The 141,092-nt window shown below is 41.4% G+C and overlaps 6 protein-coding genes across 6 annotated transcripts; 3 read left to right on the plus strand and 3 right to left on the minus strand.

Moving 5' to 3' along the window:
* Window positions 1-8,769: 8,769 nt before the first annotated feature.
* On the minus strand, window positions 8,770-13,266 carry LOC149303482 (uncharacterized). Its single transcript, XM_089481051.1, has 3 exons — window positions 12,445-13,266; window positions 11,390-11,516; window positions 8,770-10,367 (listed from the first exon to the last, which is right to left on the minus strand). Exons 1-3 carry the CDS (start codon window positions 13,177-13,179, stop codon window positions 9,325-9,327), a joined length of 1,905 nt encoding a protein of 634 aa, XP_089337177.1. The 5' UTR covers window positions 13,180-13,266; the 3' UTR covers window positions 8,770-9,324.
* A 9,380-nt stretch (window positions 13,267-22,646) lies between these two features.
* Window positions 22,647-32,156, plus strand: LOC149303483 (uncharacterized). The gene is made up of 4 exons (XM_089481052.1): window positions 22,647-22,744; window positions 24,637-25,615; window positions 28,300-28,417; window positions 29,741-32,156. Exons 2-4 carry the CDS (start codon window positions 24,923-24,925, stop codon window positions 30,697-30,699), a joined length of 1,770 nt encoding a protein of 589 aa, XP_089337178.1. The 5' UTR covers window positions 22,647-22,744; window positions 24,637-24,922; the 3' UTR covers window positions 30,700-32,156.
* A 4,639-nt stretch (window positions 32,157-36,795) lies between these two features.
* Window positions 36,796-76,183, minus strand: LOC149303484 (scavenger receptor cysteine-rich domain-containing protein DMBT1-like). The gene is made up of 13 exons (XM_089481050.1): window positions 76,064-76,183; window positions 57,097-57,444; window positions 54,377-54,682; window positions 52,402-52,716; window positions 48,656-48,961; window positions 46,487-46,801; window positions 45,605-45,910; window positions 44,550-44,864; window positions 43,164-43,478; window positions 41,936-42,265; window positions 40,795-41,118; window positions 40,578-40,706; window positions 36,796-39,387 (listed from the first exon to the last, which is right to left on the minus strand). The coding sequence occupies exons 1-13, from the start codon at window positions 76,155-76,157 to the stop codon at window positions 39,224-39,226; spliced, it is 3,567 nt and encodes a 1,188-aa protein (XP_089337176.1). The 5' UTR covers window positions 76,158-76,183; the 3' UTR covers window positions 36,796-39,223.
* Window positions 76,184-101,433: 25,250 nt separating this feature from the next.
* LOC149303485 (vomeronasal type-2 receptor 26-like) lies at window positions 101,434-112,513 on the plus strand. The gene is made up of 5 exons (XM_089480738.1): window positions 101,434-101,595; window positions 103,291-104,148; window positions 106,392-106,619; window positions 107,702-107,828; window positions 111,603-112,513. Exons 1-5 carry the CDS (start codon window positions 101,434-101,436, stop codon window positions 112,511-112,513), a joined length of 2,286 nt encoding a protein of 761 aa, XP_089336864.1.
* Window positions 112,514-116,413: 3,900 nt separating this feature from the next.
* Window positions 116,414-122,718, plus strand: LOC149303486 (vomeronasal type-2 receptor 26-like). Its single transcript, XM_089480739.1, has 5 exons — window positions 116,414-116,620; window positions 117,975-118,832; window positions 119,758-119,985; window positions 120,566-120,692; window positions 121,817-122,718. The coding sequence occupies exons 1-5, from the start codon at window positions 116,414-116,416 to the stop codon at window positions 122,716-122,718; spliced, it is 2,322 nt and encodes a 773-aa protein (XP_089336865.1).
* A 9,100-nt stretch (window positions 122,719-131,818) lies between these two features.
* LOC149303487 (uncharacterized) lies at window positions 131,819-138,717 on the minus strand. Its single transcript, XM_089481053.1, has 3 exons — window positions 137,893-138,717; window positions 136,595-136,802; window positions 131,819-133,538 (listed from the first exon to the last, which is right to left on the minus strand). The coding sequence occupies exons 1-3, from the start codon at window positions 138,694-138,696 to the stop codon at window positions 132,898-132,900; spliced, it is 1,653 nt and encodes a 550-aa protein (XP_089337179.1). The 5' UTR covers window positions 138,697-138,717; the 3' UTR covers window positions 131,819-132,897.
* Window positions 138,718-141,092: the final 2,375 nt, after the last annotated feature.

Consider the following 141,092-nt stretch of genomic DNA (forward strand, 5'->3'; position numbering starts at 1 on the left):
AATAAATGTTGTAAAGATTAAAGGGACCTGACAAAAGATTTGGAATATTTCAAAAGTTTGCCTTCTGATGCTGTGCAGATATGATTGCTTATCTCACACTTTTGTGCTATCTACACTGTCTCCTGTACCATGGTTTTATAATCTCAACTGCAGTTGAGATTGCTACTTTACCTATAAAGCATTATTTTAACTGAGGAGTAAAATCAAATATTTATTTACCCTGATGGATGGTTTGTTGTTGTGTGTCTTCAAGTCGTTTCCAGCTTATGGCGATCCTAAGGCAAACCTGTCATGGGATTTTCTTGTCAAGATGTGCACTAAGTCACACAGGCTCTAAGTAAAGAATGGTAACTACAGTTGGCTTTCTATATCCACAGATTCTTTATCCACGGATTCAATCATATACAGCTTGAAAATATTCCAAAAATTATATAAAACCCAAAAAGCAAACTTTGATTTTGCCCTTTTATATAAGCGACACTGTTTTACTATGGCGCTGTATTTAATGGGATGAGCATCCATGGATTTAAGTAGCCACAGGGGGTCCTGGAACCAAAGTCCAGAGGGTACCAAAGGCCCACTGTACTACCTAATTTCCTGTTGTATGATCATGAAGATGAACCATTAAAAACTTTAGAGCGGAGGAATTCTTTCCCAAACATTAGGTTCCTTTACCTAGCAGGTTAGTTAATTTGCACCATTACCAGTTTGTTGGCTGAAAACCTTTTGCAGATGAGCCATCTGTTTCTAGAAGGATCATTCTTACTAACCTGCCTGATGGTAATTTGTCCCTCAAGAGACAGATGCGCCCTGACCTTTTCCTTATGCCTTGGCAGCCTTTGCCGAGCATGTGGATTGGCTTCTGCCAGTGAGGGCTTATTCATGTACAAGCACAACTTGCTGCCTCTGGGGAAGGATTGGGGGGCTTAAGTGGGCAGGTGTGAAGTGCACTGTTTGTTGTATCCTGGGGCTGGGTTTCCATGGAGAGTCACTCACCCAAATGGTTTGTCATTATAGGAGTGAAGGGGGGGGGACTTGTTTAAGTATCCAGAGCTGAGTTTTTAACAGAACTCATTGGCACTCAAATGCACACTGAGGTATTTGCTGGGGGAAAACAGATCACCTTTCCTCAGGGCACACCCATGCTCAGCTTTGTGCATAGTCAGGGTGATGGATCATTAAAAGGAAGGGGTACATGTAAACCTTCTTATCTTGCAATATATGGATTACTGCAGGTGATAGATTCAAAAAACAATTCCATACCCTCCAACTGTACTTATTTGACAGGGACAGTCATGACCAATCCTTTAGTGTTCCACTTTTTCAGCTGCTTTTAAAACGTGCCAGTTGCTCTCTCTTCCCACTTTCTCTCTTTGTCATCTGCTTACTTCTACTGCTGCAGACTGAGTTCAAAGTACAAAAGGAGTTTGCACTCAGTGAACTGAGCCAGGAAAAGAGGACAAGGTAGAATCTTGTGCTTCCCAGTTGGTTCGGGCAAAAGCAAACTGCTGCAGCCTCTCCCTAGTGTGTGTATTCTTCCTCATTAATAGCTTCTGTCACATTGACTCATCTCTAAAAGTTTGATGGGTATGCAATTCCATACTCCCACCATCAACTTCAGCAAGTTAAACAAAATGAGAATGGGACATGCGTCTACCCTATTTTCATGACAGTGGGAATGTGATTCTGTGTGTGAGAGAGAGAGAGAGAGAGAGAAAGAGAGTGAGTGTAGGTGATTTAAAAACAAAGAAACAGCACTTCTGATGAATTCTGCAATCTTATTTACATGCCTGACTGCAAGCATGCAGGATGATATTTCCAGTTCATGGGGAACACACAACAGAGCTGCATGCACATTTCAGAAATCACAAATCTACAGTCATGAACAGGAAGCTTGAGCAACCAGTAGCCAACTTAATTTTAACTTAAAACATCATTTGTCTTTGGTACGGAGACGCTATCTCTTGCAAGTATTTTGGATATGGGGAAAATTTCTGCATCCATAGACTTAACGCTACATGGTCTTAACCCAGGGAATAAATACATAATACCATCATCCACTTAAGAATGTTGTCAATCGAGTGTTCCAGAGTGCTGTCCTGGATACTTTTGAGCAACCGAAAAAGGCAAAAGCTGAAATACTTTGCTAATTCAGATATTTTGTTCTTTTTTTTAACCATTCTAATAAATGTATATGGAGAGAGACAGACAGACAGATGGATGGACAGTTGAATCAAACAATTGAACAATACTATATTTGACTAGAACCAAGATCCCAAAAGGATCCTGTAAAACTGAAATAGGTTTTCACAGTGACTGAAAACAAATATTGGCATCAACGCAGGCATCAGAAGTTTCAGCTTTTGCCTTCTCAGTTAGGTGGAAGAGATAATAGCAGTTAAAGAATTTCCATGACCTAAGCATGAAATTTAAAGGATGGTTCTGGAGGCAAAAGTGGTATTGTCCATAAATTATTTCTACACAAAAGTGGTGGTCTAGACTGGTACTATTCCATGAGGACAGTGAGTTTCCAGAAAAGAAGGAAACGGCTGTAGACAATTAGCAGAAATATGATACTGGCCCCTGGCATATTAGCACCACTCTAAATTAAGCCTCAAAACAGTGTCAAGGAAATGAGTCTGCAGATCCCACAGTTTTCTCTTTTTTCAAGCATGGTTGGCTCATGGGGTTTCACCACTGGAATTATGACCATGTTGAAAAGACTGGATAAAGGGGACCAGGAAAAGAGAGGCACTAATCTTTCTCCTTTTCTGTGCTTTGCCTTCCCACAGTTGATTGCTCCAATATTTTTTCTCCCTTCTCAACTATTTTAGGTATTAGAGGGAAGAAGAGAAAGATGTTACAGGGTCTGGAGCAACAAGATATGGTGAGATAGAACACAGAAGAGGAAAAGGTCAGTGCTCCGCTCTCTTTCCCTCTCCCACCATTCATTCTGGAAGACCAACATGAGCCATTTCATACATGAACAGACAGATACCCCAAAATATCACCTCCAACTATCACATCTGATATGGACCTTTGTGCTATTAAAGATGATGGATCATACAGGTTAGGTAATATTTGGTTTTGTAACTTTCAATCATGATGACATGTAATTGTAGTCATTAAGGTTGCCAGACTGAAAACTGGACACAGCACCTAGGCACTTTTAATGGTTGTGTAGCAGAGTGATTTACAAGAGGCATTGCTGGTCAAGTAACCAGGATAACATGCAACACCTGCTGAAATGCCCTCTTCTACACAACCAACTCCAAGAGCCATCTCCAGTTTCACTCTTGTGGTGTTGGTTTTGACCTTTAAAGCCCTAAATGGTTTGGGTCCAGGTTATCTACAGGATCGCCTTCTCCCGTACAACCCACCCTGAACACTGGGGTCCTCTGGGGGGCAGTTGCTACAGCTTGCAAGTACCCGACTGACAACTGTTACCCAGAGGACCTTCTCATCGGCTGCCCCAAGGTGAATTTGTATCTGTGTATATAATGCAAGTCTCTTATTTTACTAGGCCTTGGATTTGTAAGTTATCAGAACCAAACTGTTTCAAGTATTTTCTTCTGGTGTTATAATTACCTTTGATTTACTTTGACATCCAGAGTTAAGATTTTGCCTTTCTTTTTTCACATCCACATCCTGTGCATTGTTCAAGGAATGTGGAGTAGTATATATCAGGAGTGGGAACGACCAGCCAGATGAGACCCGACAGCTAAACCAGCTGTCAGAATATAAAACACATTTGAAGACCTATCTCTTCCGGCAGGCCTATCCAGGCAGTTTTTAACCATGAATTTTCAACATGAATTTTATATTCAATTATTGTCTTATGTGTTATAATATAAATATTGCGTAGAGATGCAGGTTAATATATGTATTTTATGTAATGATTGTGTTGTAACCTGCCTTGAGCCCCGAGGAGAGGTAAGAAATAAAATAATAAAAAATAAAAATAAAAAAATAATGGTTTTGCCTGCTTGTGAAAGTCGTGTTGAACCCAACATGCCCTGTTAATTCTGATGGCTTACAGCTGTCTCTGACTAGTACTAATGAATATTGCCTCAGCCCTTCCTAGTTTTTTCCTTTTAATTGGGTTACAGGATCTCACACAGGTATCTTACCGGTATCTGGAATACCGGTCTTTCTGGGGCTATACACAGAATCGCTCCCAAGCGTCCTCTCAGGCCCGCTTCCAATCGTAAGCCCTGGTATACGGAAGATCTCCGGGCAAGGAAGCGGGTCCTGCGACGACTAGAGTACCGTTGGCGGAAACACCTTCGCTTAAATGACAAGACTCTCCTAGACCGGCTGTTGAAGGACTATGGAGAGGCAATACGAGCAACAAAGAATTCGTTCTATGGTGCTCGTATTGCGTCCGCTGAGTCACGTCCGGCAGAGTTGTTCAGGGTGGTCAGGGAGCTAACCCAGCTCCCTCCTGCCCCGAACCAGATCCTTGAACCTTCTAAGGCCTGCTGTGACCTTTTCAATGACTTTTTTGTGGATAAAACTTCTCGCATAAGCGAAGGTCTGAACGCCGATGTTAATGCAGAGCCTAGGGTAGAAGTGTCCAGAGCCTCCGTGGACTGTGTTACACTGGATCAGTTTGAGTTGGTGAGTACCGAGGATGTGGACAAGATCCTCGGAAGTGTTCGGAAAACGACCTGCTCTCTTGATCCCTGCCCCTCATGGCTAGCGGCCCAGGGGGGACCGGTAGTAACGACATTGTTACGCCGAATAATTAATACCTCTTTGAGGGACGGGCAGTTTCCATCGGATCTCAAATTGGCCATAGTAAGACCGATCCTAAAAAAGCCCTCCCTCGACCCCCTGGTACATAATAATTATCGGCCTGTTTCGCTGCTACCATTTTTGGGGAAGGTGATCGAGAGGGCGGTTGCGATCCAGCTTCAGGCGGTCTTGGATGAAACTGATTATCTGGATCCATTTCAAACTGGCTTCCGGGCGGGTCACGGGGTCGAGACGGCCATGGTCGCCTTGGTCGATGATCTCCGTCTGAGCATCGACAGGGGAAGCGTGTCCCTGTTGGTGCTCTTGGACATCTCAGCGGCTTTCGATACCATAGACCATGGTATCCTTCTGGGGCGCCTGGCGGAGGTTGGGATCGGGGGCACTGTGCTCCAGTGGTTCCGGTCCTACCTCTCTGGGAGGTCCCAGATGGTGCAGCTGGGAGACGTGTGCTCCAGTGAGCGGGCCCTTAAAACTGGGGTCCCTCAGGGAGCCATTCTGTCTCCCATGCTATTTAACATTTACATGAAACCGCTGGGAGAGATCATCCGGAGACATGGGGCGCGGGGTTATCAGTACGCTGATGACACCCAGATTATTTTCTCTATGTCTCCGACTGATGCAGTGACCAGGGATGGCGTCTCCCCTCTCGTGGCCTGTCTGGAGTCAGTAATGGACTGGATGAGGAAAAACCGACTCAAACTAAATCCAGAGAAAACGGAGGTACTAGTGATAGGTTCCCCCGGTCCAGGAATGGCCGTGGTTCCACCTGTCCTGAACGGGGTCACGCTCCCTGTGAAGGACTCTGTGCGCAGTCTGGGCGTGCTTCTTGATTCGTCGCTTCATCTAACTGCTCAGGTGAATGCGACGGTCAAGAGCACTTGTTATCAGCTTCGGCTGATCCGCCAGCTGCGCCCATACCTGGACCGGAGGGACCTAGAATCTGTTGTACATGCTCTGGTAACTTCGAGATTGGACTTCTGCAATGTACTCTACATGGGGCAACCCTTATACCAAACTCGGAAGCTTCAATTGGTACAGAATATGGCAGCCCGGCTGGTCACTGGCGCTACCAGGACCAGCCATATAACACCTATACTTAAAGATCTTCATTGGCTGCCTATTCGCTTCCGAGCTCAATATAAGGCGTTGGTTATTACCTATAAAGCCCTAAATGGCTTGGGCCCAGGTTTCCTGAAGGACCGCCTCTCCCCGTACAATCCGCCTCGCACCCTCAGAACATCTGGGCAGCAATTGCTGAAGGTGCCAGGGGCTAGGCTTGCTTCTACTTCTAGAAGAGCCTTTTCCACAGCTGCCCCTGCCCTTTGGAATACGCTGCCCACCGAGCTCCGCTCATCTACTACCCTGGCCCAATTTAGGAAGGATCTTAAGACCTTCCTATTTAAGCAGGCATTCCCCGACTAACATCCTGTGGGCCTCCCTCCTCTTCCGTGGCCATGAGGACGGGCTAATGGGGCTTTTTATTGTTATTTTTATTGACCTTGTTGTGTTTTTAATCTGTATTTGTTGTATTGTTATATTGTAAGCCGCCCTGATCTTTCTGGAAGGGCGGGATATAAATAAAGATTTTATTATTTATTATTATTAGGAAGTGGTCATTGACCTGTGAAGGATCCAGACCTGTTATCTCAGGGGATCTGACTCTATGGCAACCGCTTCCCTAAAAACACCCATCTTTGCTCCTCTTGAGTCAGAATTGTTCTGTTGCTATGGCCACAGATCGGTCATGAGGCCTCCATCCCTTGATCCAGAGCGGGCAAAGACTATGTCCCTTTTCATTGCCCATTGTTAGCCAGCTATCAGGCGGTAGGTCTGGCACCCATCCATATGGTAGGTGGCACATTCCCATTTAACGAAGCTCCAAGCAGCAGCTGCGGACTTGGGTGCTGTTTACCTTGGCAAGGGCACTTCCTGATGATCATTGCCCTGACAGAATAAAAAGAGACTCAATGCCCAGCTGGTAATTTGAATAGGAGACTGAGTTCCAACACAGAGAGAAATAAACTGATGTCTTTAGACATTGTGCCCAGGCAGGCTTGTTATTGTATTCCAGAACAGCTCACACAGTTTCACAATTAATGATGTCAGCTGCTCTCCTGTGCTCTAGCATTAGCTTTTTCAGAGCATGAGAATTCAAAGTTTTAGTTGTACCCCAGCTGTGAATTTGCTGGATGACTTTACGTGTGCCATTCTCTCTCACCTTCAGACCCCCACCACCACCACTAGCACTATTGGTGTTAACAGTACCCACTGTGAGCCCTTGGAAGAAAGGTGCAATATGAATGTTGTTGTTGTTGTGTGCCTTCAAGTCATTTCCATCTTATGTGTATATAATGCAAGTCTCTTATTTTACTAGGTCTTGGATTTGTAAGTTATCAGAACCAAACTGTTTTAAGTATTTCCTTCTGGTGTTATTTTACCATTGATTTACTTTGACATCTAGAGTTAAGATTTTGCCTTTCTTTTTTTACATCCACATCCTGTGCATTGTTCAAGGAATGTGGAGTAGTATATATCAGGAGTGGGAATTGTGCAGCCTTGCAGATGTTGCAGTGCAATGTCCATCATCGCAAACCAGCATAGCCAATGATAAGGAATACTGGGAGATGCGATTTAAAATCTGGATGGCCAAACAATCACCAGCTTGGCATATATGGTTCCCACTCCATTTTATCACCTCAAGAAGCCTCTGAAGTAAGTTAGGAAGAGAGGTAGTGACTACATAACCCAAAGAACAAGGATGTGGACACAGTTTTCCCTGCCAGTATGCTATCCATTGCCCCCATACTTGCTCTCCTGCCTATATTTATATAATGGTATTAAACTGCTTTGAAAGATTGTCAAAAAGGACAGGATGATTTCTACTGTTCCAGAGTCACATGCTATTGCAATATTCACACATAAAGAGACCTACAAGGTAAAGCTTTTATGACATTTTCACCTCAAAAGCTGTAAATGGTGCCCCTCTCTCTTAACCACTTGGCATAAACCGTTTGTTTTTTTCTTTCTAGACAAAAATGGCTATGACAGAAATTTTCATGGTTATATAGTCTTTATTTATCCAATAAGTTAAAATCAATGATACACATTTCTTACATTCAAAGACGTCATATTGCAAAAATAAATTTCCACAAAAAAGAGATTTACACTCCTTCTTGAAATCAAAATTGAGTTCTTCAATTTTCACCAACAAATCTATTTCATTTATTTGAGTTACTTTTTTTGCAATAATAATAATAATAATAAAGCTGAGAATTACTCAAAGCAAGCGTTCTTCCTCATGGAAACATGCATTTTGTGCTTCATAGTATTTGGGTATTGTGGAATACCCTTGATCCTGGACTCACAAATATCCCTGTGGACACAGAACATTTTAATGCTCCATAATACACTGGAATTTTCATTAGGGTAAGAAAACAAATAGCCAACACTGAGTAGTTTTTCTCTATCTGCCAAGATGAGGGCTAATACAGAAATAAATAATGCAGATGTTAATAAAATGTTCACCCAAACGATATGTTGAATTATGACATAAGCCAGGTTTGAAATTCATGGGCTGTGGCCAGTCGTAAGGCCCTGAAATGAAAGGAAACTGGCTGAGGCTGAAATGTGTGTATACAGATCAATAACAAACTACCCTCTGACAGACAAACCAGACAGCTGTTACAACTGTCAAATGGACTGAAAGGAAAAACAAACACAATGGGACTACATACACAAGCAGGTGCCATCTACCAGGTCTGTAGCACCACCACCTGGCAATGCAAAGAACTCCAGCCACTTCTCAAGGTAGGAGCTGTCCTAGGTGTACATACAGTCTTAAAGGAGATGGAAGAGAACATCAAGGGACAAAATGGGGTTGACAATGGGGAAGCCCATTTTAGTACCAGGAAAACAACAGAGAAGCAAGTAAATCCAGATATCTCCTACCCTTCTTTCTGTTTCCCCAACTTTTCTTTGGATTATTTAAAAAGAAATCAATGTTTCCCAATAGTAAAGTATTTACATCTTATGCTTGATTGATCTCAGAGCCTTCAGATCAGTGGAACAGTACAGAGAAAGGCCTATTTATCCCAGCAGTTCCCACATCCAAATGACTGCTCCTGATCTAGTATGAAGGGCTACTGATATTGTGGCCTCCCAAAATGGAAAAAAAAAAACATGAACAAGAAAGGGAAATTCAATGATATAGCTGTGTTAGTCTGTAGAATCAGTACGTAGAGAGATCTTGTAGCACCTTTGAGAAAGGGAAACGTGTGTGCACACCCAGGTGCATGTGCGACCTTTTTCAATCCAACACCCCTACAATTTGACTGGAAGATTATTTTTTGTTAATTTAAAAACAGTTGGTGGAAACATCTGTTCCCTTGATAGAACCAAAGGGGTAGCTAATAGGAGAAACAAGGATACTGGAATTTAATGTCTCTCTCTCTCTCGCTCTCTCCCACAGCTTTTAAACATTTCAAAAGTTTGGGAATATCAGTTTTCGGGATACAAACCCACAGGGCAGAGAAATTTAGTTTGTCTGTGTCTGTGCGTGCGCATAAATTATGAATTTGCTATTGGGTGAAGTCTCTGATGTTTGACCAGTGTTTGTCTCTGCCTGAATCTCCTCCCACAGTCAGTGCAGCGAAACGGCTTCTCTCCTGTGTGGATTCTCTGGTGGATGATGAGGTCGGCCAGTCGAACAAACCTTCGCTCACACTTATCACAGGGATAAGGCTTCTCTCCTGTGTGAATTTTCTGGTGTCTGGTGAGAGAGGAGAGTTGATTGAATCTTTTCCCACACTCCTCACAGCTGTGGGGCTTCTCACCCGAGTGAGTCCGTCGATGCCTGTGAAGGTGAGAAAGCTGATTGAACCTCCGGCCACATTCCTCACAGGTATGAGGTCTTTCTTCCGAGTGAGTCCTCTGGTGCCTGGTTAAAGCAGATGAAGCGATGAACCTTTTCCCACATTCAGGGCAACCATAGGGCCTCTGCCCCATGTGGATCCTTTTGTGCACTGTGAGAGCGGAGAGGTGGCTGAAACATTTCTGGCAGTAGGTGCAGCGGTAGGGCCTTTCACCTGTGTGGATTCTCTGGTGGCTGACAAGATGTGCCCGCTGGCTAAAGGTTTCCCCACATTCAGTACAGGCATGAGGCTTCTCCCCTGTGTGAATCCTCTGATGCCGTGTGAGATGTGAGAACTGGTTAAACCTGGCCCCACACTCAGCACAGCGGAAGGGTTTCTCACCTGTGTGGATGTGCTGGTGTTTGGCCAGGTCTGATGGGCAATTGAAACGTTTTCCACATTCGGCACAGGGATGGGGTTTCTCCCCAGTGTGTATTCTCTGATGTCTGGTAAGATGGGACATTTGGATGAAGCTTTTGGGGCACTGGCTGCAGTGATAAGGTTTCTCCCCTGAATGAGTTTTCAAGTGTTTGGCCAAGCCTGAGGGGCGCGTAAATCTTTTCCCACACTGAGCACAGGCATGGGGTCTGTCCTTCCTGTGGATGCCGCCATGAGCTCGGAGTTCCTCCTCTCCTCGAAACCTTTTCCCACAATCTGGACACTGAAAGTACTGTCCAGCTCTTCCCAAAAACTTGGCACCTGTTAAGTATTTAAACAAACAATTTAATTTGGATTTGCTCCAAAAATGTGATTCTGTGGGCAGGGACCCAGGGTAAAAATATAAACCCATTCTGCTTATGACACAGAATTTGTTAAAGTAGTTGTACTCAGAATCACCTTACCAAAAAAAAAAAAAAAAAGCAATGAAGTACAGTATAGAAAAATTACTGCTAAATAAAGTGTGGCAGATTAATTGGACTTTCACATACACTCACAAACCTGAATGCCAAATCTGGAGGGTAAAGTAGATAAATAGAATAGTAGCATAACAGTTTAAGTCATCTGCTTTTAAAATAGAGTGTGAGTTCTAGAGCTTGTCTACACTGAGGAAAAATGCTAGACTTACACCCATGCCAGTACTAGCAATCCCCATGAGGTACAGCTACATCCAGAGAGAGACCGTGGTTTCTGGGCCCTTAAACTGACTTTGCTCCAAACTAAGCAAAATTGGGGAACAGTCCAATGTTTCCTAGAAACCACTGAGTGACATCGGGTTCTTTTGGCAGGTGAACAGCTGGATCAAGTCTGATTCAGCCCAGTCTGTTGTCAGTGTGCCAACAGCCATGCCATCCTTCCCCATGGTGATCAGTGCAGGAAAAGGGGATAACCCATTTTTGGAGCCGCCACCACCACCACATCGGTAGCAATGTACCGAACAGGCTGTTGCAGAGAGCTCCTGTCCACAAGAAAGTGTTATCCATGGCAGTGGCACCGAGAGGGATAGACCAGTGCAGCTGATGCAGTGTCATCCTGGCTGGCCTGTGTGCACAATGATGTGGTGCCACACTGGATTTGGTCGGTGCATGTAGTCACCGTTTTGGTTGTTCCAGGGCCAGGCCAAGGCATAATGCTTCAAACTGGACCCAGATTAAATAGCCAGTACAGACATGCCCCTAATCTTGAGGGAGTGCATGTCTTGATTATGGGAGGTGCAGTCTAACAAAATCTGAAGGACCATACTTCCCTGTCCACAAAGAAGGAGGCAGTGTGGGATTCCTTACCCAGTGTGTTGCTATTCCCATTATCCTGCTGCTTGGCTTCCTTGTAGGTTTGCCTTGGCCTGATATTGATGTGCGGCCGTGGAATTTCAGAGCAGTCTGCACCTCCTCCTTGAACTGTTCTAGAAACCTGAAATGGCAGCAAAAGTTACAGATGACAAGAGAAAAAAATATTGGGTCCATGGCAGCTTTCGCAAACAGGGTGTCCTCGAGATAGAAGACAGCTGCCTCAGCAAGAAACCCCTTGCCAGGGCCACAGTCTGGGGAATGCAAGATTCATTTTTCTCCTTCCCTTCAAATGTTCTTCCTTGAGATGATGTGTGGAGTATTGTTAGGCAACCAAAGCATGCACTTTTTTACACTTTCTGATATTGCTCCATAGCACCAGCCAGAATAAAGAAACAGTATTCCTCTCAGACTCCCCTTTCCCAAGTTACTTTTTGGGATCAGAACTGGCATCTGTTTTCAGTGTCAGGGCTCATGTCTTGTACTATTTGAAGACATATATGCATCTAATTATGTACAGAGTGTATTTTATTCACCACTAACCACAGCCAGCCTTTCATCTTGGAGTGGAGACAGACCATCAACATCAGATGACATGATTTCCACTACAAAAGCTATTTTGGCAGTAGAGTTTTGCTGGCAGTGAGGCTAATTGTTGCCGCAGCAAGTGAAGGCAATGGGAAGAACTCAAAAGACTTGGGGGGAGGTGTTGTTTCATGCAGCCCATAGGCTTCATGTTGCCCTAGACTGGGGAGGGGGGATACTTCATGCAAACAAATAACTTCCCCATTGCTGGAAAAAGCAACATTTCATAAGTTCCTAGAAATATATTTTCTTTTCATCTGTGTCCACAGTGATAGTCTTTTCTGGAGACACCCTTGCTCAAGGCAAATTTGAGCCCCCTCAGTCCATTTGTAGAAACTACAAAGTGTGTGTGTTTACATAGGTTAGTATCCAAGTATGTTCCCACATCTGGAGCCCTCAAAAAATTTGTCAGACAAACTCTAGTTCTACTTGCATCTACCAAGACGATCACAAAGAAATGATCTCACCTGTTGTTCCCTTTCTATCCGTTCATGCTGCCTCAGCAAGAAACCCTCTGCTAGGGCCACAGCCTGGGCACAGGTCTCTGGCCCCCGTGCCTGAACTTGGTTTTGGATTTCTTTTGGCAGAATCATCAAGAATTGTTCCAGGATCAGCATCTCCAGGATTTGCTCCTTGGTGCGGTTCTCTGGCTCCAACCAGCGATGGCAGAATTCACGCAACCGACTGCAAACCTCACGAGGCCCTTCAGCATCATGGTAGCGGAACTGGCGGAAGTGTTGGCGCTGCCTCTCTATGTTTGCAACATCCCCCCGTAGAATGGCAGCCTTCACCTTCCCAAAGTCTCTCCTGTCTCTGGCTTCTAGAGTATTAAAGGTCTGCTGTGCCTCACCACTGAATGGAGTTGGCAGAAATTTGGCCATGCCTTCCCCTCGAGGCCACTGGCAGGCATCAGCGACCCGCTCAAATGTGGACAAGTCATCCCATGGAGGCAACTCTGGCAGCTGAGAACTTGCCCATCCTGAGTGAGAGGCCTGTACCGTCCTTAGGATTTCTTGCCACTGGGCTTCTCCGTGTGCTGCCATTCCTTCCTGTCTCTCAACTGTACTCTGCTGAGGAGTAGCCCACCTCAGAAACTCGCTGACTGCCCCAGCTTGAATGATCCGAGATGATTTTCCTGCCCCTTCACCCAGCTCAGGACGTGCTAGGTTTGGTTCCTCCATTCCTCTCTCTGGATTGTTCATAAAGGCAGCTCAAGCTGAAAGAAGAGTCAGTGTTACCACTTTTCTTGGATCACAGCCATTTTGTCTCCTTGGAGCTGGCCTTAGCAAGGCTCAAGTCCACATCTCCCACACCAGAATTGGCAGAACTGCAGTCAAAAGATGACGTTAGCTAGGTTGGGCCTTATCAAGAACAGTGCTTGCTTGCAGGCAAGACATTCTAGTTTGAAAATCCAAGGTGGAATACAGAGCACACCAAAAGTCCCCTCCAAGGAGCTTTGCTGTTGTTGTATGGCTTCAAGTCCTTTCCAGTTTTTGGCAACTCCACAGCGAGTCTATCATGGGGTTTTCTTGGCAGAATTTGTTCCTGGGAGGTTTGCCATTGCCCTCCCCAGAGGCTGAGAGCATGTGACTTGGCCAAGGTTGCCCAGTGGGTTTCATGGCAAAGCTGGGAATCGAACCCTCATCTCCAGACTCACAGTCCAACACTCAAACCACTACTGTAGTCTAGTCCTAAAGAGAAAGAGAGAATGGGGAAACTGTATATGTAATAGCTAAAAACTAAATTATGCAACCTATCCTGCCACGATGTCACAGAATGTAGTCATGCTAGATGCTAAGGGTTAATATGGAAAATGTGAAAGAATCAGGGCAGTATTTTGATGGAAACGGAAGATGGATTTGGGTAGAACAATAAAGAACAATGTAGTATCAAGAAAAGTGAGTCAAGGACTGTGAAGTGGGGTGGAGTGGGGAGAAGAATCAGGCAGATCTACTTAACCGATAGATTTTAACTGTATTTGGTTTTAACACAAATTGTTAGCTGCCTTGGGTCCCATATCAGTGGAAAGGCAACTTGGAAATTAAATAAATAAATATAAACTACAGTGAGCTCTTAGTATTTGCTTGGATTTTAGTCCAGGATCCCCCATGGACACCATAATCCATGGATGTTCAAGTCGCATTAAATACAGTGGCATAGTCTAATGGTGTCTCTTACATAAGATGTCAAAATCAGGGTTTGTTTTTTGGAATTTATAATATATATATATATATATATATATATATATATATATTTTCAAACCGTGGGTGGTTGAATCTATGGCTAAAGAATCCATGGATACGGAGGGCCAACTGTACTAAAAATAGAAGATGTAAAGTAGTAAAAATGCTTTACAGTTTGAATATTAATTCATAAGCAGGACACATAAAGAAAAACAGATTTTTGAAACCTGTATAGATGATGCAAGTCAATCTAATTTATTCATTTTGTATGTGATTAACATAGCTTTTTTGTTTCTGCTAGTCCAATGTGCGTTGAGGGATAAAGAACTTTTCAGAGGTGTATCCATGCTGTAGAAATAAAGCACTTATGACGCCACTTTAACTAGTTATTGTGGTTTTAAATTAGATATGTTGTTTAATAACTTTTTAAGGGGGGAGGGAAATATATTGTTTTTATGCTGTATGTTATTTTAATGTTGTAAACCGCCCAGATTGGTTCGCCACAGGGCGGTATATAAATAAAAATTTATTATTATTATTATTATTATACTTTAATTGCCATGACTCTGTCCTACAGAATCCTGGGTTTGTAGCTTGGCGAGTCACCAGACCTCTCTGACACCAAACTAAAATCCCAGGATTCCACAGGCTGGAGCCATGACAACTAAAGTGGTGTCAAACTGCTTTATTTCTGCAGTGTTGAAGAATGGCAGGACACTCAGGTTCCACCACTGACTATAAATTTTTTATTCAGCTTTCCTTCTGTCTCCTGAGACGTCTTCTGCCACGATTCATATGCTTTCCTATCAGTCTTCACAGCCTTCAAACATCATCAATCCTCAGGATTCTAGATCTGCATCCAGTACCACTGATTTTCTTGAGTAACATGACAGCAAAATACAGATAGATGAAAATAACCAAACACAATCTGCTTCTCTCTTGATGCTCTTTTCTGTCCTACCAAAAGGAGACCACTAACATGTGTAAACAGTTATTTGGAAATATAATAACTCAGCTCTCAGTTTCAAGGCGGATTCATTCATGAATGCTGCAATTCGGGGTATGTCCCATTGAGGCTTACTTCTGAGTGTATGTTCGTAGGCTTGGGTCAAATACTCCAGGGTTTATCAGACAAGGGAAATTGGAAGTATAATCCAATGGCAATCTGAACGCAATCATGGGGTTTAACGTTATTGCATGATAGACCACCAGACGCAAATTCAGGCAATGGGAAGTCAGTCTGAGCGCAATCATGGGGTTTCACGTTATTGCATGACTGACTACCACACGCAAATTCGGGCAATGGCATGCTATTTCGGGCAATGGGAAGCCAGTTCGAACGCAATTTACAGTCACGTAAATTCGCTAAACTAGCAAATTCACGTGAATGCGTTCTGGCCTCACTTTCTTTTCATTCGAAATTAAGAGAAATTCCTCACATGTGATAAACTCCACATAAAATATTCTACCAGCTAAATTAGGGAAGAAATCTGTGACATTCTGCCCTGGGAAGGCTGTTGCCCACATTCTGTGCAATCTTCAGTAGTGCCATCCAATGACAAACATGCAGGAATGAACAGCCCTCAATTGTCCCCATCTGTAAAATGGGAACAAGCATGACCTATCTCCCAAGGCTGTTATGTGAAAGAATGAGAAAGGGACTGCAAAGCACATTTTATGGCATTCTTTGCTCTCAAAGGATTACTTCCTAGTGTAAGTAATACCCACTAGACCTTTGTGCGGCGCCTGTCTTGCATGTTGAGTGATTTTTTTTTTTAATTCCCTAAATGAAGAACATCACTGCATAGAACATGATGGACCATCTTCATATGAGAACACCCATCTTCTCTTTCAGTCAATTAAATGTGCTCCTGGTTGGTTTCCCATACATCCCCTAAACTGCAACCCTACATATTTGAGTAACCACTCCAGACTCACCTCTGCTGCTTTGCTCAACCTGGGGTTATCTGCTGCCTGGAGATCTGCTGTTTTTGCTGGCTGGTTTTTGGAAAAACCAAAGCTGACTCAGAGAGGAAGCTCTCTATCATATTCCTTCCCCCTGTCTCTGAGAAATCTGGAGGGCACTAGGACTCAGAAAGCTGGATCCATTTAACCCTTCGTACTCTGGCCTGGGAGAAACTCCTTGCTGTAGTGAGAGACAGTGTTAGGAGTCCCTGGATGAATCAGTTCAGACAAGTAGATGCTACCATCCTTTGCTTTGGGACAACACTGCTGCTTTTTAAAGTCAGAAGGCTTCCAAATAACCGGCTGATTCTGAGGATTGTACAAACTGGCTCCTAGAAGTATCTGGAAAGACTTGCAGTGCAATCCTAAACTTATTCAGATGATGATGGTGGTGATGATGATGATGATGATGATTTTTACCCACCTCTCCCCATGGATCAAGGCAGGGAACAACAAGAATTAACAGATACACCACATAGGTTAAAACACATCAGTGAAAATACACGTCAGTTAAAAGGACAAATAAGATATACACATATTAAAATAACCCACATTTAAAATGCATCGTTTCTAGTTCACAATTTTAAAAAACTGAATAACATCCAAAATTCACAAACAGTGATACCTTTATGGGATCAACCCAAAATGCACAAAATACATGTTGCAAACTTTTGAAGCTCTACAGGACCTTACAACATGCCATAGGAGCTTTGAAACCTTACATGTCATTTTGGGTTGACCCCCTAAAGGTATCGTTGTTTTGTGGATTTTGGATGTTGCTGTACTTTGTTATGTGGCCAACATGTATTTTGTGCATTTTGGTTGGTCCAGTAAAGGTATCACAGTTTTGTGGGTTTGGTATGTTATTGTACTTTGCTAGATGGCCAGCACAGCTACTCCTGGATATGTTGTTCAAACTTCAGTGGGCCTTATTCCCAGGACTGGCCCAAGAAATTTTGCAGCCTGAAAAAGAGCTGCAAATGTCCCTGTGTCCTACCCTGATGAATTCATCCACATCCAGGTGTGTACAACCCTGAAACAAGTTATTTGGATAGAGAATTCCATAAGCAACAGCAAAACTTTAAATGAATATTCGTTGCCTTTTTCTGACACCCCAAATTTGCTGTCGGAGGTAGCTTCCTGATTCTGCCTAATGGTTCTCGCTGATGAAGATTGTTGAACTTGCTGAGATGGACACATTGGATGAAGGATAAAACTTTGATGAAATTTAAGAAAGACTGGGAACCATTTATTTCTTTTATGAATGTGCATTGGGGATATATTGATTTTAGGCTTTGTTAAATGAACCGAACTTGCTTCTTAAGAAAATATATTGATGGCTTTAAGGAAGTATAAGAGAAAGAGGGATATAACCATCAGCAAGTGAAGAGGAAAACAATAGTTTTAGGTGCAGTATTTGTATTGCCTGTTTTGTTTGCCAGTATAGAGTAATGGTTTGAGTGCTAAGTCACACTCTCTCAGCCTCAGCGGATGCAGTGGCAAACCCCCTTTGAAGAAACTTGGCAGGAAAACCCCATGATAGGTTTGTCATTGGATCGCCATAAGTTGAAAATGATTTGAAGGCACACAGCAATAACATTTGTATTATTCGTTTTGTTTTGTATTATAGCTTTGGATATATATTTATATAAATGTATTTGTGTCATTTATGTGTGCTTACTAAAAACAATTATTTGAATATACAGTACAAACAAGCAAAAGAATCTGAGTGAGTCTCACACCTTCCTCTTGTATGGCCTTGCACACAGCTCCCTGTAAAATGGCAACCAGACTGAGCAGCCTAACAGGGTTGTGGTGAATTGTGAGCTACCTTTCAGGGAAAAGCCACACTTGAAATACTATGTTCAGTTCTAGATCTCCTTATCCAAGATTCAAGCATCCATGGCTTGAACATATTTTAAAATATATACAAATTCCAAAAAGCAAACCTTGATTTCGCCATTTTATATAAGGGGACACCATTTTGCTAAACCATTGATTGTCAGGATATTCAGAATATTAAAGAGCCAATGTAGTGTGCTATAGACTGAGTCTCCCTTATCTGAAATGCTTTTGGGACCAGAAGTGTTTGGGGTTTTTATTTTGGATTTTGGAATGTGTGTATTTGCATCTACAGTTTTCCCTCCATGGATTCTGCATCCACGGATTCAGCCATCCATGGCTTGAAAATATTTTTCTTTTAATCCAAAAAGCAAACTTTGATTTTGCTATTTTTGGTTAAGACTAGACACCATTTTACCACCACTGTATCTAAAGGGACTTGAGCATCCCTGGATTTTGGTATCCATCTGGAGGTCCTGGCACCAAATCCAGCAGATACCAAGGGCCCGTTGTATGTGCATAATAAAATATCTTGGAGATGGGAGTTGAGTCTAAACACAAAATACATACATATATGTATACCTTATACACATAGCCTGAAGGCAATTTTATACAATATTTAAAAATAATCTGTGCATGAAACAAAGTTTATCCACATCAAACCATCAGAAAGCAAAGGTGTCACTGTCTCAGCCACCCACAAAAAAGGTTTTAGTTTTTGAAATATTTGTATTTTGGAATTCTGGATAAGAGATAGTCAATCTATTCTATATAGTGGTTAGAGCGTTAGATATCTAGGTTCTGGTCCATGCACAACCATGAATTTCACTGAGGCTGCATCCGCATTGGAGAAATAACCCAGTTTGGCACTGCCTTAACTGCCCTGGATCAAGGCTATGGAATTCTGGGAGATGGAGTTTGTTGTGGAGCCAAGAGCAGAGCTCCGCTCCGGGCTCACAACAAATTCCAACTCCCAGAATCAAACCCTGGTCTCCAGAGTCGTAGACCACCACTTAAACTACTATGCCATGCTGTCTTTCCAATAATAATAATAATAATAATAATAATAATAATACCCTTCTAATTTAGTACTGTTGTTGTTGTGTGCTTTCAAGTTCTTTCCAACTTCTGGCAATCCTATCATGGAGTTTTCTTGGCAGGATTTGTTCAGAGGTTTGCAATTGCCATCCTCTGAGGCTGAGAGTCTGTGACTTGCCTAAGGTTTACTCATTAGGTTTCATGGCCAAGCTGGGAATCAAACCCCAGAATCATGCTCCAACACTATGCCACCTTGACTCTCCAGTAATGATATAATAATAATAATAGTAGTAGTAGTAGTAGTAGTAGTAATAATGTCTTTCTAATTTAATTCTGTTGTTGTTGTTGAGGGCTTTCAAGTTGCTTCCACAACCCTGGTCTCCAGAGTCATACTCCAACACTATGCTACATTGGCTCTCCAATAATAATGATTGATAATAATAATAATAATAATGTCCTTCTAATTTAATACTGTTGTTGTTATGTGCCTTCAGGCTGTTTCCAAAACCCTGCTTTCCAGAATCATACTCCAACACTGTGCCATGCTGGCTCTCCAATAATAAGAATAAGAATAAGAATACTGTCTTTCTAATTTAATTCTGTTGTTGTTGTGTGCCTTCAAGTTGTTTCCAAATGCAGAGTCATACTCCAACACTATGCCCATGCTGGCTCTCCAGCAATAATGATTCATGATTGATGATGATGATGATGATGTCCTTCTAAGTTAATTCTGCTGTTGTTGTGTGCCTTCAAGTTCTTTCCTAAGGAGAGTAAGTCCTGGGCTTTCCTTGTTGGGATCCCTTGGGGCTGAGAGAGTGGGGCTGGGGCTGCCCAGGCAGCTTGCCTTGCCTTTGGCCGGAGCCAGAGCCGCCAAGGGTTAAGGCGAGCATCCATCCTGGCTCAGCCCTAGAGAGGCTCAGGAAGAAGCAAAGGGGATCCCTATAAGCCCCGGACACCTTCCTGCTCCTCCTCTTCCCGGGATCCAAAGTTGGGGTTTGAATGTTAAGCAGCTGGAAGGAAGGAGGAGGAGAAGGGGAGGGAAGGAGGCAGGAGCACAGCTGGAGGAGGAGGCCAACATCTGGAGGGGGCTCCTCCCCTTGGGAAGGCAAAGCCAAAGCCAAAGCCAGGCAGATGAGAGGAGGTAAGGAGACAGGGGAGAGGGAGGCAGGTAGAGTAGGTAAGACAGGGAGGGAGGGAGGGAGAGTAGACAGATAGAAAAATAGAGTAGGTAGGTAGATGGATTGGGTAAAACAGATAGGGAGGGAGGGAGATAGAAAACGAGATAGGATCAGTAGGCAGGTAGATAGAGTAGGTAGGTAGGGAGAGTAGTCAGAAAACTAGATAAAGTAGGAAGATCAGGTAGGTAGGTATGTAAGTAGAGTAGGTGAGACAGATAGAGAGGGAGGTAGAGTAAACAGATAGGAGAAATAGATAGGGTAAGTAGACAGATAGAGTAGGTAGGTAGGTAAAGTAGGTAACACAGATAGGGTGGGAGGGAGAGTAGATAGAAAAATAGATAGGGTAAGTAGGCAAATAGATAAAGTAGGTAGGTACATGGATAGAGTAGGTAAGATAGGGAGGGAGGGAGGGAGAGTGAGTAGACAGATAGAAAAATAAGGGAGGGAGGGAGGGAGGGAGGGAGATAGATAGATAGATAGATAGATAGATAGATCTGAGTAGATAAGACAGAGAAAGTAGATAGGCAGGTAAGTAGAATAGACAGATAGATAGGGTAAGTAGGCAGGTAGATAAAGTAGGTAGGTGCGTAGGTAGGTAGGTACCGTAGATATTTACCCCACTCATCAGAGGAAAAATGGTATGCATTAGATGTCCTATAATGTTGGTTCATTTTAAGATGGCTCACGTTTCCTTCAGGCAGCCCAGGCCAATACCTGTGGGCCTAAGTGCCTCGCTGATGCTCACAACAATCCTGTGAGGTAGCACTTTTTCAAAGAGTCTGTTTCGGGAAGGCATTTTGTGGCATGTTTAAAACAAACCCATCTACTTCATCGTGAAGCTTTCAGGGACGACAGTCCCCTTCCTCAGATACACTTGACACAGAAGTGGCAGCCAACCAGCTTGATGGCAAAAATAGGCATTTTGAGCTCCAGGTTTTACCTGATCTAAAACTCATGTTCCCTTATGTTGGATATTCTTCCTTTTCTGACTCACCTCCGGGAGACCGTCCCTAATCTTGCATTTTCTTAAGCTAAACGTGTGATCTGTTGCAGTGCTTCTCAGCAGCCCTGATGTGTAGGATTGGCAATTACAGTTTTCCAGTATACCAGGGACTGGCGCAAAAATTGTGCCCATTGGTTACAGCTTTGTCTTTCTTTTCTGGAAACTGGCAACCACTGGCCCAGGGACCAGCAATGCTTTGAGCAATGCTGATGTATTGACTTGGGGATTGTAAGGCTAGTTTTGAATCCAAAAGTCACATTACCTTTCTGCCTCCCATTTCCAGCTGTGTTCCCTGTCCTAAATATGTTATTGTTGCTGCTGCGTTCCTTCATGTCATTTCAGACTTATGGTGACCCTAAAACGAACCTATCATGGGATTTTCTTGGCAAGATTTGTTCAAAGGAGATATGCCATTGCCATCCTCTGAGGCTGAGAGAGCGTGACTTGCCCAAGCTCACTCAGTGGGTTTACCCGGCCAAGCCAGGATTCAAAAACTGATCTCCAGAGTCCTAGTCCAATGTCCAAACCACTGTGCCACACTGGCTTTCATACTTGCAGTAGCAAAATACAAAATCAGGTTTCCAGTTTGGCAGAGGTGATGTTTGGCGAGATTTCAGAGATCCTCTTAGAATGGGGGTTATTGGGAGGAAGGGATGAGTAGGATGAACAAGGGTGTTTCTTGTGATTTCTTAGGAAGGATGGATGATGGCATTGAGGCAAAAGATTCCTGGATTATCTTCTAGACTGAGAACAGATGGGAGATTGGAAGGTGGATTATGGGAGGCTTGGAGCCAGGACTCCTGGGTTTCTTGTGAGAAGAGGCATGGCTAACAGTTACAAGGAAGGGTGATTAAAGAGGGATGAAAAGGGCTGGAATTTTGCCATCTTTCCAATGTGTATTTATGGGTGAAGGAAGTGTTTTACTCCACGCTCTTGAACGTGGGTTCAGGCAATAGCCTGGATTTTAATCAGGTTTGCTAGTAAGGTTGCCATATGTCAGAAATGACTTGAAGGCACACAACAACAATAGTATAAATAAGGATGACACAGCATTCCTGCAGAGCTCTCTCTCTCTTTAAAATTAATGTATTTATTTTGTATCTGTTTGGCAGATTTTCATTCCACCTTGATTTTTGCTCCTTGGATGCCGTCTGCCTTATACCCGCGTGCCAAATGACGTGAGATAGTGAAGCAGACGTGAAGAAGCAACTCCTAGCCCTGGATGGCATGGAGGAAAAGCACATCTCCAATAGGACTCCTCTTTGACTTTCCCTTATGTCTGCATCGGAGGATTTAGGAGGTGGGTTGGGGGATTAAGAGACCCCCAGTGTGTTGATGCCTATGGGGGCAGGGCAAACGGGCACAGCCAATGCTGATTCTCTGCAGAATGTGTTTAACTCTTGAGCCGATTAAGGGCTTGGCTTATCCCTCTCTGGACTCTGCACAACAACATCTCTGTTTTCTTTCCAAAGAGGTTCTCTTTCTCTTTATTGGAAACCAAGGCTTCCAAATATGGCTGGCAGAGGGAGGAAAGAAGGGCTAGCAGGAAACATCTCTGGTATGTCCAGTTGTGTCCACACCTTCCTGTTTTTAGTTGCCCACCTTGTAGCACAATTTAATATTTTACTGGCAGCCTCACATCTGCATTTACAACTCGATTAAATTGCAATTGCAATATGTTTCCTAAATTGGATGCTTCATGTAAATTGGTGCTTTTGGGAAAAGGTTGTCTAGGAGGGGCATGAGAGATGGTCAGGCAGGGTTCTTGGGAGCATCTCTCTTTTTCAGGTTTGAATATAGTCATTTAATAAATTGTAATATTTTTAATGTTTCCACTTTATGTACTGCATGATTGTTTTTAAATCTTATATTTATATTTTCATTCATGCTTTTGTATTGTTTTAAATATGTTGTCAACCACCTAGAGTACTGAATACATTATGTTCATGCTGCTTAGACAGCTAAACTTCTGTTTTCTTCATTTTGAGTGAAATTATTAGTACGCTTTCATTTTTTTTCCACTTAGACTAAAAGCTTTGCTTTAAAAATTGAGGAATCATATATAGTTAAACTTCTGTTTCCTTCACTTATTAGTACATTTTCGTTTTTTCCCCACCTAAACTAAAAGTTTTGTTTTAAAGGGTGAAAAACCATACAGTTCTGTTCAGTTTGCTGTGCTTTATGTTGCTGTGTGTAGGTGGAGCTGTTGGCTGCATCCAGAAATCATAATTAAGCAAGGTTTATGGTAATAGGAATATGTCTAGCCTTCCCCTTATATGTTTCTTCCTATCAGTGGTGCCACTAGGGTTGGTAACTTATGGTGTCACCCTGACATTGACCTTCTCCCATACCACACCATAAAGAATCCTTAGTCATGTTTTGTACTAATGTTACTCATAAATCGTAATTCCCTTATATCGCTGAATATAATGGTAATAGTTCTGACCAAAACAACAAGCAAAATTAAAATTATATCTTTAAATCACAATATCATACACAAGCCTAAATGGATCTACATGTACTGTTGGCCCCCCACATTTGTGGTTTTGACTTTTATGGATTTGATTATTCGTGGTTTTGATTAGGATATTATCTCTAGTTATCTCTAGGTCCTCCAGCACAACTCTACCAGAGGTTGACCATAGAGTTGTGCTGGAGAACCTAGAAATTCCTAGAGAAAACACGTTTCTAGGCATTTGGAAATCCTCTAGCATGATGCCATGATCAACTTCTGGCAGATGCTGACTGTAGAGTTGCACTGTAGGACCTGGAAATTCCTAAAGAGATGTCCTCTCAAGTAAAAAGAATAGTGTATTTTCACCTCAAACCCCAGCAAATGTGGAGGGACTACTGTACATACCATAGTCCCACTGAGGCTCGCTCCACTCACACTATCTCTTCAGCATTTTAAAGGAGCACAGGCAAATACCACAGCTCATTTCTGCCAAAAAGCAAATGTTCGGGGAGCAGTAGTGTCACCTCCATTAGGGTGGCACCTGGTGTGGCCCAAATCCCGCTAGTCATGCCCCTGCCTCCTATCCCTCTGATGATGACATGAGGAAGAATCCAGAAGTATTCCCTTCATGTTGTAGTTTGTTGTGTTAACTAGATTGTTGTCAATATTAACTGTGGTTTGTTTGAAACAGGCCACTTTCAAACCATAGTTTATGAATCTTACTTAAGATTAACCACAGTTGGTTTGGACACAATGGTAAAATACAGCAAAAGCTTCTGCTCTCTTTGCAACCATCCTAAAAGAGGAGAGGAGACACTGATGAGCCTTGTTGGGTGTTAGACTTGTTTGCATCCTGCTAAACCATTGTTTGTGATTAGGTTTAAATGGAGTCACTGTGCCCACCATTTGATTACTTCCAAATCACTGCTTTTACATTGTTAAGATCTTACTTGAGCATTCATTAATTTCCGTTTTCTCTCCTGTTTTCTCTCAAGAAGAAACCGCTGTTCCATGGATAGGACATATGTTGGCTTCAGGACGGTTCATGTGATTTCCCTTAATAACTTGGAATATCTGGGCTCCTAGAGGGGCCTTTTCACTCAGTCCACAGTGTGGGGCCGAAACTAGATTTTCCTTTGACCTATTTTGAGGAGCAAAATAATGGATTTTTAGGAAGGAAATGTGAGCTTTTTCTTTGGGAGAGGACCAAGCCGAAGAAGACAAGGTGGCAAATGTGGACTTTCTCACGCAGTCACAAAGTAAGTGTAACATCTTGTGGAAATGGCAGAACAAGTCGAAACAGGATCTGAGTCAGGTTCTGAGGGATCAGGGAGGGATAGTTTTCCAGTCCAGTCTGGAACCGCTCAGAACCTGTCCCAATGGACAGCACCACGACAGGAGGGGATACCCCACTATTTAGAAGCCCAGTGGCAAGAGTACTTGAAAACAGCTCAGTATTCTATCTCAAGATGTGGGACTTCCCAGCTGCCAGATGTGACTTCATGCGATGACCTGCCCACGTTTGATCATGTGGTTGGTGCCTGCCAGTGGTCTAGAGAAGGGATCAGCCATCTCATACCTACTTTTAGTGCAGAAGCCCAGCAGGCCTTAATTAGCTTGAATGCCAGGGACAAAGGGGACCATGGAAAGGCCAAAACCACCACCCTGCGAGCCAATGCAAGCAGTGCTGAGACACAACGCCAGCGCTTCCGCCGGTTCCGTTACCAGGAGGCCGAAGGACCTCGTGAGGTTTGCAGACGGTTACGTGAGCTCTGCCATTGCTGGCTGGAGCCGGAGAGTCGAACTAAAGAGCAGATCCTAGAGCTGCTAATACTGGAGCAGTTTTTGACAATCCTGCCCAAGGAAATCCAGCACAGAGTCCGAGAACGTGGCCCTGAGACCTGCGCCCAGGCAGTAGCCTTGGCCGAAGGTTTCCTTCTCAGGCAGCAGGAGAACTTGCAAAGTGGACCACAGGTGAGGGAGTAAGGGACAAACAGGACTGGCAACCTTGTCTGCTGAATGAGAGCAAATAAAATAGAGCCCAAATTCAAATTCTGTTTGCCAGCAAAATACGTTTGTTCATATGTTTTCTTTGGATAATTTTAAGTTGCTTTTCACCATCTCTGGAGGATGTATCTACACTGTAGAAGTAATGCCGTTTGACACTACTTTAACTGCCATGGCTGCATCCTACAGAATCCTGGGATTTATAGTTTTTTGAGGCACCAGCACTCTTTGATAGAGAAGGTGAAGGACCTTGTAAAATTACAGATCCCAGGATTCCATAAGATGGATTCAAAGCACTTAAAGTAGCATCAAACTATATTATTTCTACAGTGTAGGTGCACCCTGGGAAAGGACAATGAGTTACACAGAGAGGGACGGGGGACTGAATACCCTTGAGACTTTAAGATGCATGGAATTTATTTATTTAAAACATTTTATCCCACTCATTAGCCAAAGCAAACACTGCATCATGTGGCAAGATTCTTCCTAGATTTGAGTCCTTCAGAAGGAAGGTAGAGAATTTTGTGCCTGAATGTTCCCTGGGGTTGAGCTAGAGCATTTCCCCCCTGAAATGGGGAAAGCTGGGAGGTTATTGCTGTTTTTTTTTATGGAGGACTATTAAGATACATAACTGCTCACCTGTGGGCTGAAGTGGCTTTTGGTGGCTTCCCTGTCAGTGAGATATGAATCAGTATTGGATTTTCTTCAGTTTTCAAAGGAGATCCAATTTACTGGGCCCTATCCCAAGAATATGTCCCATACTTTAGATAGCTCCTTTAAAGTTCAGACTGTAACCCAAAGCAGCTTCAGGCAACTATATGCTACTTGGTACATTACAGTGTGGGTGGGTGTGGTGTGTACGTGGGCATGTATATATTGTACAGCAGTGATTCCTAAAGTGGGTAGTATGACCCCCGGGGGTGGGAAAAGCCAGGGGTAGTAATGGACAAGGGGGTGGCAGGGAGGCCTTCAGTCAAAGTATTGGTATTCAAGAAAGACTAAGAGAGTCAGCAGCTTTAAGATCATGGTGTGGATGAGGGTTGCATGAAATTCCTTTTCAGGATCCCTTAATATTACAATGCAGTCTCGCTGATTGCTTTGTGTGTTTGTGTCTCCCATTCTTTGTCTGCCTGTGTGAGCTCACTCCCTTAGCTGCATCGCAGTGCCATTTTGACTGACTGGAGCAAATAGTTAGAGCACATGGCAGTGGTTGCGAAGCGGCGGCAAAAAGGAACTTTCAAATTTCACACCATGCTTTTAGAGCTTTGTCAGGACTTGGTTGGCAGGTTGGAATGGCACTGTTGCTCCTGCTTTCTTTCATCAGACAAGCTAAGAGGTAACAGAAGAAATAATGTTGGGAGGGGGGGACTTAAAGCTCTGTGGGGAAAACATGCTGCTCAGTTGCTGCTCCCAGGATGACCAGGTGCAAAGGGAGCCTGAAGGACCGCCTCTCCCCATACATTCTGTCCCGCACCCTCAGAACATCTGGGCAGCAATTACTTAGGGTTCCCGGGGCTAGGCTTGTCTCCACTACTAGGAAGACATTCTCCATCGCCGCCCCGGCCCTCTGGAATACGCTGCCCATAGAATACGCTGCTCGGCCACCTCCCTGGCCCAATTTAGAAGGGATCTAAAGACCTTCCTTTTCTGTATTGCATTCCCCGACTAAATTCCAATGGGCCTCCTTCCTCTTCACTGGCAAGGGATTGGCTAATTCGGGGCTTTTCTGTTTTTTATTGAATTTGGGATGTTTGTATTGTATGTATTGATGTTTTTTATTATTGTTTTTAACTTGTTGTTAACCGCCCTGATCTGTTGGAAGGGCGGTATATAAATAAAAATTTTATTTTATTTTATTAGTAACACTGCAACCGGTCAAACAGCGACAGAGAAGCCTCTTGCCTATGCTGGCCTTTGTCACAAGCCTGGCACAGGTGAGAGGCTTCTCAGTCTCTGTTCAGTCAGCAAGTTTGGGGGCCACTGCTATACAGCATGTATTACAGAGGTACAGTATTTTTTGGACTGCTTCTTGTGTCCCTGAATGCTTGGTAGCCTCCCCACTCTTAGACATAGTGTGATTCTCTAAATGTAATGTACAATTCTTATATACTTTTCTTTCTCTGCTGGGTTATTGTGAAGAGTATTTCAGATCTCCCAGATGTCTGTAGCCTCCATATGTTCCTGCAGAACAAATCCCTGTACATGGAATGTGTTAAAATAATGTGTCAAGAATCTAGGATAATGTCAGTGTCAACCTCAGACATCTAGGTGCCCACTGGCTGTCCCCCAAATACCTGCTCATGTATATCTGCCTTTAACATGCACATGGTTGTATGTGGTTTGACTGTCCATGTGCCTGGGAGCTGAGATCCATAAGTGATCTGTGCATGCTTTCATATATTTGGTCACATAAACAGACATTGGGGCAAGGTACAAGGACCTTGAAGCCAGTAGATTTGGTTCTGCTTCTTTCACCACATCTTTACTAAAGGGGACTAAAGTCTTCTATATACTGATAGATGTTCTAGTTCATGCCTGTTGGTCTGCAGCCTTTCTATCCTCTGTTTTAGCCAATGGCATTGCATGATTTTTTAAAAATACTTTTCTTTCGAAGGGAAGGGCTTCAGTGCTGGTTTCCAATATTATTTCAGGACTCTGACTCATTCCAGGAGACAGCTGTAAATCTCTCTGAAAGCCAGAGAGATGCCAGACAGAGGCCTTCAGCGAAGGAGACCAGGCAGCAGGATAATGGGAAGGCCATCTTGCCAGGTAAGTGTGGCTTATGGGAACACATTGCAACCATGTTCAAGAAAAGAAGAGGATGAGGTCAAAAATAAGACAAGGAAGAGATAGCAAAGTGCTAAATTTTAGAAGTGCAGATTTTATCCTAACAAAAATGGATTGAGTCTCCTGGGGCACTTTAAGGGTAACAAAAACTTTCACAATGCATTCTGTGGAGATGTGTCAAATATCATGTGCAAAGTGAGCCCCAGTCAGTTTATAAATGGAAATGTTTCACCCTCATCTCTCTTCTTAGGGCACTGGGATGGTTATAGCTAATAACGATTGAATGGCATGGTATTTTCCCAAAGGATAAACATATTATTAACGAAGTAGATAGGTTTGGGTTCATCTCAGAAGAATTTCTGCAGCACGTAGATTGGCTTTTTTGTTGTTGATACAAGAATTCTGAGTATTTGTCTTGCTCATTAAGGTTCTTCTAGGCACTGAAGCAAGCATGATGTAGAGGTTAGAGTTTTGGACTAGGACACTGGGAGACCTGGATTTGAATCCCCGCTGAGCCATGGACACCCATTTGGTGACCTTGGGCAAGTAACTCTCTCAGTTCAGAAGGCAAGGGCAAACTGCCTCTGAACAAATTCTGCCAAAAACCTGTGCTAGGTTCACCTTACGGTTGCCATAAATCAGAAATGGCACACAAGGAAAAGGTTCAAATTCTCTTCTTGCAATATCCTGTAGCATGGTTTACCTTGGTTGATGGTAACAGGAATGAGAAGATTGATTTTATATGGTTTTTCTTGGGCTGCATCCACACTGCAGAAATAATCCATTTTGACACCACTTTAACTGCCATGGCTCACTGCTGTGGAATGGCAGATGCAGCCTCAGTTTCTTACAGTTCTGTGATTCTGTTAATTCTAGGAGAGTGCCATAAACCAGGGTGCCCTTATGTCAAAGAAAAGGAATAAATAAATTCTTTGGTTACTTTATTGTTTATTTTGATGCCTCCTTGGTTTAGGCAGTACAGTAATCTATTCAGGAAACTGAAACCTGGCTTTGGAACCACTAGAAATCTGTTTCAGCAATTTTCCTTGGAGAGACTGAAAAAACATTATTGCTCACCTATTTTCAAGCATGCCTTCATAGGCATAAGACCAGAAACTTGCTTTAAAAATAGCATGCTGAGTTTCAGGAAATTGGAATCTCATATCTGCTCTCTTGCCACATTCTGTATTTCTTCCCCATTATTTCAGAATTTGCAAGACAGTCTTAATCATAAGCAGAATGAATTGGACTGTTAATACTGGTAACACAGTTTTTTCATATTATTTCTTCTCCCCCATCGAACAGGTGCCAAAGTCACAAACCGTGCACCACTTCAGCCTTCAGGAGCCAAGGAAGAGGGGATTACTCCAGGCGTGACTCCAAAGAAAGAGAAACCCCATGTCTGTATTGACTGTGGGAAATGCTTTGCACGTCCCTCTGACCTGGCTAAACATGAAAACATTCACACGGGTGCCAAGCCCTTTCGCTGTATGGAGTGTGGAACACGCTTCAGTCAGTTATCCCACTTGACGAGACATCAGAGAATTCACACGGGGGAAAAACCACACACATGTACTGAGTGTGGGGCATCATTTGCCCAGCGAGCCTCACTGGTTAGTCACCAGAGAGTCCACTCAGGAGAGCAGCCTTATCGCTGTTCTCATTGCCAGCAGTGTTTCAGCCACCAGTCGGCACTCAAAGTACATGAACGAATCCACACAGGTCAGAAACCCTACATCTGCCTGGAATGTGGAAAGAGGTTTGTTTCCTCTTCCACCCTTAAAATACACAAGCGGATCCATACAGGGGAGAAGCCGTTTTCCTGCGCTGAATGTGGGAAGCGATTCATTCAGCGCTCCAACCTGATTTCGCACCAGCGGACCCACTCTGGAGAGAAACCCTTTTGCTGTGGTGTGTGTGGCAGAAGGTTCAGCTACCCATCAGACCTCACCAGGCACCAGAAAATCCACACAGGGGAGAAGCCATTTCCCTGTGATGAGTGTGAGAGAAGATTCACCAGGTTCTCGGATCTTCTCATACATCGGAGAATACACACTGGGGAGCGGCCATATCGGTGCCTTGAGTGTGGCCGAAGATTCAGGCAGAAGAGTGCTTTGGTGACACATCAGAGAATCCACATGAAAGAAAAAGCAGCTGAAAAAAGTAAGCCTGTGGCACCCTTAGAGTCACAGACAGATAGTGAACTAAGAGTCAAAAAAGAGTCAGAAGAGGAGGTAGACATTCCAGAGAAGGAAGAGAAGTAGAAAGATTGTGCACCTAGAAGGAATCAGCCTCGCCTTGTCTTCCCAGCTCCTGATCTATCACTCCCTTACTAAGGAAGGATCTCTCTAGAGGAGGTGAAGAAGTTTCATTTTGTTCCCTTGATAGATCCCTTCTCTCACACTGGTCAGCCACAAGAACCTTTTTCCAGGATGATTTAGCTCAGGATGTAATGGAAGCTGGGAATAACAACCTCTTCCTTACCCCCAGAGACTTTGCTGCTCATGAGGCATGTGGAAAAAATTGCTTCACCCTGAAAGACTGGGGGGGAAATTCAAGCCTTGATGGGTTTCTTTTTTCCCATTTCCAGCACGAGAGGCAGCAAGACTTCTCTTACAAGGAAGTTGTTGCTCTATGGATTAGGCAAATAGGAAATTGACTCCGCCAGATGGATTGGAATACTGGGACAATGCTGAAGCATAGTATGCCACTGAAAACTGGAGCCGTTTGGGCTGATCTGTGCCATCATGCTTCTCTTCTCAGTTTGTTTTCAAGGGCCTATCCACAAGGGTTCCTTCCAGGTTTTAACTGGTCATATTCAGAATCAAGGAGAGTACAGAACGTTTTTTGTCCAGAGGTAGCATAAAATCTGATTTGCTGGGTTTGGGGAACAAAAACTAGATGGCTAGCACTACCTGATCCTTTTGAACCCCGTGGGGAAATTCTGGGAGGAAAAGGATGTAAAACCATGAAAGGGTTTGCACATATTTCTGTCATTTAAACTGCACCTTCCACAATTGGTCACATTTATCTATCACATTTATAGGTTATCAAGGTGAAGGTTAATATCCAGGCCAGTAGGAATGCTCCTTGTAAACATGGTCCATAATAAATCCCTGAGCCAGTGTGGTAAGTGAATTTCTAGATTCAAGTGTCCACTCAAATATAGATTAAAACAGGTTCAAATGTCCACTCAGTGTGTGGCCGGGGACAAATTATACTCCCCATCAGTAAGAGGGGAAGCTGGGGCCTACCTCAAAGGGTTGTTGACAAGGATAGGCTACATGAAGATTTATGGCAATTTGTAAATTAAAAGTGCTATGTAAGTGATGAATGATTTCTAGGTTTGGGGTGGGGAAAACAAGTTTCTGCAGATTTGCCCCAGTAACTTCAATCCATCCTCTTGTAGTGTTAGCTGGAGTATAGAGAGAAGGCTGGCCCAGTACCATCAAGGGCTGGCCTGAAGAAAGAGGCTCCTCCCTCCCTAACTGTCATCTATCGGCCTCTGAGGGAGAGAGAAGGCTGGCCCAGTTCCATCAGGGGCTAGCCTGAAGAAGCAGAGCCCTCCCTCCGGTCCATCTGCCTTGGTCCAGGCCTCAGAGGGAGAGAAGAATGCTAGACCTGATTCCCTCCCTCACCATTCCCTTCTCCTTTTGTGTCGTGTCTTTTAGATTGTAAGCCTGTGGGCAGGGAACTGTCTGTTATCCCCTCTATTGTAAACCGCTCGGATTCCCAGTGATTGGGCGGTATATAAATAAAACCTATCATTATTATTATTATTATTATTATAGCCCATGAGAGTCAAACCACAAGAACTACTACTTATATTTGTGTTAGGGCAGGAGAGAACTGTGATATTTTTCACCATGATAAGAGTTGCCAGAGTGAAAAAATTTGTGGGCATTAAATGGTTGTATAGAAGAGGGAATTTCAGCAGACACTTGTCATGCAACCAGCGAACAAGAAACACCTGCTGAAATTCCTTCTGCATGACCATTAATAGTATGGGAGCTGTTTCCAGTTTCCACTCTGGGAACCCTAAATACATATTTCCACCATAGAGTTGGAAGGGCTGTACAATGATCATCTACCAGTGCAGGAATCCTCAGCTAAAGTGTACTTGGTAAAGTGGTTGACCAACCTCTTTTTAAAAACCTCCAGTGAACCAGATTCCACTGCCTTCCAAATTAGTCCATTCAATTCCAGGTGTGCCCAACTATAGTTGAATGGCTGGATCAGTAAAACCTGAGAAAGGGCAGACTGGATGAAATGCACTCAGAAATGCATGGCTTGCAGGATGGGCTCCAAGATGGTCAACTCCGAGGGTGGGGAAAGTGGTCTGTGGGCACATGCAGTCCTTAGAGCCCCTTTGGGGTCAAAAAGCTTATTTACATTGTAAAAAAATGCAAAATATTTTTTCTCTGTAAAATATTGAGGGCATTTCAACTATGTTATCAGGCCCCACCCAGACCAATTTAGGGACAGAAGAGGTCTTTTTTGAAACAGGAACTTAACAGGAAGTGACTTCCTGTTGTTAAAAAAAGGTCTTTCATGGGCCTAAAATGTTGGGCTTCAGTGTAATTCTTAAATTTGGAAATGTTACGCTTTTAAACTACTGTTTCCCGAATGTCTAGCCAGCGTTGTCTAGATTACATTACTGTATGACAGTATATTGTTTTGGTTATGAAAGTAGAGAGATTAGCCTTCTTTTGGAAAATAATGGATCTTAAACTTTATAATGCCATCTGATACATTTTATGCCAGTTGTCCCAATTTGGAAGGGACAGTCCTTCTTAATCCTCTGTCATCCCATTTTTTCAGATGCTTTAAAATGTCCCAGTTTCTCTCTCCTCTTTCTCCCTTCATTCTCAGCTTACCCCAATCACTGCAAACTGTGTTCAAGGTGCAAAAGGTAGTTTGCTCTCAACTCAGCAGGTGGGAGAGGAGAGGATAGCATCTCGCCCTTCCCAGTCAGCTCAAAAGCAAACAGCTGCAGCTTCTCCTAGCTTGTGTTCTTCCTCATTAATAACTTTTGCCATCTTGGCCAAACTGATGTTGCTTGGTGACATGTGTCTCAATTTTCATATGTGAAATATTGGAGGATAGAGAGCTACTGTGGTGCAGTGGTCTGAGCATTGGACAAATGAATCTGGAGATCAGGGTCCGATTCCAGTTAGACCATGAAACCCACTGGGTGACTTTGGGTATATCACATGTTCTCTGCCTCAGGGCAAGACAATGGCAAACCACCTCTGAACAAATTTTGACAAGAAAATCCCTTGATGGGATCACCTTAGGGTCACCATAAGTCAGAAACAAATCACAACACGCACAGGTATACATACCACTCTGTTGAATTCTAAAGATCTTACTCCAAGGTAAGTGGGTGGATAATTATGACTATGGGATAAAGGTGAGTCTTGGTCACTTGCATGCCAGTAAAAGAAGCAATGTGGAAGTTGCTTTTCCTAGCTTAACATTCAGGTATGGTCACACATGAAAGGCTGTAAGTGAGCAAATTCTTTGGGCCATAAATCGGATTAACACTGTCCTTTCTGGAAATCAGTGAATACCACAGGTACCTTCCTTCTTTATCTCCTGCTGTTTGCTATTATCAGAGGTGACCATTCTGTGGCTGTATGCTTGTGGGACAAGATCACTGCAGACTCCACAACTAACCCTCTCCCTACCATGTCCTTTTGCAAATCCAGGGAGATCAACACATAGCAGTTTATTTACCTGTGGGCAAATGTAGGTGGATTGAGCAAATGGCTTATGCCCAGTGATTCATAAAGCACAATATGTGCATGCAACATTCATCACTCAAAAACAAACATATTTCAAAAGAAGAGAAGGAGTGAAAAATTACTGAAGGCAAAGCCTAAGAGATTGTTCAGAAGTCTCACATGTACATATGTTTCATGAGTTTCCATCATGGGTTTCCTTGTATTAACAGCAGTAGACCTGAATGTTCAACAATGGATTTGTCAGTCTCCTGGCTGTTGTGTGAAATTTGCAATTTTAAAAAGAACAATAGGAAAATTTGGAAAGTGACTTAGAATGGCAGAAGGGAAAATCTACTAAGCCAGGGCCTCTGGCTCTGAATGTATCTCCTCCTCTGCACATGCTGCTCTGGCACATATGCACCTCTGCCAAAATAGTGCACACATATGTAATGCAACTATGTGTACAAATATTTCTGAGTCAGGTATTACTTGGATATGTTACACCATCTAGGACATTACTGCTCAGTATTTCAGAAACAAAGAGCTTCCTGATGCTTTATGTTAAGAGTTATTTTGAGCCTTCAAACTTTTAAAATCTGACATGCCAAGGATATTATTTGGACCTCTGACTTAAACATTGGCAGTTTTTCGAGTTGTTTTGCAAAATAAAAATAAATCAGTGTTATTTGGTTGGAGTTCCTGTTTACTTCTTTAGCATCTTCACTGAGCTGCAGTGTGTATGGATTTGGGCGTGCTGAGATTTAAAATAAGCTAAAGTAACTAGCGAAACAAAATTTCAAAAGGACTGTAAAAATACTTAAAAGGTGAATGGCTTCCTAAGAAGTAAGAGTTCAAGGAACTTATTCCAATGTAACCAGACATGGTGTTCCGGGTTAGGGTAGCGATGTACCAAGGATTATCCTTGTTTTATATAGTATGGGGGGGGGGGGCTTGTACATGTGGGGAATATGGGCCCTTGAAATGTTGGAATGCAACTTCCATAATTCCTAGACAGCATAGCCAATAGTAAGGGATAATGGGAGGTGCTGTACCGCATCTTAAGCAGAACTACATGTAAGTGCTCACTGAGAATAATGCTTCATATTACTGATGTGTATTTTAATCTCTGAAAGTTTGATGCAGTGACTTTATTTCAAACACTCATATGTTGCTTTTTGTGGGTTTTTTCGGCTATGAGGCTGTGTTCTAGAAGAACTTATTCCTGATTCCAGCTCCAACAGGCCTTGCCTGAAAAGAAGAAGGCCCTCCCTTCATCCACCATCTTGAAGGAGAGAAAGATAAGCCAGCTCCAAAAGGCCTCCCAGGGAGAGCAGATCTGCTGGACTTTTCCCCTTCTCTACTGCCATTCCCTTCTCCTTTTGTGTCTTGTCTTTTAGATTATAAGCCTGAGGGCAGGGAAATTTCTAATTAACAAACTGTAAGCCGCTCTTATAGCCTTGGCTGAAGAGCGGGATATAAATAAGTATTATTATGATGATGATGTTTCACCAGCAGCTGTGGCTGGCATCTTCAGAGAATGCTGGAATGGAAGAGAGTGGTGTGTGTGTGTGTATATATATACACACAGAGACACACACACACACACACTATTGGTAGAGAGGAGGTGATTTTCATGTTAATCTGTGTATTGTTCTGTTGTTGAATTTGCCTAAAGCAAATGAACTTACACTTTTTAAAAGATCACTAAATGTTTAGCAAATGCTAGAAAGAGAAACTCTAGATTTACCAATATGCACAAATTCCTTGAGAGTGACGGGCTCTTAGGATGTGTTAGATTCCATTGAGAGACGGACAGGTGAGGAACGAGAGTAACCTGAGAGGGTGGAAGAGCAGGAATTGGTTGTTTGTATTTACTACAGTTTTATCCCAATTTTCTGTTTTCAAAAAATTAGCATTTAAAGTAGTAAAAAAATAAATGGAAAAATAAATATGCTTTCAGGGTTTACAGAGACTTTGTTGAACAGAGTTTCTGTAGGCAAGAAAAACCAGAACACTTTCTTTCTTTGAGTGAGAACCACACAATAGTACTTCATGAGGTAACATGTACTGTTTTTCGCTTCATCTTTCTGCTCCCTACAGGTTTCCAGTACCATCACTACATTGCCCTTACCACTTATGGCCCAATTCATTGGTGTCATTGACACAGAAAATGTTACAAGTTATGTTCCGTTAATATGAAGAAGGCATGCAGGAAGGGTAGGGCAAGAAAGGCTGGATCCCTGTCCAACTTGGAGCTTCATTTTAAAGTACACAATGGAATTTCCCTCCCTCCTGCTGGCGAGGAAACGTTCTCATTGATGTGATCAGGAAAGCAATCAGTGCTTAACTGTCTTGTTTGCCGCCACTGAATGGAGACCTGCCAGACTGGCTCAGACTGGTACATATACACACATACATAAACCCATTTGTTAGTTATTGTGCAGTTTCCAGAGATGTTGGGCAATCCTATCTGGATCTGAAAAAAGATAAATGTCTATATTTAATTGGCTTTGCCTTATGTATACAACTCCATTGTTTTCAACTCCCAAGACCATATAAGAGTATTATCACTGCCCAGAGGGAATGTTCACATTTGACGGTTGCACCCTAGGCATACACTTCAACACTCATCACTCTAAACACATGGTTTTATTTTTGAACTCTCCATAGAACAACAGTGAGGTCATGCCCCAACCAGAGGCATCTCCTTTATTCCAAGTGACAGCCCCCAAGTTAGGAAAAGGTTAAATACAGGCAAAGGGGGAAAGCAACAGAGACATATACAGAGATGTGTGGGGGAGCATCTCCAGAGGGTCTCCTTCATTTTGAACCCTTCACACAGCTGCTTTCATCATCATGCTGATGCCATCTCCAGCCATCCACCTTACCCAGACTCTTCATCACATTGGATGCAGTTCGACACTGCTTTAACTGCCATGGCTCAATGCTATGGATTTCTGGGGTTTGTGGTTTTATGAGACATTTAGCCATCTCTGTCAGAGAGCTTGGGTGCCACAACAAACTACAAATCCCAGGATCCCATAAGATGGAGTCATGACGGATAAAGTGGTGTCAAACTGCATTAAATCTGTAGTGTGGCAGCTCCCTAAGTTTATACTCTGGGAGTATGAATTCCTTCATAACATATTCCTAAACTATGGTTGAAACTAACAGCAACAATATTAAAAGATTCCTCAGAGTATAATTCTTATTTTTCTTGTTTAATTCTTTTATTCTTAAACCTTTATGACCTCATACTCTTTGTAAATTCAAAAAGCCATAGAACTGGGGGGTGGCAGGGAGAAGCAGATACAACAGAAGCAGATTAAAAAAACAGATACAACAATAGTGGAAAAACTCCATGAGTCCTACTCCTGTGGAACAGGTTGTGAACTGTGCACCATGCTATGCTATGCACAAACAACAATCCCCTGGACCAATGCATCTTGTTTCTGCTAAATTGTGCATATGCAAGAATTTCTAAAGTGTGAAGTCTTAAATCACTTGAATCATCAACTTAGTCAAATTTGTCTTTACTAAGAACTGGGTATGTTTCATAGCCAAAAATCCTACAATTTTTTTCTTTAAAGGACTTGCATTAAAAGGACTGTTTCACTTGTGTGTTCTTCAAAAAAATGGGGCTAAAGGATTATGTACAGATGTATTTTCAGTGTACTGGGTGACACCCATACACTTTTACTCCCCAACAGTCACATTTACAGCCTTTAGACCAAAGGTTTCTCCATCTCTTGAACTTAGAGTGAGACGTTTGGCTTCATATTGGTCTATTTCCCCAAAACATGCATTATATTTATCCCCACTAATGGTTCAGTGGTTCGTTGTTTGTTTGGAAAGGTTTTTATTTTTCCTTGTCTACTTAAACTTGGAAATCTCCGTTAGGAAAGGACAGTAGTTTCATCATGGCAAGCACAACAGTTATCCCTTCAATGCTGCACATTCCAGCTCTAAGAAAAAATATTTGCTTTATGATGGGTATAAGGCTGACCAGTAAGTGCTCTGTACAAATCCAATTTCTCTTCTAATCCAGAACAGAGTGCCTTGAATTTAAGTCTCAAAAGAAAAGCGAGTGAAGTTCTGCAGTTGGCTCTCTACTGAAATGATGCATGTCTACATACAGCCTACATTTATCTTCAGTAACTACAAGTTAAATGTGCAATCTTGCTGCTCTTCTTTGTGATAGAGAAGGAAGAGTGATTATGTTGGTAACAAAACTAGATTCACAAAGAGGAACAGGGATTGATACATTTTTGTGCCTTCCTTCCACATTAAGGCTGCAATCCTAACTATACCTGTTAGAGAAAAAGACATATTAAAACAAAATGTACTTTCTTCTCCATAGGCATGAAGAGTATTGGTTGCAAGATTAATATCTTTCTAGCTTAGTATCGATGTTTACTCAGTAAGCAATTATATATTTTTTTATCAGTTAAACCCTGTAGATGTGTGACAAATTTACTCAGACATAATAAAGCAGTAGAATAGAGCATACATAGCTACATATCACTCTGTCTTACTTTAATGTACAAATGGAAATGGAGGTGGGATTTGAGTTGCAATATGAAGAAGTCTAACATTATTTTCATGTTGAAAGGCAGTTGTCTGAAACTTCTTCCCCTTGCATTGGAAAAAGACAACAATCTTGCAAGTGAATTAGGAGCAGCAGGAGGCATGATTTCTGGGTCTTGGGGTCTAGTAGGTAAATATATGCTCTGTCATACATATAGCAGGAGAGCAGGGAAGCATGTACTGTTGCATGAATTGTGGCAAGAAAGGCATGGCTGGGAAACAAATTTTCCAAAGTCCCATCCCTTAAAAGCTTCAGCTTCATGGATATTCCAAAGGACTTCTGTTTTGTTTTCTTCTGTTCCGGCTTAATGAGACTCATTTCCTTTTCGTGCTCCCAGAAACTGGGATATCTCTATGTTCCCAAAGATCCCAGCAAAAACATATCTAGTTTCCAAACATTCACTGTAATAACAAAAAAGCTGGTGGCATGGATAAGGCCTTATCTCTGCTCAGTATCTGAGCCATCACTCCTTCCTCAGTCAGTGTGCTCTGCAGAAGGCTCAGAGGTGTTTTTCACCAGGCAAATGGTGTCACCTTCACGGTCTGCCTCTGGTGCAATTTGCTCTCTTCCCCGCATATACATTTCCCGAATCCCATTTACCATATCTGATCCTACTGTAATATTTTCCATGAATGCTTCTGCAAGAAAAAGAGAGAATAGGTTGCTACATCTGCTTCATCTTAAAACTCTTTGTTGTTAAGTACCTACAAGTCTTTTTTGCCATGTAGAGATCCTAACATTAATCTATGAATTGCCTCCTGCTACTTCTCATTGAAGATGCTGAGTGGGAGTATATCTGGTGGCCATTGTGGGGATGTATACACAGAGGACAAAAAGATAGGACAGAAGTGTGCCTCTACACAGCCCAGTTTCAAAATATGGAATGCAAGTGTTTGGCTAGATCCCACAGACATGATATTCTGCCTGCATTTAAAAGATCTACAGTAGTACCACATTGTTTCTAAATACAATTTGAAGTGCTGGTTAAAGACCTAAAAGTTTTTGGACTAAGTGTCTCCTATGTGAACCTGACATTGTGGGCTATAGAAATCCAGATATTTCTAGCCAGTGGTAGCTGGTAGTTCCTATGACAGAGGAAAGGAGGATTGGCTTCAGGCCTCAGGCTGAAAATTAAAGGAGCTATCTAAGATGTAACCCTATTTGAAGGATAGGGTTCAGAACCTTGGATAGTTTATTTGGTGAAAACATGGATTGGCGACTGTGCCACTGTTGTCTCCATTGTAAAAAGAATTATGGTTGTTCCTTAAGGAGAGCTTTTGTGGGGGCTGCCACAGAGATTATAGAAGTTGGACATGACCTGAAGGCACACAACAGCAACAGTCTTCAAGACCACATTATTAGCTTTTAGATGCCCAGTAAAAATGTATTTACCTAGGCATTTAGTGGCTGTTGGCCTGAATCCCATTGGTAATTCCACCTAGAGTAGACATTGCACCAGTTGTTGAATGGTGAGTCAACACTTGTAAATCGTACAGATTCAATGGGTCTGTTTCTAGTAAGGACTACCACTAAGATTCAAGATTTTAACTTTGTATTTTGGCATATTTTATAGAAGAAGAAAAACATACTTCCAAGAACTATGTGTAACATTTAAAGGATACTCATCAGTGACACTAGTTTGTGTCCTGATGGGGTGCTAAAATGTCATACCAATCCTGGAAGTGATGAGGTAACTGGAGCAGGATTGTGTTCTTAGATGGTGACTTGCAAGCTTTGAATGACTCTGCAGTCATTTGGCAGGTAGAGATAGATGCTGGAATACCCAGCCAGAGAAGCAAAACTGAAAAATCTGTTGGCTGCTCCTTACCTCTTTTGCGACCAAAGGGATTGACAGTAAACAATTTCCCTCTCTTTTTCCTCAGGTAGAACAGAACCCCAACAATTATTAGGACAACAGCTAAGAGACTCAGAATCACTGCAGCAACTATCCCAGAACCTGTGGAGGAGGACAGAAGAGAAGCTGAGAGTGAAGGCTGTTAGGTTTGCATATTCCAAGCCACAATCATCCAAGACAGAGTAATTACCTGATGACCCCTGACATTCTGCTCCTGCATAGGAACCACAGACGCACTTATGGGGTCCTGTGGGCACAGCCTTGCATTCAGTGAGACTTGATTCTGATCCAGTGCAGTCCACCTCATCCAGTAAGGCTTGGCCAACACCCACGCCATATTTATTGCCTGTTGGCGCAGACAATGCTAAACCACAGTCTAGTTGGCGACATATGACCATGGCTTCTTGGAGCCCCCAGCCAGAGTCACCAATTGAAACCCAAGTGCCATTGTGATTGAACTCCACCCGGCCACTGCAGGAATTGGGACCACCAGCCAATCGGACCTCAATTTGACCTGGAAAGCAAAAAAGGGAAATGATTATGGTCCCAGATGAAGCAATGTGCCTTCTCAGTGATAGAACACTGCCTGTGCTGTCATTTTCCCAGGCAGGCTCTCTTGGTGCCTCATATGCTACTCTTCCCCTGAAAAGATCAGATGCTTTCACTTACACTTTAAAATTATCACAGTCCCCTAATAGATCTATACATGGAGACCTGCAATGTCCTTAAACTGTGGCTTGTTAAAACATGCCAAGATCTGAAACTAAGGTTTGATGCAGTTCTCAAAGTCTATTTGTGACAGAAAAAACACACATTGTTGCTTCATGCATACAGGGTAGTACATTAGTGGAAAACTGAAACATTAACATTGCCTAAGTATATCATTCCTGGAAGTCAATGTACATTTGTCTCAATTCCGTCTCTCAATGTGATGCATAACTTTTGGAGGGTGTGAAGCTATAAGAGAGAAGGGTGCTGAACTCTTCTCTTTCTGGACATTTTTTTCCAGTGAAAATTACTTCCCCATATTGCTTCACCCTCTTCCCTTTTTTCTAGATGTATTTGCAAGGGCAAAAGTCCATCAAGAATCTTGTGAAAGGATTTTGAGGGGTGGGAGAGGAAGTAATGGTGAAACAGATATGAAATCCCCCCCACTACTTTTTTTTGTGCTAAAAATTGCATCCTTTTGGTTAGTCTCCACTAATATAGACTAATTTAATCAGTTGCTGAATGGTGAGTGAATCTATAAATAAATCCCATTATTAATTTTAAGTTGGAGTGTTGTCTCAAGCATCTATGTGAAAAATGTAGTTTGCATCTGAAGGAATTACCTGAACATACCACGCTAGCGTCCTCTGCGTGGTCACAGTCGTGTTCTCCCACAGAACGGCCACCACAATCTTTGAGAGCTCTTTCTGACCCTGTGCAGTTCACATCATCCAGAACAATGGGGCCTGGACCTCTTCCAAAATGTGCCCCATGGGGGGCCTCCAAAGCAATGCCACAGCCCAGCTGCTTACACACAACGTTGGCATCTGGGAGCCCCCATCCATCGTCACACACCGTTCCCCACTGCTGCTGGTGGAAAACCTCAACCCTTCCGGCACAGGAGTGTGGACCATCTTCCAGTCTGATATTCCCCACATTGAGGGTGGGTGATGCTAGAGAATCCAGGATGATCATATATTCAGTATAGGTATAAAGATATGAATGAAGAATTTTCTATCCATGTTAGGGAAGGAAAACCCACTTATTTGCTGAAGCTGCCGATCTTTGAAGATGCAAAGGAAGGAAGTATAGCCCCACCATTTGAATCAAGACATTGAAGGTCCTACTGATCATGATGAAAAATGAAAAGTGGGGAACAAGGAAGCTCCCTATCTTCAAGTACACAGCTGTACACAGCTAAGATATGTCACACAGTGTTTTCAGCCGACTGTGCAAGGTAAGGTTTTAGGGGCCAGAAGAACAACAAAGCTGGGAAGTCAGATTTAAAGAAGGGAGAAAGACAAGATTATTGATCCCAATGTTTCTTCTTTCCTTAGGGTATAGTCACTTAAATGTTTTCTGTCTCATTCTGGGTCTTGTCCTAAGATGAAAGGAAACCTTTTCCCCATGTTACTTTCCTCTCATTAACTTTGTTGTGGCCTCAACCCCTACAAAAACATGAAGCACAATAAAAGCCAGCACTTGAACCATCCATTCATTTCACCCCTCTTCCTCCATTGTTTAGAGAGCCAAACTCTCATAAGTATAAGAGTAACTGAAAGTTTTGTTTGTACTTCCAAGATTACAGTGCAGTACACTGAGTTTATCCTTTGTTAAGTTGTGGACATAATTTAACTAAGTTGGACCTATGCTAGTAGGAAAAGACACCAGTTACAAGGAATTGGTTATTTGCAAGTTCTGAGAGGGAAGGTTCAACTTTCTGATTTGCCAACTTTTGATTTGCAATTCCACCATGTCTGACATGGATGTTTTTTGTGTTCTTACTCATTCCTTGTCACATTGTTCTTTGCTCCCATTTTACAGACATTCAAAATTACTGTGGAAGATTACCTGAACAAACAACTCCTGCATCTTGTCCATGATTACAATCATTTGTCCCCTGAAAGTTTGCTCGGCATTCATGGATGGCATTTTCATTGCCTTTGCAGTTGATGTCATCCAACCAGATGGAACCTGATCCACGTCCAAAATGAGCTCCACCTGGAGCTGATGCTGCTGTTCCACAGCCCAGTTGCATGCACACAACTGAAGCATCATTTAGGTCCCATGTGCGGTCACATACAGTTCCCCATTCATCGCTATGGGATGTCCGGATCTCAACTCTCCCACTGCAGCGATTTGAACCATTGACCAGCCTGAGATTCTCTGAGAACAGAGTGAGAAGCAATGCAAAATTGAAGAATTAATTTTACAGAGAATAGGCCCTGAAAGTGCCCAGATTAAGAAGAGCCTATTCTCTAGAGGCAAGTAAGTACTTGGGAATGGGTTGGTTCTAAACTGGTCCCCACAGCCTTGGACTGGCAAAAATGTTTAAATGGGGTGAGAGGTTGATAACGTCTGGTTTTGAAAAACTGGTATTTTTATGAATGTCAAACTGCAAGGAGGGGACTGCAACTTACTTAAAAAGTGAATTGCCCTTCCTGGAGGTCTCTAGGAAAGGCAATTCACCCAAATTTGGCCAGAAAAAGGCCATTTGGGACTCTGGAAGGGCTGCAGAAACAGGTCTTATCTACACTGCAGAAATAATGCAGTTTGACATCACTTTAATCACCAAGGCTCCATGCTGTGGAATTCTGGGATATGTAGTTTGTTGTGACACCAGTGTTCACTGACAGAGAAGGCTCAATACCTCACAAAACTACAAATCCCAGAATCCCATAGCATTGAGCCATGGCTGCTAAAGCAGTATCAAACTGCATCGTTTATGCAGTGCAGATTAGACTACAATTTGATGACTGCAGGTGGCCTTGGGGCCACAATGACAAATGTCTTAACTTGTTCTGGTGCCCTTTGGTTGTATTCTCAGTTAAGCAAACAACTGCACATCTCTTCCTTGTGGAACAATTGTGCAATGGCAAAGTAGAGCTTCAGCTCATGGTGGATGTCAGAGGATCTCTCTCTTTAGTAAGGAGCAACCATCAGCAGGACAACATAAACATAGGAAGAACCCTGATGGATCAAACAAAAGACCCAGCATACTGTCAACTAGCCTATGGGGTGCCCACAAGCAGAAAACAAGAGCAATAGCTCTCTCTCCCTTGTCCTCTAGAAACTGCACTTCAGTGGACTTTGTAGGGAGAATGTAGAATAAGGCTCTACTGCTTTACAAGAATGGCTGAAAGAGGCAATTTCCTTGAAGACCAGCAATATTTGAGCATGTTGTGGAGAGCAGGACTGACCCCCCATCTATTGTAGAATATTGCATCAAAGCATTACCTGAACATATGACACCAGCATCTTCACCATGATTACAATCATTGCTTCCCCAAGGCTTGGCTGCGCAAGAAGACAGGGTTGTTTCTGTTCCTGCACAATCCACATCATCCATCCAGATAGGATCATTTCCACGTCCAAATCGAGCCCCACGGGTGGCGGATAAGGCTGTTCCACAACCAAGGTACCTGCACACAACTATGGCTTCATTTATGTCCCAGTTGTCATCACAGACAGTTCCATACTGCTGGAGGTGAAACACCTCTACTCTTCCGGAACACCGATGTGAGCCATTAACTACCCTCAGTTCCACTGGGTCTGAAATGGTCCAACAAAAACATTAGAAATATTAAAGGCCGCAGATATTATCCCATGCAAAATGTGATATCACAGGGAAATCCTGAAAATAATTTGTTTATTTTATAGCCTGTTTAATAGTGATGTGTGTGAAAATCTTAATGGCGATATGGCCTACTCATTTCCACTGCCTTATAATTCTGTCAGTCAGACATTTGTTTAAATTAGAAGTGATGCAGAAGTGTTTTTATGAAATGAATAAAATTTAGACTACATACAGTATATTCCTCACACACTGAGGATTAGAGAAGGATTTCTGGGTGAACTGAAGTTTTTAGACATTCAGCATGAATAATTTATATTTATTTTTAAAATGTATTTTACATCCACTTTTCAGCCCCAGTAATGGCTCCAAAGATAAAATACAAGAATGACACAACTAAAATTAAAAACTCGACCAAAAAGAGCAATTAAACTAGGAATAAGAAAAGATAACTAAAAGCAGAACAGGAAGTGGAGAGAAAACCCTATGCTAAAAATGAAGCCAGATGAAACTCAAATGTCAACTTTAGATTTCATCTGAACACTGAAAGAAGGAGACACCTGAACTTCTCTGATAAAAGACATATATAGTCTGCTAAAACAGAGAAGACTGTTTTGGAATGAGATATGATACAAGGCCAACAGTGTTGAGAAAAATAAGCAGTCAAATATATGAGGGAAAGAAACAGTCCTATCAATATCCTGGTCGCATAGATTACCTGCACACTCAACCCCAGCATCTTCTCCATGATTGCAGTTATTGTGTCCCCAGCTGCTGGCTGTGCACTCTCTGAGGAAAGCTTCTGTTCCTTGACAGTTTACATCATCCAGCCAGATGGGCCCCGTCCCCTGTCCAAAGGAAGCTTTTGTGTGAGCTTTTATAGCGACACCACAGCCGAGCTCCCTGCAGACAACCTCAGCATGTTTAGGTCCCCAACGGTCATCACACACAGTCCCCCATTGCTGGTCATGGAATATCTCCACTCTCCCTGAGCAGCGAGTTGAGCCGTTTACCAACCTGAGTTCTGAAGGGAAGCCAAACATTGTTAGAATACATGCATCAAGAAGAAGTTATTGAGTTGGTTCATGAGCATCCAATGACTGAGAAGACTGGTTCACTTCTCACTGAGTGCAAGGTTATTGTTGTTTTCCCATAAAGGAGAAGCAGTCCCTCTTTTTGTGTCCCATTTACCGAGCAATTTGCTGCTGCCTGCAGGACAAACATTTTGCAAAGAGCAAATAAATTATTTAAGAATCATAAATCTGACGATCAGCTGGAAGCAGCTGTTCCCACTCTGTATTTAATACATAGGTGTGGTGGTGGTGGGGTCTAGTCTCCTGCTATAAGAGTTCTGAGGGACCACTGGCTGATCCAGATAGGTCAGGGTAGGAATCATGTGGTCCTCCAAATGTTATTGGACTGCATCTGGAGGGTATATAATTCCCACACTTGTTTAAGGACCGCTTATGGTTTCTTCTTCAGTAATGAATTTTGCCATCTGGGCCACATTCTGATATTGTTTGGCCACACCTGTCCCTATTTTCATCTCTAAAATGTTGAAGGGTATGCAGCATAGCACTCTTTAGTGCCAACCTATTACCTGAACAAACAGCACCAGCATCTTCTCCATGGTTGCAGTTATGTTCTCCCCAAGATTTTAGACGACAGTCTCTGAGAGCAGCTTCTGTCCCCTTGCATTTGACATCATCCAGCCAGATGGGATCAGACCCTCTTCCAAAGGTAGCTGATCGTGGGGCAGACAAGGCAACACCACAGCCAAGTTCCCTGCACACAACTTGGGCGCTGCTCAGATCCCAGCCATCATCGCACACCGTTCCCCACTGCTGGTTGTGGAGCACCTCAACTCTCCCAGCACAGCGGCTTGTTCCGTTCACCAATCTGACCTCGTTTGGGTCTGAAAAAGATTAAAGATGTTATTATGTCTCTACTTCCCAGGTCCCACCCTCCTCTTTCTTTGCTGGTCCCAATTAGGGAAGTCTAGTCATACTGAACTTAGTACAGTAAAATGTGTAGCTGGCCATTGTGAAAGCAAAGCAGTGTATGCCTTCACAGGTCATTTGTCCATTTCCCCTCACCCTGGTATTGCCCTGTCAAATGACACAGGGCCAATGGCCCAGTTCAACCGCTGACTGTTCATACCTGGGAAAGGCAGTCTCGCAGCAAATCTGGGCCATCTCTCTTTTAATTCATTTCTTTAAAAACTCAATATTTTCTCTGGATTTTCCCAGAAAATCTAGAGCACACCAGAGTGGCACAGAGCAGCTATCTACACAGCGTCCAGCTGTGCTGTCTGCTGTGGTGGCTGCTGGTGCAAATCACTACTCTATGGTCACAAGACACCCAGCCATGTGACTGATGATGGGTATCTTGTTTCTGGCCTTGGAGTCACTTGCACCAGCAGCAGCAGGCAGTACAGGGAATGCTGTGTAGACAACTGCCCAGCATCACTCCAGAATACACTGGATCCTCAATATCCACTGGAGTTTGGTTCTAGGACCCCCCATGGATATAAAAATCCATGGGTGTTCAAGTCCTATTAAATACAATGGGGTGGCAAAATGATGTCCCTTATATAAAATGGCAAAATCAAGGGTTGCTTTTGGAAATTTATGGTGGTTGTTATATATATATATATATATATATATATATATATATATATATTGTCAAGTTGTGGATGGTTGAATCCATGGATAAAGAATCCATGGATATGGTAAGTCAAATGTATGCAGGTAATGGAGGGAAGTGGTGGCAACCTCAGGTACAGAATCCTCTGAGGCAGTCAGTGTAGACCCACCTACCCACAGTATGTCAGACAGGGCTCATCTTGAAGTAAGTGAATTAGGCCCTTAACAGACTATCCTGAATGGCCGGCCTAGGGACAGAGTTGGGGCGTAGCATCCTGACAATGTACACCCAACCACACACCCCCCAGGGTGCCCTGCTGCTGCATGCCACTCCAGACAGTGCGTGACATCATGAGGCACCTCTGGCGCTGCATCCAGATTATGAAGTGCCGAAGGGGCGCCATATAGCTATGCCACCGCAACTATAGTGTCCTTTCGAGGGTGCAAAAAAGAGCAGCTGCTTTTTGCAGCTCCTTGTTGTGCTCTCGAAAGGCCAGATCAGGGCCGTGGTGTGAGGTTGCTGTGGCCCCAATCCAGCTGAAGAAGGAGTGGTTTGTACATTCCCTTAGACCCTTAGACTTACTGCTGGGAAGTAATCCTAGGGGAAAAGAGAGTTGGGATTATTCCTTCCATCAACATGCAGTAGTTCAGTAGGTGTCTGGCTGGTAAGATGGAGTCTTGTGACAAAAGGCTATGTTCATTGCGAGGAACCAATGCTATGCTAAAGACAAAGGTTGTCTTATCTAGGTGTCAGCCAAATATTTCGAGCATTATATATTGGCTGTAACCATTTCCTTCAGAAGACTTGAACCTTCCAGCTTTCAGCTAGGTTCTGGAAAATAAATGTTGAAGAAAAATACTGGAAACAAAGAATTTGAAGATTTTCATGGCCGGCATCCATAGTTTTTTGTGGTTTTTTTCGGGCTATGTGGCCATGTTCTAGAAAAGTTTATTCCTGACGTTTCACCAGCCATAGATGCTGGCGAAACGTCAGGAATAAACTCTTCTAGAACATGGCCACATAGTCCGAAAAAACCCACAAAAAAATAAAGAATTTGACTTTTATCTCAGAGATCAAATCCTTACACAACATTCTCTAATTGCATTACATCACACCAAAATACCTGAACACTCCACACTTGCTTCCCTGTTGTGGTTACAGTTATGCTCTCCCCAGGGCCGTTTCTGGCATTCACTCAAAAAGGCTTCTTTTCCTGTGCAGTTCACTTGGTCTAAAAATATGGTATTAGATCCTTGGCCAAAGCGTGATCCTCCATATGCATTTGTAGCTCTTCCACAGTCCAGTTCTCTGCACACCACGTGGGCATCATTTAAATCCCAGCTGTTGTCACAAATTGTGCCCCATTGTTGGTTGTGATACACCTCAACCCTTCCTGAACACCGACTTGTGCCACCCACTAGACGTAGTTCTGATGAGACAACAAAAATTAAATATATTAGCACATCCTTGGGGTAAAGCCAAACACAATTCTCTGAGCACACCTTTGCAAGAAAGGGTGAACAACTTTATTTTTTGTGACTGGAAACCAGAATCAATATCAACAGGCATATAAGATCTATTTAGTCTCTAGAAGACATGGGCTGAAATTCTAGATCACAGTCTACATTTCATAACTTCATCAGTCAGAAGCTATATTGCAGAAATGCAATGAAACCCTGTTAGTGAACTATGAAATTGTACATGAGGGCACTGGTAAGAGTGTTCCATTGCACACCAGACACTTCTGCTGTGTATTAAGCAATTATGTTATGCATGGAACAATGTGATGCACATTGGGCACTCCTGTTACACTCCGGCACTTCTTTGCTATTATCCAGATGTGCATTGGAAGTGCCCTGATGCATATCTCCACTGGCTACCATTGCACAATGGACACCAGTGCAATGTTACATCATGACAGCCCATAGGCAAATATGGACATTAGAAAACTATTAAATTATATTCCCTGCATATGTAAGTCCACTTATGAAGAAGACACAAGTACTGTGCTGAATTCCTACCTTAATTTACAACAGGGTAGAGTTTGCTTTGGATTAGAGAATCTTTTTAATACAAGAGCAGATTGATAATGGTTACACAGGCGATGGAGGGATTATCCCCTTGCTGGCAGTCATCAAGCAGAGCTGAACAGCCATTTTTAAAGGATGTTGTAGCTCTTGATTTCCTGCATTGCCCAAGACTGCAAAGCTTGCAAGAACACTCCTTTGATTCTACTCTATGGAGACGTTTGTTGGACTCTAATTGACCAGGGTTGAGAAGTAAATGGTCAGTGTTTACTTGAACTGTTCTGCAGTTTTAGCAACATGCAGATTTCACCAATTGTGCACTATAAAAACATAGGAAAATGGGAACCAATTCTTTTCTGATTAAGAGTTGTCCTTCAGAGGTTTCAGAGTAGAGATCCCACAATCCCTGGTCATGCTGGCTGGAGTCTTTGGCTGTTGTAATCCAAACATTAGAAGGGCATCAGGTTGCTTTCTTTTGTATCTAGATGACATCTTTATGATTAAGTGTAGTGGGGGGTATTTGCTCTTGCACCTCATGAAAATACAATCCTTGATGAAAAAAGATCCTTTAAACATCATGGGATTCTGGTGTAAGTTTTTGAGTAATAAGGTGTCAGAAACGTGTTTCGTGGGGATATAAGAATAGTTTTTTGGGGGGTGCTGTAAACTCCCTACTGAGCAAGGCTAAGCTGGCCCCACTCCTTGTCACCCTTCTGCTGGGCAGGCAAGGGCCTTCCATTTTTTCCAAGCAAGCCATTAAGTTGCTTTGATTGTGTTTTGATTGCTTTTTGACTTACATTTAATCAATCCATTTCATGTTATTAAATTTGCTTGTTTTATTTAATTGCTTTGTTAGCCATTTTCAGCACAACAACAACAACAATAGCAATACAATGGTTGAGTGGTTTTGGAACAGAGTTACTTTGTGTTGGCACATGTGAGCACACACATGGGTAAACCCATGTGTCTGTCTTATCTCACATATAAGAGAGATATTACACGTATACCAGTTCAAGAGAACTACAAATAAATGTCTGTGCTGCAAATTTTTCACTTGATTTTGAAAACTAGGGATGTGTTGAATTTCCATAGCTACATTTTAAAAAATGTAGGAAGGCAGTCCTACTGAAAAGGCAGTCAAATGAATACTACCTGAAAGCCTCCTGATATGGATTTCTGTTACCATACTTCCTGTAGGAAAGATCCTGATCATTTTTACAAGTTTATTAATTATGTTATTGTTATTGGTGTTCTTTGCAAACTGCTTTAGAAGGTCTGTACCCTGAAAGAAGCATGATTTAAATAATAGGAAAGATAGCCATAGTGATAGCACTTACATTTCTATACCACTAAGCCCTCTCTAAGCATTTTACAATGCATTAGCCAATTGTCCCCCAACAAGCTGGGTACCCATTTTATCAACCTACGAAAGGATGGAAGGCTAAATCAACCTGGAGCCCTGCAGGATCGAACTCACAACGTTTTGGCTGCAGTATTGGCATTTAACCACTGAGCCACTGGGACTAAATAGCACATTAAATAACACATCCTCCTCTTCTTCCTGAAAATGTAAGTGTTTCAGCAGAGAAAATAAATAATGGCTGTGTAATCACACTCTTTCCCCTCCTTTTGGCAAAACCCATGTTAAGAGAAAAAATGAAATTGCCCCCTGTTAATTGTGGGCACAATGGAACGTGATTATGTGTTAGTGTAAACCCTATAAATTATTCGTTTGGCTTGATGGGCAGGGAAACCCTAAGGAAAGGTTGTACTTACCAGCCGAGTTCAGAAGGAGAAGGAGAATGACGGCCTTATCACATTACAAAAGAAAAATGAGAAAGAAATGGCTTTATACTTACTGTCCCACATGACGTTGCAACACTTCTGTTCCTCCCTCCAGAGGGAACTGGTTGTAAATGTCTAGCTTTTGCCAAATGGATTTTTCCAGCAGGATAAAAGGCACGCATTTAGGACTGTTTCACTTGGCAGTAGAGCAGAAGTGTTTTGTGGGCATGCATAAAGATAAGCATAAAGCTGCTTCTAGCTCACTGCCCCTCACTGTTGTTTTGTAATCTGATAAATCCTCTAGACCTGGGAGGAGTTGCAGTAGCCAGGACTAAGGAGTAGGCCCCTTTTACCTTGAACAAGGCCAGGTTATTTTCAGTTATATGCATGAGGAAACAAAGGGGGAAATCCTTTCTAGTGGAATTTATATTGCATTTGCTGCTATTTTGTATGTATTACTTAGAACTTCAGGATTGCAACATTACTGACCAGTACAGGTAGAAGAGTCCTGTAATCAGGTCTGGTACTGGCACCTCACTAGATCCAATGAACTTTTAGGACAGTGCATATGTGTCAGTTTTAATATATAATTTGTTGTATGGCTGCTAAAAATATATTGAGAGTTAAATTGTGATTGTGTTTGCAAAGAAATTCAAATATAGTTGACCCCCATAGCACCCAGAAAGTGGTATATTAGCTCTTTGAAAAGGACCTAATTACAAGTAACTAGTTTCTTGTGGATTATTTCTAAACACTACGTATGACACACTATAATCTGGATTGAATGGTGTATGTGTATGTGAAGAGATGGATTTAGAGTAGGGATGATCCTATTTGGGAGAAAACCAAGTCATAAATACAATGAATGAATGACAGATTGAAAGAAATGATCCAGCTTCACAGGAAATGGTAGGAATTGATTATCTTTGGGATCCTTATAAATTTATGACATTCTGCAGTTCTAACATTTAAGGTAATTCTAAATATTTGAACAAACAAAAAGCCCTCTTCTATCCTTTACTTCAGGGTCAAATTTGCACATGTCCTTCTTACTTACCTGCACACACAACGCCTGCATCTTCTGTGTGGGTGCAGTCATGTTCTCCCCATGGTTTTGCTGGGCACTTGCTGATTGCAGTCTCACTCCCTGTGCAGTTAATACCTTCCAGCCATATTGGACCTACTCCTTGCCCAAAACGAGATCCCCGTGGGGCTGAGATAGCAGTTCCGCAGCCCAAATACTGACAAACAACCTTGGCGTCATCAAGGTCCCAGTCATCATCGCAAACAGTCCCCCAGAGTTTCTCATGAAGTATCTCCACTCTTCCAGAACATTTGCTGGGGCCATTTGCTAATCTGATCTCAGGTGGTTCTAAGAAGAATGAAAATATTGGTAAAACACAAACATTTCTGGTGCCATTTTACTTCGCCACTGCTTTCTCATAATGTACCTGGCCTTTCCTACCATTACACTGTAGTCCAAACTATTTGGTGTGCCTTCGAATGTGTCACTGGTGTGGTGTGATTGCTTTGGAAGCATAATCACAGTCTTTTGTTCAAAAATGAAATCTCTTGGGATCACCTATAGGAGAAGCAAACTGGCCCAAACCTGTATTGTGATGCACCCCTTCTTAACCATTTTGGAGTAGTACTGAAATTATTTTACAGCTAATGATTAATATTTTAAAGGAAAAAGAAGGGAATAAATGTATATTTAATTCACGTATGGACACCTGCAACAGGAGCATAGAGGTAATTTTTGTCCCCCTGACTCCTGGTATGCCACATGGAAATGTTTTTGAAGTTATAAAATAGGGACAAACCCCAGAGCCCACCTCAAAAATATTGAAAGCCAACCACAAAACTAGGGCCAAAGAGGTTAGGCTAGTCTTTATTGTGCCTAAAATTGTCGTCGTCGTCGTCATCATCATCATCATCATCATCATTTAATTTCACTCCATTTATTTACTCTATTAAAGTCCATACATTATGGAAGTAACACAACTTCATTCCTGATTTTGGCTTTGGCCCAACATTGGCTGTTTTGGGAGGTGTTTGTGAAGTTGTGAAGAGGGGGCAAACCTTCATGAACTGCCATATTGTTTTAGCAGTCTGGGTATTTCTCAGCTGATTTTTAGTGATTCTTCAGACTTTTTTAAAAATAAAATAAAAGTGGTGTATCCAGTCCCAGTAACTTGCAAGGGACAGTCATGTGCAGTTGCTGAGCAAGAAGAATAAATGCCCTAGTTGTCTCCTTGCATGCACATTCACAGAGTAAGGCTGATCTGCTTGTCATTTGAGATCAATTTCTGGAGGACCACCTCTTCCTTCCAAATGGCAGGGAGTTGCTTTCTGAGGACTCTTCTAGAAAGGCTTCACCTTTAATGAATTTGTCCAATTCCTGTGAATCAGATATTCGCATCCCTACCTCTGAACTTGTTGGGTGTTTTTCTTCAACCAGTCAGGAGGGGGAACAAAAATCTTCTGGAGGGAATTAAAAATGCAATAAAGATCAGGAAGCTGCTTTGTCAATACATGAAATTTAATAAAAATGGGAGTAGCAAAGTAGAATCTTGATTCTATTTTCTACTGGAAGAGAAGAGCAACTATCTGTGGAGGAGTTCTGCCAGTAGGACAGAATTCCTGGGTTAGGAGACATTTTAAAGAAGTGAGCTGAAATTATTTCATGTCCCTCTTCCAAGGGTCTTTGGAAAACTCCCCATTCCACTCAGCTGCCACCCAGTTTCAGCTTCATATTTCTTTTCAAAATATACTTCTTTCTTTCTTTCTTTCTTTTAAAAAACAAAACTTTCCTCCTTTTCAGCTTTCCCATTCCTCCACTTGATGCTCCATCAGGCCACTGTACAGTAATAATAGGCCAAGCATACTTGGCCCGGGTTTTGCCAGTTGCTGATTGCAATTTCTTAGCTGGGTGCTATTGCCTCATGATAAAATAAGCAGTGACGCAGAATGCCCTTTGAGGTTTATAATCTCAGCAATATTTTCTGTTTTCATAGTTCTGTGATGATTACCTGAACACTCCACACCCGCATCCTTGCTGTGGTCACATCTGTGTTCCACCAAGGTTTTTGGTGGGCATTCCCTTAAGCTGCCTTCTTCCCCAGTGCAGTTCACTTGATCCATCCAGACAGGACCAGATCCTTGTCCAAATTTAGCTGCACTATCTGCTGCCAAAGCTTCTCCGCAGCCTACTTCCCGGCACACAACACGTGCATCATTTACATCCCAGCCGTTGTTGCACACTGTTCCCCATCTTTGGTTGTGGAGTATCTCGACTCTGCCAGTGCAGGGAGTTGAACCACCCATCAGCCTCACCTCTGTCAGAGGAAAAAAGAAACAAAGGACATGCCCAGTGCAGTTAATGCTAAAGCAGAAGGCCTTAAAGGTTCCCAGTATACTACTGTTGTAATGACTTAATTATGTATGGGCCTTTTATCAGCACTTGTGTGGATTGAGACCTGTGTATCAAACTGTTGTCAAGGCACGGTAGTGGACATGCCAACTGGCAACTCTGCTCTTGGCAGAAGTATTATGCCCTGTATATAGGGTTGCCATTCATCAGGACCTCCAAACCGGGACAAATGTAGGACAAAATGTTCAAATGTAGGTCACATTTTTTTTGTGTCCTACTTTTGAATAGGAGCCTCCGAGGTTTTCCTATGGGCCTGGGCCCCGCCCTCGGCGGGGGCGGAGCCCAAGCGGAGAGGGACTCCTCCCCTTCAGGGAGGCTTTCCCTGCAAGCCTGGGCCCAAGCGGCAAGGGAAAGCCTCCCTCAGCTTGCTATATCTCGCCTGGGAGCAGGGGCAATCCCGGGGGCGGGGCCAAACCGGGCCGTGACCGTGCGGCCCCGCCCCAAACCGGGAAAGTCCCGCCCCCAGGCGGGATATGGCAAGCCTACCTGTATATAATATCTGTTGTTGTGTGCCTAGACTCTGCTCTGAGACTCTGGAACGACCTGCCGGCCAAGATCAGTCAGATTACCACCTTGGAAACCATTAAGAAGGCTATTAAGATGGATCTCTTCCGGCAGGCCTTTCCAGACTAGACCACCTCCATTTACCTGCCTCCCCACCTCCACTTTTTCTCCTCTTTGCTCCATCCTCATTTCCATCCTATCTGGACCCCGCTATAATATACAGCCTACAAATCTCCTACTTATTTTAACTGTTATTTTATACTATTGTTTTAATGTCCTTCTGGTTTAATCTCCTTTTAGTATTACTATGTTTTTATACTGGGGGAAGGCGGGATAGGTTTTTTTAACTGTATCTTGTTTTATTGTTGTAATCTGCTTGGATTCCGAGTGATTAAGCGGAATATAAATTAAAATTATTATTATTATTATTATTATTATTATTATTATTATTATTATTATTCCTGAGTTAGACCTAAGGCAAACCTATTGTTGGGTTTTCTTGGCAAGATTTGTTCAGAGGAGGTTTGCCATTGCCTTCCCCTTAGGCTGAGAGCATGTGACTTGCCCAAAGTCACCCAGTGGGTTTCATGGCCAAGTGCGGAATTGGACCCTGGTCTCCACAGGCACAGTCCAACATTCAAACCACTGTGCCGCACTGGCTCACTTGTATATAATATAATGTCTCATATAATGCCTCACATAAGGAATCAACAGTAATCAAGGGGCTCAGACTAGTAAGAGCAAGAGGTTTTTGCCATTTCTTAAAAAGAGGGAAATTTCCTTTTATGAGAATACCTAAACCATATGTTTGACTTTGATCAAGTAAAAAATGGGAAGGCTTTATGTAGCAAGGCACTTTTTTATTGGCCACTGAAGAAGACAGCACACATCAAAATATGTCTTGTTTATATACAAGAATCCTGTATCACCATCTGTGTTACATAACTTTACATATACTTAGCAGAGATGCTAAGAAGCCTGTTTGTGAATCATCAAGAGGCAAAACAGCCCACCAGCAAGACTGCCGGAAGCACATTGGTGGTCAATGAACATTGTAACTAATGTCATGCACTGCACACTGGGACCAATGCAATGCACATCTTGTTGTGCATCAGCCTCATTGTGTGTCAGTCCCATTGTGCTGGCTCTAGTATGTAGTAACATAACAGCAGCCCTCTACTGGATACAGACATTACAGAACTATCCAGTTCTAATTTCCGCAGATGTAACTTCACTTAGAAAGTTCAGTTAAAAGATGGAACTCCCTAACATGATCCTGGCTAGCATTTGCTATCTTCCTTCCATTACTGCTGAGATTTATGAGTTGCATCCTTTTACTTATATATGTCTATATGACTCTTGAGTGAAATAATTTTTTATGTGTTGAAACAAATGGTGGAGTTGACCAGTTTGTGAACTGGTGTTTGTTTCTTTATATTAGGTATATCTTTTGGGTTGCTTGAATTTGTGTTGATGTGTTCTAAGATGGTCTTTTTTAAAAATTTCCTCTGAGAAGTGTAGCAACAGCACTTAATAACAATATTAACTGTAGTCAATGCACTGTTAACTGTTATAGTTTAGTGTATTTATTTATTTATATTTAATTCACATCTTACCTTTCTCCCAAATGAGACATAAGTACATGAACTGAAAATTAGTAATAATATTTTTTTAAAAAATAATTAAATAAGCCACCACATTAAAGCATCAATATAAAAGTGTTTAATATCTTGACAAGAACAAAACACAAATGCAGCAAATGGGCCTGATTAAAGATATTTATCATACTGTTAACTCTTACCACAGTCAACTTACCTGAGCAGACAACACCAGCATCTTCTCCATGGTGGCAGTCATTTTCTCCCCAAGGCCTTGCTGGACATTGACTGAGGGCTGATTCAGTTCCTGTGCACCGGACTTCATCCAGCCAGATGCGACCTTCTCCTCTTCCAAAATGTGCGTTCCGTGTTGCACTTATTGCAGCTGCACAGCCAAGCTGCCGGCAGACTACCCGGGCTTCCTCAATGCCCCAGCTGTCATCACAGACTGTACCCCACACTCCATTATGCACCACCTCAACTCTCCCACTACAGCGACTTGAACCATTAATGAGCCGGATCTCGGGTTGGTCTGCCTCTGGAGTTGCCGTGCTCCAAACTATGCCTAGATAAATAAATTGCAGAGAGAGTGTCAGCTGGCAGGAGGGGGAGAAACTCTCCAATGTTTAAAATAGCAACTGGACAAAGAGTAAAAACTTCACTGCTGGACTGGAACCAGTCCCATATAGTCCAACATTCATTGTCCGACAGCATTGTGCCCTAGATGTCCCCAGATGCTCACAAACATGTCATGAAGGAGGAGGCCATCCATATTCCAACATTCCCCAACTTTATACCATAAAGATGTGATAGACTGCTATTCCCATCATTCCCAGCGAATGGCCATCATGGAAATCATAGCCCAGCATACCTAGAGAGCACCACATTTGAGAAGGCTGCTATCTTCTTAGTTCTACCATCTCTTTATATCATATCTGTTTGGACACTAACGTCTTGGGTTTCTCTTCAGGTTTCTTCTCCACCAGCCCATTTCCACACATTACAGACATGCAAGCACATTCACAGCCTGTGTTAATCTATTTCCATTTTTTAGCTTTATGGATTCTGTATTTTTCTCTCATCTTTACTTTGTTTATAACTTCTTACCCTCTTTATATATTTTCACTTATTTCCCCCCACCCTAGCAGTTTCATCCCCTATCCAAAACTACAAATTGTGCAATCCATCAGGGGTTGTACCTATGCTGCAGAATTAATGCAGTTTGACACCATTTTAACAGTCATGGTTCCATCATATGGAATCCTGGGATTTGCAGTTTGTTTTGGCACCAGAGCTCTCTGACTGGAAAGGCTAAATAGCTCACAAAACTACAAATCTCAGAATTCCATAGCATTGAGCCATGACAGTAAAAGCAGAATCACCCAGCCTTAGATAAACTAAAACACACTGTCCAAGTAATTTGAGCAGTAAAAAAAAAAGCACAAGTTCAAGAAATTGAGGTCATTTTGATACCTGACACTTTCTGGCTTTGATCCTTGTCCCTCCTGCAGTTCATGTTTCTGAGGGGTTAGTGATAATCATATCACTATTTTGTGGATTTTGGATGTTATAGCCATGTTAGTCTGGAATATCAGTATGCTAAGGGATCTTGTAGTACCTTTGAGACTAACTGTGCAAAAGAATATGTAGCATAAGATTTTGTAGGCTTGCTCTACTTCTTCAGATGCATGGAAAGGGATTAGTAGCACCCTTGAAACTAACTGTGCAAAAGAAGTTGTAGCATAAGCTTTTGTAGATGTCAGGGCAAAGCAGATGGCCCCAGAGGAGTGGCCTCCAGCTGTTCCAGCCACAATCCCACCGGAACCACAGTGACTGCACAGCCCACCTCCAAAGGGGGACACCGTCAAGGTCCCAATTTGTCACTGGCAGGAGCTGATTATATCTGCTCCTTTTTGCGGCAGTGACAGACTCTTCCTGGTTGCACAGGAGCAGCTTTCAGCTGCTTTGGGGGCATGCGTTGTTTGAATACCACACCCCAAAGCAGCCGAGAGCCACCTTATTTGGCCTGTGTGTTCTGGGCCTTCATCTACTTCCTCAGATGCATCATGGAGTTTTCTTTAGCAAGATTTGTTCAAAGGGTATTTGGCTTGGCTTCCCCTAAAGCTGAAAGAGTGTAACTTGCCCAAGATCACCCAGTGGGTTTCCAGGGTCAGACTGGGATTCGGATCCTGTTCCAACGCTAAAAACCAATACATCATGCTGGCTGTCAGATTTCATGCACTTTTGAATTTATTTTTTTTAAAAAAACTTTGACAAGTTATAGCTGTTTTAGTTTCCCAGTACAGGTCAATGGGAAACCTAAAGATTTGGATTTCTGTATTTCCCATCAGATTTGAGGTCCAAAATGGGCTGGATTGAGTCTCAATTGACTCAAATGAATTGGGCCCCAGTCAAAATCACCAAAGCATGAGACCTTTCACACCGCTAGTTTTAATATATGTTAGTAGACAGTTAGGTATGATGAGAGGAGGGGGTGATAACCATTTTATGTAAATAAATACAAAATTTAAGAGGATGCAAATTGGCACATATTTGGGAGTGTGTAAAATTTGTTACAACAGTGATGTTGTGGGCTTTAGCCAACATGTGCCTTTAGCATGTATATTCCAGTGCACAGTTCAAACTGCCAGATTTATGACAAAAGCTTGGAGAAATTCCCTAGTAGTAGAATATTATGTGTTTTTTTACTATTATTATTCTATAAAATGCCTATTTTCTGCATGTCTATTCAGAAATATGCCTTATGTTGGAAAATATTTTTTTTAGTCCTTAAAAAAACAATCATAAGACAGTCTTCTCCAGTTGGATGCTTTCAGATGTGCTCAATAAAGGTTCTCCTGGTCTCCAAGCAGCATCTTTCAATCAGCTTGAATGCTTGGGTTGCCATTGGGGAAATGCTGACAAATCACGTACACAGAGTCTTTGTTGTGCAAATATATCTTTCACAATGCTGTTCTTGGGAAATGTGGATATTCTAAGAAGTTACTCGTTGGATGGCCCTTGTGGTCTCTTTCAACTCAATGATCCTATGATTCTATGATTCATCCTTTTTTCTCTCCTTGAAATGTTTGTAAAAATGAACACAACTGCCAAGTAACAATAACCCTTTTGCAATCTCAACAACCCATCCCAATAGATTTTAAAACCGTTATTGAAGATACCATATATACTCAACTATAATCAACCTCATGTATAAGTCGACCTATTGACCTATGGATAAGTCAACCCAGGTTTTTTGGGTCAATTTTCTGACTAAAATTACTAGATGTACACATGAGTATATACAGTATGTATTATATTTATATTACATGCCCTCTCACATTTAACAGATGAAAACCAGGACACATGTGGCCAGTCAATGTCAGAGTGTGGTCATGATGGAAAAATTTTTTGATGAAGAAGGACACGCTAGCTAGGAGAGGCTGCAGTAGTCTGCTTTTGCCTGAGCTAACTGGGAGGAGCAGAATTCTGCCCCTTTTCTCCTCTCCCCCCTGCTGAGTTAATAAAGTGAAAACTACATTTGCACTTTGAACTCAGTTTGCACCAAGTGAAGTAAACTGATGGAAAAGGGGGGATTGTGGGAGGAAGAGAGAGAAACTGACATTTGAAAAGCAGCTGGAAAAAGTGAGGTGACAGAAGATTAATCTAGACTGCTGTTGCCAGAGACTTCCAGCCAGGAAACTATGGTGCTTTACAGACCGCCTGAAAAGGGCGGTCTCCCGCCGCCCTCATTTGTTGCATGAGGGAGCCGCAGTGGCCAAACCGCATGGCTCCCTCACGCAACAAAAAGAAGCTGCAAAATGCAGCTTCTTTTTATGGTGCCATTATGATGCTGCAAAGCACCATTGGCGCACTTGCAGCATTATAATGGCGCCGAGACATGCAGACGCTAAGTGTCCGCTACATCAAAATGGCGGCGTCCACATAGAATGGGCACTGCCATTTTGTACGTGTTTGGCACGTACTAGGGTTAGGGGCGTCTGGAAAGGACACCCCTTCCTAACCCTAGTACGTGCCGAGCACGTACTTTTTGGCGGTGTGTAACCCGCCACAGGCAGACGGTTGTGCTCTTTTTAATTCATGGAGAGGGAAAAGAGACAGTGTAAACCCTCTCAGAACTTGAGGGGTGTCAAGATCACCCACACGGTGTCTGAACCACACATCCTGCATGTGGATGATCAGGACAGAGATGATTAAGTGTGGGAGGAGCGAAGAGGCATTGAAAGAATCATCAGGCTAGACAGCACATTTTTAAAGGGCTTTCATTTTTTTTAAAGGACACTAACTCCACATATCCTCATTTCTTAATAACAAGAAGTAAATTTGGATTAAGAAAATTTCACTATGGATTGAGAAATCTGCATGATTAATGGCTGGAATATACTGCAGTGAGTGCCTTCTTTCTGTGAATTGAATTTAAGAGGCTGTAAAACTGGATGAGAGTACTGTGTCTTTAAACCAAAAAGCACAACAAGAGTGTGGCTTAAGAAACCTTTTAAAATGAAAGGGGATCATAGGTAAATATTGGATTTGAATGTCTAAGTCATTAGAAATTTGGGTTTACGTAAGACTGTTTATGAATGAACGTAAGCAATTCTTGGAATGTGGAAATGATTGGATGTTATGAACAAAATAGATAAGCTTGAGAAAGGCTACACTGTAACAAGTATGGAGGCTGCTAAAGAATGCAAGGCTTAGCTTTGCAAAAGGGACACTGCTACTTCTGACATTAAGCTATTGCTATTGCTGAGGAAAGGGGAAAATGAGATAAGAACTGTGTGCTACTGTGTTGCTGTGGGTTTCCCCCTCATTTTTTCTAAGTAGAAAGGTGTTTTAATTAACAATGACAACAAAGCTTCAGAAAGGAGAGGATCAAGTGATCTGTCACAGTCTGGGTTTTTGAGAGTGAAATTAAGTATTTAAAAGGTTCTTTGACACGTTTCTGCTGAAATGAAGGAAATGAATAAGAAAGTTCAAATTTTGGAAACAAAACCAGATCTTAGAGAGGTTTACAATGCAGAAAGATGTGGATAATCTTGCTCTGATGGAACTAAAAGGAAGATAATTCTGTTTAAGATTTAGAAAGGCATAGGAGAAAATATGTCTCAAGATGTTAAAGAAAAATTATTACAGTTTTGGCAGTTTTTTGGAGCACAAAGTGCTAGATGTGGCAATGGAAATGGACTGTGTTTACAGAATAAATTCTTATTATGCACAATTGAGAAAAGTGCCAAGGGATATTATAGTTCATTTTACTAAGAAGTCAGCAAGAGATCAAATTCTGCAAGAACGTTATGACCTATAAAGTCCTAAATGGCTTGGGCCCAGGTTACCTGAAGGACCGCCTCTCCCCATACATTCCGCCTCGCACCCTCAGAACATCTGGGCAGCAACTCCTTAGGGTTCCCGGGGCGAGGTTATCCTCCACTTCCAGGAGGTCTTTCTCCATCGCCGCCCCGGCCCTTTGGAACACGCTGCCCATAGAGCTCCGCTCAGTCACCTCCCTGGCCCAATTCAAACGGGAGTTGAAGACCCACCTGTTTGGCATCGCATTCCCCGATTAGTCCTTATAGGCCCCCCCGCCATAGAGGCCGCACAGGCAATGGGTTGCTAACCCGGGGGCATTTGTTGTTGTTTTTCTTTTTGTGTTGTTTTGTATTTTAACATTGTATATTGGAACTTTTTATGTAATTTTAACTGTTGTGAACCGCCCTGATCTTTGGAAGGGCGGTATACAAATAAACCATTTATTTATTATTTATTATAAATAGCTTAGACATTGAGGGGAAATGTGCTTAAGGAAATTCCATTACATATATTGCATTAAAATTGATGTATTTCAACTGAGAAGCTTTTTAAAAAGGATTTCCATTCATATGGGGAAATTTAATTCAAGTTGGATTTCTTGAATAGTGGAAATCCCTCATAGAGTTTTTGAACAAAGATAAAGATGATTTAATGGTTGTAGGATTTGATTAAAATAGGTTAGAATGTTTTTGATAATAGAAAGAAGGGTGTATTAGATGAATTAGAAAAGCTGATATAAGATAGCTGCATATGACCATGAAAATGCAGATTGGAGGCCCTTCTGTTCTTTTTTCTATTTTCCTCTGTATTTTCTCTTTTTTGTATTATTGGATATTTCTAAATTTTAGTTATGAAAAAGCTTGGCTTTCTTTTTCTTATCTGTTGAACTGTATAATTGTATTTTCTGGTTGAAATTAATAAAGAGTAAAAAGAAAAAATGAAAAAAGATTGAGACAGCAGGAGGGTATGATTTAAAAAGGTGAGTCTTCTTTGAACTTACCAGAAAAAAACAGAGTTAGTAGTAAAGGATAAATGTATTTAGTTTATCATTAATAAGATTTTTTTTAAAAAAAATTAACTAATTCGATTTATATTAAAGGGGGATGTAGCTATTGAATTTATATTAGACTCCCATATAAACTGGTTAAATGCCTGAACTAAATGTCTTTCCAGAGTAAAGATGAAATATACCATACATGATTACCTTCACTCCACTCCTTTGGACAGTCCCTGTTCGGAGCTTCTCCTTACAACTCCCTCTTCTCTCTTTAAATGATCCCCACATGGAATCAAGCTAAACTGCCATGGTTAAAGAACTTCAAAACTCCATTTCCTTGGACAGATCAAGAGCCTCTGTGCATTGTGTCTGGTGTAAAACACAAGAGGACAAATCTCAGTGCAAAGAAGGCACTCACTTTCCTAGTTGCACTTACAATTTGTAAATTCAGAAACGTTAACGTTTGGAATTAACTAATGTGTCATGCTCTAATCATGAACTAGAATAAATTATTTGGATCTTATGAACTAAACACTGTAATTACCCAGCCTTGAAGAACTAACACAAAACAAGAAATAGCTTTGCTAAAATTTGGAAGAACAAGGTTTTGGATAAAGAACAAATTAGAAAATCTAAAATTTGTTCATTCTTTACCACTGCCTCTCGTTAAATAAAATAACAAAACCCTGAATAAATGTAATGCTAAATTTTTAACTCAAGTCAATCACTTTAATTTAGACCTAAATTTAATTAAGTTATTATCCCTTTCTGTTACAAATGGCTATCTTAACAAATTAATTTCTTTCATTTAAATAGTTAATTCTTATTTGTGTAATCTACCAAAAATAATGGCTGCATCTACACTGTAGAAATAATGCCATCTGATGCCACTTCAAGTGCTGTAGTGCTGCCCTATGGCATTCTAGGATTTGTAGTTTTACATGGTCTTTAATCTTTTCTGCCAAAGAGTGTTTGTGCTCACAAAACTACAAATCCCAGGATTTTGTAGGATGAGGCCTTGGCAGTTAAAGTGATGTCAAACTGCATTATTTCTGCAATGTACATGCACCCATACACTGTGTCTGCACTGCAGAAATATTGTAGTTTGACATCACTTTAACTGCCATGGCTGCATGCTATGGAACTCTGGGGTTTGTAGTTTTGTGAGATATTTAGCCTTCTTTATCAGAGAGCTCTCATGCCACAACAAAATACAATCCCCAGAATTCCAAACCATTAAGCCATGGCAATTAAAGTCATGTCAAACTGCATTATTTCTGCAGTGTGGATGCAGCCATAGTTATTGCAGCTTAGCTGGGGCAGTCTGCACTGGTGAGTTAAAACAGATTCTAACTGCTTTGAATGTGGGGTATTTAGATGACGCAGGAGGCAAAACCAGGTGGAAAGCAATATGAATCTGCACTCTGGGTCAAAAAACTGGAGCAAAAAGAAGCTGGGACACTCTGACACATTTGGGGAAAGAGAGAGTTGTGCTTAAAAGAAATTGACGCTATTAACATCTCATCAACTACCCTAATCTCTATAACCTCTACAAGAATGTAACACTTTGGCAAAGATCTGAGGCTCCCTTCTCTTTTATTGCCTCTACTTTTTCTCTTTTCCAGTTGATTCTGGGAGCTCTGTGGGAAACAAGAGATGGGAGAGGAGTCAATGAAAGCAGCCAGGGAGAGGGCACTTCCAATAGTTGCAAGCGTTTGTGCTTGCCTGGGCTGTGCACAAAATATTGATCACTGGCATCTTCTTGTTTGAGCACACACAAAACATCAAAGCCTACTGGGGCAAAGAGACAGTCAAATGTTGGCTTATCTTGAGTAAATGATTTTATTAACTCAGCCATTGGACCAAAATCCTGATAACTCAGTTCCTCCTTCTCCATGGATGTTCAAGCCCCATTATAAACAATAGCATAGTAAAATGGTGTCCCTTATTTATTTTTTAATGGTAAAATCAAGATTCCCTTTTGGGCTATATATATATATATATATATATATATATATTTCAAGCTGTGAATGGCACAATATGCAGAATCCATGGATAAGGAGGGCCAACCATATTGTACTCTTCCCTTTCAAACTCTCTATGCGCATATGACTGAACACATTTTCTAGATTTTTGAAAATTACTCATTAAGACATTGGCAAATGTTTTCCAAACAAGCATTATCATCAATAAATGATGACATAAATTTGCACTGCAAACATATTGAAAAGAGACAAATGCCAAAAAATGGACACAGCAATCCTCTGATGATGAAGGAGTTATTCTTTGATGGAACAACCATTTTTAATGAGTCCTGCCAGTTCCCTCTGGCCAGGGACTTTTTAAGAAAGATCCAGATTGATGGACACCACAAAGCTCAAAAACCACCTTAATTTCCCCATGTATGGAAGACAGCGGGGAGTAGGGTCCTGTGATCACAAGGATCAGAGAAAAGAGGTTCAAAAAACTTCCTCAAAGACATAGTCTTCTCAGCAGCTCCTGCAAAACCATCCCCTTATTTACAGGAGGCTTGTAGTGCCCCAATTATGGAATACTCTTGCCTTGAAGGTGTGACTGGTGTTGATATTTAGCTAACATCAAAGTGTTCTACTTTTCTGATTTCATCATCATCATCATCATCATCATCTCTTTTTTTGCAGCTTTCTTTGTATAAATGGTTTGCTTTGATTTTTATTGATTTAATTTTTATTATTTTACTCTATATGTATAGCACTCTATAAGAATGGAAGGGCAGTTTTAAAACTTTAAGTAAAGAAATAAAGCAGTCCAAAGACTCTAAACAGAAATGTAGTAGCAATTAATGAATCTAAGGACAGGAGCCACACAGAAATTGGAAAGGCATAGTGACTGAGGGATTCTGGGATTTGTAAACACAAACACAAACAAAGTAGGGTTTGAACCAGATGGTGACCATTGCATATAGGGATGGAGTCTTTAACCCTTTGCCTTCATCACAGTTCAGGCACACAATACATGCTTTTTGCAATGAATGGGAAGCTTCCTTTGGCATCAGAAGGCACCTTTCTCTCTTTCTGAATAGTAAGCCCAGGTACATCCCATTCCCATGGAGGTTACAGTTGGGGCAAAGGATGAATGCCTCCCTCCCATTCCATAATCCTGACCTATTTTACAACCCTCATCACTTAATGCTGGCTAAGGCACATCATTAAGGTAACATTAAGACAACAGTTTAAGATATGTGGATGACACCATACTACTAATGGAAAACATCATAAACTTGGAATTACTAAGGGATGTCAAGGAAGACAGTGCAAAGGCAGGATTGCTGATGAACATAAAGAAAACCAATATAATGACCATGGAAGATCTACATAAATTCAACCTAGACAATGAGGAAATCAAAATGGTTAAAGATTGCCTGTACTTTGGATCAAACCTTGGTCAGAATGGAGACTGTAGTTAAGAAAGAAGAAGATGACTAGTCATGAGAAGGGCAGCGATGGAAAAAAATAGATAAGCTCTTAAAGATATACAACAGAGCATTAAAGTTAGAATTATCCAAGCCATGGCATTCCTCATTACTATGTATAGATGTGAGAACTGGACAGTGAAAAAAGAGGATGTAAAGAAGATAAATTCATTTGAAATGTGGTCCTGGAGAACAGTGCTGAGAATACTGTGGGCAGCAAAAAGGGCAAACACATGGGCCTTTGAACCACTCAAGCCTGAACTCTCCCTGGAAGCCAAGATAGTTAAATTGAGGCTGTTGTACTTTGGCCACATCATGAGAAGGCATGAATCACTAGAAAGACAATAATGCTAGGAGTGGTAGGAGGCAGTGGAAAGAGAGGAAGGCCTGATAAGGATCCCTGGTGGTACAGTGGTTAAATGCCGATACTGCAACCACAACCTTGTGAGTTTGATCCCAGGATGCCAAGGTTGACTCAGCCTTCCATCCTTTCATAGGTCAGAAAAATGAGTACCCAGCTTGTTGGGGGCAATTGGCTTACTGATTGTAAACCGCTTAGGGAGTGCTGAGTTCACTATTAAGCAGTATAGAAATGTAAATGCTATTGCTATTGTTAAGGCCACATGCTAGATGGCTAGACTCAATCAAGATGATCACGACCTGAATTTACAGGACCTGAGCAGAGCAGTGGAGGACAGAGAGTCCTGGAAATGTCTCATCCACAGAGTTGTCATGAGTTGAGGTCGACTCAAGGGCAGATAACAACAACAAAGCACAGCTGCAGAGGTCAAATGCCCAAATCTTCTTTAGTTGGGCTTTAAGATTACAATCTTCAAAATTAGTTCTCTTTTCATAAAGGAAAGTTTCATCTTCTCTTTGCGTACTTGATTTATTTTGCCCTTTCAGCATTGTTCTGCTCATAATGCAAGATTCAGCAAGCCACAGATTTCATAACCTTAGCAAATGTACACACGCACACAAAAAATTGCTTGGGCAATCGCATCACAAAAACTAGAAAATTGTTAATATACCGTAACTAAAAATTACAAACTAATTGATTGCTGGAAGACACTGGCCTAAATCCAGTTCTTAGTCCCAGGTAGAGAAAGCCATTGAAACAATGGATCTTACCTACAGTATCCAGCTTTAGATGAGATTAGTCACTGGATTGAGGCCATTAATCCCAAAGCCCTCTACAATGATAGCTACTACAAGAAAATCCCAACACAAAACTGAGAGCATGTATATGCATGGACACACACATACCTCAAGCAATGCTGGATGCTCTTGTACACATATCTTACTCTATGGAAGCACTGGCTCCCTTTTTAAAAGCAACTTCTATAAACAGTGAGTATACATCCATTGCGGCATTCAGAAGAGGGCTAAAGACAATGTAGCCCTTCAGATGTTGTTAGACTACAATGCTCAGCAGCCATCACCAGCATGGTTACTGGGATATGCAGTCCAACAACATCTACACGATCTTCATCATTCTCACCCCTGGCTTAGAACCATCTCACTGCTGCTTCACCTTTTGTGGGCTTCATTCTTTGGATTGCTTATCTCTGTAGCAACAGTTGGTGGAAGGTAGCTCAATAGACTTGTAAAACATCTGTAAGAGACTGGTAAATCTTCCTGACTCCCAGTTGCTTAACAGTAGGAGCAACACCCATGTTCCAATAAGACTAAAGAAAACTTTGAATGATCAGGAATGGATTTCTCTTACAAAATCCTGAAATTAGCTTAGTTCTAGTGCTCACAAAAGATTTCCACATTCTGCTACAGCTGCTCAGAAATGCCTTGGTCTTTCATTCTGAATTCATATCTTTCGCTGGATCTTAGCGCTGATTGCTTTCAATCAGAATTTACCAAATTCAACCTTTCTTCTGTGGCATACAAACAACTGGAGATTTAAGAAGGCCCTAAAAACACATCTCTTCCGGCAAGCATACCCCCCCTGATCTTCTATTAGATCTGAAGAAAACTTCACCTCAGGGAAAATCAAGATAATTTTATCGCAGGATGTATTGTGGTTTTAATATTGTACTATCATATTTTGATATTATATGGTTTTAAATTATTTTTAAATTGTAATGTTAGATATTTTATCATCCGAAATACTGTTGTAATCCCGCTTTGATACGTCGGGAGAGGCGGGAAAATAGAAATAAAACTTATTATTATTATTATTATTATTATTATTATTATGAAAACTAATTATAGTGGGATAAACTGAAACTGATAGATACAACTACCCCAGGGCCAGAGCTTTGTCTATTAACACCATGTTACTCAGAATTAGGATAAGTCCATCCTCATCTCAGAATTCCAGTAAAAACCAAAGAAGTCCTCACAAGCCTGAAATATGCTGCAGAGTATGCTAGTGAGCAGATTCGCGTTCCAACATAAGGGATTTAAGGAATAGGCACAAGTCCCTTCTGCCAACAAAAATGCCCTTCTGTAGGCAGAGATCTGCTTAGAGAAAAATCTGCTAGCAGAACTGCTGTGTTTTCTAAGATCTGCTAATGGGAAAGGCCACAGCAGGGGTGGAGAGGGAGGAACCAAGTTAAACCAGATCAGAACTTCCTCCAGCCCAATACACAGCCACAATGCTGGCAGAAAGTTAGGTCAGGAAAGTAAATAGGGAAACATTTATCCCTCTGTGAAATTGAAGGCTTTCATGGTCAACATTCATAGTTTTTGTGGGGTTTTTGGTCTATGTGATCATATATATACTGTGTGACCCTACCCACTCTCTTCCATGCCAGCATTCTCTGAAGATGCCAGCCACAGATGCAGGTGAAACATCAGGAATAAACTCTTCTAGAACATGACCACATAGCCAGAAAAACCCCAAAAAACTATTTATAATAATAATAATAATAATAATAATAATACTGTTTATTTATAGCCCGCTTTTCCAAAGGAGATCAAAGCGGGTTACAACAAGGATATAAAACCATTATACAATTTGGACAACAGTATATAAACATAATAAAAACATTCCAAAATTAAAAACACAATAAAACCACAGAGAATAAAAACCATAGCCAAAAGACAAAACTAGCTGGAAAGCAGCATATATGATGAGGAACAGATGTCAAGACACATGGGGGAAAGCCTGTTGGAAGAGATAGGTCTTAAGTTTCTTCCTAAACAGGTCAAGGGAGGTAACAGAGGAGCTCGTCAGGAAGAGAGTTCCAAATCTGCGGGGCCGAGACAGAAAATGCCCTCTGCGAGGATGAGGCATATCTTGTTTTAGGAACCCTTAATAATTGCTTCCCAACTGTCCTGAGAGTGCGGGGCGGATTATATGGAGAGATGCGGTCCTTCAAGTACCCTGGGCCCAAGCCATTTAGGGCTTTATAGGTAATAACCAACACCTTGTATTGTGCCCGGAAGCGAATGGGCAGCCAGCGAAGATCTTGCAAAATGGGTGTTATGTGGCTAGTCCTGGAACATCCAGTGACTAGCCTTGCTGCCATGTTCTGTACTAGTTGAAGCTTCTGGGTTTGGTACAAGGGTTGCCCCATGTAGAGCGCATTACAGAAATCCAACCGAGAGGTCACCAGAGCATGCACCACCGTTTCAAGGTCCTCCCGGCCCAGGTAGGGTCGCAGCTGGCGTATCAGCCGAAGCTGGTAACGTGCTCCTGACTGTCGCATCCACCTGAGATGTAAGGTGGAGCGATGAGTCCAGAAGCACCCCCAGACTGCGAACTGAGTCCTTCAGGGGGAGCGTGACCCCATTCAGGACAGGTGGATAAATCTCCCTTCCCGGGCCTGGAGAACCTATCACGAGTACTTCCGTTTTCTCTGTATTCAGACTGAGTCTGTTTTCCCTCATCCAGCCCATTACCAACTCCAGACAGGCATTTAGAGGAGATATGCCATCCCTAGTCACTGCATCAGTCAGAGACACAGAGAAACATATTTGGGTGTCATCAGCGTACTGATAACACTGCGCCCTGTGTCTTCGGATGATCTCTCCCAGCGGTTTCATGTAAATGTTAAATAGCATGGGGGACAAAATTGCTCCTTGAGGGACGCCAGATGTAAGCGCCCTCCTATCGGAACAACAGTCCCCCAGCTGCACCATCTGGAATCTGCCCCGAGAGGTAGGAACAGAACCACTCTCTCTTTTATATCTCTCTTTTATCATACCCCATGGTCACCCAGTGAGTCTATAAAAACAGCCAAGATGGATCAAACCAAAGGTCTACATCTGGAGTGGTGTGAAAAGCACTGCACTGGTTTTACTGTTCTGAGGGGGACAGTACTTCTAGGGAAGGTTTTTAAAATTGACAATTAACCAGATTTACAACAACGGGAGAAATCTTGGAGTACCAGGCTGAATTATTTGTTAAGTCAAGATGTAAGAGAGAACTACTGTGGATTTACCATGTGCAAAAAGAGACAGAGCTCTTATACTTTAATAACTGAAAAGAAGAACAAACTTTGGAAGGGGTATGTTTTCCAAAAACATAGCATGAAAAAGTGCAGCTGCTAAAATCTATTCTTCTAATAGTGTCCTGGTGTACTTTGGTTCTGTTTATTCTTTTGGAGGGACATGTTTGGAGTTGAAAGGCTAAACTTTTGTGATCAATCTGGTCAGATTTGTTTGTTAACATTGTTAAGAACCCAACCTCCAGGTTGTGTTTAGCATGCAAGTTGGTCCTGAGTGTTTGTGTATTATTATTGTTATTAGGATCCAATAGCTGAGAAAAGGAGGCAGTAGTAGTCCAGACTGCAGACCATGGTGTGGGTGAGAGAGTTATCATACATTACAGACGTGTGTGTGTGTGTGTGTGTCCTTGCTCCCAATCAGGAACTCTCTTATTTGCCAGATCTGCATGCAAATAACATGGGATGGAGGGGACAAAATTAAAAGGTTACAGAAATACCAACCATCCATGATGCCCACCCTGTTTAGGTGTCCCTCCCAAAGGCATCTTTTTACATATTATAAGTACACAACAACAATGTGTAAGGCTGAACAAGCCATGTAATGTAATGTATAATTTGGCCCAAATATATTTTGTGTGTGTACCTTTGCTGATTTGGCAGCCTGGTTACAGACTATGATCAAAGTCTATGTTTCTCTTTAATTTCAGTCTTGCTTTCCTTTTTGATCTAGTGGACAGATAATGTTTCTTGCCAACATATTCTGCTGTTTTGGCCACTTGGTGACATGATCTAGGCCAGGGGATCCACCCGGTGAATTAGTATGGATCCTGAGCCATTATAGACCTTGTTCATTCTGCTTTCTAAAATGGATTCTGAAACACTGAGGTCTGACAGATTTATTTTTTTGCCTGGGCTCTTATAGAAGAAGACCTACTTTGCCAAAAAGTTAAATCTCAACTTCCAATGGCAGTCGATGCAACATTTAGGTGCTACTACTAGACTCTTTGGATAATTTCCAGGTGGACATCTCCTTACACTTCCAGAATGTGGAGGTAGAAAGATATAAATAACTGCTTACTTTTAATTGATTCCTTCCTTTTCCCAGAAAGAAAGTCAGAAGTAAATTATATGCTGTGACTGTAACTTAATGGGGAATAACCTTGCTAATTCTACCACATGGAAACCCCTTCTTTCTTTTAAATAATAATAATAATAATAATAATAATAATAATAATAATAATAATAATAATTTATTTATAGCCCGCCCAATCACAAGGAATCCAGGCGGGTTACAACAGTAAAAATAAAGATAATAAAATAAAATACAATAAATAAATAAAATAGAATAAAATTACAGAGAGCGAAGTGAGAACATTCACAGTTAGGCCTGATGGAAGTTGGGCCTCTCTTTTTCATTCCCTCCCAGGTCTGATGATGATGTCATGGAGGAAGGGCTCTTCATCTTGAGGCAAGGATTTTATTTTAATTAATTTTAATTTAATTCTTCTCATTAAATTTAAGAGAAGAATTGGTGGACAGAGTGACATAAGTCACAGTAAATGGGGAGTAGAACTAGGTAGGGAAGGCTTGCCGGAAGAGATGCGTTTTAAGAGCCTTCTTAAAGGCTGTAAGAGTAGAAATGTCACGGATCTCCTTCGGCAGGTCATTCCATAGCTTCGGAGCTGCGATGGAAAAGGCCCTCTGGGTGACTGAAGTTAGCCTAGATTTTATTGGCTGAAGTAGATTCTTCCCCTTCGAGGACCTTAGAGTGCGGGACGGACAGTATGGAAGTAGGCGGTCTCTTAAGTATTCTGGACCCAAGCCATGTAGGGCTTTGAAGGTAATCACCAACACCTTGTACCTTGCCCGGAAACTAATTGGCAGCCAGTGAAGGGATTTCAAAACCGGTGTTATGTGGTCGGTACGACGAGTACCTGTAATTAACCTGGCTGCCATATTTTGTACAAGTTGAAGTTTCTGAACTTGGCACAAGGGTAGCCCCATATACAGCGCATTACAGAAGTCCAATCGAGAGGTGACCAGCGCATGTACAACTGTTTCAAGGTCTCCCTGCTCCAGGAAGGGGCGCAGCTGGCGTATCAGCCGAAGCTGATAACAAGTGCTCCTGACTGTCGCATCTACCTGAGCTGTCAGGTGAAGCGACGAGTCAAGGAGCACCCCTAAGCTGCGGACAGAGTCTTTCAGGGGAAGTGTGACCCCATCCAGAACTGGCTGACATAATTCCATACCTGGGCTTGGGTTTCCTATAACAAGTACCTCCGTCTTACCTGGATTCAGCTTGAGTCGGTTTTCCCTCATCCAGTCCATTACCGCCCCAAGACAGGCATTCAGAGGAGAGATGCCATCCATAGACACTGCATCAGTTTGAGACATAGAGAAATATATTTGGGTGTCATCAGCGTACTGATAACATCCTGCCCCATGTCTCCGGATGATTTTTCCCAGCTAAAGTGATAAAGGATGGGATTACTAAATGGTGGTGGCTCATACAGTCCCAAGATTCCATAGGATGGAGATACAGCACTTAAAGTGGTATCAAACTACATTATTTCTGCAGTGTAGACGCATCTTAGTTTTCTTGCCTCTGATATCAAAACAGACACTGTAGTGGATGGGATAAGTGTGTGTCCTGCACTACATGCCATTGCTTTGCCACATTCAGATGACTTTAAAAAATGTCTAAAAGTAACATCAATACTTTTGAGAAATGGAGAAGCATGACATTGCTGTTTAAAAACACTGGAACAATGATCTTCACAGACTACTTGTTGGGTATTGGAAATTGAACAGGAACTAATTGCTTTTAAATGTAACTTTCTGAGCTCTGAATGTTACTACTTAAAAGATACTTTCTTTCCTTTCTGGATTTTATAAAGTAAGAAAAAATGTGGTAAAACACAAGAAAATGAAATGGAAAATGAAAACATCCCTATAACCATCCAGTTTTGTGCAGGAGGCAAGGCTAACAAACAATAGGAAACCTGTCAGGCCCACACTCTTAAAATCTGGCACAGGCCTGCCTGTTTAACTCTACCCCACTTACATACAACCACATCCATTTCTCCTTTTCTGACTTAAACCTTTAAAACACCATTTTGGTTACATATTCAGTGTGTCCAGTGCTATCAGCAAGCCACAAAATGGCTGCAGTGTTTGGTGGCTAATAGGCAGCAGTTTCACCAGTGTGTAATATTCCAGAATTGGTACTACTTTTAGATTTTTGGAAAACAGCTCACAGAAACCTCCAGCATGCCCTGTGGCCATGCTGGCTGAGGGATTCTGGGAACTGTGGTCAAAACAGGTAAATTTTCCAAGCAGCCCAAGCTGGATGGTACCATTGATTCTCCAGTACCCTCATGTTTCCAACTTAATGCTGTTGTGCAAAATCAGTTGGGTGGAAAGTTGACATTTGGCTTAATTTGGATGAGAGAAGGCCAGCACTCATGTGTTATGCTGACCTTTTTGACATACCCTTCCTCCCAAGTTAATAAGGAATCCTGGCGTCCTTTCCTCTGTGCCCTCATATGGATTTACAGTACTCCTCTTACTTATCAACTGAAGATAACACAAATATATTCTCAGTTAATATTTGCACTGCTTAATGAAAGTATTATCTGAATATTATAAGAGCTTATCAATAATAGTATTGATCATTACATTTTAATCTTTCTTTCTTTTTTCTTGTACTGAAGTGGGCTTTTATTTGTATCTTCTAATTCTTGTAAACTGCTTTGAGCCCTTGCACTAGGAAATACTTGTGTAGCACACTAACAGGCCTACCTTTTTGAAAATGGCTAACCTGTGTTAAGTTATCCCAGACAGGCATTCTTGATTGGGCTGACCAAAGATATTTTGCTGTCTAACATGAAGAATATAGAATCATGTAGTTCTTGAGTTGGGAAAGATCACAAGGGCCATCCAATCTAACGTCCTGCCATGCAAGAAGACACTCCCGACAGATGGTCATCCAGCCTCTGTTTAAAAACGTCCAAAGAAGGAGATTTCACAACTCTCCAAGTTAGAGTGTTCCACTGTCAAACAGCAATTACCATCAGGACGTTCTTCCTAAGGTTTAGGTGGAATCTCTTTTCCTGTTGTTTGCATCCATTGCTCTGTGTCCTAGTCTCTGGATCAGCAGAAAACAAGCTTGCTCCCTCCTGAACATGACACCTCTTAACCTTCTCTTCTCCAGGATAAACATACACAGCTCCCTAAACTGTTCCGCATAGGACATGGTTTCCAGACCTTTCGCTATTTTGGTTGCTCCTTCCCATTACATCTATGGAAAACATTATGGCACTTCCTTCCCATTCCATTTACCAAACCATGCAGGACAGGTAGTTCAATCTTATTTCAACAGTGACAATGGGATAGTATTGGACTGGGGGGGGGTACAATTGTGGCATCCAGGAGGAACAGGTAAGATGCTGCTCCTACTGATCCCACACCTTGCTTGCTGCCTGAGAGGGTCATCTTGTTCAACCAAATGCTGTGGTTGGTGAAAGGGAATATTAAAAAGTGCATAGTGGATCAAACTGAGCTCAATTTATTGAAGAATTCAGATGCTTAATGGGTCATCAATGCATCATAATCTAGCAATATTCAATCCAGCCAGGGAATGTAAGTCCCTCCTAACAGTGAAGACATAATGAACATTATTGTTTATGAATACTGTTGCTTAAGAATTTAAGCAGAGGTTTGCTATGTCAGATCAAATTCCACATAGCCTAGAACTCTGAATTGCAACAACTGTCAGGAAGCAAACAATCCACCAGAAATAGGTCATAGCTGGGACATGAATGGACCTCAACCACCTTCTACAACACTTGGTATATAATAAGAACTCTTAAAACCAACCAAGCAGGATCTAACCATGTAGAAACTGACTGCTACCCCACAGCAGGGGTAGAGTTGCAGGTGGACCAGATTCACATTTGCTAACTTGCAGCTTAAAAGGGAAAAGAAAAAAATTACTTACCCCAAAGACAGGCCAGGAGAAAAAGGACCATCATCATCTGTCTGAGCCTCCTTCCCAGACATTTCCATCCAAAGGAAAGAGCAAAAGAAGCCATTGGTCCCCAGTACCTAGCTAGGTGGTAGTAGATTCTTTGCTCAGTTGGAGTGCTCACAGTATCTGACTTGCTCTGCAGCTTGTCCTAATGGGACACGTGTATAGTTCATTGCCATGGGCAAAGGTTGGGTAGCAAAATGCTGGGAAGGGGCTGGTGGAAAATGAGAGGGTGGAGTCCCATCGAGCTTGACTTGGCTATCTGCAAGCACTGCTGTCTTTCCATGTTTGTGATATTGTGAAACAACTTTCAGTTCCCTACAAATGGCTAGCTTTTTATCCTGACCTGAGGGGGAACCCACATGAATTTTTCAAATACAGTTGGGGTTTTATGGAACTTATGTTTCAGCTCAAGAATTAGCCAGTCTTGGGGATCAGCTCTGAAATATTGGAAGGTATAACAAGTGTATTTCAGAACACATGTGAAGAGTACTCGTGCCTCCTGAGCAAATAAAACATGCATACACATTTGGGACTGCAATTTCAAAGGAAACTTGCATCCCAGCATCATACCTTCCTCCTCATTAATCCCCCAAACTCTGTCCCAAAGTATACCAGAGAACAGAAGAGGCACGTGTATAATAATATTCAGCTTGAGTTACCACAGGGGTAGGCAACCTTTTTGAGCCGGGGGCCGGGTTGCTGTCCCTCAGACAACTGGGGGGCCGAAGCCAAAAAATAAATAATTAAGTAATTTTTTAAAAAAATTAAATATATAAATAAACCAGGACAAATGTAGGACAAAATTTTCAAATGGAAGACACTTTTCTTAAAAAAATGGAGGACATGCGAAAAATTTGCTGATTTTTTAAAAAATGTTAATATAAATGCATGTTTCTGAGGCTTCTATAGACAATTGCCCTCCAAAGGCCCCAGCAGCAATCGGCGGCAGGACTGGGCTGGGGCCGGTCCCAAGGCCTCGCCGGGCCGCATTCGGCCCGCGGGCCGCAGGTTGCCTACCCCTGAGTTACCATATATTAAGGCTGTAGCTCAGTGAGAGAGCAGATGATATGCACCTGGAGATGGAAGGATTGGAAAGGCCCCACAGAAGACCTCCTGTCCATCTGTGTAGATAATACTGGGTTAGATGGAATCTGATAATCCAGAGATGAGAAATACATGGTCCTCCAGCTATTATTGGACTGCATTTCTCATCAGTCCTAGCTCACATAGCCAGTGGAGAGGGATGATAACTACTAAAGTCCAAAACCATCATTGTTGTTAATTCCCCTTGAGTCAACCATGGTGACTCTATGGATGAAACAAGACCCCCTGTCCTCCATTGTTCTACTTAGGTCCTGTAAATTCAGACATCCCTAACTGAGTCTATCCATCTTGTGTGTTGTATTTCTTCTGCCCTCTACCTTTCCTGGCTTTATTGACTTTTCTAATGAGTCTTGCCTTCTAATGATGTGGCCAAAGTATGACAGCCTCAATTGGATCATCTTGGCTTCCAGGGAGAGTTCAGGTTTGAGCTGTTCATAGAATCATAGAGTTGGAAGAGACCTCAAGGGCCATTCAGTCCAACCTCTTGCAAGAAAACACAATCAAAGCCCTCCCAACAGATGGCCATCCATGTTCAAGGACTCATTTGTTTGTCCCTGGTATACTGTTTGCCCACAGTATCCTCAGCAGCCTTCTCCAGCACCACATTTCAAATGAGTTGATTTTCTTCTTACCTGCTTTCTTCACTGTCCAGCTTTCACATTCATACATGGTGATGGGGAACACAATGGCTTGGGTGATTCTAACTTTAGTGCTTTCGTTGTATGTCTTTACTCCTTAGGATCTTTTCTAGTTCTTTCATAGTTGCCCTTCCAGTCTTAGTTTTCTGATCAAATGTTTGTATGGGAAATCTTTAACTATTTCGATTTCCTCATTGTCTAGGTTGAATTTATGTAGATTCTCCGTGGTAATTATTTTTGTATTCTTTATGTTCAGCAGTAAGATTGCTTTTGCACATTCTTCTTTGACCTTTCTTAGTAATTTTTCCAAGTCTGTGATGTTTTCTGCTAGTAATATGTTGTCATTTACATATCTTAGACTGTTGATATTCATTCCTCCTGCCTTCACACCTCTTCCTTCTGAGTCTAAACCTGCTCTTTGTTTGATATTTTCTGCATACAACAAGTAGGGTGATAGAATGCAGCCTTGCCTGATCCTTTTGCCAATTGGGAACCATTCTGTTTCTCTATATTCTGTTCTAACAGTAGCCTCTTGTCCTAAGTAGAGATCTCTCATCAGGACTATTGGATGTACTAGCACTCCCTTGACTTTAAGAACCTTCCATAGTTTTTTGTGACCTATGCAGTCAAAAATTTTGCTAGGTTCTACAAAGCATACCTTCATTTTTGTGTGTGTGACTTTCCTACATGGGACTTTTATAATGACAGTTATATTAATAATAATTAACTTGTTCTATCACTTTCAATATGCTAAGCATGACTGTGTCTCAATACAACCCATGGTAGATAACTGTGGAACAGTGAAGCTTGGAAAAATGATTTTTTGGGGTTGCAACTCCCATATTGTCTGAGGAGTTTCTGTAGATATAATCCAAAAAAATAACTTGAGGAAGCTCTGGGAAGAAGTGTACATGTAACATAAGAACAAAGACTGGTTTGTAAAGGGTAGTATCTTCCTTTTCTTAGTAGTCAGGACAATAAAGAATGAAACCTTTTTTTTTTGCTATGATACAAAAATGAGCTAATTTTCTATGTGATGTTATATATCCATTTCCTGCTATTTTAATTAAACTAGAAAATTACCAAAGAATGGATATTCAAATAAAGAAGTGGGGAATACTTGCTTCGTGTCTCTCACTTTGGGGAACAATGTGTTCATTCACTCAGCCCCACATTTGTTTACCAACAAGAATCCATTCAAAATTTGTCACTTTTTGAATGACTCGGGAGTACATTGTTAAATAAATTACTTTAAACCAGAACATGCCATTTTTGAAGTGGCTGATCAAACAGAATACGATTGGAGAGATGGAGGCATCTGTTTGCAGAAGCAAATAACAAAGCTAACTTTCAACCATACACAAACATGACTGAGGGAATTGCCTCATATAAGGAGGCTGGTTTTTTCAACTGTCACATGAAAGGGCCGTGTGCACAGGCTTTGGCAAACTCCAACTTTACTTTGCTAGTTTCTCTTGTAAGATCACTTCATGGGTTGCTGTGCAGGGATTCACAAGACCAGAACCTTGTTAAAACACAAAGACAGAACCCAGTCAAAAAGACAAACTGTTACAAACTGGGGGTCCCAAATGTCCCTACTGTATATTTTTTGAGAGAAAGATAAGGGCATTGCTTAGCGCAGAAGGCTAAGTGATCACTTCTTGTTATTAACTTTATTTATACCCTGCCTTTCCCCCCAAAACCAGGACTCCGAGTGGCTTACAAATTAAACATAATACAGTTAAAACATAGCAAAACAGTTGGTATCAAAATTAAACTGCACCCCATCCTTGCATTGCTCAAAGAACAGAACAAATGAGGGTACTGTTTTGCATAGAAATTGCAACACATTGATTTATATGTACAGATACAAATTTAGGCATAACTGCTAGAAGTATAATACACTTTGCAAGACCATTTTTCCCTTGGCTAGGTTTACTCATGCATTCAAATATATACATGTACACAAACACACACACACACCTTGTTTTTCTTTGTTGTTACTGTTATTTGCAAGTGCTGCACAAAGATTAACAAAACAGAACCTTCCATAGGTTTATAACCCAATATGTAAAGGTAAAGGCATTCCCTTTTGACAAGGTTGTCAAGCCATGTCCGACTGTACGGGGTATTGCTCATCTCCGTTACTAAGCTGAAGAACCAGTGTTGTTAAAGATTACTCTGTGGGTCATGTGGCCAGCATGACTGCATAGAATGCTGTTAACCTTCCCACCGAAGTGGTACCTATTTATCTATTTGCATTTGCATGCTTACACAACACTAAAGCCAAAGGAGATGGGGAGGGAAGAGGAAAGAAGAAAACCTAGGTGGCACTTTTTGAAGTTAACCAGTTATTCTCATGCTGAGAACAACAACATAGTATATAGTAAGATCATACTAAGAAAAGAGAGCAGGCAGAGGGCAGTTCATTTTGAACCAAGCCAACCCTCCCTTTGCTACAGCTAGAGAGGCAACTAAGGTCTGGTACAGACGGGCATGAAAGTCCGGGCTGGGGTCGCCTTTCATTGCTGCACAGCAGCGCCACAGCAACCAAATTGTGCAGCGTCTCTGCACAGCAAGAAAAGGAGCACTAAAAAGCAAGCTGCTCCTTTTTGCACCGCTGCAAGCAGCCTGCGGTGGCGCGAACACATTGCTGCTGCACTGCTCCATTTGGACGCAGCGCAGCAGCGAAATCATCACTGCGCACGCTGTCTATACGGTGCTGCACAGCGACAATGCCCTAGTCACATGCTAGAGTTGCAGGGCGTGTGGGAAACATGAAAAAAGTTTCTCTCTAGTTGATGAGCCTGCTATATTTTTCAGTCCATACGTATAATCTGTGACATGTCTTTTAATGTTCTCAAATTTCTAAGTTTGCAATAATAGTTCCTTTGATAGTAAATTATGATGAAGCTGCAGTTCTGGAGGGTTTCCTTCACTACAGCCTAATCCTGGGTAAACACAGGATCTATGTTGCATTCAGCAGTTCTCCGTCAAACAGGAAATCAGCTTTGAACATTCAGATCCTGTGACAGAACATTGTGCAAATATGAGTGGGAAATGCTGCACTGCAGCCAATCGCATTTGCAGAATGAAAGATCAAGAGATTTATATCAAACATGTTGGAGTAATGTCCTGTTTAATATAGGCCTCATTCCTACTTACAAAAAAAGAGATCCAAATTAGTCAATATTTATGGATTAGCCCATAGGCCATCTCAAAGTACCACAATACAGAATACAAAATACAAAATAGATAAAATTCTATATAATTCTATATAAAACCCTTGATAACTTTCAAATCTGAGTAACCAACAGTACAGTATTTGTAAACTACAGTTACTTTGCTTGGAAGCATTTGGAACTTGCGTTTGTGGAACACATGATCTTTGTACCATATGTTGACTGTTGTGTAGAGGCGATCCAAACTGATGGATTGATTAGACAGCAGAGTGTGGTTCCCACTACATTTGCCCCAATCACATTTTTTCCTGTAAAATAACCCACTTGTGGTTCACATTCATGAATGAATTGATTCAAAATGGACCTGCTCCAGCTGACCAAAGGGTGAATTATATCGATTTTGATCTGCATCTGGTTCACACTTGTGCAGAATTGATTTATCCAAAAAGACACAGGAGTTTATCAGACATGGGAAATTGGAATTATAATCCAATGGTAATCTGAATGCAAGCATGGGGTTTAACATTATTGCGTGATAGACTGCCACACACAAATTTGGGCAATGGGAAGTCAGTCCGAGCGCAATCGTGGGGTTTCACGTTATTGCGTATAGACTGCCACAAGCAAATTCAGACAATGGCATGCTATTTTTGGGCAATGGGGAGCCAATTCGAATGCAATGAGCATTCACGTAATTTCGCTAAACTAGTGACTTTACGTGAATGCATTCTGGCCCCACTTTCTTTTCATTCGAAATAAAGAGAAACTCCACAGAAAACATCAGCATCAAAAAGAGGTGGGTTAAGTAGGTCTAGCGCATGGCCCCCCTCTCTGATTCCCTTCAGCGAATCGATTCAGGTGGGAACCAGGGTCATTTGAATTCAAACCAATTTGCAATCCGGTTTAAAAGGTAGTAGGAAATAAAAATTTTCTTTTTCTTTGTGCTATCCTGGGAGAGAGAAATGCAGACAGATTCCCCAGGTCTGGAGGCTATTTGTAGGAAACGTATTTTTCTGAGTGAGTTTTTTTAACCTGCTAAATCTACCCTTCCTATACTTTAGATCTGATCCCAGAACCAAGAATGGCAGACTAAGAGCTGCCACCAACCTCCTACCAGCAAAAAAATTGCCCTTGCAGCAACAGTGGATATTTCACCAAACTGTAATAACAGGTTCTTTGAACACATGTTGTTATAACTGGAAATTATCCTGAATAACATCTGTCTTTCTCAGCCTGACAAGAGTGTTGTTTTGTGGAGTGACAAATATTTTTCCAGAACAGGTACAGATGACATTGGTCTTTGGAGAAAGAGATAGCTTCTCTATCATTATCACAAGCACGTCTGGAATTATTCTGCAATGAAGAACTTGGAGTATGGTCTCCATAGGGAAGAGTATTCTTTAAATGGCTGTCTCCAAATCCCAAGTTGGGAAAATTAATAGCAAAGACATCCCAGGCTGATGACAGAGGAAATGGTAATATCCAGTGGATCTTTGCAGACATAAAACAAGATCATTTAGGAAGAGGTGTCTCACACAAGCCGGGGTTATTTATTAGTCTGGAACTATGATTGTCAGTCCAAGAGTGATCTGTCAAGGAAATCTGGCACCATAGATAGAAGAAGAGTGAAAAGGGGGAAAACATCTGATGGGTTTGTGTTTTGCAATGGAATTGCTCTTACTGTTGTTGCTATTTCTTCTGCCACATTATGCATGTAAAACATGTCAGTCTTTTCAGACAACAACTATACAATATAATTATGTGCATAAATATTACACATCTGGAGACCACATTGTAGGTGGGAGTTTTTCTCACAATTTTTATCTCTATGACATTGAGAATTTCAATAAACCTCCCAAGCAAATGTGTATCCTCAACAAGAGGTAAGTGTTCTCTTTCTCATTGATTGTATGTTCATGTGAACACAGAGACACATGAAGACACAGTATTGCTTAAACCACTCAGTGAGCTTTCTTATAGAGAGCAAAGTGAAACAAAAGGGTCCTTATTTAGTAAATGGCACACAGTCCAAAATCCTCTGTAGACATTAATGTTGCCTGTTGCAGTTTATCACTTACACTTCCATTCAATTTAAATATTAAATTGCCAGGTTTCCACACATAACATAAACTATGCTGTTAAGGAAAATCTTGGGATGTGTGCATGACATGATTCACATACTATTGAGAGAGAGAGAGAGAGAGATTATAATCTAATACAGAGAAGGATGGATATGATCTAAAAATTGGGGTGTAGCAAAAAAAGTCATTTTGTTTCTTTGTTTGAGTGATCTGGAAGTGAAACTTTTTTTTTACTTTTGAAGAAATCTGTTTTCCCTGAGAATGGAATATGAAACTTTCAAAACAGTGTTTTCAGTTACACATGTTGTGTTAGTGCTCAGGCTGTGGGATAAAAACTGTGATTGATTTTACTTCTGTCATGCTCCAATCTATTAATCTCCCTCCCCCATGAAATGAAGAATGTCAGTGCTTTTAACCAATTGATCCAGATGATGTTGGTTACATCCACAGACCACATTAATATCAGTGTACAAGTTAGGACAAACTCCTGATTTTAATGGAAACTGCATGCAACTAAGAGTCTAGATCCAAGCCAGTGTAAATATTGCCTTATCTATAATTTCTTCTTTAGCAAAACTTGACAACGAGGAAGATGCATTGCAAACAAAAGAAATGATGATTATAAATAAGTAGTAACTAAATTGACTTGGATTAGGGATCCAAGGATATAGACATACTTAAGTCCCATAGAAATCAATAGGATTTCAGTTTCACAACTATTTTCATTTCTATATAGATTAGGTGTGACTAACTTTTCATTAGTTAGGGATAATGTTGTTTCAGAACAGATTTATAGATTTTGCCTTCTTGGTATTACTTTCTTGGCAGCTACATTCAACCCCTAAACAGAGGGCTTACTTGAGAGGGCTTTGCCAGCATCTTTTCCATACTATCAGCTAAATGTTCCATGAACAAAACAAGCTGAAGCATATTCACACTATACAATTATATAACGGTATGATTCCACTTTAACTGCCATGGTTCCATCCTATGGAATCCTAGGGTTTGTAGTTTGGTGAGGAACTAGAGCTCTCCAGTGAGATTTCTAAATGCTCCTCCCTAAACTACTAGTCCCAGGATTCCATGGAACCATGGCAGTTAAAGGTGGAATTGTAGCTCTGTAACTGTGTAGTCTGAATGGGCCTTTACATTCAATATTGTAATCCTCCATATAGAATGACTTACATTCCATATAGAATAACTAACATTTTTCCAGATAGTATTCTCCAAAGAAAGAGGCAATATTTGAAACCTCACATCACCATTATGCAAGAGTTGAAACAAAGCTATGCTGTTTTTCAGCGGGGCTTAACTGAGCACTGAGTACAGATAGCTGTGGATTATGAACCCACTGCTCCCACTCCATCCTGTTTGTGACTGAAGTTGGTGTTTCATCCCAAAACATCTTACATTCTACATATTTATATAAAATATTTAAATGCAAGCTTTGAAATATGTTTTTTATATGCATGGGACATGTTTTTATGTAAAGTCTTCCATATTTTTGTATAAAATATTTTCAGATGGCTATGTAAATGGCTATCCATCCTCTTTTGTTTGGGGGAACTGTAAGTATGTACATTACATCCCCTATATATATATATATACTTAATAATAAAATGAGTGCTTTATTTACTAATGCACTGACTATTTTCAGCTAAAGATGGCTGTGATGTGATGTTGCATCACATGCATTTGTATTGCAGATTCATGCGCAAGAATCATTTGCAAGCACTGGCTTTCTTGTTTACAAGAAAGGAGATCAATGAAGAGCTTCACCTTTTACCCAATATCAGCCTCGGTTTCCACATGCTTGAAAATTATTTTATTCCTCAACTGACTTTTAAACACACTATGAATCTCTCCTCCATTCAACGTCAAAGGGTCTTTAATTACAAATGTGGAAGTCAAGGCAGTCTTTTGGCTACCATTGGGGGAATGAATTCTGAGGCTACTATTTCAATGGCAAATATCTTCGGCCTCTTCAAGATCCCACAGGTTGGTGTTCATATTTTACCTACTTTCTAGGCCAGTAAATTATAAACAAGCAATCTAATAATCTGTATTTTCAGGAGCAACATTAGAGGAGTATTGAAACTGAGTTACTTGTCTGCAGTTGTAAATCAGATCAAACTGGGAGTGGGCAACTTAAGCTCTCTAGATCTTCTTAGGCAGAAGCTCCCATGATCCCTCATATTTGGCTTTGCTGGCTAGGGATGATGGAAGCTGTAACACAACCATATCTGGAGGGCCACAAATGGCCCATCCCAAATTAAATAATTAAACAGATCCTTTAAATTGCATTTTGTTAATATCTGCCAGAACTATCTTTTCCTACCTAACTGTATCCCATAATAAAAAGGGTAAAATGAAAGGATATATTTCATGGGATAAATGATAAATATATGTGGCTGCAAATGTTGTTTCAATGTAAGTAGAACTCATTCAAATACATATAAGCCCCACTGATCAGAGTAGGATAAATTACGTACCTGATTTAACTGTTCCACTGAAATAAATTATATTTAAAGATTATTAACTTTGGACAGATTGTGTTCAGTGTTACTATAAATGTAGCCAGCAATGTTCAATGAAGTAATATTGGATGATCTATACCAGAAGAATATTCTGTTTGTTAGTCTGTTGCACCAAAAACCTGAGAGGTACCTAAAAGCAGAGAACCTTTGGTACTCCATGTTTTGGAGTACAAGTCCTACAATCCCATACCTTTGTCCATGCTTGCTGAAGTCTCAGGAATTTGAATACATTTGGTGGGCCAAAGCTTCCCACCTTACCTGAAACAAACTAACCAGACTCTGGCATATATCAGCTTTTGCTATGACAAATGTGTGAAGATGCCACAAGTTTATTTTGCAGTTCGAAGCATAGTTTTTTCCTCTGAAAGTAAAATATTATAATGTACAAAGAAATGAAATCTTGAAATGGTGTGCAATTGTTATCAAATTCTTAATATTTATTGTTTTCTTAAGCTCAGCTATGGCTCCTTTGCTCCTGAACTGAGTGATAAGACTCAGTACCCCTTTTTTTACCGGATGGCCCCAAACCAAGATCTCCAGTTATCAGGAATTGTACACTTACTTTTGCACTTCAAATGGACTTGGGTTGGGCTCTTTGTTTATGAAGGAAACAATGAGGAGATGTTTCTACAGATGATTGAATCAATATTTACAAAGAATGGCATTTGCACTGCCTTTGTGGTTAGACTGTCGTACCTGAATTTCAGTGGGAAAACTTCACAGTCTATCCAGAAGCAAAAAGAATTGGTGCAGCAAAGCACAGTCAGAGTGGTTGTCCTCTATGCAGATTCGTCAACTTCATTACATTTCCAGATGAACGTGGGTGTGAGAGTTTTTATTTCAACAGCCCAGTTTGATTTTCTTGAAGACAATTCTTCCATTGATGGTTCAGTTTATTTCAGTGGTGCTTTATCATTTGTCACCCATTCTAAGGAACTGAGGGCCTTCAGAGACTTTCTTCTTAATTTGAACCCTCACTCTTCTGATGGAGGTTGCATCATTCAAACATTTTGGCAGGTCATGTTTTACTGTTGGATGCCAATATGTTCTTTACCTGATATGATGAACCTGGTGAAATGCATGGGAAAAGAGAAGTTTGATTACCAAAACACCAATACATTATGGCAGGCTGGGTCTAGCGAAAGCTACAGCATCTATAATGCAGTTTATTTTATGGCACATGCACTACATGACATGTACATAACAGTCTTCAGTCATAAACCAATGAATAACAGAGAGAAATTGCATCGTTGGAATCTTCAGCCATGGAAGGTAGGTATCTTCCCTTTATGGGGGGAAACTCCATCTGTTGTGTTCTGAGTAAGCTAACTCTTGCACATTTCCTGAAGGATACTGCTTTCATCGTCACAACAGGGATATCTGTTTAAAGAATCTCTTTTTTTAGATATCTTTTTTATAAATTAAACAGTGCAGCACCTGTATAGTTTGGGTGGATTATTCAAAGACATTCTAGCACTTTAATAATTGCATTATAAAGACCTATACAGTACATGTGTCCAAGTCAGCATGTGCTCAGTTCTGCACCATGAGTGTGTTTGTGTGTGTGTATATGGATCTGTGAAGAGGTTGTATTTGATCTAAGCCAATGTGCATTGTCTAAGTCTTTGGGTAGAGGTTGTTTGTTTCAGCTAAAGAATGGGCTTTGAAGCACAACATGTCAGAAAATGGCATATTCAAATTTCTCTGAAATTGGAATAATTTCAGATCTTGTTTTTTGTGACTCTATGAAGAGAAAAATCTGAAACTATGCTTGTGGAGTAGAAGAAGAAAATATAATGATCCTCTAGGCTTGGATTTAGGAATGGAGGTTCTGCTAGTGGTTTCTAATATAACCATGAATTAATGTTAATTTTGCTTACTGATTTAGAAGCACTGGCATTTCTGTTGGTAGATGTATGTACTCTTTACAGTGACTGAGACTTGCACAGTTAATATTGGTTTCCATATGAAACTATCTACTTTTCCCCCACCCCACTTTTTCCTAGCTTCATCTCCACCTGAGAAATGTCCGGTTTAACAACAGTGCTGGTGATGAGGTGTATTTTAACCAGAATGGGGAGCTAGCCATAGGGTATGATATCATAAACTGGTTTGTGTCACCCAACAAGACTATAACTAAAGTAAAAGTTGGACAAATGGATCCTCAAGATTCTTTAGGACAAGAGTTTTATATCAATGAAAGCATCATTCACTGGCATCATCATTTTAACCAGGTAATGATGCAATGTCCCTTCCAGATTCATAGGCAAACTTTTAAGTGGTACTTTCCAAAATACTCTAGTGGTGTAGAAGAGCTATTTTAGTTAAGGATTCAAGGGGGGCAGTGAGGGAAAATGAGAGTGAGAGGGGGGCCTTCAGTCAAAGTATGTGTGTGTAAGAAAGACAAGGAGAACCAACAGCCTTTAGGACCATGGTAGGGATGAGAATTGCATGAAACTTCTTTTCAGGGTCCTCAAAAAACATCACACAGCCTCATTGGTAATTTTTTGTGGTGCTGTCTCCTGCTCTTTGCCTGCCCAGGTAAGCTCACTCCCTTACCAGCATTTTTTGCTAGTAGTGACAACTGGGAATCTCTTGTGAAGCTTGGGCCCAGGGTATTGCCTCTGTGGCTCAGAGCAGCATCATTTTGGGACAGAGTGGAGCAAAGAGTTAGAGCACATGGTGATGGGAGAGAAGTGGAGGCAAAAAGGAGCTTAAGTCTTGTGATCTTTGCTGGGACTTGGCTAGTAGGTTGGAGTTGCACTGCTGCTCCTGCTTTCTTTCATTAGACAGGGTGAGAGAAGAGGAAGCAGAAGAAACCATTTTTATGGGAGAGTGGAAACCTGAAACTGTGTGGGGAGACATGTCTTCTGCTCTGAGTGCATTTCTAAAGAGCGAGGAATATTCTGGGGAAGGAGTAACTGTGCTCAATTATTGGGAAGAGTCCTTTGTCTTGGAGTGGCTCCTGTAGTTAAAATCTATCCCTCTCTGCCCCACATTAGTTTCCAGTCCTGAGCATGTGGCCTCTGTAAACTCCCTACATACACACCAGCTGTGCCTTTCTCTGCTCCGATGAAGGACTGACAGCCCCTCTTCTCTGGGAAGAAGCTTCTTCCTTGCACTTGGTCACCCTGGGAGCAGCAACTAAGAGGCCTCTTGTCCACACTGGCCTTTGCTGCAAGGCTGGCACGGGTGAGAGGCGTCTCGATCACTGGTTAGCCAGCTGCTCAGTTGCTGCTTCCAGGATGGGAGCAGTGATGAGCTGCCAGTCAAACATCAACCAAAAAGATTCTGGCATGTGCCGGTCTTTGCTGTAAGACTACCACAAACAAGAAGCTTCTCATTTGCTGCTCAGCAAGCTGCTTGGTTGCTGCTCCCAAGGTGACTTGGTGCAAAGGGAGCAGTGACTGAAATTAGCTATTTTGAATTCGCAGTAGAACAGTAGACCTAATATCAAAAATATGCTGGGAGTATGTGCTAGGGTTGTCACCCAAGAGAAAAAGAAACTGTATCCCAGAAAAGTTTGGGGACAACTGCTGTAAACGATAAAGGTACAGAGTACCTAACAGCACAAGTAGGGACAGATGTATGGTTAACATTTATTAGGAATCTGTGCCACAATCAGTATTCATCTTTGTGGAACTTCTGTATCTTCTTACTGTTGCTTTATTCCTTGGTATTCATGTTGTGATAAATTATTGTGCACTACCAGACATAAGGAACTGTCATCTTATGGTACGGAGGAACAGGATCTCATCAAAACCTCTTAACAATGCAAACAGATGCATATCTACTCAAACTAAATCCTAATGACTTCACTGGGACTTACTCCCCGATAAGTGTGTATAAGACAGAATTTTTAAAGTTCATCCTTTACAGAATGAGGTAAACAGAAAGGCACAGAGAGAAATTCCAACAAGCAACTTGCAAGCATTCTTGAATAAGAAAGTGAGATGCAAAATCTGTTCCTGTGCAGATCATATGCATACTCTGTTAACAGACTACTCCATGAAACATGTAAGAATATGTCTTCATTGCCTCAATCTCTATTGCAAAGCTATTTAGGCCTTCCTCATTCTCCCAAAGCCCATCCCATACAGACAATATGCAGGAGAACCAAAGATTTGTATATACTTCTTTCCTCAGCAAATTAAAGGAAGGTCCCATCTTTGGTAACCAATGCAGAACTGGCCTTTGAGGAAGATACAATTTTGCTGTATCATCCAAGCGTCTCTGAATGCTTTCAGTAGCACTCCCCTTAGTGTTTCCTGTTCATATGACAAGATTAAGTAAATGCTCTGCATTCACCTCGAAATGAAGAGGCATTTTGCAAAGAACCTAGTGTATGTTAATTTTAAGTAAATAGTAAGATATAACAGTAAACAGTAAGCAATTACCAACTAACTAAATGGTGGTAGTAACACAAAAGCATATTGTGCATTTTCAAGCCCCCTGTCTGGATGCAAGGGTCTGCTTAAATATGGTTAGGCAGTCAACAAGCATCTCAGTTTTCACTTGAGGCTGCTGTGAAGATTAAAAGTGTATGCATAGTTATAGCAGTTTGATACCACTTTATTATTAGTCTGTCAAAATGAATCGTGGGATACATAGTTTGGTGAGGTATTTAAAATTATTTGCTAGAGAGCTGCTGTGCTATATTCCAGGGGAGTGGACTAGAGTTCTCTAGAAGAGAATTCTGCATCCCTCACTAGGATTCCATAACTTAGAGCCATAGCAGTTATGGTAGCAAACTGCTAAAGTTGTGTAGTGTAGATGTAATGTGGATCTGTAAGATCACATGGCGCTGTGTACAAACCAGTCAATGATAGTACTATCTAGCCCTCTGTAGTGGTGATGCCCCAAGACTAGTAATGAATGCTAGATGCTATGGTGCACAAAGAATAAGAAATGGGAGGTTTTCTATCTGTTGTCAGTTCTCAAAGTCTCTTTTTCAAAATCTAAGGATTGGTATGGTTCAACAATAGGACACAATTGAGCCTGAAATTAAATTAAGCAATATACTGTGCAATAATATACTGTGTAGTAATATGGTTATAACTCTGTGTATGCACAGGTGTATATAGATGTATATTTTATTGCATTGTGTGCAGTTCTAGAATGAATACACTGGCTACTTACCATACCATACCATACCATGTTTCCTTAGCATGCCAAAATATATGACTTGGAAAGGTTAGATGTGGACAAAAGTGCTTATTTTCCTATATGACCCTACCTGAATTAATGGAATATCCTCAAGGGAAGCAAAGTCTCCAAAATCCTGCATTCTGTCACTGGCTTGGAAGGCACTCTTGGAAGATGCATATCCCCCAAGCTGTGGCCCAGACTGGAAGGATCTAGGAAAGCCTATTCAGGTTTTTTGTCAGGCTGTTCTGAATACAGAAGTGGGGACTGTCTGGATGTGAAAAGCTGAAGTTTCCTCAAGTCAGGAAGTAAACTGACCTCTCTCTCAACCTCCTTTAACATGTGAATTAACTTTTTATGTTTATACTTAGACAACACCCTACTCCCGGTGCACTGAAGTCTGTTATCATGGATACATCAAGGTTGTCAGGGAGGATAAACCAGTTTGCTGTTATAATTGTTCCCCATGCTCAGAAGGGACCATCTCCAACAACACAGGTCAGTATGGTTTATATATACATATACAGTATATAGCTATTTCTTCTGCTGGCAGAGGAATTCTGACAGCTGTAATTGCAAAATAATAATAATAATAATAATAATAATAATAATAATAATAATACCCCCCAGGTCTATTTACTTAGTGGGGGTTGAAATTTCCTCCTCCACTTAGGAGTTTATTGCACCACTTTAAAAAAATGGCTCTGTGCTATGGTATTCTGTGAGATAAGGATGCTATAGCCATGAAGCCATGGCAATTAAAGCAGTGTCAAACTGCATTAATTCTACAGTGTGGCAGCAGCCACAACTTCTCCAAAATGGGCCGATTGTGCAACACTTTCTTATGAATCACAAAGTTTGTTCCTTTTAGATATGAATGATTGCAACAGATGTCCAGATGACCGCTATCCTAATAAACTGAGAGATGAATGCATCCCGAAGCTAATAACTTTCCTTTCATATGAAGAACCTCTGGGACAGGTTTTGTCTTCCTTTGCTCTTCTGCTGTTTCTCACCACAGTTGGGATTTTGGGGATTTTTATTAAGCACCAGAACACACCAATAGTCAAAGCCAACAATAGGGAGGTGAGCCATATTCTTCTAATTTCCCTCATGCTCTGCTCTCTAAGCTCCTTCTTATTCATTGGGCAGCCTAGAAAGGTGACCTGCCTCCTCCAACAAACTGTTTTTGGCATTGCTTTTGCTATTGCTATTGCATGTATATTGGCAAAAACTGTCACGGTGGTTCTGGCTTTCTGGGCCACAAAGCCAGGAAGCACAATGAGAGAATGGATGGGTAAAAGACTGTCAGTCTTCATTCTCCTTTCCTGCTTTCTTACACAAGTTTGCATCATGACTGTTTGGCTGGGAAATGCTCCCCCATTTCCAGAACATGACATGCACTCACAGAATGGGAAGATCACTGTGCGATGCAATGAAGGCTCAGTTGTTATGTTTTATGTTGTATTGATGTATATGGGTCTCTTAGCCCTCACCAGTTTCATTGTGGCCTTTTTTGCCCGTAAACTACCTGACAGTTTTAATGAGGCCAAATTTCTCACTTTCAGCATGATGATTTTTTGCAGTGTATGGATTTCTTTTGTACCAACCTATCTAAGCTCTAAAGGGGTAAAAATGGTAGCCGTGGAGATCTTCTCTATATTAATATCCACTGCTGGGTTGCTGGGTTTCATCTTTCTTCCCAAATGCTATATTATAGTTTTGAAACCTTCTTTGAATACAAAAGAACAGTTAATAATAAGGAAAACAATTGTCAGGAAATAATAAGGATAACAACATTGTTTCCAGATGTTATCCAACAGAAGTTTAAATGATATCGCAGAAATGAAGCCAATGGATTTCTTATAGACATGAACTGAAAATATTATTTGGTACTGCAAATAAGAATAAAACATTTATTAATAAGTGGGAGCCCAGGAGCAGCTTTGTGTTTTGTTTGTTGAACATCAAGGTGTGCATATATTTCTACACCACCACCCCACATACACTAAACATGTTAAACATTGACTAGAATGTCACAGTGTGTTTTTCAAGCTACCTTATGTTATGATACACTGGTCCTGTGTGTGTGTGTGTGTGTGTGTGTGTGTGTGTGTGTGTGTGTAGATAGACAGACAGACAGAGTCCATCTAGAGATGTAATTTTAAAATCAGCTCTCATTAAGCAGTGGGTATTTTATTCAGGTACCAGACCTTGTGAGGTGGCAGCCACAGCTGTCCTATTAGAGAACAGAGCTGTGTGCCCCATGCAGTTTGTCCTAATCTCCTGTTCTGTCATCTGCCCTCTGATTTTGTGGAAGATATTGATATTAACTTCAGTATCCCATTGCCAGAATTCAATGGATTTCATGTACATTGACAGTCATTCAGCTTCTGTATGTCCACTGGGGGAGTATGTACCATCTTGCATTTTACAGCAGGCAGTGAAATGTCGTAGCCTTACCTGGACTGTCTTACACACAAAAGATAGCACTTTCTTAATTGGCCATCTATATGCATGGATTCTTTATCCACAGATTCAACCATTGATTTACTTGAGGTTGGTGTCACCCGGTGCAGGGGAGGGCAGACTAACTTGGCCCCTGGAGGTCCATTTGGACTCTGGCATGGCTGCAGCTATTCCAGAGTCCAAACAGAAAGTACTGCCCCCCCCCAACGGAATGTCATGTAATGATCACCCCTTTTCTCACACCTGAAATATTGGGCTGAGTAATACTGACACATGTCAAATTGCCTATGATGCAGAATTAATGCAGTTTGACACTGCTTTAACTGCCATGGTTCAATGCTATGGAATCCTGGGCTTTGTTGTGGCACCAGCACTCTCTAACAGAGAAGGCAAAACATCTCACAAAACTATGAATCCCAGAATTCCATAGCATTGAACCATGGCAGTTAAAGTAGTTTCAAGCTGCATTAATCCTGCAGTGTAGATACAGCCCATGTCAAAACTGATTATTCAGCTGATACACTGAAGGACTCCATGTTTGCTTTCTTTTGAACTCTGTCAATAAATTATGTCCCACTATGTATATCTATATGTTGTTTTCTTAATTTCTGTTCCATACATTTCTCCAGATTTTGTCTTTCATGTTGTTGTTGTAGTTGTTATGCTCTGTTTGGTTAAAAAAAATCCAAGTTCTTTCATCTTACTTTCTCTGTTCTTCTTTGTGGTATCTGTGACTCATACAGAGCCTATTAATGTATACACACACACAGACACAACTTGGATGTTCTCTGTTTTAAGCACAATATATCCCCCCCCCTTTTTTTTTAAGTGCTCCTTGAATAAAGAGTCAACTATGTTTTTTCCTATCCACTAATACAAGCTATTTTTATTGTATTTCTGTTGTTGCTATATGCCTTCAAATTGACTGATTGGCAAACCTCTTCTGAATAACTCTTTTATTGTATTGCAAGACTTGGAAAGGGTTATTTAGAGGAGGTTTGCCATTCCCTTCCTCTTAGGCTGAGATTGTGTGACTTGCCCAAAGTCACACAGTGGGTTTCTATGGCTGAGTGGGGATTCAAACCCAGTTCTTCAGAGTCATAGTCCATTGCTCAAAATGTTGGCTGTCTTCTAGAGTGCAGATGCACTGTAAGAATGTAAAAACCACAAAGTATTAATCTTGCAATACCATATTCAGTGACGCTTGAGGTGGCTCCATATTTCTCAATCTGCTAGTGGCTGTGATTTGATAAACTTTAAAATGAGGAGGAGGAAGGAGAGCAGATAGCCAGTCAGTCGTCTCAGAGATTCTGATGCAGCCGCTAGCATTTGGGACCAAGCCAAACATGGTTTTTAAAAAGTTTATTTTCAAGGCAGCACTTTTGCCCAAAGATTCATAAGCTTGTCCTCTGGCCTACAAGAGAAGAGCCAGCTCTGAGATACCGGGACTCCCAATCCATTCCCTGTTGCCATGATCTTACATTTTCTCTTGGTAGGACTTCCACAGTTTCACTTATGTTTCTCTTGAACTTCACTTCCTACTATGATTTGTCTTTTCCTGAAGCCCTTTGTGGCCAAGGTAAATGTGTAGGGGCTCATTCCCACTTACATTTAAACGGGTTTGTGATTTGCTTTTGCTCCATGTTGGTAAATCGATTCCAAAAGGTCAGTTGTTCCCACTATGAAAACAGATCTTTTCATTATTCCCATGTAATCACTTCTTTTTTGGCATGCTTGTCGTCCCCACTTGTTTGCGCCGCTTCAAAATGCATGTCAATCATCTGTGTATCATCAGTGACGTAAGCAGCAGTACAATTGATGTAAAAGCTGTTATACTTTTAAAAAGTGTGTGTGTGTGTGTGTGTGTGTGTATATATATATATATATAATTGATAGAAGATTCAGTGTATTGTTTTTGCAACTACATGCCTGAAGTTCAAAAGTTCTGGTGGGGAAAGGAACTGCTAGAACTGCTATGTTGATTCAGAGCATTTTAAACTCTCCTTGAGGGCTTAGTTATAGGGATTGACAAACTGAGTGCCTACAACACTGACTAAAACCGTGGCAGAAAGGAGAGTGCAAAACACTTGAGTAGCAAAGTGGCTTTTTTCAGAGCTGCAATACCCATGCTCACTTCAGAAATTTGCTCATACAGAACATTCTTACAAATGTACATACATATAAATAAAAATCTCATGGATCCACATATCATGTCACTTTTAAATGAAAATAAAAGGGGGGAAACTTTTATTCTCTTCTTGAAACGATTCTCCAGACATCACAGTCTGGAATTAAAGATGAGGAAAATTGTTTAATACTGCTGGAACTATACTGTTACTGTGGTTGTTCTGTCTCATTTTAGACATGCCAAAGGCAACAGCAGAGCACATGGGTGTCACATGAGACTGCAGTGGACCTTTGGTATCCACTGGGGTTTGGTTCCAAGACTCCCCATGGATACTAAAATCCGTGGATGCTCAAGTCCCATTAAATACAATAGCGTAGTAAAATGGTGTCCCTTATATAAAATGGCAAAATTAAGGTTTGCTTTTGGGAATTTATATATTTTTTAAATATTTTCAAGACCTGGATGCTTGAATCTGTGAGTAAAAAAAATCTGCGGATATGGAGAGCCGACTGTATCTTAGACATACTCATTATATCATATATGCAGCATGTGTAACTATTTATGTCTGCAGCTTAGAATGAAGTATAATTTACATTTGTCCAAAAAGCTGTGAATGAATTCAAAACAGTAATCATCATCATGAGAGGAATTTTCAGTTCTACTGAAAACGAAATCCTGCATAGTGGATGTATGGGGGCCAAGTTGCATCGAGCGGTTAACTATTCAAACCATAGAGTTGGATGGCTCTACAACAAATTATGCGCAGAATCTATCCTAAGTGTAGTCATGGTATGATGCAAATGCACCACATGACAGTACAATGTCCCCAAGGAAGAGGGAAATCTGGTCCACAGATGCAAGAACTACAGTGAGATTCTGTCATCTGCACTTTGACCACTTGTAACACTGCATAATTATGCACATTTAATTGGGAACAAGCATAATTGAACAGAATGGAGCCTATTTCTATAAGACTACATGTTAGTAATACAACTGTTTAAATAAAATTTGATTTGTTTCAATCTTTGTTTTGTGACTGGAGTGTTTCTTTATGAAAGTTCCACTTCATGGAACATGTACGCTCAGTGAGTAAATGGGGTACTATTTCTATTCTATGTACTTATCAAATGTAATTTTGCTGGTAGCAACAATTGTCAGAGCTTGAAAAAGTTACTTTTTTGGAACACCGTAGGCAGAATCCCTCAGGCTAACATGAAAACATACATGAAAGCTCACAGGAAATTAAAGAACCCCACTAGTGCTTGCACACAGCTCCCGACTCAGACATATCATGACTGAACTGACAATAATGCTACCCTTTGAAGGGCTCTTGGTAGCAGATCTCCTTTGGACAAATCTTGCCAAGAAAATCCATGATATGGTCACCGTCGGGTCGCCATATATCTGAAAGGACTTGAAGGCACACAACAACAACCAACACTTAAAACCTACTGCTTATCTGCCAGTTTCACTTTCTTCTTCAAGCTGTTTCATTCTCTTTCTTTTAATTTAATATAGACATTGTTTATTTGAAAAAGTCTTATTTAAAAAGGAATTGAATAAAACTCTCCCACTTTCCTACTTGGCAGTGCCACCTGCCAGCCCTTCCAAGTCTAACTAATCCTCCATGGAAAAGATCGTTTCATCATGCCAAACATTAGTGGTCAATTTCTCAGCATCTGAAAGTTGCTGAGTCTTAATATATGTTGAAGAATATCATTCTTCATGCCGGTGATTTAATTCATGGCACACCTCTTTCCTAACGTGTCTTATTCCTGTTTCAATCTAGCTGCACCATTTCTGAGAACGGTTGCATTTCACAACTCTACTGGGGACGTGTTTGCTTTTGGCCAAAATGGAAAATTGGTAGATGGTTCTGATGCCATCAATTGGGTCGTTCCCCCCAAACCAATCCTTTCACAAAGTGAAAGTTGGAAAGATGGATGCTCTTGTTCCCCCAGAGTAATGAGTCACCATTAAGGAGGATGTTGTCACTTGGCACAGATGGTTTAACCAGGTACAGGCTTATTGAGGTTTATTATTCCCTGACACCATTTTGAGAGAGACTTCAGAGGGAAACAGAGGTATTTGGACTGCTGTAAGTTGCAGCCAATTTAGGGGAGAGGGGATTTGTTTGTGCTAAATCATCATGAAGTCTTTTTACGTTAGTGCTTTGGGACTGTTTTTTGGAAAAGATGGCCAATAAATTTCTTGCTAGCTTGTGAAAAGTACAGGGAAGAAGAGATAAGAGGTGGTGTGCACACTCAATGAAAGGCCAGAGGAAAAAGAGGGCAGGAAATTAGGGTAAGGAGAATGTCAAGAGACGTAACACAAAAATATCCACATATGCATAACACATACATGTGTGGCCATACAATCCTGATTCAGTGCAGACATAAATACAGCAAGTTGTGAATTGTGTGGAAGAAATTCTTTGATAGTCAGTGAAAACAACTGCCCCTACGATATGGAACTCCTTTCCTAGGGAGCTAGAAAGCCCCTCTATTTGCTGTCCTTCCATTGGCAGGCTACAATTGTTTATTCCAATAGGTTTTTGAAAACCTGAAAGGGGACACTCTTGAACTTCTGCTTACTTGCAAACACTAGATATCATGCACACAATGATTTTTATCAACGAGGGGCTTTTGCGGATTCCGATCTTGAGAGATCTCTCTTGGCTATATGTTCCCACTATGTATATCTATATGTTGTTTTCTTAATTTCTGTTCCATACATTTCTTCAGATTTTATCTTTCTTGTTGTAGTAGTAGTTGTTATGCTCTGTTTGGTTAAAAAAAAATCCCGTGCTGAGCCTCCCAGATGGTCCCATATTTCCATACCTCCATATGGTAGGGAAGGCTTCTTCTACGTTAAGGGCACCTTTATGGCTACATGCCTTCAGATAGCCCTTTCATATTATTTTGATATCAAAAGGAGGTGGCTGCATGGAGGGGTGATCTTGGGATACCAAGCCTAGCCAACTCCATAGTTCTTTCCTGCCTCCTTATTCAAGCAAGTATTTGTACTATATAGCTGGCAACCTCTCCTCTATTTCCACATTCTGATATGCACTTGATCACTGAAGACATTTTATTAGAGTGTAATAAAGAGTCAATTGCTACAGTTTACCAGTGATGTAAAGTTGTTTCTATGACTTGACTTGTTCTTGACTTGGCAAAAATGACACAATGACTCAACTTGAGGCTTGTATATTTTAGTGACTAACTAGCTGGTGCCTTTCACTTCAACCAGGAGGCATGATTCGCCCCCAGAACACAGGGCACATTTCTTGGAAAGGAAGAGCAAATGCATTAGGCTGAAGGCTTGGGGTGGAAGGCTCCTTCTAAACTTCTGAAAAGCTTTAGATTTCCTCTGATGTGCAGCAGTGACAGACGTCTGAGCAGACCTCAACCTCTACCTCAAGCCCATTACCTAATACACCTGCTGTTCCTCTCCAAAAAACACACCATGCATTTAAAGTTGGCTCCCAAACTTGAGACTTGACTTGAGATTTAATTTGAAAATATCTTGCAAGATTTGAGATTTGACTTGAGTCTTGAAGGTAGAAACTTTAGACTTCACTTGAGACTTGGACTAAAAGACTTGGATACATCACTGCAGTTTACTGTGTTCTTGTCTATCTTGGATTCCTAGCCCTTAGCAGCTTCCCTGTGGCTTTTCTAACCAGGACGTTACCAAACAGTTTCAATGAAGCCAAGTTAATCATATTCAGCATTTTGGTGTTTTGCAGTGGTTAGTTGTCCTTTGTTCCAGTTTACAGGTGCACCACAAGCAAATATATGGTGGCCATGGAGATTTTCTCCATATTAGTCTTGGGAGCTGGGCTGTTGGATTGCATCCTTCCCCCCAAATTCTTCATCATTGTACTGAGGTCTGAGCTGAATAACAGAGAACAGCTAATGAAGGGAGAAAGTAAAAGAATTAAAGTACTTGGATCAGTTGCTTTAGGATATAGTCAGGAGCTGTGACTGCAGTGAGAATTTTTCTTCGAGCCTCTTGAGGATTTTAACAACTTTAAAATCGTTGGTTTCATGGACCCCTAGTGACATAGAGAAAAAGAGTCCATCCCTAAGTAAAGTAGTTGGAAAATATGTTTATTTTAATGGTGTCTCAAAAAAACAAAGTGCCCTATATAATACTTTGGGGAGGTGATTATGAGCTTTTGTAATGATATCAAATGACTATAATAAACCATTCTTCCTGAGAAACAGGGGAACATACCCTGTTGAGTTTTCTTTTATTGTTTAATCTTGTTTTAATTTTTGTATCTTGTGGATTTTTAATGATTTTTTAAAAATTGTTGTAAGCTACTTTGAATCCTGATCTGGGGAAAATGTGGGATAGAAATAAATATAATATCATCGTCATCGTCATTTCAAAAGCTGACATAGGTTTTCAGAGGCCATTCATATGATCACTCAAGTCTGACAGTGGAAATAAAATATCCTTGTAATTTTCCAGCCTAGCCCTAAGAGACATGCAGCATGTTAGCAAGCCTTCCTTTGGGAATTTTTCCTTCAGATTCTATAAAAAGGTAAAGGTAGTTCCTTGACATGAATGTCTTGACATAACCAACTGTAGTGGGTGGTGCTCATCTCCGTTACTAAGCCATAGAGCCAGTGTGGTCTAAGAACTACTCCAGTCGTCACGTGGCCAGCATGACTGCACCAAATGCTGTTACCTTATCACTGAAGTGGCATTTATTTATCTACTTGCATTTCCATGCTTTTGAACTGCTAGGTTGCCAGAAGCTTGGAATAGTGACGGGAGCTCACTCCATTATGCAGCACTTGGGCCTCAAACTGCCAGCCTTCTGATCTTCGGATCATCAGAACTGGTGTCTTAACCACTGCATCTCTGTAGGTTATTTATTATTTTACTGAGGGATTAAGAAACACTAAAAGCAGAGTGGTGCAACCTTTCCTGCACAATAGATGACAATGAGTCGGGTGAGAATCATGTTGTGCAAAGTGGACACATGAACTATCAAAATGCCTCTTTTCTCATTGCTGCTTTTACTGTTGCTGCTCCATCTTAATGAGTCGACAGCACATCGCGCTATCTGCGACATTAGCAATCATGCTTCTGTCCTGCATGAATACTATCAACCAGGGGACCTTGTCATTGGTGGGATTGTATCTCAGCTTTTCTCCGTTGCTGATCTTTTATCTTTCACGGAACACCCCAAAACTAATCCTACTGATGAACTTATGTAAGAAAAAAATTTCCCATCATATTCACCAAGCAAGGCTATAAATAAAATATAATTTTAAATAGATTTACCTGTCCATCAATTTGATATGATATTATATTTAAATATCTATTTACTTTTCACCAGGAATGTAGGTGGGCTTATAGAGTTTAGTAGTTCCTTGTAAATGCTACCCACATTGTTTCTTTATCTTCTCTTTAAACTTCATTGAATCATAGCACCATACAGTTGTATTCTGTATTGCTTTGTCTTAACAATATTTCTCTCTCCCTTTCACAATTTTATTACTATTTCTTTTGAAGCAAACTTCTCGGTCTGCCATTCTCAATTTTAGTATCCCATCCATATTTGATCTTAAATGTTTTTAGATTATAACTCTGGAATTAATAAATTGTTATTCCCCTCTACATTGTATAAGGCACTCTGCCACACATTCATATTTATTTGCTTTGACTTCAGAATGAGGTAGATTTGTTTTAAGTGGCATGAACTTCCACTATATTTCTGGGAGAAAGGTTGCATAGAAATTAAATACCTTAATACATTTCTCAGTTTCTTCTGTCAGGTTATTATGTTTTATCTCCTTAAAATAATAAAAGGATATACACTGTGATAGTTTTGTCAAGAAAAGTGCATTTTCTGAAGCAAATACTCAATAACAAGAAACACTTCACAAAACTGTCATTGCAGTGCTGTTCCAAAGCACTACCAGCATGTCTTGGCTTTGGTATTTGCTGTGAAAGAGATCCAGGAGAACCCCAATAAACTACCCAACATGACCTTAGGGTTCCATATCTATGACAGTTACTTTGATGCAAGGATGACATATCAGAATACCCTGAAATTTGTCTCCACCTGGGATAGACATATCCCAAACTACAGCTGTGACATCCAAAAGAAGCTGGTAGCTGTCATTGGAGGACTTGATTCTGAAACCTCCACCAACATTGCAAACATAATAGGGATCTACAAGATTCCACAGGTAAGAAAAGCTCATGAAGCATATAGAATTTACACTATGGCATATTTTATTCCTACTGAGTAGGTGAGGGACAGAGAGTCAGCAGGGTGTAGTGGTTTGAGCACTGGACTACAACTCTGGAGACCAGGGTTTGAATCCCTATTCAGCTATGGAAACTCACTGGGTGAGTCGCGCTCTCTTACCCTCAGAGGAGGCCAAAATCAAAGCCCTTCTGTGCAAATCTTCTAAGCAAACCCCACAATAGGTTTGCCTTAGGGTTACCATAAGTTGGAAACAACCTGAAGGCCCACAACAACAACAGGTGAGGGAAAAGGGAAAAAAACTAAACTTTGGGTCAGTGCAAGTTAGTATGGTAAGTACTCCCACTTTTTCATCCCGACTTTGAAAGAGCTGTGAAGGTAATAAATCCCCCCCCCCAAAAAAAAAAAAAATAGGTTCTACATCTTGGATAGTTTCTTTAAAGTTTAGAGTTGAAACTGGAACAGATTGAGACTCCACTGACAGCTGACATGGCATTGGCAAGATTGCAAAGTACCTTTTATAATAATCATAATCACCAATGTCATAATAATAAAGGAGGGGGGAGGAAATGAAACAGAGCCCACAGTGTCCACTTTCTGTTGAAAGAAAAAAACAGCCAAGGAAAAAAGAAAATTCTGTAATAGTGGAAGAAGCTCGCTGTAGTTTGTTTGTTTGTTTTTTAACCATTTATAAAGCATTTTTACATTCGGTATTTTCCGGAAGTAAAAAAGAATCATGTTTTGTCTACCTTCTGCCTGGGTTAATGTCACATTAATGCAGCTTAACAGCAATGAAGTCTGACAATCAACTGCACTTTTGTGTGTCTTTTCTACTTTCTGTCCGGGTTAATGTTGGGTTAACCCAAATGTCGTCTAATAATAAATCCACTTTTGCAGGGGGCGTGGGGGCAGGAGTTCACTTTAAATCCCAGTTTTGCATGGATCTCTTCCATGTAATAAACTCCAAAGTCTCTAATAAAGTCTTTTTTATGGGAGTCCAGACAAGCCCACCCTTTTCTTGTCCTTTGTCTAGCTGGAAGGTTTTCCCCCTCTCTAGATTGGGGAGGCTGGTGAAGGAGGACTGCAGAAAGACAGACTTTCAATGTTGGAATGTCACACTGTATCTGCAATAAGCAATGCAATAAAGCTTGACTTGGGAAAGTATGGAATTCTGCTCTAAGTGTAGCTTTGTGTGCATCAGGCGAGTACAACAGGCAAGGTAAAGAGCTGCCTCCAGAATCACTTACTGGAAAAGGGGGGAAAGCTAATTAGTCTGTTTCATCAGCTGCCCTGAAAAATCAAGGTTTCTGTTAAAGAAGTAAAGCCCAGGAATACATCTGCATCATTGACTGTGGCATACCTGAAAATGTAACTAGGAGTAGCTGTGTTGGCCATAGAGCAAAGTACAATAACTTTTAGGAAAAAATTTAGGCCATCAAATTTTTCTTTCTCTTCTATTGTTTTTAACATCTTTCCCTGCTGAAAAAGCTTGCATCATGTATTTTGTACAGTTTGGTTGGTCCAATAAAGGTATCACTGTTTTTTGAGATATACCTGTATAGGGCATGAATAATGCAGTGTATACATTTATATGTTACTAGCAGGGTTTCAGTTATATAGTAATATGTTTCTACAGTCTTTGCCTGCATATATTAAAACATTTGTTTTTCCATAGGTCACATACAGCTTTCTTGTTCCAGTGATAGGTGATACAACCAGTTTACCTTCCATCTACCAAATGATCCCGAAAGAGGTCCTTCAGTACAATGGGATAGTCCAACTACTTCTGCATTTCCAGTGGACATGGGTTGGCGTCATTGCAATGGAAGATGAAAAAGGAATACACTTCCTGCAAACATTGGCATCAGTGCTTTTACCAAGTGGCATCTGTACTGCTTTCACTGAAAGAATCCCAGTCATGTCTACTGTGTTTGACCTGTGGTACCTCATGAAACACGCTGAGAACATGACATCTCTTCTAAACATGACCAATGTTATTGTCATAAATGCACATATTGACACTGTGTTTGCTTTCACAGCATTAATACCTCTTGGAAGAATAGGTAATTTGGAAGAGACAACTTTAAGTAAGGTGTGGATTATGACTGCTGAATGGGCTTTCTCATCCCTCAAGTTTTATGCTGGTTTGGATACACAAGTCTTCCATGGTGCATTATCCTTTGCAATTCACTCTAGCAAGCTGGTTGATTTTCAAAAATTCATTCAGCTCCTAAATCCTCACAATCCAGATGGTGATGGTTTCATCAGAGTATTTTGGGAGCAGGCTTTCAGCTGTTCATTGCCATTCTCTAATATGGACAGGGAAAACATGAAAAGCTGTAGCGGAGATGAGAAACTGGAGAACCTTCCGGGGTTATTTTTTGAAATAGGCATGACTGGCCAAAGTTACAGTATCTACAATACTGTCCATGCTATAGTGCACGCTTTATGTGCTATGTGCTCATCCAGACCCAAACACAGATCAGTCACAAATGGAAAAAGGTGTGAGCCTTTTCAACTGAAACATTGGCAGGTAATTTATTCAACTGAATGCTTTCTCTCTTGCTATCAGGATACCAGAAATGACTGGTAGAACCATTCTGGGTTTTAGATTGTCCTTTAAAGGAGCTCTCCAAAGTGGCAGACCCCAATCCCAAAATAAATCCAACACCTTGGATAACTCCCTTATAATCCAAATTAGAAGCCAGAGTAGATTCACTGTCCCACTGACATTGGCTCCGCCAGCCGCCACTAAAGAGAACTAAAGTATATGACAGCCTTGTTTGGAGAGAGTATTCATATCTTCAAATGTTGTTTACTGGAAATAATCTCTCTTCCTTATCTTCAAAATGCTAGAGGTACCCCAACCCATAAATTGCTTTCCATCTTCCAGGTCAAACAGTTTCTTTAGAAATATATTCCCTTTCTTCTTGTTTTGCATGATCCCTTCAATCCATCCATAAATGCAAATAAAGATGAAGTGTACTTATAGCACTGTTCATACATTACTCATGTGTAGGAAAATAACAAACTGAAACAGCGTGGCAGCTGTGCTTTTGGCCCACCCAAATCTTTATTGCATAGAGCCTTTTCCCCAACTAGCTACTCTGGAGGTGTTAAAGTGGACATAATGGCAGAGGCAGAGCCAGGAGGGAGACCTAAACTAAAATGTTCCACAGCTGACTCTTGGGTGGCATCTTTGATGGCAGCAGCAACAGCAGCATATAATCTTCAGTTCAACCACATCTCATAAACAACAGTCTAACATAGTTTTTGTGGGTTTTTCGGGCTATGTGGCCATGTTCTAGAAGAGTTTCTTCTAGAACATGGCCACATAGACTGAAAAACCCACAAAAAACTAAGGATGCCAGCCATGAAAGCCTTCAACTTCACAACAGTCTAACACTGTGGCTTTTTGGTAGTTGTTTGTAGTCAGGATTCATTCTGTGACACCTGATATATATAACCTGAAATTGTATCTTATTTTGCTCTGTGACTTCCTTGTTTGGTGTTCCTCGGATCTAGAGGTTCTGACTTTGGAATTCCTAGCTTTGAACAGAATTCCTACCTTTGAACAGAATAGTCTATGTTACAGGGCTACATCACAGGGCTTAACCTGCTTGCAAGCAGACAGCTGCTTGAAGTTCAAGAAGTGAATGAATTAAAATGCTATGTTAATTGAAAGACTTTTTAGTTTTCATTGGAATTCTCGTAACAAAGGGGCTGGTGTGCTTCTCCCATAATACAGAAACTTTAAGAAGGCATCTGGATTGTATATTTTTAATGATGGGGATTCAAGCTTCCCTGCCTCTCTTCCAGAAGTTCTAGGGACAGATTTCAGATAAAAACTGCATCACATTACATGTGACAGATTCCTTCTCTTGTATTCCAGGCTGTGATCATACAGACTCCATGGCTTCACTATCAAGTCATGCTTTCCCCATGTTGCCTATTAGATGGGTCTAGAGATTTCTGATGCATTTTAATGAGCTTTTGGGTATTGCACTAGTATGGATATGGGGATTTTTTTAGTGGTTAACAATGGAACCAGCATGGTTTAGTGGGTTGAGTGTTGGACTAGGATTCTGAGAGATCAGGGTTCAAAACCCTATTTAGCCATGAAACCCACTGGGTAACCCTGGCAAGTCATACTCCCTCAGTCTTAGAGAAGAGCAATAGGAAACTGCCTCTGAATAAATCTTTCCAAGAAAACCCTTTGATTGGATCATCATAGGTTGGATTGACTTGAAGGCACACAACAACCACAACCACTTTTTTTGCCCTATACTTTCTATGGTTTCCCATGAGATAGTTGTGATGGGATATCTAGTTAGCATTTTAAAATTTGAACATAAGGGAGCAGACAGATGGTTAGAAATGTATTTAGTGTGTTGAGATCATCAGCAATTTCCCATAACAACTGTATCTCTGTTATGCCTTCTTTTTAGCCAGCTAGTTACAAAATGATTCAGATTTATGTTTCACGTTAACTTCCCATAGGATCAGCATTCCTTTGGTGAATTTTATAGACCTTCCCCATCCATGCACTATAGAAACTCACTGAGAGACTCAGGACCTTATGCCAAACTGGAAAATAGTCCCTGTTTTACAATGTTCTAGTTCTGGGGAAGGTGATGTTAAAGTATGACTCTTTTCAAGAATGAGAGAAGCAATAACTTAAACAATTCTCCTTTAAAAAAAAAAAGAAGAAGAACCCACAGTTGTTATCCCTTTTCATTGAATGTTAAAGACTGCCTTTTATTTCCTACTTTGTAGCTTCACCCTTTTCTAAGAAGAACCTCATTTAACAACAGTGCTGGAGATGAGATCTCTTTTAATAGCAATGGTGAACTGGAAGCTGGATTTGACATTATCAACTGGGTCACCTTCCCAAACCAATCCATCATTAGAATCAAAGTTGGGATGATCGATCCCAAAGGTTTGCCAGACAAAGAGGTCACCATTAACAAGACGATCATTACATGGCACAGAGGAATAAACCAGGTGGGATTTTCCTATTTGTTGCTGCTGTTGTGTGCTTTCAAATCATTTCCAACTTACAGCAACCTTAAGGCAAACCTATCATGAAGTTGTCTAGGGCTCAGTGTGTATGACTTGGCCAAGGTTTTCCATGGCCAAGTGGGGAATCAAATCCTGGTCTCCAGAGTCATAAACCAACATTCAAATCACTTCACCATGCTGGCTCTTCTGATCTTCCTATAGGTTCTAAGAAAATTCAACAGCAGAATGATCCAATACCCATAAGCATGAAACACTTCTCTCTCTTTTTTGGACACCACTGATTCTGGTCTAGAAATTATGAAAGTATTTTATTTTGTAGTCAGGTGCTTTTAAAATCATGTTTAAGAGTGCAGATCTGCAAAAGGGGTGAATTTGCAGTGGGCAGAGAATCATAACTGTTTACTTCTGTCAATAGACAGGCAGTGTTGTTCAGACAAAACTGGCAAAGATCTGGCTGAGAATCTTTGCCAGTGAAACAAGGACTGAAAAATATGGTGCAAGACTACATAAGAGGCATTCCTACATAGCCAACTGTAAAAAGGTGCAATATTCACAGGATCATATAACGTTAGAATTGGAAGGTGTCACAAGGCCCACCTTGTCCAACCCCTTGCCATGCAGCACTTCTGAAAGATGTCCATTATGCTTAAATGCTGACAAAGAACACTCCACTGTTCCAAGGCAGTTCACCAGGAAATGGTTAGGTTCAGGAAGCTGCAGCTAAGAAAAGGTGGGTTTGGGCGAAGAAACGTTTGTTCATTGCACAGTCAGTAGTGAATTCCAATCTCTACAACAATCCAAAAAGTGAGTTTTCATTATGTAAGTTCAATGGAATGTCACAAAATTGGATGTCACCAGTGGGGTGTCACAAAAACATTCTGGCTTGCAGGTATCTTTAAGTTACAATTTTTGGGGGTGACTGGCCTCAAGAAATACTACTTTGGGCAATGGCAGTTCAATGGCAGTTCATAGGATACAAAACTGAGATGTAGACCATATGAAGTTATATTAATTGGAGTAGAAAAGCCAGTCAGAAATACATTTTTTCCATTTTTTATGGACAGAGCTTACCCCGTGCTGTGTGCAATGACAACTGCCATCCAGGGTACAGAAGACAGAAGAAGGAAAGGGCACCATTTTGTTGTTATGATTGTGCTCCATGTCCACAAGGGAAGATTTCTGATACGAAAGGTAAGAGATCTAATTTTCAGTTTGCATTGTCTAAGAGCCAGCTTGGTGTATTGGTTTGAACACTGGACTATGATTCTGAAGACCAGGGTTCTAATCCCGGCTCAGCCATGTAAAGCCAGTGGGTGACCTTGGGCAAGTCACACTCTCTCAGCCTCAGAGGATGGCTTTGGCACACCGCCTCTGAAGAAACTTGCCAAGAAAACCCCATGATAGGGTCACCATAGTTGGAAACAGCTTGAAAAGCAACAGCAATAACAAATGCTCTTTAAACATGCAAGCAATTGATGGGGATTAAAAAAAACATACAAATCATAGAATCATAGAATCATAGAGTTGGAAGAGACCACTAGGGCCATCCAGTCCAACCCCCTGCCATGCAGGAAATCCAGATCAAAGCATCCCTGACAGATGGCCATCCAGCCTCCGTTTGAAGACCTCCAAGGAGGGAGACTCCACTACACTCCTAGGAAGTATGTTCCACTGTCGAACAGCCCTTACTGTCAGGAAATTCCTCCTAATGTTGAGGTGGAATCTCTTTTCCTGCAGCTTGCATCCATTGCTCCGGGTCCTAGTCTCTGGAGCAGCAGAAAACAAGCTTGCTCCCTCTTCAATATGACATCCCTTCAAATATTTAAATAGGGCTATCATATCACCTCTTAACCTTCTTTTCTCCAGGCTAAACATCCCCAGCTCCCTAAGTCGTTCCTCATAGGGCATGGTTTCCAGACCCTTCACCATTTTAGTCGCCCTCCTCTGGACACGCTCCAGTTTCTCAATGTCCTTTTTGAATTGTGGTGCCCAGAACTGGACACAATATTCCAGGTGGGGCCTGACCAAAGCAGAATACAGTGGCACTATTACTTCTCTTGATCTAGACACTATACTTCTATTGATGCAGCCTAAAATAGCATTGGCCTTTGTAGCTGCCGCATCACACTGTTCACTCATGTTCAACTTGTGGTCTACTTGGACTCCTAGATCCCTTTCACATGTTGTCTCCTTAAGCCAGGTGTCCCCCATCCTATATCTGTGCATTTCATTTTTTCGCCCTAAGTGCAATACCTTACATTTCTCCCTGTTGAAGTTCATTTTGTTAGCTGTGGCCCAGCTTTCTAGTCTATTCAGGTCATTTTGAATTTTGATCCTGTCCTCTGGAGTATTAGCTATTCCTCCTAATTTGGTGTCATCTGCAAATTTGATAAGTATTCCCCCAATTTTTTCCTCCAAGTCATTGATAAAGATGTTGAACAGTACTGGGCCCAGGACAGAGCCCTGTGGAACACCACTGGTCACTTCTCTCCAGGATGAAAAGGTGCCATTCTTGAGCATCCTTTTAGTTCGTCCGGTCAACCAGTTACAAATCCACTTAACAGTTGCCTTGTCTAGCCCACATTTTACAAGCTTGTTTGCAAGAATGTCATGGGGAACTTTGTCAAAGGCCTTACTGAAATCAAGATATACTATATCCACAGCATTCCCTTCATCTACCAAGCTGGTAATTTTATCAAAGAAAGAGATTAGATTTGTTTCTCTGAAACCCATGTTGACTTTTTGTGATTATGGCATTGCCTTCTAGATGTTCACAGACTCTCTATTTAATGATCTGCTCTAGAATCTTTCCTGGTATTGATGTCAGACTAACTGGCCGATAATTGTTGGGATCCTCTTTCTTCCCCTTTTTGAAGATGGGGACAACGTTTGCCCTCCTCCAGTCGGCTGGGACTTCTCCTGTTCTCCAGGAGTTTTGAAAGATTATTGCCAATGGCTCCGATATTACATTTGCCAGTTCTTTTAATACCCTTGGATGGAGTTCATCTGGTCCTGGCGACTTAAATTCATTTAGATTAACAAGGACTTCCTGTACTATCTCTTTACTTATTTTGTGCTGAAATTCCCCTATTCTGTCCTCTGCTCCATTATCCTCAGGTTGAGCCCCTTTGCCTTTTCTGAGAAGACTGAGGCAAAGAAGGTGTTGAGTAATTCTGCCTTTTCTCTATCTCCTGTTAGCATTTTGCCATCTTCTCCACGCAGTGGCCCTACCGTTTCCTTCTTCTTCCTTTTGCTGCGGACATATCCAAAAAAGCCCTTTTTGTTGTTCTTAACCTCTCTAGCAAGCCTGAGTTCATTCTGCGCTTTAGCTTTTCTGACCTTATCTCTACACATGCTAGCTATTTGTTTGAATTCCTCTTTGGTGATTTCCCCATTTTTCCATTTCTTATACATGTTCCTTTTAAAATTTAGCTGAGCTGAAAGTTCCTTTGTCACCCATCCTGGGTTCTTGCGACACCTCCCATTTTTCTTTCTCACTGGAACTGTTTTAATTTGTGCCTTCAGTATCTCCCTTTTGAGAAACTTCCATCCATCTTGAACTCCCTTCTCTTTTAGTATTCTTGACCATGGGATCGCCCCCAGTATTTCTCCAAATTTACTAAAATCCGCTCTCCTAAAGTCTAGGATGCGTGTCTGACTATGCCTGGCTTCTCCTTTCCACTGTATTACAAACTCCAGGAGAACATGGTCACAAAGATTTCAACAAAAGTCTATGACTGTTATTTTAAAAATGATCAAACTATTTATAAAGTTAAAAGCATTAAAATGCATTTAGAGACTATACACAAACCTTAGAGACAGCACCACACAGCATTAAAAGCTGTAAAGTGAAGCCTATTAGTTTAGATAGCACTGAAGCAGACTGTGCTGTGTAACAACAATCACATTTTGATTTCTCCAACTTTACTTACATTAAGATAAAATAGGTAAAATGGCTGAGTTCCTTCACATGTGCAATTGGTCAGATAAGGATGTGAATCTTCTCAGTCACTAGCAGGACTTCACCTCAACCTATTTTTGACCCTTTTACAACCAAAATTCAAATTATTCATTTTTCCTACTTTCAGTGTATGATGCTTAGCAGAAAAAAATTATTTTCCTGCTGAATAGGGGGATTATGAAGGGGGCTAGTCACTACAGTAAGCTTCCTGACTGTCCCTGCCACTATTTTTTGTCAGTTCTACTAATCAGTGGCTTAATATTTATATAGGGAGTACTTGTGTAGTGAAGGATCCATTCAAAATAGCATTCTTATTGGAAGATCCATAGCTCACAGGGGTCCAAAAGAGCTCTCCTCTGTGTCCCACCAATGCAAGCTGTACATTAAGCAAGGTAGTGGGACAGGGCCTTCTCTTATCTGGTATCCAGATAATGAAATGTCCCACCAGTGGCTTCATTTTGCACCTGGTTTGTAAAGGATATGGGTTCTTACACATTTGTCCAAATCTGTACAGGTACACAATTTTAAACTGATCTAATTGGTTTAAAACTGTTCAAGTTGTTGATGTTCCTGTAGACAATTTACATGATTTCATGCTGTTTTAAACTGATATAAAATAAGAAAAAAGTTAAATTAGGAAGAGAGGAACTAATTATTTTTCACTTGGTCTTAATGTCACATGTATTCTTTTCTTCAGATATGGATGACTGTTCCAAATGACCAGAAGACTAGTATCCAAACAAAGATCATATCCAGTGCCTTCCTAAAATTCTAACTTTTCTCTCTTATCACCAGAACATACCAGCCAGGGGCACTGAGTTGACTCAGCCTGGCATCCTTCTGTAGGTTGCTAAAATGAGTACCCAGCTTTTGGGGGCAATTAGCTTGCACTTTGTAAACTGCTTAGTACACCGGTAAGCAGTATAGAAATGTACTTGCTATTGCTAAACTAACTCCTTCTTATATTTCATTGGTTTTACTATCACATGTATTTTTTTCTTCAGATATGGATGACTGTTCCAAATGCCCACAAGACCAGTACCCAAACAAAGATCACATCCAATGCCTTCCAAAGTTTCTAACATTTCTCTCTTATCAAGAAACTCTGGGAGTTGCTTTATCTTCCGTGGCTTGCATTTTTTCTCTGATCACAGTTCTGGTGCTAGGGATATTCATCAAACACCGAAACACACCCATTGTCAAAGCCAACAACCGGGGTCTCACCTACACCCTCCTCATCTCCCTCATCCTCTGCTTCCTCTGTTCCTTCCTCTTCATCGGCCAGCCTCACGCAGTTACCTGTCTCCTACGACAAGCCTCTTTCGGCGTCATCTTTTCAATGGCTGTTTCTTCAGTCCTGGCCAAAACCCTCACCGTGGTTCTGGCTTTCATGGCCACAAAGCCAGGAAGCCAAATGAAGAAGTGGGTGGGGAAAAGACTGGCATGTCCCATGGTTCTTTCCTGTTGCCTTATTCAAACAGGGATTTGCGCTGGGTGGCTCTGGGCTTCTCCTCCTTTCCCAGATTTGGACTTCCACTCTTTTTCAGAGGAAATGGTGGCAGAATGTAATGAAGGATCCCCCATCATGTTTCACGTTGTTCTGGGGTACATGGGAATCCTGGCTCTCATTAGCTTTGTTGTGGCTTTCTTTGCCAGGCGATTGCCCAGCACGTTCAATGAAGCCAAGTTCATCACTTTCAGCATGTTGGCTTTCTGCAGTGTTTGGGTCTCTTTTCTCCCAACTTATCTGGGGACGAAAGGAAAATACATAGTAGCTGTTGAGGTCTTCTCCATCTTGGCTTCTAGCGCTGGACTGCTGGTTTGTATCTTTTATCCCAAGTGCTATATAATTGTACTGAAGCCTGACCTGAACTGTAAGGAGCAGCTAATGAAAAGAAAGAAATCAACACCATAAAGCTTCTCTAGCTTTATGCTACTTTTCAGTCATTTTCTTTGTTTTCCAATGAGTTTCAAGATAGTTCCAAACCTCCCATGTGTAAGACTCCATAAAGAACACAAAGACCTGTTACAGACTGCCAAAATAAAGCTGGTTCGGGTCTCTTTGGAGGTATGCTGTTTAAAATATGCATGCATCCTAAGAATCCGGAAGCTGCACCAAAGCTGCACTCCAGTGCTTAGGAATGGAGTGTGGCTTTGGCACAACCTCCGGACTCTTATGACCCATGCATCATTTAAACAGCATACCTCCAAAGAGACCCGAAGCAGCTTTATTTGGGCAGTCTGTAACAGGCCAAAGAAAAAAAGTAGTAAAGAAAGACGGTATGTTGCACAGGGCTGGTGGCGTTCATTGGGCATAATGGGACATCTGCTTCAGACAGCAGCTGCTGGGAGGTATAGTTAGGAGCATTTTAAACTGTTAGTATACTGTTTTCATTCAGAATTAGAAAGAAATATTTGGGAAGATTTCATTTGCCATGTCTGGCCATGTCAGGCACCAAGTTTAGCTTTAGCCTGGAAGATAATATTGCAGTAAAAGGGAGGCAGTTAATCTGCTGCCCTCAGTCAGATCATGCAGAGAGCACTGGCCTGCCAACTTTTCTATGTTCATCTTCTCCTTCATAAAAACATAGTTTTGGGTGGGTGTGTTGGTTTAATTTATGTGCTTGCCAATTCATGAGCCATGTCTTTCAGGTTTCTGCACAGAATTTCTGATGGCCTCAGTCATTGCTTCCCATCTCACATCACTATAAGAATTATAGTGGCCAAGAACATCGGTCAGTTAAAGTGCCCTCCTTAACAAAAACAAAAAATATATGGGTGCTGTCTAGCATATTACTCTAATCAGAATCAACTGTGCAGGATCTTAGGTACTGATACCTAATAATGAAGATAACTAATATCTCATAACTTATGGTTGGGATTAGGTCTGGAACCTGCTGCAAGCCCTGCCCAGCACAGTGCAACCATAGAAGTTGGGTTCCCCAGCCTTCATAACATTTTCCATTTACACAGCCCACCAGAGGGAATCATATCAGACCATGAGCCGCAGTTTACTGGCCAAGTCTGGCAAAGTCTACTTCGGCAGTTGCATATCACATTGGTCCTCCCACAGTCATGGTTTAATTGGACCAACAGAATGCAACAGTGCCACCATGGATAGCTTCCAGGAAATGCTGGACTTAGGATCTTATTGCACACACTTTCATTAGCGTTCTGGGCGAGGGCAGAGGATGTGCGTGGTCAAGGGAGAACACATTTTACCACACACTGCACTATCCTCAAGGTGGTCTTAATTGATCAGCTGCCACCAGGCCATTCCCATTCAGTGCTGAGGCACCCTATTTTGCTCTGGCAGAAGCTTTTCAGCAAAGCAAAATGCTGCGCCTCAACACTGAATGGGTCCAGCCTGGCGCTGGCCGATAGAATGGGGCTACCTTGAGAACAGTGCGGTGTGCGATAAAATGCATTCTCCCTCAGCCATGCGCATCCTTTGCCCATGCCCAGAATGCTAACTAAAATGTGTGTGATAAGGTCTTTAATTCCCAACCCACCATCCTTGTTTCTTTGTGTGTTACATCTTACTTAGATTGTAAGTCTGAGGGCAGGAAACTGTCACACTAACCAACTATAAGTTGCTCGGGGAAGCTTTGTAGTTGATGGGCAAATGATAAATACTCTAAATAAATAAATAGCTGTGTTAACACAGACATTTTATGTGCTTCAGTGGCCAATATGCACACACAAAGATTTCTGAATCTGCATATATCAGCATCAAATATGGGGACAGGATTTCAGTAAAAATCATCTCCTGTTTGCCCCAGCCTTCCTTGGTTTCATAGACCCTCTAATTACTTAACCCATTTACAAAGAGATGGCTGAAAAACATGTTTTTCACTCTCAAAGTGCCAGAAAGGAAATAATACCCTTGGGGGAAAATTATGTACCTTTGTAATTATTTCACTTCACTGCAATCTATTCCTCTTTCCATATCTGACATGGAGTTTCAGAGACCATTAGTAGGATTATACAAACCTGTCTCAAAGTGTCTATAAGAGACCCTTGCAACATTGAGATCAGACTCTGACAGAAAGACGGCATGACAGATATCCCTCCTTTATAATATCCATCTTAAAATTTAGAGGTTTTTTGCCATTGATTAAGGAAGTACTGCTAGCATAACAATGCAATCAACTTGCAAAGTAGATGGCAATGAGTTAGACGACAATCATGGAGTCTTTGCTCAGGATTCTCAATATTCTTGGGGTCTGTCTTCTCTCAGGATAGCAGTTTTCTTACTGCTCTTTTTACTGTTGCTTCTGGCTGAGTTCAAGCCATACCAAGCTATGTGCAACATGAGTTATCCCATGCCTTTCATGCATGAATACTATCAACCAGGCGAGCTTGTCATTGGTGGGATTGTATCTCAGTTTCTCGATGTTGCTGACCTTTTGCCTTTCAAGGAACATCCTAAAACTAAGCCAGTTTATGACCCTTTGTAAGAAAATATTTTCCCTTCATTTTCACAAAGCTATGCTAGGAGTATGGAAATATAATTTTAGATTGATCTACCTATTTAGACCCTAAATCATAGAATCTTAGTGTTGGAAGAGACCACAAGGAACATCCAGTCCAAGCTGCTATCAAGCAGGAATACACAATCAAACCAATCCTGACAGATGGCCATATAGCCTCTGTTTAAAATATCCTAAAGGCACCATATACCATTATATGTGAGAAACTAAGCAGGGTCAGCTCTGGTTAGTACTTGGATGGGAGACCACCAATAAACACCTGGTGCTGCAGGCTATAGTTCAGAGGAAGGGAACGGCAAAACTATCCCTGTATATTCCTTGTCTAAGAAAAACCTATGGAATATGTGGGATCACCGTAAGTGAACAGGCAACTTGAAGGCACATTCACACACACATCTACGTATCTAAATAAATAGCAAATCCAGAATGAAATCTCTTTCTTTTTTTATGCTAGAAATATATTCCAAGCTGTAGTAGGCTTATCAAATATTATATGCACTTCATCCTAAAGAATATCCACATGTTTTCATTACACAACCTTTTCTTGTCATGTTTAGAATGCTTTGAATATTGCACAGGTTGAGTCTCCCTTATGCAAAATCCTTGGAACCAGAAGATATTTGGATACTGGAATTTTTCTGATTTTGGAATATTTCCATGTACATAATGAGATATCATGGGGATGGGACCTAAGTCTGAACATGAAATTCATTTATGCACACACCTTATACAGCCTGAAGGTAATGTTATAAACAATTTTTAAAAATAATTTTGTGCATGAAACAAGTTTCTATGCATTGAATCATCAGAAAGTGAAGGTGTTGCTATCTCAGCCACTCATGTGGACAATTTTGGATTTCGGAAGACTTTGGATTTCAGAATTTCACATAATGGAGATTCAACCTGTATATAGAATGGCATCAGTTTTCCTGATCCCTGGAGTTCTGAATTACAGAGGTTCCCTTCTGTACTCCATAATCTTAGGCACATTGTGTTTAACTGGCTAACTTTAGAATCCAGTGGATTTCTTTGATTTTAGGTTCCACCACTTTCTTTCAACTTTTATGATTCAAGATAAAGTCTTCTAGTAATTAATATTTTTGAGGTTATGGACATCATGAAACTAAAAATGCATTAATAGATTTGATGAGGGAGTTAGGTACTTAGAAAAAGTTGTTCCATTTCAAAAGCAATCAAGAGGAGAGTCATTTAAAAAATAATGTAAGTGTCGTTGCAGTGTGATTCCAAAGAACTACCAACATGTCTTGGCTTTGGTATTTGCTGTGAAAGAGATCCAGAAGAATCCCAATGTGTTAACTAATATGACCATAGGATTCCACATCTATGACAGCTACTTCAATGCCAGAATGACCTATCAGAATACCCTGGAACTTCTCTCCACCTGGCATCGGCCAGTCCCCAACTATAGCTGTGGCATTCAAAAGAATTTAGTAGCTGTCATTGGGGGACTTGACTCCGAAACCTCCATCCACATAGCCAGCATAATGGATACCTACAAGATTCCCCAGGTATGACTCCATCATCAACTGTGCAGAATTCACAGTTTGCCATGAGTTCAACTATTTGGGATACTCCATCATCCTCAGAGTGTAATGTACAGCAAACTGATTTAAAGTAGTTTTGCAATAACTGTTGGCATAACGCAGATGGGTTTCTAATATTTTTAAAGGTAGAGATCAAGCAAGGTAAAAATGCCTAGCCAATGAAGTGCTTCTCTGTCTAAATATGCAAAGATTTTTATGGCTCATTCCCACTTACATTTCAACTGGTTTGCAATTTGCCTTTGCTCCGTGTTGGTAAATCAGTTCCAAAAGGTCTGTTGTTCCCATTATGAACGTGGATCTTTCCATTATCCCCTTGTAATTGCTTCTTTGTTGGCATGCTTGTCATCCTCACTAGTTTGCACCGCTTCAAAATAAATGTCAATCATCTGGGTGTCATCAGTGATGTAAGCGGCAGCCTGGGTAGCCCAGTTTAGGAACTATATATATATATTTAAAATAAATTCATAGAAGATTCAGTTGGTTTTGCAACTACTTACCTCACTATGAGATGCTGTCAGATTGCCTGGATAATTGCAAGTAGTTGCAAAACCAATAAATCGAATATTCAATCAAGTGCAGAGAGAGAAGGGGAATGGTGGATCTACCAAAAACTGAGGAGAGATGGTAAACAAATCTCTGCCATTAGTCTCTCCCCTCCAGAATGATGTGATTCAGATCTGTCATTCCCACTTGTTGAACATGCTTCAGCATTGATTCTTTCAAAAAGAACTGCTAGGAAACTAGTGTCTGGAAAAACCAGTTTTTTTGTGTTTGCCTCACTTTATTGCGATAGAAATCAAAGTAGGATCAGAAGCGGTTTCAAATGAGAATGATAGTCATATAACCCAATCAGCAATTCACTTCAAATCATAATGGAAATGTGCCCTTAGAGATTTTCAAGCTCTTCATTGTATGCTGCCATAATATCATAAGCACATTAGACAAACTCTGCTGGCTTGGACACATGGTATTTCACAGTTCAAGCATTCTTTTTAGTAGTGATATGGATTAGATTGCTTAACACAATAGGCTGGAGTATCTACTCAAAAGAGTTCCTTAACTTTTCTTTAGGAGGGGAGAGGATGTATAGATGCAAATAAGCAACTCAGACTCTGATCTACACAGTCATGGCGAGGGGCATGGAATATGCAGGGCTTTTGGGGGTAAAATCTAAGAAAATGCTGAGATACATCTACATCAGTATTTATCTATTTGGTCTTAGTAGATATATGTGAGAAATTATTACAGAGTATTGCATAATATAGCTATATCATGTTCTCCTGAACATTAAAAAAAATATTCATTACTTTTTACTTAGGTCACATTTGGTTTTCTTATTCCACTGACTGGTGGCAAAAGCAGATTCTCTTCCATCTACCAGATGCTCCCCAAAGAAATCCATCAGTATATTGGGATTGCTCAGCTTCTTTTGTATTTCCAATGGACTTGGGTTGGGATCATTGCAACAGAAGATGATAAAGGAATACACTTCATGCAAACATTGATGCCAGTGCTTTCCAAGAATGGCATCTGCACTGCTTTCACTGAAAAGATACCAGATGTATCTGCTGTTTATGACCTGAAATACCTAATGGAACACACTGGAAACATGAACCATTTTCTAAACCTGACCAATGTCACTGTTGTAAATGCACATACTCAGACCTTGTCAGCTTTCATGGCTTTAATAGATCTTGCAAGAATAATGTATGTGGAAGAGATAGCTACAAGTAAGGTATGGATTATGACCTCTGAATGGGCTTTTTCATCACACACTTTTAATGATGGCTTGGACTCAGAAGTATTCTATGGTGCCTTATCCTTTGCAGTTCATTCCATTGAGGTGTTTGGTTTTCAAAATTTCCTTCAAAGCCTTAACCCTCTCTATCCAGAAGGAGATGGGTTTTTGGGGACTTTCTGGGAGCAGACATTCAAATGTTCACTGCCAAATTCTAATACAGATGAGGGGGACATGCAAAGATGCACTGGAGAGGAGATGTTGGAGACCCTTCCAGGAACATTTTTTGAAATGAGCATGACTGGCCAAAGCTATAGCATCTACAATGCTGTCCATGCCATAACACATGCTTTACAAACCATGTGCTCATCCAGAACCAAGCATAGATCAACCGCAAATGGGAAAAGATGTGATGTTTTGCAGCAGCAACCCTGGGAGGTAATGTCTTTCATCCAAAGCAACTCCACTAGTTTGAGAATGCCAATGTCTTTGATGGAACTGTTTAAAGGCAACACCTTTGACTATTCTCTTCTGCTTCCTTTTTCCTTTTTGTACAAATGCTAGCAGCATTCAGGTTAAGATCATTTCCATTTTCCTTGCCACACTCTTTCTTCATATGTAGGCTTCCTTCCTTACTTTTCTCTTTATGAATCCCCTTACCTATTTATTAATGCAAAGAAAAATGAAGTGTGCTTATAGCCCTGTTCACATTTCCCATATTACTACTTTTAAAAATACACTATAATAGATGCCAAAAGGCTGGTGAGATGGGGAATCTGTGGCAAATGTAAACATGGTTTGAGTCCATCCTGTTCATATCAGCATGAAAAGTTTTTAGTTTGAGCAGAGATTGTGGGCAGCAGACTGTAAGTCATCTATCAGTCTGGATATCACATGTACTAGAATGCGTGGGCAATGAAATGAATTTTAGCTGGTGTTGGAAACACACCACACTGGAGCTGCAGAATTAATGTTGTTCGACACCATTTTAACTTCAATAGCTCAATGCTATGCAATTCATAGCTAGTCTATACATAGGAGGATGGTATGCACAACTAAAGATAAAACTGCTCTTGGGGGAAAAAAGGAACTTTCTAGCTCAGGAATAAGAAATATTTCTGAGAAACAGAAATGTGAATATCTCAAACACCCTTTAATTAAAAGACGTAGCTGTATTAGTCTGGAGAATCAGTTTACAAAGGAATCTTGTAGCACCTTTGAGTCCCTAACTGAAAGAGAGAAGTTGGTAACATGAACTTTCGTAGACTTGAGTCTACTTCCTCAGATTAAAAAGAAACTGTGGCACAGTTGCAGTCTGTTTTCATTGTGCGTTTTTCCCTGACTTGATTTACCTTCCTTCTAGCTTCACTCTTTTCTGAGGAGCACCTCATTTAACAACAGTGTTGGAGAGGAGGTCCATTTAAATAGCCATGGTGAATTAGTGGCTGGATTTGATATTATCAACTGGATCATTTTCTCAAACCAGTCCATCAGTAGAATCAAAATTGGAAGGATGGATCCAGAGGCTTCTCCAGGCAAAGAACTCACTCTTGAAAATAAGATAATCTCATGGCATAAAGATTTCAACCAGGTGGGATCTAGCAGTATATTCCAAAAAGGTCTAAGCAGAGATATTTGCATGATCATCAACCCCATGCTTTTGTCATATTATCACGCAATCATTTCACTTCCAAGATACCTTAATTACTGTATATACTCATGTATAAATCTAGGAATTTTAGTCAAAAACGGACCCCCCAAAAACCTGAGCTGACTTATCCACAGGTAAATAAGTACTGTATTTTAACTCATATTAAAAGGGGAACCATTCCCTGGTGAAAGGCAAGATTTAACCTATCCTGGAAGTATTGTCCACCCTCTCTCTCATCCATTCAGCCTTTAGGATGAGCACAAACAGTTACGCCTCCTGGAACTTTGTGAGTTCTTTGGCATTGTTTTGCTCTGCTTCATCTTTTAGATTTTTTGGTACATGCCCCTACATTTTACCCTCTACTTATCCATGGGTTATACCAAAATCCATAATTTTGATCCCCAAACCTGCCCTCAACATATACATGCGGTAAACTTATAATTGAGTATATAAAGTACGTCTAAAATTAGTTAAGGGAAATAACTGGCCAATCAACAACATTTCTACTTATTCTTTCTAGACTTTGCCACTTGCGTTGTGTAATGAGAATTGTCCTCCAGGATATAGCAAAACAAAAAGGGAAGGGGAACCATATTGTTGCTATGATTGTGCTCCATGCCCAGAAGGAAAAATATCAGACAAGAAAGGTAAGAAACATACAGAGCTTTGAAAAACGTAAATGCCATGGTGTGTGTAAACTACAAAATGTGTGTGTGGGGGGGGGGGGGGGACAATGAGGGATAGAGACACTAATCACTAGAAAATAACAATTATCAGTGAACATGAGGCACTTAAGGGTAAGTGCTATTACAATATGGGGAAATTATGAATGAGAAAAGACTCTCTTTCTTCAGTAGATTTCACATTAGCACTTCGCCAGCTGACTGAGGAAAAAGCTTGGGCCAGGAGACACTGCATAGCTGTGGAACAACAATGGTTACACATTCATAACTGCCTTAGTAAATTCCAATCATTGTGTTTTATTCTTTCGAAGCATAGATTTTAAATTGTTTTCATATTGTTGATAGTTTAACTCGATTTTAATGTTGACCTTCTGCATCCTTTAACTGTGTTGTATCTATTTTAATTTGTTATCTGTCTTGAGTTTCAGTCCTGAGGGAAAGGTGGGATATAAATAAACTTCATCATGATAATCTAATAAAAATGTATAGCTGTTTGGAATATTTAACATGGTCTCGTCAGTCCAGTGTTTCATGGCAGGACACAGCTCAGTGGAAGAGTGCATCTATGGCATTTGTTTTCACCTGTCTCTAACGATTTACAAATGTTTGTACCTGATCACAGTCATCAAAGTTGGTACATTGTATAATAGGACCAAAATGAACACCTTAGTAAGGATTTGAACCCCATTAATCAACTATTTCAGGAACGTGAAGTTGAAGGCTTTCATGGCCAGCATCTATAGTTTTTTGTGGGTTTTTCGGGCTACCCACAAAGCTCCACGGTATCCTAAATGTCATATAGGGATCAAGCCAGTTCAGCATTTCCTTATATGCCTCCCACCCTCTCTAATATTTTGGGAATATTTTTTAAATTCACTCTTCTTTTTTATTTTCACATAAAAGAATTCATTCTTATGTCTCTTAGGGGCAGATCAGCACTTAAGGATGCTTTCAAAGTCAGAATTTTATAAAGGAAGAGAGACCAATATTAGGGAGGGAGCTAGGAAGTTCAAAATATCATATGGGGAAGAAACTAATTCCTTATTACCTTTCATTGGTCTTAATGTCGCATGCACTCTTTTTTTCAGATATGGATGACTGTTCCAAATGCCCAGAAGACCAGTATCCAAACAACGATCACGTCAAGTGCCTTCCAAAAATTCTAACTTTTCTCTCGTATCAAGAACCTCTTGGGATTGCTTTATCTTCCGTGGCTTGCATTTTTTCTCTGATCACAGTTCTGGTGCTAGGGATATTCATCAAACACCGAAACACACCCATTGTCAAAGCCAACAACCGGGGTCTCACCTACACCCTCCTCATCTCCCTCATCCTCTGCTTCCTCTGTTCCTTCCTCTTCATCGGCCAGCCTCACGCAGTTACCTGTCTCCTACGACAAGCCTCTTTCGGCGTCATCTTTTCAATGGCTGTTTCTTCAGTCCTGGCCAAAACCCTCACCGTGGTTCTGGCTTTCATGGCCACAAAGCCAGGAAGCCAAATGAAGAAGTGGGTGGGGAAAAGACTGGCATGTCCCATGGTTCTTTCCTGTTGCCTTATTCAAACAGGGATTTGCGCTGGGTGGCTCTGGGCTTCTCCTCCTTTCCCAGATTTGGACTTCCACTCTTTTTCAGAGGAAATGGTGGCAGAATGTAATGAAGGATCCCCCATCATGTTTCACGTTGTTCTGGGGTACATGGGAATCCTGGCTCTCATTAGCTTTGTTGTGGCTTTCTTTGCCAGGCGATTGCCCAGCACGTTCAATGAAGCCAAGTTCATCACTTTCAGCATGTTGGCTTTCTGCAGTGTTTGGGTCTCTTTTCTCCCAACTTATCTGGGGACGAAAGGAAAATACATGGTAGCTGTTGAGGTCTTCTCCATCTTGGCTTCTAGCGCTGGACTGCTGGTTTGTATCTTTTATCCCAAGTGCTATATAATTGTAATGAGAGCTGACCTGAATTGTAAGGAGCAGCTACTAAAAAGAAATAAATAGACACAAGGGCTGTGTCTTAGCTCCACTGTGTAATAACCCTGCTCTGATCTGACCTCTTTACTGACACACACACCAATTTTAATCCAAACTGAAATCAACTTGGGAAGTCACACAGGATCCCCAGTGCAAAGTCACATCAGTACAAGGGGTCTTCCTAATGTCTGCACTTGTTTCCTGTATTGGTTTATGCCTGGTTACATAACCGTAACTGCAGCAGTTTTTTTTAACAATTTGCATATTCACTTAATCAAATAGCTTTTATTTCCTCTTTGTTCTCATTGCCCATCTGTTTTTCTATAAAGTGAAGTTCACAGAGTAGGGGGAGGTGAAATGCTGCCAAATACAAGCACCAAAAAGAGGAGGCGGGCAACACTACCTTTTCCAGATTCCAGTACAAAAAAGGAGCTACCTTTCTGTGGTGGGAACAATCAGGGGACCCCCTCCTCTTGACCCACCAACCTGGACTCATCCTCCCTCCATCCACCAACCCCCAATTCTTCCACCACAATCACAGTTCAGGGGTCAAACCACACATTTTAAAAAGCCAGTTCTTCTCCAAAACAGAAGCATGAACTTTAGGATTTTAGAAATTACCTTAAAGCCCTCAAGCATAGAAAATAGGTGTTTTCATATTGGAAGGAGAGGAACTTTGTGTGTTCCAACAGGACTGGGATCAAGGTAAAGATGTATTATTTATCTCATGTAGATTCTGCCTACAAGACTTTTGCAAAACTGCATCATTCTTCAGCCATTAAGGGGTCATTCCCACTACAATTTGAAGCGAACTGTGATTTCGGGTACATGACCCTCATTCCCATTTGAAACCGATTCCGTTCCTCATTGGATTGATTCCAGCTGTGATGAAGCAGGGCAAGTACAAAAAAACCCAGGTTTTTTTGCTGTTCTTTTCAGAAGAATTGATTCTGAAGCGTGTCCAATAAGTGGGAACAACAGATCAGAATAAATTCTTTCTGAGGGGAGGGTCAAATGGCAGAGGGGTTTCTGTGTCCCATCCCTCCCCAGTGCTGCCTTTTTGGGTCCTTTTTAAAAAAAAAAATTAATTGAAAAATCGATGGAATGGTTTAGCAACTACTTGGTATCAGGAAACAAACAATAGCAGCATTTCTTGAAGCAAAAAGCTCCTTGCACTTATAATTTCAAATACACTGTGAAATTAATGCTGCCTTTTTACCTGAATGGATTTTCTGTAGCAAAAGAGAGAGAGAGAGAGAGATGGAAGATGAGAAGAGGGGACCTGGGACTTGTGTTATGAGTAAAGCATGCTATAATGTGCAACCTCCATAAAAATGCAGAGAATTAAGCATGATAAAAGCCTTCTCTGGAATCACTCAAAAAAGAAATAGAATGTCAAATGGTTCCCTGACTCTTGAGGTAGCTCCCTTGCTTTACTGGCATCAGGAAAATATGGGCCCGTTACAGACGGGCACACTAGTATGCGACGAGTGCGTACTAGGGTTAGAAAGGGGCATCCTTTCCAGACGCCCCCAACCCTAGTACGCGCTCGACGCGTACAAAATGGCGGCACCCATTCTACATGGGTGCCGCCATTGCTACATCACAACCGCGCCGCCTCCAAACGGAGTGGCGTGGTTGTGACGTATTGGCTCTGCGCTAGGGCGCCTGGGGCATCCTTTTCATGGCGCCAGAAGGAGCTCCAAAACGGAGCTCCTTCCAGGATCTGCGCCGCTGGTGCAGCCTCTACACGCCATGTCCACGCCGTGTCCACGCCGTGTCAGGGTGTCCTTGGGGCATGAAGCCCCAAGGACACCCCTTTCCAGGCTGTGGGGAAGAAGCCTTTTGCCACTTCCCTGCGGCCTGGAAAACGGCGGATCAGGGCCTCAGAGGCTGCCACTGTGGCAGCTGAGGCCCTGATCTGGCGGGGAAAGGGGCGGGAACAGGCTGCCCCAAAGAGGCAGTCTGTAAATCGCCATAGTGTTGTCATGCAGGGGGTGTATGCACATATTCGCAGATCACCATCTCACCTTTCCCTTCTCTATATGCTTGTACTTGATGGGGTTACATAATGAGGGTCCTGTTGGCTTTCCACACAGGTGTGTGTGGCAACAAAACTACGGTTCCTATAATTCCCTAGTATTGATCCAGGGCAGTTAAAGTGGTCTCAAACTGGATTATTTCTGCAGTGTGTTTTGGACTTGAGACAAACAGATTCAGGTTTAGTACTGTGGTCAAATTCACCCTTTCACATAGCACACACCTTCTGCCTGTTCCACATCAAACTGGTCTAGATCACTGTGGCATTCACTTGTCTAGTTCTGATATTAATTCACTCAGTGGATGAATCACCGAAAAAGCCTATTACTTGCTACTGTGTTGGAAATTATTGTTGGGAAGTATGAGAGACACTACTGGATCTGAAACAGGATAGTCTGAAGCAGAATAGTTATAATGGGCAAGGTAGAAGCTGAACAATAACCACTTCCATGCCCACCTACACAGACACACAGAGGGTCTAGCAGAGAAAACAGAGAAGCTTTCTTTCCATGTTATTTCTTACTTGCATGGAATACGGAGAATGAGACAACGAGAGAAGAGGAAATGATTGCAGGTTAGAGAAATGCAGGTGTGCTTAAATGTATTGTCATCATCAGCAGCAGCAGCAGCATTTTATTTATAAAGTGCCATTATTGCACATGGAGCTTTACAAGTACAGTTTCCTGCCCGCTGGCTTATAATCTAATTAAGATATGACACAAAATTAAAAGGGTGTGTGGGAGGTGAACAGCTCCAGCAGATACTGCCTCTTTTTCCCTCTTTCCAAGGCCACAGCAGTGGCAATTGGGATGAAGGCTCTGTCTTGGCCTAGGCATGATATGGCTGTGCCAGACAGACAAAGAGGTAGTCTTTATAATGCAAAGTAGCAATTAGTAATACCTTTATTAGGCCAACCAAAATTCATCTAAGATACGTTGCAAGCTTTTGAAGCCTCATTTGCTTCTTCATCAAGCAAAAGTGTTAGAAACCATATAGGAGGAAGAAGAACGACCATGTAGTCACGGGCTTACATTTAGTCAAGGTGTTGTTGTCTGGAGATGATGATGATGTTTTCAGAACCAGAATACTTGGTCATTAACATTTAATTTTATTTTGTTGTGATATAACAATACAAACCATACTTCGCATCTAAATTCTCAGCTTCTAGACATTTGAACTATCATGATAACAGCTCCAATTCATCTTCTGTTAATGTAACCAAATTATTTTCTGTTCTTGAGAAAAGTATTTTCAATCTATACCCAGCATTTCTTGCTAATATGTTAATTAATCCTGCTAATGTTTACCTGGCTTTTCTCAATATGCAAAAGCTCTACAAGTTATCTGTTGCCATTCCATTATTGTCAAGGACTTTCCATTTATTGCACGCCACACTGAATTTCCCTTTAGTTTCATCACAACTATGCAATTGTAGACATGCCTCAACTTTAGATCATTCACTGATATTCGTCTCTGCGGACACAATGACCACAAACCAGACAGAGAAGAGTTTGTAGAGAATTCACCTACAGAAGTTAAATATATTCATTAAGAAACCATGCTAAAAATATATTAAGAAAAGCCTCAAAAGAAGGAAGACAAGCACATGCTGAGTAAATAGCTCAGCACAAAAGGCTGTAGAAGTATCATCATGATTGTAATATCCCTAAAACTTCATTTGAGGTATTCATTAAACATACTGAGTTCTCTTGCTAATGCACTTTAAATATTTTATCTTAGTCTAATCAACCTTTGCACTTACCGTCTCTCATCATTATGAGAGTTCAGGCCCAAAAGACATATCCATAGTAAGGCCACTTGAGAGGAGACCAAAACTCAGTGGGAACTTAAACCTAACTGTTCCAGATCACAGATTTAATGTAGCACAGGGTAGGTATCATCTCCTGATATCAACCCCCCACAAATTGTAGAAATAGCTAATTATATCCTGAGAAACCTTGGTGGGTATGACTGAATATGTGGTAAAAACATCACTGCAGATTAGACAGTATTTTCATTTATTAATGATGTTACTAAAATTAGGTACATGGTTTACAAATGTTCAGAAACAGATGCATTCGACATTTGTCTTACTACACCTTTCGGTTGGGGAGGAGATTGGTACAAAGGGATTTTGTAGGTCCTTTAAGGTTAACTGAGCAAAAGAGTACTGTACTAGCATAAGCTTTCATAGACTTGGTCTATCTAGTTCCTCAGATGCATGGGGTGAACTGGTGCCCAGTAAGGACTGGGTATGATGTTGTGGTGAGAAGTTAAGTTTTAACAAAAGTCACTGAAGGACAAATCACACAATCACAAATGGAAAGCTGTTGCCTAAGACCCAGGTAAGTGAATGGTGGAGATAGTTTTGGGACATTGTCTGTGTAGGTTGGGAACCAGAAAGGAGATATAATAAAATGGCTAAGAGCATCTCCATGAGGCTCGTGTTAACTAACATTATAACATGTGTAGTGCTCCAGGAGGCCACTATCTCTGTAGACAGACTGGAGTTTCTGGAGATACAGACAGCCCCCCACATTTGCTGCTATCACTTTTACGGATTTGATTATTCACAGATTTGCTTAATATGTTCTATCTAGGAATGTTTAGGTCCCCTTACAACTCTTGCATTTAATTAGTCTCAAAGGTGCTACACAATCCCTTTGCATACTGATATTCTAGACTAACATGGCTATGTCTCTGAATTCTTCCCAGATTGGTACTGTATGGTTGTTTGGTAAGGGAGAGGTAGCTCAGAGCACAATGTTAACAACAGACCTGTACAGGTGTGGGGCACTGCTCTGGAAGGTAGCTTTGTAACTCATGGAACAGGAAACACATCAGGTCTGAAACAAACATGGTAGCCAGAAAGTCTAGAACGTGTGCAAAAGGTAAGTAAATGACTAAATCACTGCCTGAGCCTTCAAAAACCACACTATCAATACCAGAGATGCATTTGGTGTTCTATAATATAGGCTAGTTGTTGTGTGGCTTGGTTTCCAACTTATGGTGACCCTAAGGTGAATCTATTACAGGACTTTCTTGGCAAGATTTATTCACAGGGGGCTTGCCTTTGCCTTCTTCTAAGGCTGAGAGAATATTACTTGCCCAAGATTTCTATGGCCGACCAGGGATTTGATCCCTAGTCTCCCAGCACAGTTGAAGTCCAACATGCAAAACACTACACCACATTGGCTATGATATAGGCCGACAAAGTATCCAAACCCCAAGCAATTTACTTTGGCACACAATGCTGAAATGCCCACAAGCATGCCTCCTCATCCCTCTATAAATGGAAAAAGAAGAAATTAAATAACCATGTCCTGCCTTTTCCTGACACCAAAAATCTGCTGCCTGAGGCACCGGCCTCACTGGCGGCAAGCCCTGAGCTGGTGCTTCCATATATGTTACATTCTGGTTTTTCTGCATGTGAAACTGGTGGTGAGCTGAAGATCTCCCATAAAGAAGGTGTCAGTGCAGGAGAAAGAATCATGCACCCCTCCCAGTGCAGTTTGGAAAAAAACCCAATTGTACCAGCAACAGCTTCTTTAAAAGGTACACTGTTATTGAGATATGCTCTGTTTGACTGAGTGATTGTGTGATTATTTATGTAAATATTTACTCTGTAAAGATTCTGTAAACTTTTAACATTTCAATTTTTCCTCATATGCATATTAGTTGCAAACTACGTACTGTACTTCAGAGCGAGTCATTTCTGGACATAAACACTAGAGGGCAGTAAACTCTCACAACTAATTTGTGTCAAAATTTGAACTAACTTTCCACAAATCTGACTGTACTTCCAACAACTACAATCAGATACATATTGAGAAGTAGAAATACCTGTACTAGAGTCCAGAAGCTGTTATTTAAACATTAAAAACAACGTGCCTGAGAAGAGAAGGTGCAAAATGCTTTTCCTGCATGCCATTTCTCTGCTCTAAGTATACTCCAGTTTCAAGATTTCAAATAATAAATAAAATAAAAATAATTCAATACTGAAAATTAAAACCAAAAACCATTAAATATGGTTGCATTGGCTTGGACACATTCCAAGAGAGAGGGCTAGGCACTACAACAGCCCAAGAAGCTGGAGATAAAAGGTGGAAATTCCAGTCTGTATACATAGATGATGCTTGAAATGCAAAAGGTAAGTTGCTACATTAACAAGGCAGCTAGGTCACTATGTCCAGTACACTAGATATATAGTGTACTATTTTACCATCCTAGGAACAATAGTGGAGTCTATTTTACCATCCATTTTATTGGCAGGTCTTTGTCCATAGTACAAAAGTACCAGTGAAATTTAGATGAAAAATTGTTAATGACTTAAGCCCAACTCACCTCATGTGCAATAACTTAGTCTGGATCCAATCCAGGGTTTAACAGTGAGCCACTCAACTAAAAGCAACAATGAGAAAAGGAACAGGAAGGAAGGAGATACGGTAGGTAAAAATCAAATCCAGACAAACGCCACAGGGATGGAAAGATCAAAACTTAGGCAAAGTAAGAACAGATATGTCTGAGTCCATTGGAAAAGAAAGAGACACATTAATAAGCCACAGTGAAAATGCATACATCATGATGGAGTGGTGTGTCTCCAAGAGCTGCAAATAACTGTGACTTATTTGCTCTTTTGACCACATAATAAAGTCAAGATTAAGCAAACCTTACAGCCAAAGTAGTACGCAGCAATATTCATTCTGCTTTTACTGTGGTTTAGAGAGAAATTACATCATCATGACGAAAATAAGTCTAGAGAATGTTTAGGAAAACCAATATTAAGCTGGACTCCCTGAGGAACAGAAAAATCCACTTGAGACATAATGCATCCTCATCCCTTACAATGAAAACCTGGGTGAACAGGCAACCTGTGTCTTTCCCTAGCAGGTGCCCTCCTGATGTATTGGGCTACAGTTTCCACCTGCTTCAGACAGTATATGCATACTGATCAGGGATGTTGAGAGCTGCAGTCTAACACACCTGAAGAATGCTTGTGGGAAACAGTTTTAGGCCTACAGATGTCACTTTCTGCTCCCATATCACATCTGGGACATACTGAAGGAGCTAACAATGCAGTTGCATGCTGACTTGGAAGTAAGTGCCATTGAACCTAGGCTGAAGCCTTAGATATGGAACAGTGGATAAACCCTCCCTTGACTCCCTGATGCATAACAATTATCAGCCTGTATCGCTATTGCCTTTTTTGGGGAAGGTGATCGAGAGGGCAGTTGCTATCCAGCTTCAATCGGTCTTGGATGATACTGATTATCTAGACCCATTTCAAACCGGCTTCCGGGCAGGCTACGGAGTTGAGACTGCCATGGTCGCCCTGGTCGATGACCTCCGTCTGGGCATGGACAGAGGTAGCGTGTCCCTGTTAGTGCTCTTAGACATCTCAGCGGCTTTCGATACCATTGACCATGGTATCCTTCTGGAACGCCTGAGAGAGCTAGGAATCGGGGGCACTGCGCTCCAGTGGTTCCGTTCCTACCTCTCGGGCAGATTCCAGATGGTGCAGCTGGGGGACGAATGCTCCGATAAGAGGGCACTTACATCTGGTGTCCCTCAAGGAGCCATTCTGTCCCCCATGCTATTCAACATTTACATAAAACCGCTGGGAGAGATCATCCGGAGGCACGGGGCGCGGTGTTATCAGTACGCTGATGACACTCAAATATATTTCTCTGTGTCTCCGACTGATGCAGTGACCAAGGATGGCATCTCTCCTCTGGATGCCTGTCTGAGGTCAGTAATGGGCTGGATGAGGGAAAACAGACTCAGTCTGAATCCAGAGAAAACAGAAGGGCTCGTGATAGGTTCCCCGGGCCCAGGAATGGATATTTGTCCACCTGTCCTGAACGGGATCACGCTTCCCGTGAAGGACTCAGTTCGCAGTCTGGGGGTGCTCCTGGACTCGTCGCTCCACCTTACATCTCAGGTGGATGTGACGGTCAGGAGCACCTGTTATCAGCTTCGGCTGATACGCCAGCTGCGACCCTACCTGGGCCAGGGGGACCTTGAAACAGTGGTACATGCTCTGGTGACCTCTCAACTGGATTTCTGTAATGCGCTCTACATGGGGCAACCCTTGTACCATACTCGGAAGCTTCAACTGGTTCAGAATATGGCAGCAAGACTGGTCACTGGATCCTCCAGGGCCAGTCATATAACACCTATCTTTAAAGACCTCCATTGGCTGCCCATTCGCTTCCGGGCGCAATGCAAGGTGTTGGTTATTACCTATAAAGCCCTAAATGGCTTGGGCCCAGGGTACTTGGAGGACCGCCTCTCTCCATACAATCCGCCCCGCACACTCAGATCGGCCGGGAAGCAATTGCTAAGAGTTCCAGATGCAAGATATACTACCACCACACAGAGGGCCTTTTCCACCTCGGCCCCCAAGCTCTGGAACTCGCTTCCTGGCGAGCTCCGCTCGGCCGCCTCTCTGGACCAATTTAAAAAGGGGCTCAAAACACACCTTTTCCAGCAGGCATACCCCTAATACCCCCGAGATAACCCCTTCTCTCCCCTCACTGTTGCACTATTGTGCTAGTTTGGACAGTTATTCTATTGTAGTATGTTTTTAACTGATGTTATATTGATTGATGTTTTATTGTATTTTGTTGACTGTACTATTGGATGGTCTAAGTGTTGTAACCCGCCTTGATCTTTGGAAAGGCGGGCTAGAAATAAAGTTTTTATTATTTATTATTAAACAATTTCCCAATTCAAATCCTGTCTTGACCATGAATTTACCAGATTGCATTACATAAGGCAATCTCTTTCAATTACAAATTCCTGAAATACTATGAAAATACTGATATACTTTAATAAGATTGCAGTTTGGTTTGCTGTGATAATTTATATGAAGAACCTTCTAGTATTATTCTGGACAGACGACGTCAAGGAGTACAACATAATTTTAGTTTCAAGCATCACCCTGCAAAACCTGCTAGAACCATGAAAGCTGGGGCACATAGAAATACTTTTATAGCCAGAAAAACACAAAATAATATTAGCATGGAAATTATAAATTATAAAATAAATCTAGCATGGAAAACCTTCTTTACTAAATTTAGCATGTTACTACAAATAGCAAAATGACAGTTTGGAATACAGAATTATCATTTGCATGTTTCAATTTTAGTTTTATTTAATGTTCTGAGGCAGAAAAACCCTCCACTGCTTTTGTTTTAGTATCTGCACATTTTTTTCATGATTCTCACAAAGGCGGAATATCACAACCTATGACCAATAGCACTAAAAGATTCGCCATGTTAGTCTTCATCCATTGTTCCTGCACATTTCTTCCAAGACATATTGTTAAAAAGTAATTCCAAAGAGTTAGTGGCAAAGAGGCTATAGCTAAGCTTTCCCCAGTCTGGTCTTTCTAAATGCACTAAGCTTCATCAGCCAGAATCCTCAAGCCAACTGGTTCAGGGATTCTGGGATCTCTAATCCAAAACATATAGCAAGCACCAGGCTGGGGAAGACTGAACTATAGACAACTTTCTTGCAATGGGTGGAAGCTCAAGTTTCCAACTTCAACACTCCAGTATTTAAAACATGAGGTGTAGACAAATGGAAGCTTATGTTAAACATATATGTGCACTTAATACCCTCAGAAGCCTCTTTGTGCATCACCATGTTCCTCTGAAGAACCTTTACAATAATGGCATGTGGTCTGGAATCCTTAACTTCTTTCCCATGGTTCTGCTCTTCCCAAGTACAATTTAATCACAGCATGGCTAACATGACTCCCCATTGGCATGGCAATGAAACTTCCAATTCCACCATTTGTAATCTGGCAGACCTGGAAAACTACTGTTGTTGTTATGTACCTTCAAGCTGATTCCAGCTTATGGCAACCCTACCATAGGGTTTTCTTGGCAAGATCTGTTCAGAGGAGCTTTACAACTGTGTTCCTCTGAGTATGAAAGAGTGTGACCTGCCCAAGGTCACCCAGTGGGTTTCCCTGGTGGAGTGGGAATTCAAACCTTACATTTCTCAGAGTCCTAGTCCCAAACAACTACATCACTCTAGCTCTATCTGCAACAGTATCACAGCCAAGATCTGGACCAATATATGGCATTCTGTCAAAGGCTACTTCCCAGGTATGGCTTAAATGCCTGTAATGAATCATTTTTGCACCCACCCCTTGAGTCAACACACAGAAGGTACCCTTCCATTCTCGTGAGTTCTCCGGTGAGCAAGGAGTTCTTTCTGTTTGCTAAAAGAATCCCCACATGCATCACAAACGTATGGCCTGTCACCTCGGTGCCGCCGCTGATGTTTGTAACAATTGGACAGGTCCCCAAAGGATTTCCCACACTCGGCACAGCGGTAAGGTTTCTCACCCGAGTGGATCCTCAGATGAGTAGTGAGGTGGTACAACCGGGTAAATCTCTTTCCACAAACAGCACAAGGGAAGGGTCTCTCCCATCTATGGATCCCTTTGCGCAAAGCAAGTTCTTGCTTGGCACGGAAGCTCTCCCCACACTCTTCAAACTGATGAGGTTTCTCTCCCCAAAAGAATGCTCTTGCCTGGCTTGCCTGGTCATTGGTTTCCTGCAACGTTTCCTTGGCCCTGCTGGTCTGTGAAGGTAAGACTGCTGGGCGCTTTCTTAGCCTCCGTCTTTGGAGGCCAAGCTCATCTTCTGATGAGCCATCTCGCTCACCCAAGTGCTTGTCCTCTTCCCAGTCTGATGAAGTGCCCTCACCCATATTCCTCCATGATTGCCTGGACATCTCTAGTGAGTTTTCAGGAGGGCATTCGGTGGTTTGGCTGGTAGTCCCGGCACCTGCTGACATTTTAATAACAACAAACATCCAATTTTTTACTCCCACTATAACATTCAAATTACAGTTGGTCCTCCACATTTATTACAGATTTTACTTCTGCAAATTTAATTATTTGTGGATTTAATTTACATGTTCTCTCTAGGAATCTGTAGGTCCTCCAGCGTGACTCTGTGGTCAGCTTCCAACAGAGTCACGCTGGAGGACCTACAGATTCCTAGAGAAAATACTTCTTTAGGCATTTTTAGGTCTTCCAGCATGATTCTGTGGTCAAGTTCTAGCTGATGTTGGCCACAGAGTTGCACTGGAGGACATCAAGATTCTCAGGTGTTCTCTTGGGTAAAAAAAGAAAGAAAGAAAGAAAGAAAGAAGATCATTTTTACACTATTTGCAATTTGTCCACTTTCACTGGAGTCTGGTGCCCCTAAACCCAGAGAATGTGGAGGGGTCACTGTATTCCCAGAAATGGGATGTGCCTAAGGAGTCATCTGTACCTGTAATTTTAAACAGGACTTTAACTTCATGAATTGTATTACAAGTGTTTTGTGAGGATAAGATTTTGTTTAGTTTTCTAAAGTGTACATTTTCATCAATGTGATACAGGTTGTACAGGGTTGAACTCATAACCTGTGGTGATGAATAAATAACTCTGTAGAGTCTTGGACAGAATACTGCAGCCTTTGCTGCCAGACTAAATCCTCAGGCTATTAGAAGACAAACAGACCAAAACAATTGATACTTTTTTGTGCTTTTGCAAAGCTTGCAACCTCCTCCTCCCTGCCAAAGAGCACGTGGATACTTGTTCTCTGGTTCTTCACTGACCTCATTTTAGCTCCTGTCAGCACACCACTGTTGAAGGGATGATAAACAGTACAGTTGCTGCTCCATTTTAGCAGGGGATCCATTCCAGTTCTCCTCCTTCCCAGGAAAATGGGAAATCACCGATATTCAAGCCCCATTGGCTTGAATGGTGGTGCATGCCCCATTTTGTCCCAGTTTGCTGTGCGTGAATGGGCAAGAGATGCAGATTCCAAGTCTATGAAAATGGAGGGACGACTCTACTTATCTACTTACTCCCTGAGCATTCCCATTCAGAAACAAAACATAGTAGCAAAGGGCAGTTCAAGCTGTTTCCAACTCAGCATACATCAGGTGAACAGCGTTCTTGAGCCATGCCGTATGAGTTGAGAATCTAGCAGCCCTCCAGATCATGGGACCTTTCACATTATACAATTATAGCACTATAATTCAACTTTAAATGCCGTAACTGCATCCTATGGAATCCTGGGGTTTGAAGTTTCTTGAGGCACTGGAACTCTCTGGCTGAGATACCCTGACTTAAACCCAGAACTCCATAGGACAGAACCATGGATGTAGGGTTGCCATAAGTGAGGACCTCCAAACCGGGACAAATGTAGGACAAATGTAGGGCAACATTTTCAAATGTAGGACACATTTTTATAGAAATGGAGGACGCGCAAAAAATGAGTTTGTTTTTTTTAAAATGTTAATATAAATGCATGTTTTTAGGCATGATCAAAATGGAGGACATTTTGGCATTATTCTTAGACAGATGGCAGGAATGTACTTGCCCTCGGGTTCAACTGTACTTCTCAGAAGTGTGTACTTGGGCAAGGGACTGTGGTTTTTCTTCACTGCGCATGAGTTTGTAAAAATCACAGCAAGTTACATTAGCCGTGCCTCAGAGGCTTGTTGATATCAATATCACCATCATCATCATCATCATCACCACTATAATTGGCCAAGAAAGGCAGACTTGTTAGCATTCAAAGCACCATAAATACACAAAAAATGCACTTGCGTATATTTAATAATAAAAAATAATGAAAAAATAAACAAGGCAGGGGTGTATATGTTTGATAATAAAAATTAATGTAATAAAATAAAAAACAAGCAATAATAAAAATTAATAAAATAAAACAAAAACAAGCAATAATAAAATTAATAAAATAAAACAAGCTATAATAAATATTAATAAAATAAAATAAAAACAAGCTATAATAAAAATTAATAAAATAAAATAAAAACAAGCTATAATAAAAATTAATAAAATAAAATAAAAACAAGCTATAATAAAAATTAATAAAATAAAATAAAAACAAGCTATAATAAATATTAATAAAATAAAATAAAAACAAGCTATAATAAATATTAATAAAATAAAATAAAAACAAGCTATAATAAATATTAATAAAATAAAAATAAAAAGCAATAATAAAAATTTAAAATATTAAATAAAATAAGTATTTTATATTTTTAAAAATAATTTAAAAAACCCCAAAAACAAAGGCAGACCTAATGGCCACTGACTCAGCTTTCCTCCTCCTCCTCCTCCTCTGCCCCAATTCTGCCCTGGCCTAAGTTCAGGCACCCTTCCTCCGGCTCCTTCCTCCTCCTCCTCCTCCTCTCCCCCCTCCTCCTCCTCCTTATGAAGGCTGGCGCGCGTGCAGAGGGAAGCAGGGCAGGTGCGCGCGCGCGCGCGCGCGGAAGTAAGCAGGGAAGGCAGGCGCGCGGGGAAGGCAGGCGCGCACGCGCGTAGAGGGAAGTGGGGAAGGCGCGCACGCTGCCCCTGGCCCCTGCTGAGGCCTGGGCGGCGCGCAAGCCCTCCCAGTGGGGGCGCGGTGGCGGCGGCGCTTCTGCCGCCCGCTGAGGAAGAGGAGGAAGGCGGAGCCGGAGGAGGAGGTGTCTTGGCGCCGCAGCAGCCGCGTTAGCGGCAGCGGCAATGGCTGGAGCGGGCCCCCAAACCGGGAACAAGGCACGGGTGGGGGCCCAAACCGGACCGGGACCGGGAGGGGCCCCCCGAAACCGTGATTGTCACGGGGGCCGCCGGGTTATGGCAACCCTACATGGATGCTAAAGTGCAATAATTATGATGTGATTCTGTAATGTGAAGGAGTCCCAGATAATGTTGGTCTGCAACTCCCATCACCTCTATCCAGTATAGGATAAAAGATGATGGGAAATGCAGTCCAACAATATCTGGAGAGGCACACATTCCTTGCCCTTGTAGTGCAAGGATTATACACATGCAAGTCATTACCTATTTCTTGTGAAGGCTCAGCTTCTTCCCTGAGAATGCAGGTCAGCTCACATGGTGGTTCTATTGGTCCTCTTGATTCTACTGCATTCTGAGAGGGGCATCCAGGAGAGGTCTGAGGGCCAGGGACATCCCACAATGCACCAGCCAATGCCATTTCCTCCTCTTCCTCCCCTGAGGGCTCTCCTTCCACCTTCATATCAACAATGACCTGAGGATGGCAAAGAATATACAGTCAATGCTGGAAAAGCCTGCAGGATAAGGATGACAAAGAACGTAAGAAAGCCACTTTAATGGACTACAGCTCCCAGAATCCCCTGCCTCCTATAGTCAATACAAAGGCTGCAGTCCTAGACATCTAGAGCAGGAGAAAGAATCGTGCAGTCCTCCAGATACTGTTGAACTACAGCTCCCAGCAACCCTAGCCAATATAGCCAAGGATATGGGGAGCCACAGTCAACATCTGTAGGTCTGGACAGTTCCCATCACTATCTTAGGCTGCAGAAATAATCCAGGCTGATACCACTTTGAACTGCCATGGCTCAAGGCTATGGAATTCTGGGAATTGTAGTTTTGGGAGATATTTAGCCTTCCCTGAGAGCTCTCGTGCCACAACAGCAAATCCCAGAATCCCATGGTGTCAACCTGTATTATTTCTGCAGTGCAGATGCAGCTTTAGAGAGAAAGCCCTTCTGAAAACAGTGAGGCTTAGTTTCAAGTAATCATGCTTATGACTGCATAACATAGAACCCTTCCTGTGTCTACTCCCATGGAAGAATACAGGTGTGCACTAAGAAAGGTACCATAGTTCCCAGCAATCAGACTGAATCCTCACTCTTGCACTCTGTGTATGCTACAACGTAGATGTCCTATCTGAGTAAGTTTTGGAATCATGTTACGTGTGCATATTCAAGGTCCACTTATACACCTGGCAGTAGTCCAAGTCTCAGTCAACTATGCTCTATTTATTTATAAAAACATTTATATCCCACTTTAGATACAGGGATATCATGGCAGTGTATAATTTATAAAAATATTTCTAACACAAGTTAAAACAAAAGAAAATCACACAAAACAGAAGGCAAACCCCATAATCCAACAGGCTAGGGCATTATCAGTGGACTGCTAAAGCTTGGCTTCCCAACTCTGTACCAGTCAAGCCCTCAATCAAGGTGCCATAGCTCAGACAGCCTCAGAATGAAGCATGCAAAGAGGACAAGGACTAGGTTTCAGGCTGGTTATTAGGAGGCACTGAAACTTTTACAATTGCATTGAACTGAGCAATTTTAACACGTGCTCACATGGGCATCTGATTTTTCAGCCTCTTGCTGCTTCAAGACAAACTCCTCTGCCAGGTCCACAGCCTGGGCACAGGTCTCTGGGCGGCAATCCCAAACCCAGCTCTGCATTTCCTCTGGCAAGATAGTCAGGAACTGCTCCAGGATCAGCAGCTCCAAGATGTGGTCCTTGGTGTGGATCTCTGGCTTCAGCCACTGACAGCAAAGTTCACGCAAGTTCCCACAAGCCTGCCGGGGACCCTCAGCCTCCTGAAAGCAAAAACGCCTGAAGCGCTGCCTCCGGGTTTCACTCCCAACACTGCAGTGGCACAAAATGGCAGCTTTGACCTTCCCATAGTCTTCTCGGTCTCTCATGCTGAGACTGGTATAGGCCTGCTGGGCTGCCCCACTTAGGGCAGGCACCAGTCGGGCAACCCATTGGTCCCTGGGCCACTGGCAGGCATCAGCCACTCGCTCAAATGTAGACAAATAGACCTCAATATCATCAGCCAATGTGAGCTGAGGAACTTGAAGATTGCCCCATGCAGGGGAGGAAGCTGAGATAACTTCTGGCGCTCTTGGCTCATGCCACTGAACTTCCCAGTGCTGTAATGTCTCCTGGACTTCATCATTGGACTGTTGTGATGCTACACATCTCAGAAGCTCTCCAGATGTCCCAGCCTGGATGATAAAGGGGGATTTAGTTACATGTTTCAGGCCCTCTGCTAAGACAGAATCTTCCAGGTCAGGTTCCTCAATTTTCACCACTGACAGCAGGCCCTGTTTAAGCAGAATCTCATTCTGCAGTCCTGAGATAGTAGCTGTCATTCTTTTTATTCCACCTCTAAAATGAACTTTCAAACCCAGATTCACAGGTCCCCTTCCAAACCAGGGTGTAGCAATGCTGGGTCACCCTTTGAGAACTCAAGGACAAGATTTTGAGTCTTTACACATCCAGCATTCTCATGTAGTACAGCAGGTACACAGGGACAGTAGGTATACAATGACTGGGAAATCCAATATTTTTTCTGTCAAAGAAAATAAGAGAAATATAAACAAATTGTGGAAATATTCATTGTCATGTTCACATCTTCTGCTCCATCACTATCATCTCAAGCATAGCAAACAGACTTCAAATTTTAATCTTGCCAGAATGAAAAACAGGTTACAGCTTCCATGACCTTCAAACAGAGAAGTTCAGTTTCTTCCTTACTCCAGGGCTATGCCAAGAGAAGATGTGGCTGTCAAAATTCCCCCTTCTAATCAATTTATTTGTGCAAATTTTTAACCTACTCCATCTCTAGAAGCTCAAGGGAGGCAGCACCTTTTAAGAAAGGTGTGGGAAAGATTTCGCCCTCCAGATGTTTTGATTTATAATTTCCATTAGCCTCCCCGCCACCTGGAGCAAGCATGGCTAATGGTGATAGTCTGTGAAAACTGTCTAGAGTAAAAGGATGCATCCACAATGCAGAAATAATGCAGCTTGACACCACTTTAACTGCCATGGCTCAGTGCTATGTAATCTTGGGATTTGTAGTTTGTTGTGGCATCAGACCTATCTGACAGGGAAGGCCAAATAGCTTACAAAACTATAAATCCCAGAATTCCATAGCACTGAGCCATGGCAGTTAAAGCAGTGTCATTCTGGATCCAAAGCTTCCCTAACAGATTTAGATGTACATTATTTTATATTGTTTTCATCCTAGTTTCCTTCCAAACCATTAAAAGCAGAATTTTATATCCTTAATAGTCCTGTAAAATGATTTACCTACAACAGCCTGGTGAGTTTCATACAGCTGAAAGTGGTTGGATTTCAGAAGGAATTCTCCTGCTGCTACCTCAGATCTACACAGCAGTTTTTAATTATATTTAAATTACTTGTATCTCATTGCTCATTTTCACAATAACAGCATTAAGCAAGTCACAGTCACAGGCCAACAAAGATTTTTACTCAAGGACTGGTAAGTGGTGAGATCCCAGCTCACAATATCTATGAAAATGTCTCACTCATCCAGACCAGGCCGGCTGATCCTGCAAAGAGACGGACCAAGGATGTCCACACCAGGTGATCAAACACCTAATAGGGATTTAGTAGTACCCTTGAGACTAACTTAAACAATAAGGGATGTAAAGAGAGCTTGTAAGGTCCAAAACACACTGCAGAAATAACCCAGTTTGAGACGACTTTAACTGCCCTGGCTGAATGCTTTGGAATTCTGGGAATTGTAGGTTTGTGATACATTTAGCCTTCTTTGTCAGAGAGCTCTGGTGCCACAATAAACTACAACTCTCAACATTCCCAAGAAGAGCCAGGGCAGTGAAAGTGGTCTCATACTAGATGATTTCTGCTGTGTGTTTTAGGCCTAAGTGAAAGAAAGAGGTGTGTGAAAGGATCTTGTAGCACCTTTGAGACTAACTGAAAGAAAGAAGTAGGAAGATCTTGTAGCACCTTTGAGACTAACTGAAAGAAAGAAGTAGGAAGATCTTGTAGCACCTTTAAGACTAACCAAAAGAAAGAAGTTGGCAGCATAAATAGATTTCAGCCTATTTATGAAATCTCATGCTACTCATTTCTTTCTTTCAGTTAGTCTCAAAGGTGCCACAAGATCCCTTTGCATACTGATTTTACAGATTAACATGGCTATGTTGAAGTAGGCATAAAGAAATAAAATTAATCTTTAGAGATATTCCATATACAGTATTCAAACATATAGCCAATGTATTAATGGTGGAAGTATTTGGAGATGAAAACAAGGCTAAAAGAGTGTTTTGAGCAGGAATGCTAAAAGGGGTCTGAGTAACATCTGCATGGCCTCTCTCTTTATCATAAAGGCGCCTAAAAGCCTGCATTAGACAAAATCAGAAGTGTGCAACATTTCTTAGACTTGAGAAATCTGCAACACTGTCTTTGAAAGAAAGAAGTTGGTAGGCTGAGCTTTGCTCAGTTTGAGCATCCTCCTTCCTCAGATGCATCAAGCCTAGGAAAGCTCATGCTCCCAACAAAAACCCACCAAACAGTGATACCTTGATTGGTCAACCGAAATGCACAATATACTTGTCCCAAGTTTTCGAAACTCCACTGGCTTCTTCATCCAGCAAGGTGTTCCAAACCAAACAGGAGAGAAATTGGAGATGTTAGTAAGATGCCTGCATTGTGTTGTTTCTGTCCTTAGTTAAGATGGTATGAGGAGGGTAACTCTGGCAGGCTGCCCCCTCCTCCTTCT

The sequence above is a fragment of the Sceloporus occidentalis genome, unplaced genomic scaffold (genome assembly GCF_023333645.1).
Source record: "Sceloporus occidentalis isolate IW3139 unplaced genomic scaffold, rSceOcc1.0.p SCAF_14, whole genome shotgun sequence".
In the NCBI taxonomy this organism is placed as follows: Eukaryota; Metazoa; Chordata; class Lepidosauria; order Squamata; family Phrynosomatidae; genus Sceloporus; species Sceloporus occidentalis.

Excerpts from the sequence above, each read along its gene's own strand:
- LOC149303486 (XM_089480739.1), top strand. The coding sequence starts at position 116,414 with ATGACCATAGGATTCCACATCTATGACAGCTACTTCAATGCCAGAATG. Across the intron at positions 116,621-117,974 it reads ATACCTACAAGATTCCCCAG|GTCACATTTGGTTTTCTTAT; the intron begins GTATGACTCCAT and ends CTTTTTACTTAG. Across the intron at positions 120,693-121,816 it reads AAAAATATCAGACAAGAAAG|ATATGGATGACTGTTCCAAA; the intron begins GTAAGAAACATA and ends TCTTTTTTTCAG.
- LOC149303482 (XM_089481051.1), bottom strand. The coding sequence starts at position 13,179 with ATGAACAATCCAGAGAGAGGAATGGAGGAACCAAACCTAGCACGTCCT. Across the intron at positions 11,517-12,444 it reads GGATAGAAAGGGAACAACAG|GTTTCTAGAACAGTTCAAGG; the intron begins GTGAGATCATTT and ends CTGCCATTTCAG. Across the intron at positions 10,368-11,389 it reads TGGGAATAGCAACACACTGG|GTGCCAAGTTTTTGGGAAGA; the intron begins GTAAGGAATCCC and ends AATACTTAACAG.
- LOC149303483 (XM_089481052.1), top strand. The coding sequence starts at position 24,923 with ATGGCAGAACAAGTCGAAACAGGATCTGAGTCAGGTTCTGAGGGATCA. Across the intron at positions 25,616-28,299 it reads ACTTGCAAAGTGGACCACAG|GACTCTGACTCATTCCAGGA; the intron begins GTGAGGGAGTAA and ends ATATTATTTCAG. Across the intron at positions 28,418-29,740 it reads TGGGAAGGCCATCTTGCCAG|GTGCCAAAGTCACAAACCGT; the intron begins GTAAGTGTGGCT and ends CCCATCGAACAG.
- LOC149303485 (XM_089480738.1), top strand. The coding sequence starts at position 101,434 with ATGACATATCAGAATACCCTGAAATTTGTCTCCACCTGGGATAGACAT. Across the intron at positions 101,596-103,290 it reads GGATCTACAAGATTCCACAG|GTCACATACAGCTTTCTTGT; the intron begins GTAAGAAAAGCT and ends GTTTTTCCATAG. Across the intron at positions 106,620-107,701 it reads GGCACAGAGGAATAAACCAG|AGCTTACCCCGTGCTGTGTG; the intron begins GTGGGATTTTCC and ends TTTTATGGACAG.
- LOC149303484 (XM_089481050.1), bottom strand. The coding sequence starts at position 76,157 with ATGGCTTCTTTTGCTCTTTCCTTTGGATGGAAATGTCTGGGAAGGAGG. Across the intron at positions 54,683-57,096 it reads TGCTGGTGTTGTCTGCTCAG|AGGTGAGGCTGATGGGTGGT; the intron begins GTAAGTTGACTG and ends TTCCTCTGACAG. Across the intron at positions 45,911-46,486 it reads TGCTGGTGCTGTTTGTTCAG|AACTCAGGTTGGTAAACGGC; the intron begins GTAATAGGTTGG and ends GCTTCCCTTCAG.
- LOC149303487 (XM_089481053.1), bottom strand. The coding sequence starts at position 138,696 with ATGACAGCTACTATCTCAGGACTGCAGAATGAGATTCTGCTTAAACAG. Across the intron at positions 136,803-137,892 it reads CTGAAAAATCAGATGCCCAT|GTCATTGTTGATATGAAGGT; the intron begins GTGAGCACGTGT and ends TGCCATCCTCAG. Across the intron at positions 133,539-136,594 it reads TGAGCCTTCACAAGAAATAG|CAGGTGCCGGGACTACCAGC; the intron begins GTAATGACTTGC and ends TTAAAATGTCAG.